The 143,481-nt window shown below is 40.8% G+C and overlaps 9 protein-coding genes across 25 annotated transcripts; 6 read left to right on the top strand and 3 right to left on the bottom strand.

Annotated features, from left to right (window-relative positions):
• Positions 1 to 1,676: 1,676 nt before the first annotated feature.
• On the bottom strand, positions 1,677 to 4,898 carry fgg (fibrinogen gamma chain). Its single transcript, XM_084931770.1, has 9 exons — positions 4,732 to 4,898; positions 4,600 to 4,647; positions 4,292 to 4,478; positions 4,086 to 4,170; positions 3,521 to 3,651; positions 3,101 to 3,234; positions 2,484 to 2,668; positions 2,041 to 2,318; positions 1,677 to 1,941 (listed from the first exon to the last, which is right to left on the bottom strand). The coding sequence occupies exons 1-9, from the start codon at positions 4,792 to 4,794 to the stop codon at positions 1,757 to 1,759; spliced, it is 1,296 nt and encodes a 431-aa protein (XP_084787896.1). The 5' UTR covers positions 4,795 to 4,898; the 3' UTR covers positions 1,677 to 1,756.
• A 6,437-nt stretch (positions 4,899 to 11,335) lies between these two features.
• lrata (lecithin retinol acyltransferase a) lies at positions 11,336 to 12,640 on the top strand. Its single transcript, XM_084930018.1, has 2 exons — positions 11,336 to 12,067; positions 12,172 to 12,640. The coding sequence occupies exons 1-2, from the start codon at positions 11,336 to 11,338 to the stop codon at positions 12,322 to 12,324; spliced, it is 885 nt and encodes a 294-aa protein (XP_084786144.1). The 3' UTR covers positions 12,325 to 12,640.
• Positions 12,641 to 13,433: 793 nt separating this feature from the next.
• On the top strand, positions 13,434 to 16,028 carry LOC146385801 (lecithin retinol acyltransferase). Its single transcript, XM_084930016.1, has 2 exons — positions 13,434 to 13,920; positions 14,732 to 16,028. Exons 1-2 carry the CDS (start codon positions 13,435 to 13,437, stop codon positions 14,885 to 14,887), a joined length of 642 nt encoding a protein of 213 aa, XP_084786142.1. The 5' UTR covers position 13,434; the 3' UTR covers positions 14,888 to 16,028.
• Positions 16,029 to 26,106: 10,078 nt separating this feature from the next.
• Positions 26,107 to 27,910, top strand: npy2r (neuropeptide Y receptor Y2). The gene has a single exon (XM_084930015.1). It carries the CDS (start codon positions 26,107 to 26,109, stop codon positions 27,214 to 27,216), a length of 1,110 nt encoding a protein of 369 aa, XP_084786141.1. The 3' UTR covers positions 27,217 to 27,910.
• Positions 27,911 to 34,301: 6,391 nt separating this feature from the next.
• On the bottom strand, positions 34,302 to 46,225 carry LOC146385799 (PDZ and LIM domain protein 3-like). Its single transcript, XM_084931769.1, has 7 exons — positions 45,815 to 46,225; positions 39,617 to 39,768; positions 39,114 to 39,198; positions 38,830 to 39,017; positions 37,025 to 37,152; positions 36,213 to 36,324; positions 34,302 to 34,738 (listed from the first exon to the last, which is right to left on the bottom strand). Exons 1-7 carry the CDS (start codon positions 45,905 to 45,907, stop codon positions 34,549 to 34,551), a joined length of 948 nt encoding a protein of 315 aa, XP_084787895.1. The 5' UTR covers positions 45,908 to 46,225; the 3' UTR covers positions 34,302 to 34,548.
• Positions 46,226 to 48,708: 2,483 nt separating this feature from the next.
• sorbs2a (sorbin and SH3 domain containing 2a) lies at positions 48,709 to 109,563 on the bottom strand. 14 transcript variants are annotated; one of them, XM_084931761.1, is made up of 29 exons: positions 97,591 to 98,492; positions 91,785 to 91,936; positions 81,711 to 81,766; positions 80,910 to 80,999; positions 78,116 to 78,142; positions 77,863 to 77,987; positions 75,815 to 76,231; positions 72,608 to 72,734; positions 72,066 to 72,241; positions 69,780 to 69,846; positions 69,009 to 69,059; positions 68,663 to 68,879; positions 68,409 to 68,523; positions 66,745 to 66,816; positions 64,082 to 64,138; positions 63,213 to 63,262; positions 62,182 to 62,357; positions 59,912 to 61,744; positions 58,369 to 58,445; positions 58,038 to 58,135; positions 57,529 to 57,643; positions 57,290 to 57,418; positions 56,423 to 56,617; positions 54,732 to 55,772; positions 53,500 to 53,961; positions 52,949 to 53,032; positions 52,594 to 52,631; positions 52,276 to 52,382; positions 48,709 to 50,856 (listed from the first exon to the last, which is right to left on the bottom strand). In XM_084931761.1, the coding sequence occupies exons 3-29, from the start codon at positions 81,718 to 81,720 to the stop codon at positions 50,795 to 50,797; spliced, it is 6,018 nt and encodes a 2,005-aa protein (XP_084787887.1). In that variant the 5' UTR covers positions 81,721 to 81,766; positions 91,785 to 91,936; positions 97,591 to 98,492; the 3' UTR covers positions 48,709 to 50,794. The 14 variants fall into 14 exon arrangements, with proteins under 14 accessions (XP_084787887.1, XP_084787876.1, XP_084787877.1 ...); XM_084931750.1 differs by lacking the exons at positions 52,949 to 53,032; positions 53,500 to 53,961; positions 54,732 to 55,772; positions 97,591 to 98,492 and adding an exon at positions 109,471 to 109,563; XM_084931751.1 differs by lacking the exons at positions 52,949 to 53,032; positions 53,500 to 53,961; positions 54,732 to 55,772; positions 97,591 to 98,492 and adding an exon at positions 109,165 to 109,249.
• Positions 109,564 to 109,702: 139 nt separating this feature from the next.
• LOC146385797 (uncharacterized) lies at positions 109,703 to 119,455 on the top strand. The gene is made up of 2 exons (XM_084931768.1): positions 109,703 to 109,890; positions 110,835 to 119,455. The coding sequence occupies exon 2, from the start codon at positions 112,946 to 112,948 to the stop codon at positions 114,791 to 114,793; it is 1,848 nt and encodes a 615-aa protein (XP_084787894.1). The 5' UTR covers positions 109,703 to 109,890; positions 110,835 to 112,945; the 3' UTR covers positions 114,794 to 119,455.
• Positions 119,456 to 119,560: 105 nt separating this feature from the next.
• On the top strand, positions 119,561 to 130,293 carry tlr3 (toll-like receptor 3). Of its 4 annotated transcripts, none has more exons than XM_084931767.1 (5): positions 119,561 to 123,812; positions 124,743 to 125,210; positions 126,753 to 126,947; positions 127,106 to 128,958; positions 129,330 to 130,293. In XM_084931767.1, the coding sequence occupies exons 2-5, from the start codon at positions 124,752 to 124,754 to the stop codon at positions 129,559 to 129,561; spliced, it is 2,739 nt and encodes a 912-aa protein (XP_084787893.1). In that variant the 5' UTR covers positions 119,561 to 123,812; positions 124,743 to 124,751; the 3' UTR covers positions 129,562 to 130,293. The 4 variants fall into 4 exon arrangements, with proteins under 4 accessions (XP_084787893.1, XP_084787892.1, XP_084787890.1 ...); XM_084931766.1 differs by having other exon boundaries at positions 119,561 to 123,835; XM_084931764.1 differs by having other exon boundaries at positions 119,561 to 124,062.
• A 4,068-nt stretch (positions 130,294 to 134,361) lies between these two features.
• On the top strand, positions 134,362 to 139,877 carry cyp4v2a (cytochrome P450, family 4, subfamily V, member 2a). The gene is made up of 11 exons (XM_084931747.1): positions 134,362 to 134,649; positions 134,752 to 134,864; positions 135,451 to 135,536; positions 135,719 to 135,909; positions 136,444 to 136,513; positions 136,596 to 136,722; positions 136,825 to 136,998; positions 137,201 to 137,303; positions 138,640 to 138,774; positions 138,988 to 139,167; positions 139,269 to 139,877. The coding sequence occupies exons 1-11, from the start codon at positions 134,457 to 134,459 to the stop codon at positions 139,445 to 139,447; spliced, it is 1,551 nt and encodes a 516-aa protein (XP_084787873.1). The 5' UTR covers positions 134,362 to 134,456; the 3' UTR covers positions 139,448 to 139,877.
• Positions 139,878 to 143,481: the final 3,604 nt, after the last annotated feature.

Below are 143,481 nucleotides of genomic sequence, written 5' to 3'. Positions count from 1 at the left end.
CTAATAAAAACAATTAAAAAAAAAAACCCTAAAACAGAACAAAAATATCACCGACTGTCTTTGGTCAGTGTTCATAGCAGTTCATGTGTCATTTGGCATAATTATGTACAAAGGATCTGGTGGAATTTGAACTCCATGAGATATTGATGTGAGTCTGATGATGCGTCTGGACAAGAACAACCAGTACAATACAAAATAAATAAATGGTTTTGGTGTGGTTCAAAAGAAACAAGGCGGTGATTTTCCAATAACTCTGCAACAAAACGACAAATGGCTTTAGGTCAGACAAGAACACAACACGGTTTGTTCAGTTAGCAACATGCTGAGATCACACAGTACGTAACAAATTCATTAGACGACCTGCCATAAAAACAGGAAAACACAAATACTTTGTAAATCTCTCAAAAAATAGTTTTAAACCAAAATGATATTGTTAATGATGATAACAAAACTTATGTTGCTATTTTTTAAAATTCTATTTCTAATAGACAAATTTGATCTGGCACACTGAACTTCTCACAAATTAATGGAATAATTCTTTTTGTAAATGTATTTATTATTTAAGTAAATAAATAACTATTTTTTTAAAGCTGCATTTTTTTCTGCTTTTTAAAAAACAGTAAATGTGAAAATTCATGAATAACAAAAATAACTATATTGTGGCATTAAAAATATTATGTTTAAAGAGCTTGCACATAAAAAAAAATAATAAAGAATTGCTAGTCAGTATTTTTAGTACTTTTACTTGCTTTTACACAGGTATGGCATAAACCTTCCTTGCATTGGGTGGGGATCTAATTAATTTGTGAAAAACTGTATACATATATGTATGTATATATACATATATTTGTGCTGTCAGCATTAATCTCGTTAAAATGGCGTTAACTTGTTGATTGTGTCCAGGGGGGCAAATCTGGAGATGGAGATCTGGAGGGGTGGGCAAATATGGAGATTTGACATGTTAATGCGGTTATGGCGTTAATGTTATTCTAACGACATTAACGCTGACAGCAAATTGAATGAATTCTTCGAAAATAAAAAGATTGAAGGAATGAGGGACATGCTTATCAAGCTCCTACCTTACATTTCATTACTGTAATGAAGATATTCTTTGAAGAACCCTTTATGTACTCGTACTGAACTGTTTCCAGCTTTTTGGTGTTGTGCTTTGATGGTCGCTGGCAATGCTGATATTTTACAACTGCTCATTTTATGAAAGAGAAAAAAATCATGGCCTAGTTTCCGTGTTTTGTTGCTTTTAGAGTAAACTCAGTTGGCAATAAGTTCTGTAAGAGGGCTTTGATGTGGCATTCAGTTTGACCAGTCTGTGGGGTTTATTACAGCAAATAAAGTGGACACAACATAAGTATTTAAGGTGGCATTTATGTCAGGGCATGTCTTCACACACAGGTGTATATAACTGACTGTTCATTATACTTTAAGACAGATTTTTGTTTCATTGTAACATATTTTTTGTTGGTTTTATAATTCAGCAGTTAGCCAAACTGACTTTACATTAATGTATATCTGAGCTGACAACAACTTGAGCCATATAAATACTGACCACCCATTTCTAGAGAAGCAAAGAGCTTTATTTAAAGATGTGAAAAACAGTGAAGAGGAAAAAGGAACTCAGATATTCTGGAGACATTACAGAAAAACAAAAAGTCAGTAAGTTTCCATGGAGGCATTTTATTTAATCTAAGGAGTTTTCAGGGCTGTTAGTGACAGCATAACAAAAACCTGGTCCCTTTTTTTAAGCATCTCCAAGTCCACCAAACTGTTTGACTCCAGCCTGCTGTCCTCCTGCTGTGATGCGGCTGAGGGGAATGAGTTTCATGGTGGTCTCTTTCAGGGAGTACCAGCGGTTGTGCCACGTGACCCAAATGATGCCATTGTCGAAGCCATATTCACCAGCATCCTTTTCAGTGTACCTGCCACCTGCATAAAGATAATGCAAACAGTTTAGACCTCACATTAATTAGTACATTTGTCTCTGTTTATGCTAACTATGGCTGCTCTTAGCCAGGAGGGTTTTACCCTGGTAGTATTTTCCATTCAAATGTGCAGCATGACATCTGTTCATCCACCAGCCAGAGCCATCCTGCTGAGCACAGTTGCCGTCGTACTTGTCGTTGTCCTTGTCAAAGGTGCTGAACTGCATGCCATTGTGTGCTGTGTAGAACTTGTCGCTGGGGTCCTCTCCAAAGTCAAAACCATCAAATGCATCTCCTGCATCTCCACCAAAGTAGAAACCATAGGTCATCCGGTACATGTCGATCTCCGGTCCCACTCTGAACATGTTATAGTCGGCATACCTGGAGAAATATGGCCACAGAGAATCGTGGATCTAAAGTTAGTTTTTGGTAACAATTGTTGAATCATCTCTTTTCTTCTTCTAAGCTAACCTCGCTACTAGAGCGGTCATGTTTGCCTTGTCCACAAGTCCCTTTCTTACATAATCTGTTATCGTGTGTGTGTACCTTTTGTTGCCGTCCCAGTCGACAAGCTCTATCCTGAGCACAGTGGGGAAATTGGTGCTGGTAGTGAGCGCATGAATCTTCTCGTTACCTAACCAGAACTCTGTGGTGTCATCTGGTGAGAGATAACCAAAGCCCTCCTTGTACTGGACCCAGTTCTTGTGGAAGTCCAGACTGCCATCACGTCTCTGTAGGCAGGAAGGTGTGATCAGATTCATCAGTTTATTGGGTGGTTTCTCCGCTTAGTTAACAAAACATTAATAATTTAATGCCTTCATGGCTTAATGAAAATTGTAGTGAATATTTAATTTTACATAAATTTAGAGATTAATTAAAATAGATCATAAATGTTTAGATACAGTTATGTTACCTTACATTTTATGATTTCTGTTATTAAATCACTGTCGTGATTTCTCAAGTCAAAGGGACGGTCCAAAGAAATGCTAATGACACTGAAGAGGACTTTTTTTTAAAGCCAAAGCCTTGATTTTTGGTTACTCTTAGGTTTCACGTGTACGTGACTTTTGTCTGACTCTTATTATTCATTTCCATCCCAAAATAAATACACAGGAATCACTTAGTGTAAGATCAAGATAATTATGGCCTCAGATGATACGTACCCTTTGAATTACTGTGAAGCCACGTCCAAAGCTGTCAATCTCACAATAGACCAGGAACTGCTCCGTTGATTTTATTGGCTTCACATAGTAAAGACCGCTGGTGGTGGCGCCCTTGTTTGCAACGTCCTGGCAGTCTGATTAGAAAAACATATTTTAAAAAATGAGCAGCCTATTATGAAACACAAAAACCTGAATATCTTCTAAGTCGGGTAAATAATTATGTAATCACATCCACTAGAAAAGGTCACAGGACATTACATCTAGGATAAATGTTTGCTCTGCTCTGAAGCAGCATATTGATTTAGCCTGTGACTAAACGCTGAAAGAGAACAAATGTTGTTTGGATGAGACAAGATTGAGAAACTTGTTGTGAAACGGACCTGGAGGTCTGTTTCTTCTTCTTCTTCTTCTTTTTTTTACCTGTTCCTGTGGTGGGTTGGATCTCAACTGTGTCTCTGCAGGGCTCATTGCATTTCTGCTGCAGCTGATTCGAGAGCTGTTTCAAGTCTGCCATTCTTCTGTCATTGGAGGAGATTACGTTCTGAAGTTCACTGGAAGGGAGGATTACAGTCTATGACATGTACCTCGGTTTTATACATAGATAAAAAGCTGAGATGAATCCTGAGTATGAACCCGAACTTATACAAAGATCTCATATAACGTATAAGATCAAAGATTTTTAGGGACATAGTGTGGGTAACAAATGTCTCCTGAGTGCATTGAACTGTGGGAATAGGTGGACACTGATGCTGCTATGTATAGAGATTCAGTTTCAAGCTTCCTTTAGAGTTTTGTGTTTTGCACATTGAGAACCTGACAGAAGTTCGTGTTTATTCAGCAACAACACATTATATTAAAAAAAAAGAATCATTTATATGTTGTTGATTTAAAAAAAATCAATCAACAAATGAGCATTGTAACCAAATGCAGTGGAGTAACTAACTGTTATAAGAGTATAAATTGAACTTTTGGTAAGGTAACTTACAATATTTGCTGTTCTTGAGCAGTTATGGTCTTCTGAAACCGAACAACATCATCCAGGATACTTGTTGACTTTTTGAAATGCACGTCTGAAATGGAAAAAATGAGCCGGTTTGACCGTATTCTCGATTTTGCATCAATATGCTGCTCAACCTGATCGCATCAATGTAAGTGTTAAGATGATTAAATGTCACAAAATAACTGCGTTACCTGGGTCAGAGCTCTTTTGATGTGCCACAGCTGTATCTTTCATGTAGGTAATTGTTTCTTCAGCCCCTCGAGTCAAATTGGCAATTGTTTCCAGTTCCCTTAGCAAGTTGTCCAAATCCCGGTCCACCGTTTCTGTATATGTTTGCATGTAATCAGCAACTCCACATGTGGTTGGACAGTATTTTCCCTAAACACAGATGGAGCATGTCAACAAAACAAACAAAACTCTTTACGATAGTGTGCTTTTATAGAAATATAATCCATCCCGAAAGAACATTTAAAGCTTTGACTTAAAGCTGCGCACTTACAAAGCCATCATTGGGCCTGCATTCTTGTATGTTGTCTCCTCGGATTTGCTGCACAAAAAAGGAACAATCAATACAATTTTTATGCTCAATAAAACTACATCAGCAAAAGTGCAACAGTGCTCAGTGACTTACTGCTGACGAGAAAGAGAAAAGTAATAAAAGTCCCCCTGCTGTTGTAAGAAGTGATGGAGCCATGTTTCTTTGGCCGCCAGTTGTGGTTTCGTCTCGTTGGAGAATGAAGAGCAGCTCGACTCTGTTGGTTATTTATCTGAACAAGGTCCTCAGTCCAGACTTTGATAAGGGGTTCATGGGTAAACAATCCCACTCACTTTGTTGTGAAAATCCTGTGACTCAAATGTCCAACAGCCATCATTGCCAGGAGCTGACGCGGTCTGAAACTCATAGCTGTGGTAAAGGACACTTGTATGAGATCGCCATGTACTGTACTTCTAAACTCTGGTGATGGTAAGGCTGTCAGCAAGTTTGAAGAAATCGTGACTCATCTTGCACTTTAAGACCTGACAGTATTATTGAATTTGGAAACCAGCGTAATTGAGCTCGTTCTAGCCAAGAGTTCAGATTGTAACATAGTTTATTTACCTTTCTTAATCTTTGCTTGATAAAACAAACAACAAGCATTCCTTGTAAAAATGCCATAATATGTTCCTGTGTACAAAAACTGGATTTTATATTTTAGATTAACAATTACAATTATTAACAACACAAAAGATTGTGTTAAGTCTCCATACTGACAATAACCAAGATTACACATTAATAAATTATTCTGGCTTGCTTAATTTACACTTGCATGAATGAGACTTTTCTCCCTACAACAGTAATTTTATTTAATGATCACTTTGATTCTCAGTCAGCCAGTTAAAATTATTACTATTCTTTACTATCCTAACAAGGGTCCCCCAACCCTAGCAAAGTAGTTATCTGTGGTTTCTGACATGTGATGATATGGTCATGGTATAAATCAGGAAAGGCCTTCATCATAACTACTACTTGTAAAGCCTTTAAAACCTTTCTGTAGTGAATCCACCAAGCCTTATAATGTCACTAAAATATGTTTACTAGATAAACTGTTTTACAATAACAGGGCAGGCTGTGATACTTTGAAACTTTTATTTTGAAAGTTGACTGCACGGGCATGTAAAACCAACCACTAGTGGGTGTGGAATCACAATAGACCACACAAGACACATACTGTATACACAGGACACCAAACACACCACCAAACTGATGCAGTGAACTGACTTTTAAACGGTTATTTTTTGTTGTTGTTGAGCGAGAACAGACAACTCTAACACCATTTTCAGAACTATCTAAATCTTTGAAAATAAGCTACATTAGACAGCACTGAAGTGCACCAAAGTAAGCTTTGCCTTACTGAAGTTTCATGAAAACAAGTTTCTGTTACAAAGTGTCTGTGAACAAAATGCTATTGGAAATAATCATAGTGGAATAATCCCTGTGGACTTTGCAGTCTGTATGTATGCAGGGGAACACTAACGATCCTCTCCCTTAATTCTGCAGGAAAAATCTACTTTTCTAGGAAAACAAAGTAGCTAAGTTACAGGCTTAATTTATAAGGAGCACATGTGCTGCTGCGTTATTGTTGACTGAGCTGGAGCCAAACTGAAGCAAATACAGACCAACGTGAAAGAGCAAAGAAAAACCCCAAACTGTGGCGTGTGGTCAAAGAAAGCTCAGATATGATTAATGAGTAACTGCAGCACTCTTTGTCAGTGGCTAATTTCAATTTCATGGACACATCAGTGTAACTAACAACAGCTTTGTTGTGGATGAATCCATTTTAAAACATTTTATAAAGTTGCTTTATTTTAGAGGGACATATAGTCCCATTCAGCCCATCTGAAGTAATCTCATCATCAATGCGCATTTAATCTGCATGCAGGGTGAGTGTTAGCAGATTACATTTTTTAGACAATACTGTGTTTCTGAGGGAACTTACATTTTTATTGCATTTATCAATAGTACTTAGTTGTTTAATACCCATAAGACAATACATGAACACATATTCAGATTTACTCCACAGTGTCCGCAGACACTACAATAACAGTAGTATAACAGCTGAGTTAATGAACCCAGTGCATTTGAGCCCTGAGCCTTCTTGCTACATAAAAATACACATACTGATACATGCATACATCATGAGGAATTTTATACTAGCCTTTATACTACTCTATCACATGAATTTCACCCTTGGGGTTCCCTGTTGACAAATCAGTCAACAAATCAGCTAATATATGCCATCACACAATGCTCGGGGAACGTGACTGTAATCCCTGCTCATACACATCAAATGATCAGGTGGGTATTAAATCACTTACATCAATTGCTGTGGGGAAGAGAAGCACCTAAAAACCTAAAACAAGCAGTTTCAAGGACCAGAGTTTAGAAACCAAACATTTTTGTAATGCAACTGCATAATGTTGTAGGAAATGACCTACAACAATGCTGTTTTGGTAAATAAATTAAATCAAAGTGTGTCTTACTTCTTTAAATACTTTAATATTTTTTTAAAAAAATATTTCTGTACATTCATATTTTTAATATGTTTTTTTTTTTTCAATTTAAAGAGATAAAGGAGACACTAGTCTTAAAAGCAGCTGACATTACGTCCAATCCGGATTTGGCTCCTTGAAGGATTGCTTCATCCCCGGGTCAAAGTTCAAACTCTCTTCCGTGCCTCATTTTACTGAATAGTCTTGTGCCATTAAACTTTTTTTTTTAAATTAAATTTCAAGGATCAGTTGGATGGATCATGGATCATGCCGTGGAGGGTTAAGCTAACCCCCACCAACAGACTGAGACAATACAGTTAGCATTAAACTAAACTACAGGTAAAAATGCAGGCACTAATGCAATTTTGTGTGTGTAGCCCAGTAAAAGCACCAATTCAGCTCATCACAAGGCTCCAGTTTCATGCTGCTCTGCTTGTTTGAGTCACAGTTACAGGAAACATGCTCTCGTGAGGCAGATGAGTTTGAAAGTACCTCTGCTGTCTTTTAATTCTACTGCAAATTGTTTGCAGACTTCACTGCTATAATTTTACAGTATGGTGGAAAAATCAAATAAACCGGCACAACTAAGTAAACAGATCCTTCCAAAGATGCTGTGTAGTTTTAAAAAGGTGTAGCTGCTGAAAATAGTTTTTTCTGTGGCCATCTCTTCAAGGTGCTGTGAGCAAACACACCTCTTGTTATTACAACAGAACAAACAGTAACGATACATGTGACTTAATATAGCTTAATAATGGTTGATCTGTGGGTCCCATGTTGACATTAAATGATAAATCTTGACTACCTTTGTGTGACCAGGTTTTATTATGTGGAAAAAAAAACAGGCCCAGGATGGATATAAAGCCTCGCTGACCTGAGAATGAACTGCCAGGCCCATAAACCTAAACAGTGTTGAACTTTTGCTGAAATTTCTAGAGACACCAGATGGAAAGTGCCTCTTTCTTTCTCTAAGTGCCATGAAGACACAGGCAAGCTCTCTAAACACCGGGTTCAGGATGTTTAGATGTGTTTTGGGCCATTGTTGATGTGTTCACATGCTCATGCCCGACTGACATTCTTACACTGTTCGCGCGTTATCAGGATGCAAAGCAACCAAAAAAGCAAGTTTTTAGTTTTCTTTATAAAGACTGTGCATACTCTGGAAATAGGTCACAAGAATATTATGCAGAATAAATGCAGTTTTCTTTAAAATGAAAACATCCACATTCCACATCTTAGGAAAATACGTCCTTATGTCAGTAATCAACTTAAGCACCAAAGCTGAAAAACAAAGTCAGCATAGTTCACAGGTCGTCTGACCAGGAATTAAATTTAAAGAGCCTTGTTTGGATGCTTCAGCGGTCACAACTATAATTCTGGAGCTGTTTGACCGTGGCGTAAATCTCCCCGGGATGGAGGGCAAAGGTTTGCGGTTTGGCCACATTCGGGTTCAACCTGCGGCCACGTTAAGTCGCCTCAGCTGAAGGTGGTGTGATCTGCAGTAACACATGCGGGGACATTGACACTTTGTTGTCCACATATCACAAACTAATGAGTAAAAAGTACATTAGCATCATCAGTAATTCTTCTAATATCAGGAAATGTAGCAGATTTGTAGTCAGCGTAAGTCACACAGACTTTATTTGGTTCTGCTGGCGTGTTTTTGTGGAAATAAACTTTTTATGTTAATAATGCAACTACCTGTGTTTGTCTGCTGTATATGCACATTCATGTGTTAATAAGAAATACATCAGATCGAACCTTTGTGGAATGCATAACAATAACAATGTTCTGTGCACTGTTTGTGGCCCTCGCACTCATCAGACACAAAGTCCTGAATAGCCTAACATTACTCATGATGTCCTTAAAACTGGTCCAGGAAGCAGTTTTTATGAAACATTACTTCATCTAGAGTATTGTTGTGGGTTACGCATTTACTTGGCAAGCAAAAGGTCGCTGGTTCCAGCTGGACACACAAATCCCTTTTGGGATTGTGTCAGAAAGAGCCTCTGGTGCAAATCTCTACAAAATCAAAAATTTGGAGTTACCAACTGTGGGGAGCAGCTGAAAGTGGCTTCTTCTTCATTATCATCCACAGGTGAATTCACAGCTGTGCGTGCTACGTGTTGCCCGTTGATGTTTTTTCGACATTAGATGTCAGCTACACAGAGAAATAACCCCCAGCTAAGAGCCAAATCTCTGCTTTTATTCATGAGATTGCTGGATGATGCATAGAAAGATAGAGGATATTAACAACCGCATTCTTTAACGTTGTTTGCTACTGCTAACAACCACTGCTGCCGTGAGAGACTGATATCAGTTTTTCAACTGATTGCAACCCATTGCTTTTTACTTGGGTCCTTCATTCATCACAATTAGAGTTTTTAATGAACTCTCATTGTAAATATTGTTTTAGACACTGAATTATAAATCAGAGAATCACTTTACCTTTAGGTCTAGATGCAATACCTACACATTGTAGGTTTTCCCATAAGCAGATATTGGCATTTTTAGACTTCATCCATCCAATAATACTAATAATAAAAGACAAACATGTCTTAGTAATACTAATTTACACTGAAATTAAAGTGAATAATCTTAATTAATCATAATCATAGCTTTAATTAGGACACCTCCAGCACAAACATTGATATGAGACTTTGATCCTCATCTTTGCTTATAATTTATGAGTGTAACTGAAGTTTTATAGTGAGCTGTATAGCTTATTGCTTTTTATAGTCATTAATCAAACACACACCTCATTAAACCGGCTTTCTCACAGACACAGTCAAACAGTGTTCCATAATAAAGTGTTCCAACAGTGTTCCAGGGAACACTGTTGGAACACTTTATTTTATTTATTTTTAGGTCTTGTCTATCCTGTTACCTATTTAATATTACCTTATTGTTAGGGCCGTTTTTGTTGTGCATCTGCACTTTATTGTTGTCACTGTCTACGCATGGGACAGTGTGAAACGTAATTTCAATTCCTTTGTATGGCAAGTACATTTGAAGAAATTGACAAATAAAGTTTTCTATTCTATTCTATTCTCTAAATACCAGCAACGTTTTATCCTTTTCTGAAAGGATTTTGCAGAATCGAGGTCAGCAGATGAATGTGCAACAAATGATCCAAAGACAAGCACAAAACGAAACAAGCTGTTGTGTTTCTCAAAGTATTTTCTGGGTTAAAGATGAGCGTGTAAGTGAAGCCTGAAGGATTAAGGTAATCTCATCATATGGTTCCTCTGGGAAAGTGTAGGCCATCCAATTTATTTTGGTAGACTGATCCTGGATTGATGATGGAAAAGGACGGATTGTGAGTCAACAAAATCCACGGCCCAGAAATGACTGTTTGGGTGATAATCAGCTTAATTGTCCAATTTGAAATCACAAATAAAAAAACAGTTCGCATGACAATAATTAGCATGACAGAAAAAAGCTCCAATGACAACAAAGTTTTCATTTAACTTTATTCTTTTAAATACTCTTTTATATTATTCTAGTTGTTTTATGTACAGGTATCTAACACCATCGAACTCAGTTGGAGCAAAGTGAGCTGGTTAGAACCGTCTCCTGACAGCAAGACGCCCCTGGCTTTGAAACACCGGCTGGTTGAACCCGCATGGGTTCTTTCCACGTAACACAGCTTCCTCCCACAGTTCAAATACATGGATATTAGGTTAACTGTTGATTTTAAATTGGCCACATGTATGTGACTGAATGATTTTGTTCATGCAAATGTTCTTTTTCTTAAGCTTGTGCTTTTAAAAACGTATTGATACTGAATATCCAGAAATCTGTCATTTACTAAGTAAATAAATAAAAAAAAGGCTTTGCTGACATGATGCAAAATATAGAAAAACATAACTTAAAAACGAGATTTTCCTTTGTAGTTATAACTTTGCTTTTGTTTGCTTTTAAACATAATAAAGGCCAATTTGGAGCACAAGTGGCTATCAGAGCAGTACAGTTGTTATGAATAGAGTTTATACAGCCTCTGTGAAAGCGGACTTCCCTTAACTTACAGTGTATTCAAAAACTTTTGATGCATATTATGATGAGTTCGTCTTCAGATGTTTAACATTTCAAATCTGCAGTCTGAACGCAGACGTACTCTGCCGTTCCTCGTTGAACTTATATTTCACACGAGTTCTTTTTGCGCTCGGTGAGACAGATTAAAGCGGTTTAGCGGAAAACAATTGCGCATGTGTGCACCGCAGAAAACAACTAAAGGCAAGATGCTAAAGAGACGAACTACGAGGAATGCGCAGGTGCGCAAAGTTACTCCTGGCCAATCGTGCCCTTGGGATTTTCTGGACGGTCTTTCTCCTCCTCGTGCGAGGAAGGATAAAAAGGTCATTCCACACACGCACTCTGGTGTACTTCCTCCGCATATGTTCACGATGCTGCAGCTGCTGACATTCTCGGTGGAGAAGGTCTCCCTTCTTTTCAAGTTCAAACTCTTTGAGTCCAGCTGGTTAGAAAGCCGGCAGCGGGAGCGCGCTGAGCGACGCACTCCATCGCAACCCCTCCGCAGAGGAGACGTGCTAGAGGTTCCCAGATCCCTCTTCACTCACTTCGGCATCTATTTAGGCGACAACAGAGTAGCTCACCTGATTCCAGACATCCTCCCCGTACTCACGAGCAACGACAAGCTCATCAGCTCTGTCATCACAAACGAGAGGCTCATCCTCGGCTGCATATACAGGTGTGCCACGGTGCGCGTAGACACGCTGGAGGACTTCGCGTATGGCGCCAACATCCTCGTGAACCATGCTGATAAGATGATGAAGACGCCACCTCTGCCCGACGACACCGTCGCCAAGAGAGCTGAAAAACTCATAGGAGCCTTTCCGTACAGTTTACTGTGGAGTAACTGTGAACACTTCGTAACGTACTGCAGGTACGGAGCAGCAAGGAGCCGGCAAACAGAGCAGGTAAACATCCCGAATTGCCTGGGGCCATGTCTAAAGTATGCCGAGACTTGTAGAAATGTTACAATGATAAATAACTTTTTTTTTCTGTTTTCTTCCCTCTGCAGTTCTGTGAGGTCCTAAAATCAATCATCAGGGACCAGCGCACTGTTATCGTTTCCGGGCTGCTTGGAATTATCTCTGTTGTTTACTTTGGTATGGCACCTTTAACTACATTACCCACAATTCTGATTCCCTTCACTCTCTGGATGGCTGGTTAAAAGAGCTCAAGGCAAGAAGCCAATAAAGAAGATGAACTTTTACTTGGCAAAACCTCCCTGGAACACTGAACTCCAGCTTCATGCTTTGTCACAGTTCTTTGATTTTACTGGCCAACAGTGTTTGATGTATTATGTTGTTACTGCATCATTAGTTTCTTATTTTACTCTCAAAAAATGTGGGGACTAAACTGATTTATTTATTAGCAGAATACAGTGAGTTATTTTTGTTAACATTGAGTCACCACAAAAGTGATAATAGAGTGGACTAAATCAATAATAATGTTGATGTATGTAAATAAAGGTTATGAATATGACAGTTGTTTAATAAACAATGCATTTTTACATGTTTGCCTCGTGTGAATCTGACTCTTCTTACATCACCACATGAATGCCAGTGGAAGAAGAGCCCTGCATCATCCACTCTAATGGCAGATAACTGGTCATAGGGTCAGCTGTGGAACAGGCTGCGTGGGAAAGCCTCCAAAACAATAGTTGACAAACAGATAGAGAGCAAGTGATGGATTATTGCAAACCTTTATACTTTTATATCAAGAAAGAGTCAAACCCATCACAGGACTACATTTGGCTTTAAGGGTATTTGACATGAAATTATAAGAACCAGTCAGGGTACATCCTACACAGGCTGCCAATCTGCTGCTGGACAACCAGCAACCACTCACACCCAGACCTACGATAAATACAGATCACAGATATCTATCTAATATATTTCTCTTAATATTCAACAAATCACTGAATAATAATGAGACTGGTTTGAACACTTGGAGGCCGATCTAGTCTGCAACAAAGAAACTAACAAAAGGTGCTTCTTTGGGTGTAATGGCTCAATAACTGTGACCTTTAAATTGGAATTGAACTTGTTGCCCAATTAGCCTTCCTGATGGGGACGCTTGACCTTAATACCCCACAAATAGGCCTGAATTTCAAAATCCAACCACACAGAAAAGGGATTAAAGAAAGCTCCTTTGTTTTCCTGTGAAATTCACACTAAAACATTGAGCAACATTTAATCCTCCTCGGAAGACTCGGCCCTCCCATTTCTGTTATAAATAAAACGGTCAGGTGTCAGCCTGTGTGCTGCACACTGCCATCATGTTTCTCTACCAACTGCTCAGCTTTTTCTTTGTAGTTTCTAAAAAGGAAGAGAAGCCCAAATATGATTTATCTCTGTACAAGCGCGGTGACTTGCTTGAGGTACCCAGGACATTATTCACACATTTCGGGATTTACCTGGGGGACGATCGTGTGGCTCATCTCATTCCGGACATCCTGCCTGCGATCACCAAAAACAAATCTGCGATTGCAAAGATGGTAACAAATAACCGCCTCATCCTGGGGGCCATCACCAAAGAAGCAAGCGTCAGAGTGGACTCTGTGGCAGATTTTGCTTATGGCTCCGAGATCCTGATCAACCACGTGGATAAAGTGTGCGCACAGCCTCCCTTAGATGGAGACGAGGTGGCTCGGAGGGCAGAGAAACTCCTGGGCTCAGTCACCTACAGCCTGCTGTGGTACAACTGTGAACACTACGTCATGTACTGCAGATATGGAATGGCCATCAGCTACCAGACATACCAGGTAAACTCCACACAGAAAGGCCTCCCAGCAGCAAGGATAAAGGATGAAGTTCACTTTTTTCCAAGTCTGACTTAAAACAAGACTAAATAGGTTGTTTGTCACTGCGTTTAAACCTCATGTCCATTCTGGTTGTAGAAACATAATTTTTGAATACCTTGCCACACACAGAAGAAATGCATTTAAGGAAGTTAGGCTGCTACAAAATATTTGAATTTTGCAAAGTATTTTTTAATAAAAAAAAACCTATAGAAGACAGTAGATTTTTCTATTCACTTTATTTTGAAAACCATATTAGAAAGAAATCTCCTGGTATCTATTGCAGACGGGAAATATAATTAAAGCAGCCAGGACCATATATATAGTACCAGACATTTTATATATAAATTTTTTACATAGGTGTTATTTTAGAAAGGAAAAACATTAATTTAGACTTTTCCTCAAATAGGGTGGATTTTACAGGCTGTCTAAACTTGTCTAACTTTTTATAATTACCTCACTAAACAGTGTGTAAAAATGGTTTATTATTACTTTTTAGGGATTTATATTGAAACAAAGACTTGCTTTTTAAAGGTTATGTTTATTTATTTATTTATTTATTTATTTATTTTGGGGGGGGGGTTAAGTTTTCCTGCATTTGTTATTTTGAACTTAACTATTTCCTGAGGCGAGCAGCTCCATCTAGTGCTACTTTGTGTCCACATTGTTGTCATTAAGATTTTTCCTTTTCAGAACAAACATCTTCTACTTTTCTAAATTTATCTCACACACTTTGTCATTTATCACAGCCTAATGTTGACATTTTCCCACCCAGTTCTGCACTACAATACGGAAGATCGTGTTCAGCAGGCTGAGCGCCCTTTTGACTGCACTGTGTGGCATGTGCACTGTGCTGTATGTAGGCTGCGTGACGCCGCTGACGTTTGTACTCGTCCTGCTCGTCTCGTTCACCATCTGGATGGCTGCCTAATGACCTCTGGAGAGACCGAGCTGAGAGAAAGGACTCTGGCCCAGTTTTTGCTGTGTTACTGAAAACACTGGGAAACAAGGTTTCTAGGTTGTTGTTTCAACTTCTTATATATGGCTGTTTTAATTTCTTTCTTTTTTCTTGTAGTTTTCTGAACTGTTAAGTAAGCTGTGATATTACTGTAGTGTAGCAGGTTTATTTAGCACAAATGTATTATGACTCAGGCGCAAAACTTTAAAGACTTTGAATAAAGCTCAAAGACATTTAAATAAAATAATGACCGAGATATATGCCAGAGTACAGGGATGAGCTGTGCATTAAGTGTGATAGATGGGTTCAAGGTGGGGGTGGAATTACATCAGGGATCAGCTCTGAGCCCGTTCTTGGTTGCAGTGGTGATGGACAGGTTAGCAGATGAGGTCAGGCATGTCTTCAGATGACATTGTGATCTTCAGTGAGGGAGTGCCTGAAAGGATGGAGTTGTGCTCTGAAGAGGAATGAAATTCAGTAGAAGACAGAATACATGTATCCTAGTGAGAGAGAGACAGGTGGATAACTGAAGGTGTAATGAGTAGAGACGTTGAAGGTAGACGAGTTTAAATACCAGGAGTCAACCATTAAAAGGGACGGACAGTGCACAGGAGAGGTAAAGACAGCAGCAAGAGGGAAAGAGACGGTTTATAAGATGGTTGTGAGATGTGCTGTGATGTATAATTTGGAGATGGTGGCACTGACAAGAAGACAGGAAGCTGAGGAGGTGGCAAAGTTCAAGATGTTGAGATTTTAATTGGGAGTGAAGATTATATATCAGAGGGACAGCTCAGGTTTCACAGTGAGAGAGGAAAAGTTGAGACATGTGATTATGATGGACATTCCCCCCCAAGCAGCAGGAAAAGAGAAAGGAAAAAGAGGAGGTTCGTGCATGTATTGAAGCAGGACACGCAGCGGGTTGGTGTGACAGAAAAGGCCGCTAAGGATCGGGTGAGATGGAGGCAGGTGATCTACTGTGGTGACACCTAAAGGGAGAAAGATGATGAAGAAGAAGACGAATACAATATATGTCAGTGTGATGGTGTATGCAAATTGTATTGTGATAAGACTCACAGAAATGACACAACTTGTTACTTTTGTATCTTGTAGAATAAATTACTGTTTGTACCATGTGGACAAAAGTGCAATAAGTTCCTTCTATTGTAATTAGTTTTTGTCATTCTGTTAAACAATTTGAATTTCCCTTCATGTTGCATTACTTTTATGGCTCATAGGTCATATCATTACATTATTATCTGCTGCTATTTCAATCGTTTTTGACAACGCCTTGTCTGGGAAAAATAGGCGGAGACAACAATGCCCAGAATTAAATGTTTTTGCTGCGTACTGCAGAGACTGTTGCTAATCTTCTCCCATTTCAACAGTAACAAGGAAAGTGATATATGCAGTACAATGTTCTGAAATCATCTTAATAAATTCTCTGCAAATATTCAGTATATGGCTATGCAAACACATACTGGGGATATTCACTGGTGATCCATAAGGATTATTTCAAGAACCACAGTTGTAAATGAATAACTCTTCTGGACAAGTGAGCACACAGACACATAGCAGTTCAACAACAGCAATGATTAAAAAAAAAACCCTCAGTACCCACAAATCTTTATTGTGATTTTTTGACACATCTGTCTTTGCCTGCAAAGCTTTTAGATGTGTGCATCTAAACAGAAATAACAGATTTCAAACTGACCTAAACTGACTAATACATTCAGGGGTTCCTTTGCAGAAGTATCAAAACTGAGAAAAAGGTTTTGCAAAAATAAGTTAAGAGAAACATCCTTTTTTTTTAGAGGAGAATATTATCTGATTGACTCAGAGAAGAGGGCGTTTAATTCCAGGATTTATAGACAGAACTAGTGAGATGAAAGCAGACTTTACGCCAGGCAAGCAGTCAGAATAAATCCAGGAAAACAGATGCTAGAAAGAACAACAGGAAATGTGAAACACTGAGCAGGTATATATGTGTAATGTAGCGCTTATGTGGGGAAAAATATAAAATATAAATTTATATTTGTCATGACGTAAACACAAGATGAGACACTTATCAGAATTTCACAGCATCAGATGCAAAGACTCTAAATGTTCAGCCTGGCCAGAGCGCTCTAATAACTATAACTGAGCCCGCCTCTGTGACAACCTATCCAGTCGTTAAGTCTGACGTCACTAGCCGTGTCTGGGCCTAAACTCCGCTGCAGGTCCATATATCAAACGATCACTATGGCATTACTGAGAGTTGAAAAAAGTCTTTCATCTTTAATAAAATGATCAGCGTTCTGCTCTACCAGGTGTAACAATTGAGTTTAACATCAAGGCATCCATAAAAACGGAATTTATGACATTTAACGGAGTTAGAAGTTAGCAGGAAGTTAGCTCGCTAGCTTCTATCTAAATACAATATAGCATGTCCTGACTGCGGGGTTTTGGAAACAAATTAAAACGTACAGCTCTGTTATCACTTCCAACATAAATGAAGACAGAAAACTAAACAGCAGTGACGTTTGTAGGGTTACTGAAGTTTGGCTAGCTGGTATATAATGATGTGCTACGTGACCGCTAGCAACACAGCTATGTTAGCATAATATAAACAAGCTAACTTTTTTTCCACTCGATAAAAGTTAACGTGAGTGTTCTCGGTGGTCAGGAACAAATGTAATCGCATGGCAAGATGCTGTTAAAAGACCAAACTTCAGCCAGGAGAACAACTGAGATAATCCATCCACAATACGAGGTTAGTCATTCATATACTGCTGCATGGGCTGGGCTGTAGTTACATCCTAAGGTTTTAAAAACTGAGCTTAAATAAATGATTAGCGGTAATAAAAGCCGAGGGAGGTCAACAGTAATCACTGACTGTTTTAGGAGCTTTTTGAGATTAAATAGAAGAAAATACAAAACATTAAACATGTTAACAACACAAAAGCCATATTAAACGCAGACTACTTTAGGCCCGGAAGTAGGATTCGTCACGTCATCACTTAACGACCGGATTAAGTAGATCATGAATTAAGATTAACATCGTGGGCAGTCCCCACTGGTGGGGTGAGGAACCAACACGTGAGCGTGAATGGGTACATCTCTCCTGCCTTTATCAAATTAAAATTCATTGTGGTCGCTGTTTTTTTATTGTTAAAAATAAGAATAAATGATAAAAACATTGATATGTGAAGTCAAGTGAACTTTATTCATATTTTTTTTAACATACAAACACATTAAACAACACTAGTGGAGCAGAGAAAAGCAATACAAGCACACTAACACTTAAAATGACATAAAAATGTATGTGGGGCATGAAAAAAACTGCATAACCACATATAAAGTCTTCTCGCATAAGTCAAACTAAGTCCAACATCCAACTCTTGATGTTTCCATCTGGACATCCACAATGTGAACATTTAACGAGTCATTAAATGAGTTTATAGGAGTCATTCTATAGGTGCAAGTGTATGTCTGTCTTTTGTCTGAGTAACACAGGCAGACCAAGACCAGAGTTAAAGAAGGATAATTGCCTTACCATTACACTTAAGCACTAATCCCGCAGAGAAGCACTACATATTGATTTAAGATAGGTTGATGTAATGGGCTGAACCCCACAGGTTCTAATAAAAGGAGTGCAGGTGCACAGACCCTGCTGAGATGGAAGTGTAACTGGGTTTTGTCGCCTCTAAAATTGACGATTTCCAGGGCTAAGTTGGATTCACTAAGAGAAATCTAATTTTCATTTCTATAATCTCACACGGTGTCAGATGTCTCCCTTATTCAGCTTCTATTAAATACCTCGAGACATATTTCACATGGCAGCTTTAAGAAAAAAAGGTCTGTGTCTATGAGAAGAAAGTGGGCTAAATCTATTTTAAGAGCCCAAAAGCTAAAGCAGGAGTACACTGTGCATAAACACTCTTATATAATCAGAGGCTTTCATTATAATCATTTTTTAATATTTATAATACACACAAACTGATAATATTTGAATGACTTTTTTACAGTTGAGACATTGAGCTGTAGGTGCCTTGAGCTTTATTATTGCTGTCACCAGTTTTCCCTACCCTAACTGTCAAACGTGGTCCAAACATTAACATTAGTGGCTATAGTTACTCAACTAAATGTCTGGAATTGTCCTTTTAAAATATTTCCAGGGCACTCAAACATTTCCTAGTTCTGTCACAAAATATATTTTGTATTTTTATGTATGCTCTGGACAACTTTTTTCCCATAAAAATCAGAGTCTGCTTCCACTGGAGGTCTCTTCCTGTTAAAGGGGAGTTCATTGCTGCCACTGTGGCTAAATGTTGCTGATTGGGGATTGTTCACATCCTTTACAATACAAAGTGCCACGAGGCAACAGTTGTTGTGAACTGGTGCTATATAAATAAAAATAAAAATAGTGGTAGCTGCCAGTGCCACGCCTCAGCGTCTTAGTGGATGCACACGTGGTATAAATTTTATCATAGGTGACTTCCATGTTCAGTTATTGCATTCACAAGATATTCAGAAAATGTGACCTTTGACTTCGACCTCGGGATCAAGGTTCACTGATATTTGAATTTGTCCAAGGTTTTCAGTAGATGCACATGTGGTATCAATTTCAAAACCCCGCATCACCTCCTTCTCCAGTTATTCATTCACAATCTTGGGTGTCCATGCTGTCCACCTGCCCTCCTGGCGGGGTGATGACAATAACCCACCAGCCTTTTGCAACTGAGGGGTAAAAAGTGAATTTCGCTTTCTTCTTAAGAACTGCGAACATTTTAAATTATGTAAATCAGAAATCTAAAGATATTAAATGCGTGGTGGTGCTGTGGTCAGTGCTGTTCCCTCACAGCAAGAAGGTCCTGAGTTTGACTCCAACCTTGTTTCTGTGTGGAGTTTGCATGGGTTCTCTCCAGGTACTCCAGCTTCCTCCAACAGTCCACAGACATGCAGTTAATGACGTTGTGTTAATTGGTGACTCTAAACTGAGTTGTGAGTGTTGCTGGTTGTCTGTCTCTCTGTGTTAGTCCTGCATCAGACTGGTGACCTGTCCAGGGTGTACCCTGCCTCTCACCTATGATAACTCCAGCAAACCTGATAAGGATAAGCGGAAGAGAAAGGATGAATGGGTGCAATTTTACAAACAGTGTTTATAAATGTATTTAAACTCTATCAAAATCATTTTGTAATGACACCAAAGTTTAATGTGGTTCTCTTCAGGACACTGACTGTACCACCACAACATGATTTGGAAAATAACTAATCTATGAACATAATTTCTTTTGGACGGATAAAAAATGTGTAGAATAAAAGCACTATACAAATGTGCGTGAAATGGTAAAAGTGGTTTGTGGTGCAAAAGTGCTTCAGGTGTTTGATAAGACTGGAAAAAGGCTTCAAAGGCTTCAAAATACAGTAGCCAATAAAGTGATAAGTGGGGTGAAGATGGCAAGAAATATGCTTTTCTGGAGAGTGGATGTGCACTGAAGGACGGAATTGAACAGCAGTGCATCCTGATGCGCTGATGTGCTTGAAATTACAGTGACGCACATCGTGACTCCACCAGTGTGAGGCTATAAAACATTTGCTGCACAAACTGCTTGAAACTCTGTTTCTTACAGATTTAAACAGACCAAACGCAGCTACTGTAAATGAGCCAAAACTGAAATTTCTGTCTTTGTTTATATAAAAATCTCATCTTTCAAGTGTTTTTCAAAGTTAATTTATACAATATAATAAGCATATTATCAAGGTAGGTTTGCTGTTAGCCAAATTTATATCTTTCTAGCGATTAGTTTTTAATAACAATAGCCAAATTTTTGGTAATGGTAACTGAATGGTCAGACATGTCATTGGTCAGCTGCAATGCTGATCCTGGATCAACTTTATTATGATGATATAGGAACAACAACATGAGCATGGGGATATCAGTGCGTACTCACATATGCAAATGACGCCCACGTTTACATGCAAATAAAGTCCAAGAACTACTCCGATGTCAAATCTGGAAGCTTTTGTAAGTAAACCAAACTACCAAAATGACTGTATCAGCCTGCAATGATGTGAAAATATATAGTGTCACTGTATACAACACTGTTATTTGCTCTGAACAGCATGTTCCTCAGATCCATTTCATCGCTTTTACTGAGCTTTTTAGCTCATGTCCTGCAGGGACAACACCATGTTTTCAGCATGTTAAACAAGCGTTTTGAACACACTGTCCATAAATGCTATCTTTTGATTGAGTTCTATGAATTTATTATTGTTGGCCACAATATCTTCCTGTTCTCCCTTATTTATTTATTTGTTTATTTTTGTTGCTTGCATATTCTATTTGATTGACTAATGATAGTTACATGCTGAACTGGTCTGATCTGAAGGTCAGAACAGAGGCCCAAGAGTTGTTTCTACAGCTTTATTAGTTACTAGGAGTAAATATGATACAGCAGCAACTGCAGTAATTATGATAAATACTGAGGCAGAAAATTAGTCAACCAGAAGGCAGCGCGGCTATTAGCCCTGGCTGTGCGAGAGCAGTGTGGCAATGCTAATTTTAATTGACTACACTGGAAGCCCTGCATGTGTCTTGTTGTGCACAATGAAAATGTGCAGCAGCCATGAGTGAAGAGACTCATGATCACCTTTTGAGATACAGTGACGTAAACACACCAAGCAAGCTGGCTTTAAGTAAGAACTCAGTTTCACCGATAACAAAAACACTTGCAAACTTTAGTGTAGCATTTTCCATGCCATTCTTCCTGTTTTTGTGTCATCTCTCTTCAAAATAAAGTAAAAATAATATTTAAAGTACAAATAATAATCATGTCAGAGGTTTACATTTCATTTGGACATCCACAAAGACTGACCATGTGAGACAAAACTGATGTGGATTTGGCTACATGTTTCAGTTTTAACTCCATTAGTACTGACTCAAGGTAACACGTTTAACAGCATACAGCATAATAATAATGTCCCCTGCATAATCACTTTAACTACAAACTGACATCTGGTCTTTGGATCTTAATAGGATATCGGGTTCTGCAGCACTGACCAAGCAACATTTGGTTTATCACTGTCTTTAATCGGTTAACGTCAGCTTCCACTGAAAAAGAGACGTTGCTCTATCTGTCAGCTTTTACAGTCAGAATTGTGATCTGAATGCACTGTGGTGCTAAACTCAGTTTGCTTTTCCAAGAACAGCTACATAGAGTCTCTACAGGCTCCTCTTGTTCATGTGAATCTTTTATCTGTTGATTTATTTATTTCTATTTCTGAGTATTTCAGTTATTACATTATATGTGGTACAGTATGAGCGCCTAGCACTCATAGGAAGCGGAGGGTGGGGAAATATGGGGCAAATATAATAAAAGAATAGAGTACAAATGGAAATGCACAATGTATCGCCAACTGCTGCTCCTTTAAGAAAAACACAACCATGCAGCACACACAAAAATGAAAAATACACAGATACATAAATCAACAATTTTCTTGTCGTGTTAATGAGTGTGTCAGAGAGGGAGTGTGTTACAATGCCTGTGTCTTTGTCACAAATGTAATTGCTAATGAGGGTGGGAAGCCACAATAATGCCTCCCATGAGCCAGAAGCAGACAGAGATGGAACCAGAGATGGACAACTGCGCTATCCGCAGCCCCCAAGAGTACCTTAAACCTGTGGCCACACATCTCGGCGACAACCGCACACCCATCCCAGCAGTAGAAGGATTGAGGCCTCAGATGGGGTGCCCACGACCAAAGGGTGAGAGTCTCAGAGGCAATGGGCAGTCAATCCTGCCAGAGGCTGGCCACCCTGGTGCGAGCTGAGAAGAGAAGAGTTGAGGGTCCCAGGCACCCTAGAACTATCCCGCACCTGCCAGAGCCTGCTGACAAAGAGGAGGTCCAAGCCACGCCCAGCCTCCAAGGGAGCGGGGAAAAATCCACACCAGAACATCCAGCCATGCACCCCAGAACCAACAAGCAACCTCATCCCAAGGAGGGGCAGAAGGGTCCAGCAGGGCGCAGGACCATGTTCCACAGGGGAAAAGGCATACAGTCCCCTGCATAATCACTTTAAGTACAAACTGACATCTGGTCTTTGGATCTTAATATGGCATCAGGTTCTGCAGCACTGACCAAGCAGCATTTGGTTTATCACTGTCTTTATTTGGTTAACATTTGGTTTCTTTGCAACAGAGACGTTTCTCTGTGTATTTTATCATATCAAACACTTTGTTGTTCAGAATGATATATGTCGTGTCCTCCTCTACAGACACACAGCAAGCAAAATTCTGCAGATATTTAGGTTTGCTTCAGTTGTTTTTGATGTCTCCAGTGCACAATTCAATGCTGTCTATGTAAATGCTGTCATGTTCAATTACCTGCTCGCTGCCTGTTGAGTGCATCAAATAAGTCTAATTTCTAAGATGTGAGCTGAGACAATGTATAACAAAACTGTACTGTAAAAAAAAGAAAAAGGTTATCCATGCACCCATGCATCCATTCTATTAATCACTTCTCCAATTCAGGGTCACAGGAGGCTGCAGCCTGTGAGGGTAAGAGGCTAAATAGGATGAATAAAACATGAAATAAAAGGCAAATAAATTCTGATTCATTTACATATTTATCCCTGCACTAGCTATTTAGTGAAACAGATACAATTTAAGAATTGTATAATAGAAAAAACATTTTATTCTTATTCCAGGGACATAGAGTACACACACACACACACACACACACACACACACACACACACACACACACACATAATCTATGTGGACCTCTTACTAATGCAGAAATGTTCTTTTTTCCTTGACCAGGAGCTGAAGCCTTAAATCGCAGTGTGAGGCATCTGCAATGACAAATGAAGAATCATTTCCTGCTACCATATTAAAGAAGATCATTTACACTCTGCTCAGCCTGCTGCAATCTTCCTGAAAGCCTTGCCCATTTATTCGGGGTTTCCTGTTTTTCTTTCCTCATTATTTCACCATCTGTGTTGGAGCTTTATGGGCAAAGTTTGGTGGGCGTTTGCCAAGGAGACAGTTCGACAGTAACTCAGTTCCTAATGGCCACATGGTGTCTTGGGTTATAACAGCGGTAATCAAATGATTGCAATTATAAGCCGCAGGCTTAACAATTTGAAATGGACCTGCTTCACTGAACTAGACCTTAAGCTGGAACCTGCGCTGTTATTCACCAGAATATAAAAAGTGAGGTTTCTAATGATGAGTTTGTGGGGAAAAAAATAATAATAAGTTTCAGAGGATGCTGATTGATGGCATCAGTGAAAAAAAGCGGCAGAGACTCACGGACGCTGATATAACTGAAACTGATATTGTTTCGTGTAGCAGCGTAATTTAACAATGCAAATATACTAATAAACAATCAAAAAGAAAACAACATCAATTACATACAACTTTAATTACATACACTATAGGTGGACTCGTGATTTGAAAGCTTGCCTTGTTTGCTCTGTATGACTGAACCTGACTGACAGACTGTACTGGAATAGCTGGCTCCAGCCCTCGTGTCCCTCAGCTCCTAAGTGTCCAGAGATAATTAACGCGTGGGTGGTAAATTTATATCACATTTGACTCACTGCTTACAAAGTTGAGAAGACGCTAAATATGCTCTAGCTTGTGACTTGATTTTAAGTCACGGTAAATTTTGTTGAGCATTTCGAGGACATGTTGGAGCCACGTCCTAGCTGCACCTTGACGCATTTGGAGGAATCTGTTTAGAGTTTTTAATACCATAAAATAGTGTTTATGTTCTAGGCGCAGTTATTAAACTGCAAATACTAATTATGAAAAACCCCAAAAGATAAAAGAAAAAGCTGCTACCGGTGCTGCGTAACAGTCTGCAGAGGCACACCCAGACTTCATCAGCGGACTCCTTGTAATACGCAGATGCTGCAAGCACGTTGTCGCCAAGCTTTTTTTTTTTTTAATTTTCTACATAAAACATTTTTATAATTGACTTTATAGTCTCATCTTCTCACAGTCTTTACACTTTTCTATTGCTCAAATGCTCCATATAAAGCACGCTACGCATCTGCACTTTTAGGTTTTCCTATTGTTGGCGCAGATTTATTACATTTTGTACTCTCACAGGATGAAGACCCCCAAAAGACCGCGTTCTCGTTTCTTCTCTGTTACTTAACCCGCCTCGTTTTTCTGTATCTCTCAGTCTCACAGAGCAGTTAATGAACCCTCGACGCCAAACGGACCGCAGTGCGCACTGGCAAACTGTTGCGCGCTTTGCTGCTGCTGTTTCTCAGAATAAGGACACTTTTTCTTGCCCCCCGCTGGTGTTGTAATGGACTGGTTTGCTCATCTGGACATGACAGGAACGAGAAGAAAAGCACCAAAACTTTACTAGCGGCACAAACAATGAGCGAAATCTAACAATCTCTCTCTGCAGATTGAGGTGAGTGGATCTTGATCAGAGTAACTGTCTCATTTATACTCAAACTGTCACGTGTTTTTTCTTGATAAATAGCCATCACAAATTGCCACATGACTTAATAACTGTTGCATTTGCAAGTTTTTACAAGCCCCCCACAAAAGCGCGGTGCATCCAAGAAATAAGGCTGCACTCCTATAGGGCATGTAAATGTTAATTTAAGATTTTCACAATCCAGCAGCTGAGAAGGGGGTTAGTATTCTCAGCTAGAGTGACAGATTTGTGTTTGCTGCACTGAAAGATAATTGCGGCATTGCTCGTTACAGTATGTGGCTCTGGTTCCTGCGTTCATTGTATTCCAAGACCTCTTAAAAGGAAATCCACCCCATCAGAAGCGCATTGTGCTCTTGGATAGAAGCCAAGCCTTTAGAGTCAATATCTGCAATGACCAAAGCAAACCTATGTGCCACCAACAAGTGTTCTGTCAAAACTCCGGTGAGGTTTTTGGTAACTGGCTGATATTTAACATAAATGGTGGACTTTTCGAAGTTAAACCACATAAAAAAAAACTTTCAATGTATGAATTAATTAAAATGAGGGCTGTCCCTCAGTGACTTCTCACATGTAGATTTGCATTTTACAGAGCTTACTTGTGATTTTGACTAATGCAGACTTAATACTAATACTACTAATATAGCACGCAATATAAACTACTGGCTAATAGTTAATAGACTATTACATGAGCCACAACTAATGTCCATATTTACTTTTTGTTCCACAGATTGACTCTGGTTCTTTTAGTCATGAACACAGCAGAACAATTAAACATGACTCAAGTAGAAGATTATCAGCTTCAACCTTCTAACTGCTGCTCAACCGCGTACACAGTGTATGGTGAGAACTTTCTCATGGAGGATGACAGCACAAGGCTGGTTGCAGTTCAAGTTATCCTCATCCTTGCTTACAGCACAATCATCTTGTTTGGAGTCACTGGGAACTCCTTAGTGATATATGTCGTCTACAAGTTCAAAAATCTGCGGACCGTGACCAATTTCTTTATCGTAAACTTGGCTGTTGCTGACTTGCTCGTAAACACGCTGTGCTTACCTTTCACCCTTGTCAACACCCTCTATGGCAAATGGATGTTTGGTCAGGTGTTGTGCTTCATGCTACCCTGTGCTCAAGGCATGGCTGTGCACGTGTCCACCATCACTCTGAATATCATTGCTCTGGACCGCCACAGGAACATTGTCTACCACATGGAGACTAAGATGTCCAAAGACATGTGTGCTGTTGTTATCGTCATCACGTGGGCCGTCAGTGCCCTGTTGGCTAGTCCCCTTGCCATTTTCAGGGAGTACGAGATGCTTGATCTGTCGCCGGCCGATACTCTTCACGTGTGTGCGGAGAAGTGGCCGGGAAGCAGCATGAATGGAGCCATCTACAGTACATCGATGCTTCTGGTTCAGTACTGTTTGCCTTTAATAATCAACTCTGTCGCTTACATTCGCATCTGGAATAAACTGAAGAATCACATGGCTCATCGAAACGATCGAAATGACCGTAATCAGCGAAGGAAGAAGACCACCAAGATGCTCCTGACCATGGTGGTGGTCTTTGCCGTCAGCTGGTTGCCTTTCCACGCCTTCCAGTTGGCCGTTGACATCGACAGCAGCGTGCCGTACATGAAGGACTTCAAGCTGCTTTTCACTGTGTTCCATATCATAGCGATGTGCTCAACATTCGTCAACCCCATCCTGTACGGCTGGATGAACAACAACTACAGGATGGCTTTTATGTCTGTGTTTAAGTGTTACCCGCTTTCCAGCGTGACCGCAAGATGCTCCAAAGCAAGAGAGACACAGAAAGACGAAGATGGGGTTTGTACTGATTGTAAATCAACAAATGTCTAAAGTTGCACAATTTAAGGGAATGGACTGATAATTAGTTGTTCAAATGTGAAGTGTGTATTTTATGTTTATTTTGGGCATTTTGACCACACATAATAATGGATGATTAAAATGACTTTTTAAATGTTTTAAAGGGCTTAAACTTTAAAGTAGCTAACTTCTAACATCAAATAGAGCAACAAAGGGGGGTATCATTAACACACCTGTGAAACTGTACTCATGGCTTCGTAACATACATGTATACGTCTTTAATCTTAATCATTTAAAATACGGCAGGATCCAATCTGCCATCCGCAATATACTAGTGTTATCTACATTTTTGCAGTCTGAAAAATAACTGACAAATACCCGCTGCAATAATGAACTTCTTCTCAATTTTGATTTCTGTTCTGCAACGCCACCAGCACAGCTCTCTTACAATATCTGCATAACATGAATTGATTTTAAGCTTTTCTGATTTTTTTCTTCAAATTCTTGGTTCGGCTCCCACCCTCAAGTTACCACAAAATCTTCTCAAATATCAGAATAAGCTTCCTCGACACTAGAATGAAACAACAATATATTATTGTGACAAAAAAGCTAAAAAACCAAAAAACCTTCCCCACTCTCATAATCTCATGTTTTTCTGATTGTTCATCCTAATCATTTATTTTCCTGCTCACGCTGATGCCAGGCTGCACAGACTTTAATGGCGTATTTATCGACACATTTTACTGAAATGTAGCAAAGTCTTGACATGTTTAATTAATTAATTAGCTAATTAGATTATTTTCTCACAATATGAATAAATAATTAAAACAGTAAGCATTTTATCATAAGCAATTAAAAAAAAAAAAACAGATGTTTGTAATCATTTATTTATTTTTATTTTACATTTTTTTTATTTGTGGTCCCTGCCACACTTTTTTAAGGAATTTGGCTTGTTGTGTTAAAAATGTACACACTGATAAGACACAAGACTTGAAGACAAACACCAAACTTCTATTTCAAAATGAAACTTTGCAGTCTAACCTAGCAATTGCTTTTCAAACAATTAAACCTTTAGAGGGGCAATAACTGTATCTGCTGCTCACATTTGTGAACACAGAAACAGAAAAGTTTAACAGCTGTATTGGTTGTTCTTATAGGGTTATATAGAAACTCGCTGAAACAAAATAAATACGGAAAAATGAAAAATGTAAGGTTAACAAAAAAAGTACTGTTTGATCCTGTCCTTTGTTATGCCCCACACATCACATCGTCCACATCACGAGCAGTGCCATCCGTGGCTTGGCAACGGGGAAGATATCACCTTGCTCTTCTGTCGAGTGGACTGAAATCACATTGATGTACTTGCATGCCTTTCATTGCTTGAAAAAGAGGACCGGACCAAGGTTTGTTCTTGGTTCTGATCTTCTCCCTCATATTCCCCTTATCTTCCTCTTCCTCCCACTCTCTTTATCTCAAAGTTTGCAGAGTTCTTACAAAGGAGTTGAGCTAAGGTTCGGACTGCCTGTTGTATAACTGATTTCAAGCATGTGTGGGTGTTTCCAGGTATGTTTGGCAAAGACTGGAGAGAAGTGTTATCTCAATGATTGCAAGAGATTTCATTCTTCACCAACGTGTTGGAAGAAACACGTGTGGTGTTTAACAAGCAGTGTTCTGCACAACTGCATCAGATTACAAAGTATTAAAGAATATCTGCTCTTGCAGATATTCTTTAATACTCATTTTGTTCCATGAATCTTTGTTCGACAGCAGTCTTTTACACAGGAGCATGTAGAATAAATAAAATAAGAAGAATAAAAAGAACCTAGGCCGTACTAAATTGGCTGTTGCTAAGTGTTTGACTTGGATTGTGCAATTAAGAATAAATACTTAATAATAAATAACAGACAAATTATGATATAATTGAAAGAATTGAATATCCAGTTAATTTAATGTTTAAGTTGCCAGTTCAGCTCAGGCTTCCAGGGTTGTAAAGATATAGTTGGAAAAGTTAACGTATCCATGCTTCTGTCTAAGCATTCACTTTCAACGTGCAAGAAAGCAGCAAAGCTGTAATGGTTTACAAGGTTAACAAACTGTGGCAAAATGAAAATGTGCTATTATGAGCTCTATAATGACAGTGTTTGCAGTGATGGTACAAATATACTATAAATTATAAATACCATCTATGCAATTACAGTTATGTTGATCATGTGCTTTCTTGTGCTTCTCATAGCATCAATACATTTAGAGACGATTCAGCAGAAAAGCCCAGCTGAGACAAGCAAGTGAAACCAAGAACAGGCTTTTTACCCGAATTATCGTATTCCCGTTAAATCCTTGCATCTATTTAATTTTTCCTTACACTTTTACGTGTGGTTAATGCTAAACTCCTAAACTTTATTTCTGACATAGAGTGGCTCTTTTCTAATTAATCTGCATCGTAAACAACACTTAATCTGATTGGGTTTTAAATATTTCTTTGATGCTCTTGTTAATGGTCGTGATTTGAATGCATGGTTTGAAGTACAGGAGTCGTGAATACGTTGAGATTTTGACTGTGATCATCTGTGATCACAGTTATAAAACTGTGTACAATGATGACGTTATTGCCTTCCTGTGTGAATTAACCTTCATACACACTTATTTTATTGATAGATAATGAATATTAAATATATTTTAATTCGTGACATGTAAATGTAACAAATTTAAGAAATGGCACGTGAAGCAAATTCCACTAATTATTCTGTCCTTGCTTTAAATTTGAGAATCATTTGATATTCAGTGGTGTCTTAGCTGTAGTTGCAGATGTTTGCATGTTTTTGTTTTTGTTTTTTAATTTAATTCTGAGTTCAACAGGAAAGTAAAATAGTTCCCACCCCTCCCCGAATTGTCTTTGTTTGCAGTGAGCATTGTAATCACCACTATTCACTCTTACACTGATTATCTCGGCACTCAGGTTTTAAAGTGTTCTTCCTGTTGACCGCGTCCTTAGTGATTTACTTTACATGTACGTGAGGAGCCAAGGGACTGGGGATATTGGCTGTGGGTCTCCATTTTTAGTAAGCTAGTAAGCTATTCATGGTGTATTCACCATTAAATCAATAATTGTTTCTTTGGCTGTCTGGCAGAGCAGGTGCTGCTGTCACAAAGCATCTGTCCAGGATGAGGGTACATACTAATCAAATAAATTGAACAATAGCTTCGATTTTATTATTTTTTGCTGATCGCCATGTCCTTTGGCTTTCATACAAGAAAGCACTTAAGTCACCTGCCATGTCAATCTCACGACTTTCTGTCAATATGTATTAATATTTAATTAATGACATTTTGTTAGATATTGTTAGCATTGATTTTGCCAATTAATTTTATTCCCATTGTGAAATAATTAGATGGTGTGGCAGGATATTAATCAGTTGGTTCACATGTAGAGAAGAAAGTTTTATTGGTTATTGGTGATTCCCTGGGTTTCTTCAGCCACTTGAGTGGCTTTCTGTTATTATATATACAACACTGTGCAAAAGTCTTGAGTCCTCCCTGATTTCTTGATGTTTTCCCAGGAAAATTTGAAATAAGTGCAGTGATTTACTGAAATGTGCACACATGGAAATACAGCATATAAGGCCAAAACAAGGTTTATAATTTTAATGAGCTTGAAAGTAAATATTCGGTATGACCACCTTTATTCTTCAAGACAGCCTGGAAGCTTTCTTGTCTTGTTTCTTTAAGTGGTCTTCAGGAATAGTTCTCCGGGCTTCTTAAAGGACATTCAAAGCTCTTCTTTGGATGTTTCTGCCTTTTGTTCTGCTCTCTGTCAAAATGATCCCCCCAAACTGCTTGCTGAGTCCGGGCTCTGGTGAAGCCAATCCATGACTCCCCGTGTCCCACAGTGTGTTTCGCTTTTGCTGCATTAGCAGTGTGTTTGGGATAATTGTCATGCGAAAAAATTAAGTCATGCTTTCCAGGTCATACTGCATGGTGAATCAAAATCTGATTTTTTTTTACAAGATGTCCAACACTACTGGCTGAAACACAGCCCCAAACCATGACAGAGCCTCCACCATGTTTTACAAATGGCTGTACCTTTCTGCTGACCTCCTCCATACATACTGACGACAGATTGAGCTAAAATGTTCAATTTAGATGAATTACTACAAGGCCACTGATTTTCAGTCCAGTTCCTGTGTAATTTGGCACACCTCAGCCGTTTCCCTTCACTTCCTTTCCTGAAGAATTGTTTCTTGATATGCACCCTTCCACTGAGAGCATTTCTGATGAAGCTTCAGTGAGTAGATGGATCAAAGTTTCAGATGTATCTTTTAGGTCCAGTGTCTGGTCTTTGCTGGATGTTTCCCCCCCATTTCTCAAGGACATGACTTTCAGACACTGGTTATCTGCCAAAGATCAGTTTTAAGCTTTCCACTTACTCTTTTGTCTTACACTTGTCCAGTTTCCTCAAAGGACACACTGCACATCATATTGGGATATGCCAAGGTTTTGGCTAATAGTTCTTTGGGAATCAGTGTGTTGGTACAACATGGTTATTTCATGTCTGTCAAACTGTATTATCTTTGACATTTTTGATGTATTCAACAAAGGAAATGGAAACAAATGTTGTGTTTCTGCAACAGCGTCATAGTAAAACTTAAATATTGGTTCTCTGTTAAGCTGTCAGTTACTTGTAGAAACAACACTTTTTCATCCTTTGGTCGTTTTTTTTTATGCTTGAATCATTCGTAGGTCAATGTTAAGTGTTGTAACAAACAACAACATTTATCTGAAAATGATCAGGTACAAGTACTGGACTGAAAATGAGTGGAAAAGCAGTATTTTCTTTCTACTATACGTTAATTGCACAACTGAAATAAATTATATCTGGTTGACTGAAATTTGCATCAGAGGGTAAAGTGGTGCAGGTGAAGTCTAAAATGTATGTTAATGTGTTGATCTAAAGTGAAAGTTTGTGTGCAAACCATTTCCAATAAACTTTTAAGTAATGTGACCAACATCAGATTTATTTTGTATAAGCAACCAACACGTTAGCAGCAGCTACAGAAACAGAAATTGTCCATTCATATATCATATAAAAAGTAGCTCATACCTACCGTGACATCTCCAACTGGTGTGTGAGATACCAAGTCTGGCATTTTGGTCCCTTATTTATTTTATTTTTTAAAAACTTGGTCCTCGGAGTGGATAAAGCTAGGCGCATCACTGATTATGTTGTAATAGTAAATGTTATAAAACCTCCCGAGCATTTCCTCGTTGGAATCGCTCAGCTCTAGGTGTCACAGTTTGTTTGTATCCTTAGAAGTTTTTCTTTCCTCAGAAAAAGAGTATAAACCTAAACAGTAAATGGCTTTTAACTGTGATTTTGTCCAGCTTATGCAAGAGTTTTCTGAATCTCCAGCGTGCTAGATTTGTAGATTAGTAACGTGTTGTTGACAGCAATTATGTTTTAATTGACTTAACCTCCTGCTCGGGTTAATGTGTGAAACTTCTGGCTAATTTCCAGCACCTGATTAAGATGTAGGTCAAATATACTGACAGGTTAAAAAGCTTAGAAAGTGCTGGAGGGTTTGACTAGCAGCCGTTAATCAAGATGTTTTATGAGTGCAGATTAAAGAAATTAATTTAGGTACAATCTCTTGATTAATAATTCACAATTATCTTAAATGTTAAATTCGGACCTAGAGAAAATTCACCACAATTGCTACTTAGGTAATTAATTTAACCTCAAAACACTTCAAAAACATCATGTAGAATGGTCATAACAGAACAAACAATAATGCTATGGCTCCCCCTGCTGTCTCAACAGGTTCATGTCATATAAACTAAAGTTACTCTCCAATATTTTAAGACAGTTAATCATAGTATTGGTAATATTGAGTATTATTGTTTATTTAACATTGGACTAGATCCAGCACTGCAATAGTTGAGATCATGGAGAATTTCAAGGATTTTATAACACTTAACCACATGCTGTATTTTTATTTTATGACTCCACTTGTGTGCTACCACAGTTTCAATCTGACATCCTGGAAATTAGAATCGGATGTTGACTGAGGATAAAAATAAAGTTATGTGGTTTTGTGCGTCTGCAGTGACAGATTCATCTGCCTGTTTTGCTCTTTTGCAGACTCAGTTGTGTAACTCTCCATTGTTCTTTGAAATGGTGCATAACAAGGTTAGCTACTCATTCACTCAAGAGGAATTGTGCGATATGGTGCACAACAAACAATACAAAGAGGCCAACGAACTAAGGAGTGGCTGTCGTATTGCATATAGGTGATCTCACAGGGTGGTTGCTGCCAGTGTTGATGAGGTTTTCCTCAAAAATTGTAGATTAGAGAGATGAGGCTGCTGTTTTTAATCAAGGCAACCACACACATTCCCAAAAGAACCACAGTAAGTGAAATCACTTTGATGACTTTACAATCTTCGTGGCTATATACATGGTACATACTACATAGTATTTGGTGATCCACTTGATTTGCTCATCTTGCCTAATTTTAGCTTTGCTTTTACTTCAAAATACATCCTTGACAAACATAAAAATTTGTTAGCTAGTCTGAAAGGGATCTTGAAATTTCTCACATATAGACTGAGCCACTGAATTCCCCTTTTGTGGTAGCATCCGTGCCAATCCACTGCTTTACAAAACACTCCATAGACCAGGGGTCCCCAATCCCAGTCCACGAGGGCCGGTGTCCCTGCAGGTTTTAGATGTGTCCTTGATCCATCACAGCTGATTTAAATGGATAAATTACCTTCACAACATGTCTTGAAGTTCTCCAGAGGCCTGGTAATGAACTAATCATTTGATTCAGGTGTGTTGACCCAGGGTGATATCTAAAACCTGCAGGACACTGGTCCTCGAGGCCTGGAGTCCGACACCCCTTGCTTAAACTATACATAAACAGAGCTGGATCTGTTAGAGCAGGGGTGGGGAACTCCAGGCCTCGAGGGCCGGTGTCCTGCAGGTTTTAGATATCACCCTGGGCCAACACACCTGAATCAAATGTTTATTTCATTACCAGGCCTCTGGAGAACTTCAAGACATGTTGAGGACGTAATGTAGCCATGTTGTTGTTGTTAATAAGGCTACACATACAGAGACCTTTAACATTATGAGCAGAGGCCTTTATTGGAAAGACAGATTGTGGTTTCGCTGGACTCTCTAAGCAACCAGGTGTTTACATTATTGCCTAGAAAATACATCATATCAGTAAGAGTGAAGAGTGTATTCTTACTGAAATATTATTACACACAGCACCAAAGTGCAGACGAACACATGAACACGTATGTAAGGAATAGAAGGGCTTCCTAGATTTTATGTGTCTGTGCTCATATAAGGGAGGCAGGGTTCTATACAGAGGGAAATGTTGTGACGAGGTCGTGTCCCTCCGCTGGTCTCATTCTGGCACGAGCGTGGATCTCACAGTACAGCTGTCCCTCCACAAAGAAATAGCCCTTCTGTTTCAGGTTGACATCACAGTCAGAGCACACAAAGCAACCAGGGTGGCGATATTTGTCCCGAGCTTTCACCACTGTCCCACTGAAGCATCAAAAACAAACTGATGTCAGGAGCAAAGAATATACGGCACTTAAAAAGTGGTACAGCTTCACGATAAAGCATAGAACCCAGTTACTGCTGTGCTAACTTTTTATAGGTTAAAAACACTGGTAGATGTACTCTAAACAGGCTCCAAGTGTAAAGACAATAGATGGACACAAACCCAAATAACTGGAACACTTGTTTTCCTGCAGTGCAACCTCAATGCGACTTGTGTTTTTGCAACCAGAAAAGTCGCCCTCTGCTACCCATTTAAAAACACACAGGTTTAACAGACTTCTCTTTCCCCCAGTCCCAGAAGCTATATCTATCTTTTGATAATGTATTGAGTTTCAAAATGTAAGACATTTGTGTTTCTAGCTGACATTCAGTGGCCACTTTATTAGGTACACCTTGCTCGTACAGGATTGGATCCCTTTTCCCTTCAGAACTGTCTGAATTCTCTTTGGTACAGATTCAACAACTTTTTGGAAGCATTTCTCAGAGGTTTTGGTTCATCAGACAGGTGCTGCACATATATATTAACAATCTCTGATGATGGTGGAGGCCATATGAGTGCAGTGAACTTACTGACACATTCAAGAATCCAGTTTTTGATGGTTTGGCTGTGCGATTTAAATGACGCTGAGCCAGTACTGGTGGGCTGAACGTGTGCCAAGAACACATCCCCCATACCAGGAGCCTGAACTGTTTGTACAAGGAAGGATGGATCCATTAATTGCATGTTTATAACAAATTCTGATCCTGCCATCCAAATGTTGAAGCAGAAATTGAGACTCGGGCCAGGCATCATTTCTCCAATCTCCTGTGGTCCAGTTTTGCTGAGCTGTTCTTAGCTAATAGAAGTGGTACCCGGTGTGGTCCTCTGCTGCTCCAATCCATCTGCTTCAAGGTTCGACGTGTTGCGCGGTCACGTATGCTATTCTGCATAACTTGGTTGCACTGAGTTACTGTTGCCTTCGTATTAGCTTAAAGCAGTCTGGCCATTCTTCTCTGACCTTTGACGTCAACGAGGAATTTTCACAGAGAGAACTGCCGCTCGCTCTATATTTTCTCTTTTTTAGACCATTCTCCGTAATCCCTAGAGGTGGTTGTGAGGGGAAAATCCCAGTATGTCAGCAGTTTCTCAACTACTGAGACCAGCCTGTTTGGCACCAACAACCATGCCTCATTCAGAGTCACTTAACTTTCCTTTTGTCCCCATTCTGATGCTCAGTTTTCACTTCAGCACTGTGTTACTGCCACTCAGTGCATTATTAGGCTGATTAGATTTTTGCATTAACAATGAGGTGAACAGGTGTACCTAATGAGGTAGCAGGTGAGCGCATATAATTTATGCAGTTTCTGCGATCTTCAAACGATGCTCGAGCCTCTGGGTGTACTGCGCTGGACTGTGCTGTTTCTGCATAGATGGTCTTAATGTAAATCGCAGATGAGTCGTTCTATTTTTACTCACACAATCCCATTCCCACACTTGTCACAGACAGGCAGTTTCTGCAGGTTTCCTGTGGGCGTAGTTGGTTTGGTTGTGGGCGCTTTTACTGTCCTGGTCACAATGGGGCGAGTGCCTGATCACATTAGAAAGAAACCACTCAACACAAAAACCCTGCGTGATCATAACACGTACATGAAAAGAAAAACCACCGAGACGGGGACAAAGCGGCATGAATGATCATTCATTTTGGGTTTTTGTTTTTTGTTTTTCAGCATATTATACGTATTCTGCTAACAAAGGAAACACGTGGAAAAGTGCTTTTGTATTAATAATACTCAAAAAAGAATGACATGTCTCGGGAACACACTGTGGAGCTTTAATAGGGTGTGATATGAGACATTGTCACAGTATTGCATAAATGATCTACTTACTTTCAGTCCTTTTTGTCCAAGTAAATCACAGTGTAGTTTATTGAAAATTTATTAATGCCACAGGTAAGTCATCAACATGTAATTTCAGCTATGACTTTAAGCCAAAGGGTTTTTAGATCAATCCCTGAGCCCTTCTTCCAACCAGGGTTGAAAAAGATATGAAACCTTCAAATTTGTTCTTTATTTTTCTTACAGGGGGAAAGCTGGAAAAAAAAAAGGTTTAAAAACGGCAACTTTATGTGAAAAAACAGCATCTTGTGAACTGAAAAGTGTTTGATGACAAATCTACTGCCTGTCAGTGTCACTACAACCAGGTGAAGACTGAAAAAGTGGGAAGAATTATGAATGATTTATGAATTGATTTTTTTGAGGAAGAGATGCATAATTTAGGAGAGAGCTCACCATCGCTGTCAATAAATTCCTGGAGGGCTTTGAAGGAGCCAGACTGCCGAGGCTCCTGGGGATCCTCCTGGTCTTTCTGTAACATCCGGTAAACGTCAGAATCCTCAATGCTGGTTAGAGCTCTGGGACTGAGCAGTGCATCGAGACACACACAGAAAAACCCCATCAAATTCTTCTAACTGCAATACAGGAGTTGTCTAATGAAAGTTTCACCCATCACGCTTTAAAGTTGGTGTCTAGTGTGTGCAACAAATGTGCGTAACCAGGTGACGATCACGCAGCATGATGGGTCAGCCTTACAAGGAGAAAATGGATGCGAGACAAAAATAATCACACGGATTTGATTAACGTACAATTTGAGCTGTAATTTAACCATAATTATGGTTTAATAAACAATGATCCCTTCCAGTGTACTGATAATGTGCTGCAGTGCTCGTGTAAATCAGTGTAGAAGTAATGCATGAGTGAGTGGCTTTGGTCGGATGTGATCAGTGTCCTATTCAGAAGTTGTGGTTGAGCCACAAAGAGATTCTTTCCTATATTCCCTAAGACACCGTACATCAAACAAGCTAATGAAATCCATATGACCGCATGGGAAGGCTGAAGGCTAACATGCTGTAGCACATCTGTGTGACTCACTGGACGGGTGATTCTGGAGGTGAGTTATGTAAAACGGGCAAAAACAATTGGTGCAATAGTAGCTCTGTAGGATCTACAGTGATTATTATTCATTCCTGTTGTTGTATTGCTGGATCCTTATCACTCAAATAAAGAGTTGCCATAAGAGAGGCTCCAGAGGAAAGTAATTAGTTAAGTTATTTGGTTAAATATTCTTAGGTCAGCTCAGTTATTTTCAACCATAAACGCCGTGCACACTCTTAAAAGCTTCCCACATACTTAATAGAAGAGTAAACAGCTATTTGCTGTGTCTAATTACAGCGATGCAATGATGTCCTTCGCAGAGGCAGAAGGCCTTAGTAAAGTGAGACTAAAAGCCACAAGGCAAAAACTACTCCAGAGAATCAGCATGTGTACTCATTTCATTTAAGCTCATGTAAGAATTTCCACTTATGTTTGCTGTGGCAAAGTAGACACACAGGGCAAGTGAAGCAGAACAGCTTTACATTAGTTGGTTAAGTGGAGTGCACAATGTGTACAAAAGTATTGTGAAACACCTGTTAGGCTTTGGATTCAGGTGCTTTCAACCACAGGTGTATAAAATAAAGCATCTAGCCATGCTGCCTGCCTTTACAAACATTTGTGAAAGAATCAGTTGTACTAAAGAGCTTGTTGAATTCAAGCATAGTAGTGTAATAAGATGCCAGCTATGCACTTGCGACAAATTAGTACATGGAATTTCTTCCAAAATTAACTGTAAGTGATATTATTGCAAAGTGGGAGCATTTAGTAATCCTAACTGAAAAGTGGTAGACCCCAAAGTTACAGAGCAGGGTTGCCAAGTGCTGAGGTAGTGCATAAAAGTCACCAATGCTCTGCTCACTCAATAGCTGCAGACCTCCAAACCTCCTTGTACATTAACATCAAGCACTGGAACTGTGCACTGGGAGCTTCATTGCATAAGTTTCCTGTTGGTGTAATGTGTTGGTGGCACAGTGTGGCATGCTGTCGTGCTAACATTTTTCTGTGCGTGTGAGCCATTAGGCTTTACACTTACACACCTTTATATTTCTAAACATACCAACACAATGACTGATAGAAAAGTATTTCTAAGCAACAGGTTTTTAGCACTTAGTTTGTGTAATGTGGTGCTTTTAGAGAAACGAATGATTATTTGCACTGATCACCTCTCAGGCTTGTGCTGGACCAAGCCTCGGATCTGGCCCTCCATAGCATCCTGGATGTTGCCACTGGAGTAGAGGCCTATAGGCGTGTTGTAGGATGTACTGACTACCTGGCGCTTGTCATCAATGTTCGCTGCTGCCACAAATGGCTGAGCTCTTCTATTGTGAGCTGTGCCAATTGGTTTATATTCCTGGTAGGAGAAGAAGGAAGCAAGGACACTACGGAAGCAGTAACAAGATACAAAGATTTAAGGCATCATAGCTACTAAACATACAGTCTCACAGACCTGCTGCTCTGCTTCCAGGTTTATTTTAAATGGGTGAGCTCTCCCGTCCTCCATGACACGTGGAGTCCACAGTCTTGATTCGTTTCTGGAATTTAAAGGCAGATCCTGGTCAGAAGTTCACCACTGACTGTTAAATGCCTGTTTTTGTAGCTTGTGCGCACATGTGAGTCTAATCCTGGCACATAAAACATCTAAACTGACCTTAGATTTATGTCTTTCCTTAAGTACCACAGGCTACATATTTCTTCCACATTTTTTCCCACAGCTTTTTTGTAGTAGCAGTGGATATTATTATTATAATTAAGGGGTCAACACACAAAATAATTGCAGTAACAATCTGTATTACAGAATGTGGATACATTAGTCATGGATTTATACCTTTATAGTAAAGCAAACACCTGTGAAATAGCTAACACCAAAAAAATCCAACTTCAAATTTAACTTGAATCAAAAGCTGAATGATCCAAAAAAAGGTTTGTGAGCATGTGTATACTCCCGCTAACCTTTCAATGGTGAGACAGAGCTGATGAGTGGATTCCTTTATCTTGTTCTGAGCTTCACAATGCAGCATGTTTGTTGCTGGGACTCCCTCAATAGCCAGGATGACATCACCAGGGCACAGGTTGGCAGCAGATGCCTTACTGCCAGGAGTGATCTGGATGGGAGTCAACAAACAAGGCGAGCATCATAGACAAGTGGATAACAAAAAAAAAGGAAAAACAAATATCCATCCATTCTCTTCAGCTTGTCCTTATCAGGGTCGTGGGGTTGCTGGAGCCTATTCCAGCTGGCATAGGGTGAGAGGCAGGGTACTCCATGGACAGGTCGCCAATTTGCCACAGGGTTCATAGTGACAGATCACCAATTAACCTAACCCCACTGACTGCATGTCTCTGGACTGTGGCGAGAAGTCAGAGTACACGGAGAGAACCCATTCAGTTCACTGAAGGTTAGCCCAAATCCTCACCCTTCCACCACCGTGCTTGACTGTTGGTACAAAGTGTTTGTGCTGCTATGCTGTGTTTGGTTTTTACTGAAAGTAGCACTTAGCCTTTGTAGAGATAAGAGGCTTTCTCCTAGTAACTCTTCCAAATAAGCCATACAGGACTTTTCTATATGAACTGCCATGAACTTCAATATTTGCTGTCCCAACTAAGGCCTGTAGAGTCTAGGATGTAGTTGTTGGTAATTTTAGTGTTTCTCTGAAGATGCATGGCCCAACCTTGGGGTAAGATTACTCCTGTGAGGATTAGCAGCTGCCTTAAATGTTTTTGACTTGTAAATAACGTTTCCCTGTAGAATGATGGACTTTAGAAATTGCCTTATAACCCTCTCCGGATTGATTGGCACCTGAATGCTCCAGGCAAGCAAACTCCCAAAATTTGCTGATGATCAGTAAATCTGGTGAATTTGATCAGTAGCTCATGGCTGCTACTTATCCTCTTAAGCAATACAGGTGTACTTCACAGACACAGTTCATCTGAGGGTGTATTTATCCAATTGTAAGTCCAGATAAATTTTCTCAATTTCCCGATATATAAAACCACAGAATTTACACTGGGTGTGCTTTCATTTTACTGTGGCAGTCAGTAATAATGCAAATAGCTCCATGTAGGACAAAGGATACTTTAACAAGCATATTCTATGGCCTGTTTCAGTTCCTAGACAGTGTTCCCTGGGAACACTAAATGGGGGAAAATCTTTAAGAAACACAACAACAAGTTTTTCACCAAGCAACTCTTTCTGAAAATTATGGGAGTTACACACTTTACTAAGACACAGCATTCATTAGCTAATTCCTAAATAGTCTGTCCAACGTCCAACTTTTAATTTCAGCAGCAGCTGTCTTCATTTGCTTTTCGTCCTACGATTTAACTAAATTTTCATATCAGTTTATTCCTCTCAGTTTCAGTGACAAACAAAAACATGCCCTCGACAAATTCAGGGATGTACGGCTGTAGCTGGTGGGGTCATGGGAAAAGTTTGGGACCAGAAGACCAAGTTATGCAGCGGAAAAGGTTGAAACAGCCTGAATTAGTATCATTATCAATAGAGGGAGTGGAAAATGAGCACGATATTTACGTCTGTATTAAAACTATTTCCTGTTTGTTGTATCACAGTTTGCTAACAATCATAACAAAGTTTTCTTTTCTCAAAAACATAGAAAACTTGGCATGTTTGAGCATTTAAATCCAGCTTCAATAGAGTCCAAATGTAGTTCTTTTCAACAACACCTTACATGAACGAGCAAATACATATAATATGCTTAAACTTATACATGCTTACACACAAAGACTTGAGTAAAAAAACAAAACAAAACCCCAACATATTCTGGTGATTTCCACGGTATGGTCAAGATTCATACATGGATTGAAGCTTTAGCTTTATTAAACAGAAACTCTGCCCTTGACTTGGATTCCCTCTGTACATTGCGTTTATACAGTCCAGTACGTCCAGATGTTGCAGTGATGTGAAAAGTCTGTTCTCCATCACTGGCACGTCATCTTTTAATACAGTACTCAGGGGCTGGGCCCCTTGTTTCTGTTCCCCTGCTTGGATCAAAGCTTTATAACCTCCCCCCCCCACACACACACACAAATTCAAAACACAATTCAGACCATTGATGAGCTAAATCTATAAATTCAGCAGCTCGTGCACTCTCCACAGTAGCTGCTAACAGAGAGACGTTGCTCTGGTTGGCATGCATGTGTGTAAACTCTCCTGTCATGGAGCCAAAGTAAACACCGAGTGACAGCGTCCAGATGGTAATAAGTATTCTGATGGTCAGGAAGTGACTGAAAAAAAGAGCAAGAACTGCCAGAAAGCCACCAGGGTCACAGAGAGCCTCTCCCGAGGCAACATCAAACAGTACCCAAAATGTCCACTTGCGCCACACAGGGCACGACCTGTGCTCAGTCATATTGCATTACTGGACATTGCAGACTGAGCTACACTGAGATGTTACAGTGAAACTTAAATTAGGTCATCTGCCTATAAATAACAGCGGATAAAAATGGTGAGGGGATGTCTCATGCTTCCAAAAGAGGGAGCGGTAATTTACAGTGGAGCATTTGTTTGAGAGCGCTGTCAGACTTTGTCTCGCTGCTCTCATGTCTGGATCGAATAGGTACACAGCCACGCTTTTATTTTTTTTCTTTAATTACATTCTTTTGCTTCCTCGGAGTTCAGCTGTCATGTCAAACGTTTGTCTTTGTTTAAATTACAACCACCTGCCAGCCTTTTCTTTCTGCTTTTCTCCCATCCTCCCTCTCTCTTCTCTTTTTACCTCCCTTGCTTGCTCTAAAACTATTTTCTTAAGAGTCCAGGATAAAATAGGGGATGCAAGTATCAAGACTGGGAATGTGGCAGGTTGAAGCTCGTTGTGAAGGAGTTCCTCAGCCTCCTTGTCAGCTGCAATCTTCTTTTTTTTTTTTCAGCCTGTTTGGACCGCTGGACTCTGATAAGCATATACAGTTGTAGTCTTAAAAATTAAGCCAAAGCAATGACATCATGGGAGTAGTTCTCTCACAGAGATCCTGCAGAGACACGTAATGCATGTTAGGCAATTGTTTCCATGTGCTTTACACCCCTCATGGAGACATCGCACAGAGATGCAGATCTTCATGGGTAAATCTAGAGCGGCGCCCACTTTACGGCCCCTGTGCGCTGAAGAAAAAGATGATTATCACTTGTGTTTACTTTCACCAGCTGGGAACACCAACGGCTCATGAAGGGGAGGATGTTCCTAACCAAAAATGGCATTGGACGGAGCGAGTCGAATCACTTGTGCTCTCAAATAAATCTTGTGGGTTCACTGAAGTAGCAGCTTTTTAATCTGCCCTGTAGCCATTTTTTTAATCATATTTTTTTTGTTTTGTTTTTGGGTTTGTTTTTTTTAACAGTTGTCTCTGTTACAAATGCATTTGAGGATACAGCTTCTCATATTGCTGATCTCATATCGTTTCCGCTTCCCCTCTCTCTTCAATCTCAGCCTTCTTTCATCACTGTGCCCATACAGGCCTCTGAGTGTCCACTAACACAACAGGTGTGAGTTTACTGGAAAGAGCTGGTGGTTTGTGAGCTAAAATTGCTTTTGGTCAGTATTTCCTGAGGTCCCTCTCTAAATATAGATTCACATAACCCCATTATACATAACAGGATTACTGATCTCCATCTCTGGCTGACTCTGGGGATTCAGCCCACAGGCAAGTTGTAACACAGATGGAGAAAGCAGTGCTCATCGTCAAAATCCTAACTTTTGTATTTTGCAGTGATCAAAACAGTTATTTGGAGCAGTAGTCAATATAAATGCCTGTTAACTGTGTGCATCCTTTGAAATTCTTATGTGTTTTGTTTATTAGGCTTGTGGAGTCTGAATTATTAAAAAGCTAAAAAAAAAGTTTTGATTTTGACCAATATGGAACAAAAATGCTAAAACCTCCAACTACAAGGGACCATGTAATCCCATTTAGAAATAATCCTCATCAAAGTAACAGAGACTGGTTTTCTTACTCACAGGCTATATGCTCAAAAAATATTGGATCACCTACACATTACACCCACATGAACGTCTGCAGTTGTGCAGTTAGCAGAGCATCTCCTAAGCACCATGTTCAGCCCCGCTCAGCAACTTACGTGGCTGGCATTGCTGTGTTTCCTAAATGCTTCCACTTTGGAATAATGCTTAAAGTTGAAGACATTAAAGTAGTCACCGTATTATGATCAAATTCACTGAGCTGAGCATGGCTGGGCACTTTATTTTATACGCCTGTGAGAATGGAACTGAAAACATCTGAAGTTACACTAAAAGCTGACAGGAAGTCACCATTTTAAAGAGACTACAGCAAAAATGATAGATTTTTCACCCATAAGGAATAAGTTCACATCCCGTTTAGGACATCTGTTTTGAGACTTTGCTTTTGACTGTATGATTAGGTTAGGTTTTGGCAGCAAAAGTTAGCTAGCTCTAAAAAAAAAAAAAAAAAAAAAGTTAATATAATCCTTTTTAAAATATAAATTACATACTGGAAAGCAACTTCTACCATCTATATCTAATGACTTCTGTTTTAGATGTTGGAGGGTTTTATTGAAGTTTATTGAACTACTCGGTACTGTTAAAAATTTTGCTAGTGTGTGAAAGAGTGGCAGCGAGGTTTCCTGCCCAAGCATTAGTAAGCTAGGTGCTACACCACTTTTCTGAAGTTGTAGATATGATTCCATAAATGAATGAAAAAACATTTTATGATAGCTTTGACTGGCGCTTCAGAATAACAGTCTAAGCTTGCTGGTGGCAAAAACAAGCTTTTACATTCACACAGATCATTGCTAAGTGGGATTAGCGTGCTTGACGGTTGTTGGTTTCTTGCTCTATATTAGAAAGTACAAACATTTTGGTCAAAAATTATTTAGGTCAAAAAACATTTAGGTCCCCCAAATTAGATGATATAAATAGGTTTGAAAAATACCTGAATTTTCCTTTAGAAATGAGACAATAGGAGCCACTGGTTAGCATAGCCTAGCTTAGCGTTCTGAAGAGTTGGACTAGTTGGACTCTCTAAGTTTACCTGCACTTCCAAAACTTACTTATTAGAATGCTATTTGCACTCTCACACACGCAAACCACAAAAACAATAATATAAAATTTATACAAATAGACTAGAGCCTGGTGACTTAAGGACAGCAACATAAAGAGTCAGTGAGGTTTGAGATATGAAAGACTATCTGATATCATATTCGTACTAAACTTACAACAACACCCAGTCACTTATTTACAGAATTTATCTTCTTATCCAGCTTTGGCCTACAAAATTCATGAACATATTTAACATATTTTCAGAAACAGAGAATGTGAACTGTCCCATTTAATTTGTGCTAAATTTACAACATCATTATTGGTATCTGCGAGGATTCCCTTGTTAGTACTTCGTGTCAACAGGAAATACCTAATTTCTTCCAGGAAATTATCGTTTTCATCACCGATGACCCCATACAGATAAGAGTTTTTCCATTTTCTTATCTTCCAAGTCCACCTACAGTCAGTCATTCACATGTCCAAATGACTTAATCTAGTTGGAATTTTTTTTTCGTATTTGCGAGTTATTTTTGTTTCTTCTCTCATCTTTTATCTCTCTCTGTGCTGTTGAGGATGACGAGCTGCCTGATGCTGTAAGCTGATCCAAAGTTGGTGTACTTTCTTCTCAACAGCTGCACTGTTTTAATAGACATTTCATAATGCTGCGCTCATCACTCCAGCGTCGGCACTGTCTGTTCGTCCTGTAACGTGAGGAGGTTCACACAGGTTTGTCCAAACATTTGTTTAGATCATCGGCTTTAAATTGGTGATTATTCACACAGGCAGCGGGATTAGAGTATGATTTTGGAAATATTTTCCATGCTTCAAAATTTACTCAATGAGACATCCGTGTTTGTGTGTGTGTGTGCACATATGTTGGATAACAATGCAAGCTGCTATTTGTATCTAAGCCTCTTGCATTTACTGCGGCACAGGTGCAAGCTTCATACCACACCAGAATGTTTCTAGAATGAATCGTCTGGAAGCACAATGTTTACCCTCAAGCTACTTGAAAAATGCACTGGGAAAAGAAAAAAAATGATTTAAAGAACTACTTAAAAAACTGGCAAACTGATTTCACTTTGCTTCTGTTCTTATAATGCAGACATTATGCCACTCACTCACTCACCCTGGAGATGGTCAGGGGCTGGTTGAAGTCCTTTCCTCCTGTCAGACGAAAGCCCCAGGGGGCCGGCCCATCCAGCACCACGTTAAGTGGCATGACCCTTTAAAGTCTCCCTGCTGTTTTGACAGCAGCACAGACAGTAAACTGCACACTGTGGGGATCACAGTTAAAGAGCAGTGGAATATCAAAGTGATGGAGATTTTGAACCAAGTGAGGGGGTCAGGGGGAGGAGGATGGACAGCTCCCGCCCCGTGAGTGAGGTAATTGGTCAGATATGGGGAACTGACTCTCAAGTCTGTCTGTACTAATTCTGTTTGAGCGTGTCTCGTTGCTTCTTTTACAGTACTATTCCTCCTCTCCGAATAGAAGCCAGTGTTTGTCATGATGATGAGGTAAAACCAAAGCATTGCTTGTTTTACTCATAACCACTTCTGGCTCAGTCACTGCTTACCTAAATGAACTCGTGTCCACACACAGACTGAAGATGTAAACCAGCTTCTGTCAGAAGCCAGCCCCCACTAATGCTTCTCATCCCCGGGCAGCTCGAGGTCTGGCTGGCCTCCTCTTGCTCTGGTTGATGGGTCTTGCTGCTCCTGTCCTTATTTGGTCTGAAGGCAAAGCTTCTCTCTGAGGCCTTGGAGGTCTCACAGGCACATTCCAGTCACTATTGATTTGGAAGGGACCCAGGACTCTCACTCCTAGCCGAGCTTGATAACAATCCAGCTCTGACTTGAAGTTTTTTTTTATTGTGTTTACAGCAGAAACCGGGCTTTGTCTACTCTATTAAACCGAGCCATTTTTCATGTCTTTAAAGACTTCTTCTAGGCCAAAATCTGAATTCGCTCTTTGTGATCTCAGGAATTTATTTTTCAGCCAATACAGAATTTTCTTTGCTCCCCTTTCATATCTGTGTAGTACTATTAATAAGTTAAAATAAAAAAAATAAAAACATCAAATGGTCCATGCCTGTGAGTAAGGCATGCTAATCTGTGTCAACAGTGATAGCCATTTAGCCTGAGCAGGGAGCAGCTTCATCATGTAAATGTGCCATTATGAATCCACCCCACAAACTCCGCCATCGGCCTTGAAAACCCTTTCCCACTTGCAGTATTTCAGCGTGGATCAGATTCATGGTTTGTTTCTGTGGTTGCCATGACATGGAAGCACTTGTGTTTCCACATTTCTTTCTCTCTGGACAGAATTAACAGGCCGTAACAGTAAGAGTACAGATCTAGGCATCCATTCTCTGTAACACCAAAACCATATTTAGCTGACGTGTAGCGTTCAAGTACATAAGCATATAGGCATTATATGAACTTTATGTTTACCTTGCTTTACCTGAGGAATGGAACAGTTATATATGTCATGCAAGTTTAATGCAACATAGATCAGGACTGCTCTACTGGTTCAATGTGTGCTGAAGCTTCAAAATCCACCAATAGCGCTGTTGAACGTGACTGAAACCAGGACTCTGCTTGTTTGCAGACCCGAGCTCTCCTTATTTATCCTTTATTTATTCTTGTTTTCAAGTCTGCCTAGAGGATCCGTGCATATGGTGGATTGTAGCCAGAGTGTCGTGACAAACTGCAGGGCACACGTTCCCCTCCTGATGGTGAAATTTACATCGCTTGGACTGAAGCGGACCTTCCACACTTGCAGACACCAACTGCTGTTTCTTTGCTTCTTCGCAAAGAATTTGTGACCTTTTGCAAAAGTTTTGTTTGTAAGAAGAAAGAAATGTCCTTGTAGCTGAGAGCCAAAATACTGAGATGGTTTACTTGAACATGCAGCTGCCTTCTTATTGGCACACGACCGCCTTTTAATGCAGATTGGTTTCCTCTACTGGCTCCAAAAGAGAGTCAATCTCTGTCGACTCCTGTATTAAAAGATTGCCTCTGGGGTTGGGGATTCAGTTCAGTGATTTTACGTCACCTGAAGTCAACTGGACTGAAATGGATGTTTGAATTCTTTTTGTGGCACTGACACCACAAACACTTGCCTGGTTGCAGGGAATGGAATTACGTGCCCTGCTTTGAGTTCCAGTCTACAAAATTTGTGTTTTTAGTCAGCTAGCACTAATTAGTAGGTACTCGTGTCCATCTAAATTATATGTCCTACCTTTAAAGCTAGGGCAGGCAACAATAAAATAATTCAAGTCTGAGAGGGAGCGACCCACCTCCAGCTACTCTGGGCTCTGTTTTCTGGTTTAAAAAACAAAAGAAAAAGCGTCCGACACAAGATTTCTCCAACCGCAGGGCTTTTCACCAGTTATACATTGGTAGTTTCCAGTAGTCGTGTATACGTTGTAGCAGTTTACTGTCACCAGGGGGCAGTGTCCATAACAATCGGTCTGTTGGTCCTTTAGCTTAGTGTCTACTGAGAATAGGGCTGAAGTAATAATAGACAAAGACCTTCTTAGTAGTGAAGTGAAACCAAGTGTTAAAAACGGTTTAAACGGTTGTTCTCTGCAGGTGCTTCCTTTGCTTTTCGTGCTGCTCTTTTGATGTTTTACGTTTTAATGAAGGGGGAAAACCCTTCATGCTGAATTCTGACGTCACTCGCTTTCGTATTCCAGCCCACATTTCTATCAATCAGCTTTCAACCTATGCTTAATGTGAGCACCTAAGAACATCAGTGTAGGTTGTATACCCAGAACTTTTCACTCTGTTCAGTCAAATACCAATGGAAACCGCTTTGCAGTTTTTAAATTCTGCTTGACGTCAAAAGTGAACATTAATTCATTGTTTTAGACTCGCGTGTGTCCTGTGACCTTCTGGTAGGAGAGGATTTATGCCGGGGATTTCTAGATTCCTGCCTATGGCACCTGAGATTTTCATTTCAGGTGGATGACATAATCTTTTTCTGTTGAGCTGAAAGAAAAAAAAAATGTTGGAATATTTGATCTACCAGCTGGATTTTATTAGCAATACAGCCCCTTAAAATCATCCAACAAGTCCTACAAGAAATACTCAGGTCCAAGAGTGTGCATTGAGTTCAATAATAACATGAATAACATAAGATTTACACTTTCATACACGTATAAACATATCAGCAATCAAATTCATCTCCCTGCTTCGAATTTGTTCTTACGCTCGTATCAAAGGCAGACAGAGGGCCTAACGTTTAAACACTGAACACTTTGTATGTTCTCTGCACACTTTCATACACTTTCTAAACTACATATGCATAAATTATTCTTTTTGTTTTTGCATCACAGGTTTACATTTACATGGCTATTAAATTAGTGAGAGCTGGATTTAAGGCAGCGATCACCAACTCTACTCGGTCTACCTACAGTAAATTCACTTTAAATACCCCACCAACGTAAAAACGACGAACTGGAGCAAAGAAAATCCTACGAGCCCGGCTACACGAGACGTTCTCAGAAGAATGCGGGTTAGCACCACTGATGATGCGAAATGGAAAGAAAGAGGAAACCAAACGTGATGGTGGATGAGAAAAAGCCGACTTTATAAAGCAAGTGGATGTTGGCCATTTTACAGCTCACATACAAAAACAAAAAAGGCTTACAAAAACACGACACACTCACACTCGCACACAGTGAACTCACGCCGGCTGAAATGGTGAATGACAGAGAGTGACGTGAAGGACAGTGAATGATAAAATATTTTAAGGTGCTTTTACATCGTTTTGTTGTCAGTGTCCATTCTTTGTGAAGAAAACAAAACAGAGATCAGTTACTGAGAACGACACGCTAAGATGGAAATTGCCAATCATTTCACAACAGTACACACATGAGTAATGACACACTACCCACTCACTCTGACAACAGCTATAAAAGATCCAACAGCAGTTCTGTGATTTCCAAAGGTTTTCAAAATTCCCATCCTGTATCTGACTTAAATAAATTCATCATAAAACAACAGTAAGTTCTTTTTAGCCCATTAACCATTGTGTTTTTGTTTTTCTGTAATCACTCAGAACCTGGACTTTGAATAATGATGACCATAAAATAACAATCATTCAAATGTAAGTTAGGTACTGTTAAAATATGCTTAAAAAAATCCCAAAAAAACAATGTGGTGCTCCGTTCTTTCTAAAAATCATCGTATAACACAGTGAGACCAGCCTTCGTCTTCTAATAAATATAATACCTAAAAAAGGTCAGTAACCTTTCTGCATACACTTTCAACACACTCCTCTCCCCCGAAGCCAGGCGCAGTCAAAATGACCTCTGCTGTGTAAAATCTGAAGTGAGGTTAAAAAAATAAACCAAAGAGATTGTTTGTGATCAAGTTCAGTAAAAGTGCTTAAATTCTAACGTGAAAATAACTGAACAGCAACAACGTGTTTACTAATCTCGAGCTAAGTCTGTGATAGTGTTTTTCTTCACGTCTGCAGTATTTAAACTTATTGTTCATTTTATTAAATAATATCCCCCAAAGTAAAACAAAAAAACATTTGCTGAACCATCCTTTTACCTGGCATGATGATGCAACACGTTGGCTCCTAATTTGCCAAAACACATCTGGCCTCCTGACACAATACTGCTTTCCTTTAACACTCTCTGCACTAAATCTTTGTGGAGACATCTGTAAATAAACACTGAAGTTAACTGTAAGTGATTTAAATTTTGAGTTACTGGAGAAAAAAAGGTATTCTTGGTGATCTTAATGTCCTTAAACAACTGAAACAGAAAGGAAAGCATCACTGCAGATATACTTCCGTTATTGTCAAAAGTCAAAGGTCACTGGGTGCAGCACAAATCTTCGGTTCTCCATAATAGAAAAATAAGGGTAAAAAGATAAGTTTAAAAAATGCGTTATTACTTTATAGAAGTCTTCCATTAAAGATGGCTAGTTAGAGCTAAGTATTTTGTCTGTGTGAAGCTGACAAGCCACACACATACACGCAAACACAAACGTGTGCTGCAGGTCTTTGTTGATGTCCTGCGGGTGCTGTGCTGAGGAGGGCGATGAACGGGTCATAGAAAGGGGCGGGGTCAGCGGGAGTTTGGAATCATTATAGCTGCTTCACGTAGTTTCCTGGGAAGGTTCCAAACAACTTGCTCCTTCGAGAGGTCCCTTCACAAACACAGAACAATGAAAGGAAACTGTCAGGGCTGAAACACGACTATGGCACAAATGTCAGCTGTATTCTAGAAATCTGCCAACTGTGGAGATTCAGAACTACACCAACATTTAAGCAGGTTTCATTTTTGAAAATCTGACAAAAACAAAGAAATGACACTTAATCTGTGTTCAGCTGTGAGGGATATGGTTGTTTTGTCTTCTCCCACAGTCAGCGCTGAAGCCACACTGACATCTAGTGGTGTGTCTAGTTTTTCGACATTTTTATGCTTTAGTTTTCCTCTATTTTTTAGAAGGTTTTAGGTCAAGTTTGTCTTTACACCTTAACTTTAGACATTAAATTAAGGAGGGGGTAAAAGTTGGTGTTCTCGAATCACATTAATTTCATGGTGTGACACAACAGCACAGAGTGAGACTAAATGAGATTTTCTCTAAAATTTTTGTAATATTGTAACTGACTAAACCTTTAACTCATACATTAGTAATGGTTAAAAAGCTAGAAACCAGCACAAACACAACAGGAAAAAATAACAAACAAAAGCACAAAATGCACTGTATAAAGTGTAAAAGTTCCTTGAGGTAAATTCTGTGATTTTTGTGAGTATCTATAAGATTATATTGAATGATTTGATATATACAGTGGTGGACAGAGTTATCAAATTCCTAATTTAACTGAAAGTAGTTCAGCACTTTATTGGAGTCATTATCAAGTTAAACATTGACTGTATTTATTTTCTGCATTCTTCCTGCTTATTCAGCCAGTGCGCTCATTTCTGCTTCATTTATTATGACAATTATCTACGTCTTGCTGGTACTTCCTTAATTCTTTGTGGCACAGATTGAACAAAGTGCTGTGGAAACATTCCTCAGAGATTTCAATCCACATTGGCACAATGACATCAACAATCTGCATGCTGCAGCAGAAATCATTTTTTCAATCTTCTGATGTCCAATTTTTCTGAGCCCATGTAAATGGTAGCATCGGTTTCCTGTTTTTAGTTCACAGGAGTGGGTCCCTGTATGGTCTTCTGCTGCTCTTTGTATTCAGAGATGCTCTTCTGCCTAACTTGATTATAATGAGTGGTTATTTTAGTTACTGCTGCCCTCCTATTAGTTGGAAACAGTCTGGCCATTTTCTATTTTTCAGGCTGTTCTGCAGAGATGGTTATTTGGGAAAATCCTGTAAATTTTCATCAGGTCCTCCTGATCATTACTACATGCCTAAATTCATTGAGATGCTGCCATGTGACTGGATGATTAGATTTTATACATTTATAGAAGAGGCAGGCAAGTGTAACAATATAATTCTACCACTTTATACACTTATATAGTGATAAACTCACTTTTAGTTCATCAATGCGTTTTGTACTTCTATCTCTATTACTTTTGTTGGCTGATGTCTGTTCATCTTACCAACAAACCAGCCATCATCGCATTTCTCCATCACATCAACGACGTCTCCCTCCCGCAGCTCCAGCTCATCCTCATTGCGAGGCATGTAGTTGTACAGCGCCTGGTACCTGGGTTGGAAAAGATTTGATTTTTATTCTTTGGCAAGTATTTCTTCACTGTTAAGTACAGCTAATTTAAACTGGATGGGTGCAGTTGTTTTGATTACAGTTAATGCCACACACACACACACACACACACGCATGCACGCACGCACACACACACCTTTTAAAGCACAGAGAAAGATGTTAATAGCAATTAAAAAAAAATCATACTACTTACGGGTCTCCTCCACCGTGGAGTGCATCCTGTACTGACCGCTGAGTTTTAGAGACAAAGGGAGAAACACAAATGATTAACACAAATTTGTGTTCTGCCATTTGTGGAGCTTTTGTTTAGTGTTTGAGGAGAAAAGATTTTAGCAAGTTTTTTGCTCAAAGATACTTTTGATTTTTATCTTCTCACAAAGTGAAATTATAAATCATCATATGACAAAAGAACAAAAAGAAATGAACCAAAAAAAGCATACTGTAGCACGTTATCAGTCATGAATGATATGGTTATTCCCAACATCTCCCTCCTGCACAGAGACAGGAGTGCACTATGAGCATGGTTGAATGAAGACATGCCCCCCTACCCTTCGACCTCTAACGGGTGACAGATAGGACCTCCGGGACAAGATGGGGCTACGAGGGGGTTTACCACCAACAACTGGATCCTGCTTAACAGGCAGAAAGACCAGAAGCAACACACCTATAATCTTTAACAGTAACCAACAGCAACCTCGACTCTGAGCTCCGCACACAGACAGAGAGTCTAAAGACATGCTGTAAAACATCATCAACATGCTGATGCCAATAAAAAGCCTCCTAATCACAACACTGTACAGTTACAGCTCACAACTCTATTAACAGTTATTCAAGCATGTATTCTGCTGCCCCTAAAATCATCAGCTGGGTACTTACATGTTAACATATAATGAGAATTAGTGCCCGAAACTAACAGTACTGCTTGCATTGCATCTATAAATCTGATTATAAATTGTAATTAATCTTTGATATATATAACCAATCAGTTACTTCTCAATTCAGTTCACGTCTTAGTAGTTAGAGAAATACACTATTATGAGAGTTCTTATCATCCTCATCACCACAAATCAACGGCATACTCGTTACATGCCAGCTTTACCTTCACCTTAGGCGACCTACGTCCTTGATGTGGTACAGTTGGGGCAGTGGGGGGACAGCGCTGAGTGGAGGGTGGAGGGGCAATGTTAGCGGGAGGAAGGGGAAAATTTGGCTCTGAGATGGGACATGTCGTGACCGGACTAGAAAGAAAAGGAGAGCTTGAGGGGTGAGAGACAGACCGCTGAGAGGGATCGTCTGGAGGGAAGTGGAGGGGAGGTGGTGAGACAGATGGAGAAATTGGAGGCAGCAGTGACGTTGTGAGCTGAGGAAGGGACGGAGGACGAGGGGAGGCATGGTCACAGGGAGGGACGATACTACGCTTGTGCTGCTGTTGTGTGTGGGAGAAAGAGGAAGAAGGGCAAGCAGAGGAAAAAGAAGTGGGAAGCAGGGAGGTCACAGGGGGTGGTATGGAGGGGGAGGAGGGACCAGTGTGGGGAAACTGAGTAGATGGAGACACTTCAGCCTACGGGGTAAAGACACACATGTGAATACTCAAGTGTAATCACGGGATGAGCTGCTCTGTTTGTGATTTACTAAACCCCAGACGGGACATGGAGGAAAGTAAAATATATTTTAAAAAAAACAAAACAATCTTGTGATAAGCATCCTAATTAACAAAAATATATCCACTAGTTTCCACTGAGTATGAGATGTTTCCAAAAAATCTTGTGATCAGTGTTGAATGGAAATAAGAACAGAAGTCTATAATGCGCCCTAGACTAGACTAGATAATAATAATAAAAATAATGTATTATTTTTTAAATCAGATGCCAAAAATAATACAATTAAAAAAAAACTGGAAAGAGAACTCAAGTGCCTCTTGAACACTAAATACCCCCCCCAAAAAAAAACAAACAAACAAACAAACCAAAAAAAAAAACCCTGGGTGTACTGCACCTACAGGAGCTGCTCGGCCATGGAAACCAATGCCAAGAAGCTCCTGGGGAACAGTTTCTATGCTGATGTTAATGCCAGAAGAGGTTTGGAGCTCTGCAGTTAATGAGTCAGCATAGTGCTAGCGACTTATACGCACTATGCGCCTCAGCATTTTGCAGTCGCGCAGCAGGAGATGGGCGAAAACAAAACAAAACATAAAAAAAGGACGATGGGACACACTTGCTAATTTTGGCGGGGAATGACATCATACAGTATATTAACTTAATTCCTCAATGTCCCTTCTAAGGCCCTATGGCATTTCCAAACTCAACAGATGTAGTGCACACCATGCTGTACCTGTGGGCTGTGCATCTGATTTAAAACTCTAACATCCTGCTCTTTCTCACTTCTAGCTTCATCGTCTTCTTCAATGAACAACTCAGTGTATTCCTTTGCTTGTACTGACGGTGGCCTATGTGAGTCAAAACGTTGCCCATTCACATTTTTTGACTGCTGTCCCCACGAAACACAAAGGGGCTCCACTGTTACAGGCTTGTGAAGCTGCACCGCTAACTGAAAGCTGCCTGTTGAGTTGCTTGCAGGAGCGACCGCTGGGGGCTTTACGTCCGACTGATGGGATTCTTCCGCTTTTAATGGGAAGAGCCTGCTTTGGGACTTTTTGGTCAGCTTAGCTGCTGAAGAATCTACTGGAGATGATCTCAAAACATCACCATCATCTGTGCTGCTGGAACCATCCAAAAACATGCAGAACAGCTCATCATAAGGGTCTTTGACTTGCAGTTTAGTGTCCGGGGTTTCCCTGCTTTTGTTTACTCGTACTGTGGATTTGTGCTCTTGTGCAGGAGGTGTGGCTGATTTTATCGGCTCTGACAAAACCTCAGGCGTAGTAATTCCTAAGTTTGAGTCTTCCTCAGTGATATGTAGTCCTCTGCCACAGTCATATTGAAATGAAGAGTCAGGCAGTGGAGAGGTTAATGAGAAATGGGGGTCTGGAGGAGGAGGAGTAGGGGGGGAGATGGGTGAGACAGCTGTGGTGTGACCTAAACTGAGGTTTGCCTCTTTAAAAGTGGGCGTTCTGGAAAATTCTTTGCAGGTTGTGGTTGCTAGGGATGACAAGGTGAAACTTTTTTGTGGCTGTGCAGATGAGAGTGCTTTGGGCTCTTGAGCCTTTAGGAGAGATGCAAGGTCAGAGGGGAGAGGAGGCGGTGTGGGCGGCAGAGGGGTGTTCGTGAGGGAGCGAGCTTGAGTGGATGCTGACGGCTCCACTGTGAGGGACAGCCACTCGGTGGTGATGGCTTGCAGATCAAGGCTTCTCAAAGAGGGGTGAGGGGAGGGGGGTTTGTGGGTGGTGGGTGGTGGAGGTGGATGATAGAAAGGCTCCATGAAAATAAAGCAAAAAAAGAAGGAACAGTGGGTGATTTATGAAACTAGAACAGAGACGTGCTGTGTGTTTTTATGTACGTTTTGACTCTTCAAGGTAGAACAGAAGACTTATTATAGTTAAAGTATTCACTAATTACTAGACTACCGTTACACCAGAGGGAAGTTTTGGATCTTTATTTTCTTTTTATTTGGGGTGCAAGTTGATAACCAACAGCTTTTTTTAAGATGAAGAAATACCCTCCAAAATCACATCTTAATGAATTTATGAAGCCCCTGAAAGAGATGCATTATTTGCATTATTGCACTGTCGTACAGTCAAGTAAAGTTTATTTATAGAGCGCATTTGAAAATAAACAGTGTCCTCTGTAATAAACTTTGACTGTACATACATCCCATACAACTGTGAGGAAAACTGCATAAAACAGGAAATAAAGAGACCAGCTTCACACAAACACGTGATATTAAACAGTAACAATGTAATTTAACAATAATTAGGCTCTGATTACTTATAATTTTGATCAAATAAATAATAAAAGCCAAGTTCAAGTATAACTTAATCAATATCTTCAAGGCACAAATCTGATCTGAAGTTGCTCTATTGTTTTTTGTGGCTTGACGAGTAAGCAGGCTCTAGACTCTCTTACCTTGACGGGTGTGGAGCTTGGTGTCCTGTTGCTGGGGTAACCATGTGGATCTATGTGATGGGCGGAGCTTTTGGATGGAGATCGCTTGACAAGGTCAACGTAGGACACAGGAAAGATCCCCTGTTTGGTTGTGTCTGGGATCTTCCCCTCATACCAATTCTGATCCACCTGCCTTATCACAATCACTCTCTCACCCTGCACACATCAGACACACCAACAACACACAAACAAGGCACTTAGCTGCAAATCGGGAACGGTGGAATGAACAGGACCCCACAGCAGGTCCTCTCACACTTACTTAAACCACAATGTGGCTTTTTTCCCCATGTAATTTTACATCATTTTGTCCCACTCTTCTTAACGGCGTTGCTTCAGTTCTTTGTCATCAATTTATGCGCATATCATTATGCACTTTCTTGCTTTTGACTCGTTCATTGTAACACATCGATTCTTTTCTTTTTCAGCCTTTATGTTATAAATTTGCTGCTGTGCTTGAGATCATTGTCCTGTTGCATGGCTCAGTTTTGGCCTAGCTTTAGGCCTCAAATCTGATATGAATAGAGGAATTTATACAATATGTCTGCTTTATGTACCACACAGCCAAAACGTCTGATTCAATAGAGGTGTTCACACTTGCTGATGATCAATTAATCAACTGCATTTGATTAGAAGTTCCTGGCTGCTACTTACAGTCATAATTCCTATGGAACAGAGAATACCGGGAATTTAGTTCCTCAGAGGACTGCTTTTTTTTTTTTTACTACAATTTAGTAACATCTTTACCTTTAGATATAACTGCAAAAGCCAGCACTTCAAATATTTAAATCAATGACAAAAACATTATAAACATGCTTTAAGTTGAAATACCTTTCTCAGTGACAGCTCCACGTTAGTATCAGCGTTAAAGTTGTAGCGGGCCACTGCCTCTCCAATCTCTCTGACATGTGCTGGAGGAGGAGGACGGATTGGCTGCTGCTTCTCTGAAGACGGCATCTTCTGTAAATGTGTGAAAAATGGTGTAAACCTGTATGCGTGTCATGTTGGAGGAGATGCATATTCAAATACAACCGAGCCATATTCAGACCAGAAATCAGCAGCCGACTTACCTCTACATATGCTATAGGGAATATTCCCACTCGCCCACGGTGCTCTCCTTCATACCAGTTGTTATCTATCTGCCTGATGATGTTCACTGCATCACCCTTTTTAAATGTCAGCTCCCTGTAACACAGTTTTATGAGTGAAGGGCCTCTGCATGCATCTTTCATCTACTGCATGGACATAACATAGGAGCTGAACAAGACACGGCGACTTCTGCAGCACGAGCATCGGTGACAGAATGTCAGCCAGGAAAGCAAAATAATTTAAATAATAAGAGCAAAATAATAAGAGACAGCAATGCAGAAAGCAGCTTTATTCATGCATACATCTAAAAAAAAAAAAAAAAAAAAAACCCCATCAGATTATGGTGGTAAGGTGTTATACTGGTATACATGAAAGCAATATTACAACTACAAAATGTAAATAAAGGACATTGAGTTTGCGGACGTGCAGTTAGATGTCTGCGTTCTTAGACTCGGCTCTCTCACGCGTGCACTAAGCTTGTTGTACTCACTTGCTCGTTTGTGCCTTAAAATCATAAATGGCTCTTGCAGGTTGTTTCTGATGGAGGAGAGAGAACAGAATAAGTTGTGTCATCTGTTTATGGGAGACCTAAAAGAGTGGAGTGAGAGAAAGAAAGCCCACAAGCATTACCAGGTATATAGAACACGTATGTAACATAATTATTTTGAATTTTTAAGAATAAATATAAATATCGATGTGCTACAGAACTGGGAAATTAAAGACAAAGACGTTACCCTTTTGAGCACATTGATTACATGTTATTTGAGAGAAATGCACCGTGTATAAATGTGTTAAGTGCACCACCAGTTCCAATGTTGTACCTCTCTGTCAGGAGTGGGTCTTCTGTTCTGGGGTGTGTGGCGTCCATCCAGGGTGGAACTCCTGGAGATGTCCTGGTCTGTGATTAGCAGAGACACATGAAAAGGTTCACAGGAGTTACTAAGGGAACATGCCACATCACCTACAATACAAAGTGTGATCTGGGAAACAGTGATGATGCCACTCAAACAGGTAAATGAGGGAATGAAAGCTTGGGTCATAAACAGGTGTGTTTTATTTGTTTTTCATAGGAGAAAACAAGGTGATTGGACAACAGCACAAATAGACACATGCGATGCTACAAAATACCCGGAAAACAAAATGAAACACGGGGCATACAGAGCAAAAAAATATGACAAACAACAAAAACGTAGGATCAAAAGGATTACGGGAAAGAAAATGACCTGGTAATAATGCGATAACTATAAATAAATATTCAAAACAGAGAAATGATACAAGAAAAACAAAATGCATTTAAAAAAAAAAAAAAGGAACATTCACAACAATTTACCCCAAACATCAACCTTGTCTCTTAGAAGTTATATTTCTTTACAAATAAACTGAAATAACAAATAAAGTTTGTAGGAAACTGTAACCAGATTATTATTTCTTACTCTGAACATGAAAGTAGATTTTTTGAACACATTCACTGACAACACATTTAAAACAAAAGTGTTTGATCAATATCCACCTGAAGTAACTACACATCCAGGTTCTGTTTTGTGATTTGAGACACAAAACAAGCTTTATCACTGCCTAAACCCAACTACAAATTCAAGTCTACACGTAAACCTCGGCTTCTGGTGAGAGAATTCAATTATTTGTATAGCCAAACTCCAAAATCCAGTTAATGACTCGTTCATTAGGAGCCTAAAAGTAAGGTGTAAAGAAATATTACATCTTTGAGACAGGATTACAGAGCAATATACTGTAAATTCTCAAATATCTGTCTTCCAAAATTGCAGAAAACAAAGCCAGCATTTGAAACAATCCCACTCCTGTTTCAAGCCCTTTTCATCAGTGCTAAAACAGACTTATTATACTTGGACCATGTTATTTGTATCCCTCACTGTACTTTTGTACTATTTCACTGTAATAGTTCAGCTTCTCCACCGTTTTCTTCATCTGTTCATTGAGGATCTGCCAATAAAACTCCACATTCTGTGCAGTGTTTCAAATTAAAGCAGAAGCACTGTCCTCTTATTTTACTAAAAAAAACAGCAGGAAGCTTCACTCACATTAACTTAACAAAATAAACAAATAGCCAGATTTGTCTTGAGAATTTACAGTAAATGGGTCTTAATCAATGCCATACAATTAAACAGAAAAGCATGGTAATGGAAGTGTCGGCAGATCAATGAGGAGAACTGGGCAACGAGTGCAGACAAAACTGAAAGAGACACTGAGATAAATGTGAGTGGATGTATATGTGCCTTCGTGTATTTATGCTTGTATGCATGCATGTATTTGTTGTGAAACACACTCATGTTAAGTGACTGCTAAGTGTAGTGTGTATCTGAGGTGTTACATGTGTGTTATTTCCACCTGAGTAACAGAGACCATTTCCATTGCCCTGCTCCTCTCCATAATCATTGTTGTTTGAGGTCTCCAACTGTCGTCCATAACAGGCACTGATTGGTGACTGTATCCGTGGTGACTGTAACCGTGGTGTTGAGGGCTCTCCTCTATATGAGGCATACCCAGTGGGGCTACTGTCTGGGTACAACGATGCAGAGGAGTGACCGCCGTGCCAACACCCCCTCCTTCCCCGCAACGAGGAGCTGCGTTCTGGCACATTTGGCAGCAGTTCTGCCAAGATTCTTCTCAGAATGCTATCATCAGGTGCCCGAGGGTTTCTGTGGCCTCTCTCTGCTTGAATGTGCTCATATATGTCTCTCAAGGCTGCATCTAGCGCTTCGTAAATTGCCTGTTTAGACTTGGGTCTGCTACCTCGACCTCCGCCCCCACTGCATCTTCTAGAGGTAGGTGGTGAGCCCTTTTTCCTGCGGAAAGGCACTGGACTGACCAGGAAGGCCAGCTTGGACATTGATTGCTGGGATTGTGAGCTCTGGTTTTGGGAATGGCTGCTGCGGGTCTGCTGTGAAGGTCTCTGGTGCTCCTGTCGCGCGCGTTCCCGCTCATGACGTATCATGGTTGTGAAACGGGTATATGAAGCCGGGCAGCGGCCTTTGCAGGTGCTGATGAGATGGCGGTGTTGGTAGCCTTGGCTCTGGCCAAGACTCTGGTGACCAGGATGATGGTGGTGATGGTGGTGGTGGTGACGGAGGTGGTGGTGATGGTGGTGGAGGGTGGAAGAGCCGTATAGGCTCTCAGAGGAGGTTAGTGAGCAATGGTCAAAGTCACTCTCACTGCAAAATGACGAGCCTTCAACCTGAATGAAGTCACTGAGGTCAGACGCAACAGCGTCTTGTTCACTGTCAGAATAGTCTGGGTTGGCTTGGGGGCCTTGAAGAACAGGAGGAGCGGGGAAGGACCGTCCACGCCCGGGGTCTGGTCCAACACGAGGCTGTCCCTCAGGGGGGCTACGAGGTCGGTGTAAGTGATCCATGGTTTGAGGTACTGTTCCACTGTTTCCATTGTTGTCTTCTTCCAGTAAAGACTCTATTGAAAAACGGCGTTTTGGATAACTGGGTGTGACACCACCACCACTGCTAGCTCGAGATGATGAGCCACCTGGTGTGGTGGTGCCTGAAGGCACCTCGCCATCACCCAAGTTAGGCATGGATTTGGATTTCTGAATAAGACGCTCATATTCAGAAATGCGGTTTGGCACCATATCACGTGGCACTTCCACACCCCAGGAGGGTGTCCAAGGAGAGAGGCGATGCCGAAGCAGATGAGGCTGACGCTCTAGATCCAGGATGCGAGCACGGACCGACCGGATGACTTCAGATGGAATTAGCTGAGCTCTGTCGATCTGGTGCATCTTTCGATAGAGCTGGAGAAAGCCCGGCGAGTCGTGTGCTCGTCGTCGATGGAGACGAGGTAATGAACGAGTAGATGATGATACTGTGGAGAGATTTCCATCGCATACCAGTGAGCCAGCACTCTCTGAGCGGGTAGCATTTCGTCCACCCGAGCTAGAACGCCCATCGTTGAGTAGGTCATCACAACTGCGTGACTTTAGCTTGGCAGGAGAAGCTGGCGCTTCCTCTGCACTGCTCCACGTCTCAGCATTCTGGCGTTTTGTCTGCCAGCTGTTCTTACAACAGACAGACTGTTTGGAGGAAGAGCTGCCATCTTGGCTGCCATCCTCATTTGAATTGAGAGGGTCAGATGAGACTGGGGGAACAAAGGGCTGCTGATAAGGACCTGGAGAGGTCAAACTGTTTGAATACATGCTGCATGCGTCCCCACCTTTTAGATGTCCAATAGAGAGCAGCGTGGTGAGAGAGAAGAAGGAGGAAAGCAAGTTAAGAAATAATACCCAGCAAAATAGTAGAAGAGCTGGGGGGAGGGAGAATAAACAGGAGAGAAGAATGGATGGAAAAAACAGATGACTTGATGTTCTTTTTTTTTTCCTTCAGACTTCCACCAATCAGTGAACTTTAAGGTTTATACCAGAAAGGCATCATATTGCAAAAAACCCAACAAAATCATATAAGCACAGTTCACATGCATGTGTTGGGAAAAGAAGGGAAAACAAACACAACCTGACCTAGGGTGAGCCTTTGGTGGCTAAACAGTAATGGTAACTTTCTTCTGGCTTTGCCAAACAGCAAAATACAAAAAAATATCTCTTTTCATGAAAAACCCAGAAGTGAAAGAAGCTGCATCTGTGAAAGCGTGGCTACCTTTGGCTCTGGAGGGTGAGGATGGTGAGGAACGAATGACGGGTTTCTTTAGGCTGCTGCTGGGTCTGTAGGCATCCACTGGTTTAGGGGAAGTTGCAGCTCGGCTCTGAGATGGAGCATTCACTTGGGAGCTTGATGGCTCAGACTTCCTTCTCTTCCTGTAGTCACTGGCAGCACTACAATAAAGAACGGGCCAAACAGTCAGTGAATCCAGTTTGCAGAAGGCGAATACAGACACTACAAATCTCCTGTGGGAGCACTGTTTATTTACCAAAGTCATGAGTAGTTGAATTGACAACAGGCAAAAAATAAATAAATTAAAAGAAACCCAGTAGTTTTAAGAAATAACCTCTTTTGTAAGAAATGATGCTACTGACAAAAGGAGATGTTGAATTTACATAGAATACTTTATAGGTTTTATATATTGAGAGAATGTTAAAATCACTATGATCAATATGAAAACCTTGAATACATTTCCAGTATATCTAAGATCATCATACAAAGTACCAGATTATACTTAAATCCAAAAACAAAACAAAGGGTAAGTAACTTGAGTTTTAAATGTTAAAAATCCAAGGGGGCTTTCTGTTCAGGACAGTTAAATAAATGACCCGGCCTATTCATCACATCCCCGCTCTGCCCTCTCTCTTCACAGAGTATAATGCATCCGAATAAACAGGCCATTGATGAAAGGGAGTGGGATGAGGGGAGGAACGGGGGTTGAGGGAAGGACAGGAGGTGAAGAGCAGCATCAATAGGTTTGCTGGGTTCATTTATTCTGGCTCAGCTCGTGAAAAAAAAAAAAAAACGAGGCAAAGCGCCCTACCATCAGTGACAAAAGCAAAATTAAGACTTCACAAGTCATCATTTACTGCACACGCACGGGATGTTTGTGCGAGCGACAATGTGAGAAAGACTTTAGTTTTTCTACTGAGCTGAATCACAACAAGGACAGCTGCTGGTGAAAGGATGGGGGAGGGGGAAGAGGGGATGAGGGTGATGCAGAGGAAAATAAAAGAAGCAGCAGTTACCTTGCAGGTCTCTCTGGAGCCTTGTCAGCAGGAGTGATGTGGAGGGATGTCTGGAATAGGGCAGACAACAAAAGAGAAAAGTGAGCCCCGCAGGAACAAAGACTTGAGGCAGAGCAGCTTACAATACACAGCCTGCATGCGGTTGTTGCTGTGCCACACTCAAAACACTCCCCCAGCGTAAGGCGCAATGGATGCTGGTTCCACATAGCACACCTGACCAAGAAGAGGCCCTGCTGGTGCACACATACCGAAGACAAATTTCTGGTCTCTGTCGTGCTGCTCTGAAGGATGATGGAAAAGGTGATGCACTGAAGGGTGTTATGGAGGTTCAGCTCAGGGGGGCAAATGTTACCCTGCAAAAACTGGCATGGATCAGCTGGAATGGGTCTTAGTGGTATAGAGTGTTCAACGCTGATGACAAAAGTAGGGAAATCAACAGCATCGATTGCAATCACATTTATACTGGGATAAATGTGTGATTACCCTATGATGACTTGGGTAGGTGCTAGTCCTCGACCCCCATGATCATGAACTAGACTGAATTGGATTGAGAAAAATGATGGATGGACACTTATGTCTGAAGCATCTATTGGTTTTCTAAAGTTTTGAGCTCATACTGTAATGTTACCAAAGGCTGATAAAAAAGAATGACATGAACCAGCACTTCAAAGCTTCAAATGTTCAACAGCCTTCACAAAACAACCCACTCAAATTTTAGTAAATGGCTAGCATTTTAATTTAAACTCACAGTACATTCATTTTTAGCAGTCGTATCTTAAATATGTCTTAGCAATCGAGATCCTGATTGCTGTGACGGGTTAGAAATGGTACAATTAACACTACTGGAACACTTGTGAATGTGAGATTACCTCAATGTGCTGGCGAGCGGAGATGTCTGGATTATAATCCAGCCGTTTTTTAGGAGGCTTGAGCCCCAAGCAGCAGCAGTGAGCAGGAAGGGGAGGAGAAGAGGAGGAGGAATAAGAAGGTGAAGATGGAGGAGGTGAAGGAGGAGAAGCGGTGGTGACATCATGGGGGGGAAACAAAAAAAAAAACATGTGGAGAGAGTGACACCTGTTAGAGAACCTGAGTAACCACAGACAACCACAGCACATGTGATTTGCTTGTATCAAACACGTGTGCACTTACTCCAACACACTGACACACACCTACATATATCTATTCATCACACACGTTCTTTGATATACACTTTCTAATGTATTCTATTTATTAGTTTTTTCCCTTAAACTGCAGATTGTCGAGGCTAAAACAACGCAGGCCTACTACACCAGCCTATAAACCACACCAACACACGCAACTGTGCCTATTTACCACACACACATGCAGAGTGTAAGAACAAGCTGTAAGCAAAAAGCAAAGTGAAGCACAAGCTGCAACATTGTGTTTATTTGAGAGTACAAGGACTTGCACAATCAAATGCTGTGACTTATCGCCTCAATCGAAAACTGAACACAGTGTGTGGTTCTGACCGTGGCCGTATCAGTCAGATAAAATGTCTACACTCTAAGGGCTTATTGAGTGATGTGAAACAGTGAAAACACTGCAGGTAGAAATCTCACAAAACAGCTAAACATGACTGTGAGAAGACAGAAAGTCATGCCATGTCTGAATGTAAAATTTTCACCTGAACATTTCGAATAAGCCCAGCAAGTCAACACCTGATGTCATGCGCTGGCATGGACAGAGGCATGTCCATGTGACACTTTGTAAATCAGACAGGTTGTGGGTAATTTGATCCCACGTTTATGACTAGAGGCGATCTCTGCCTCAAGTCACTATGACATTATTACCACTTACATCCATCAGAGGGCACTAAAGCATTTAGCTTCAAAGTATGCAGAGAATTCCCTCATAGTACTGCAAGGATCAAATGAATAAACAGGGTATGTAAAGGCAGATTGACAAATAAATACTGGCATGTACAGTACTACGCAAAAGTCTTGAGCCATTCTTATTCTTTATGTGTTCTTCACCACAGTCTGAAATCTCTCAGGCAGCTTTCTTGTCATTTCTTTAAGTAGACTTCAGCAATAGTTCTCCAGGCTCCAGCTCTTTTTTCAGTGTTTCTGCCTTTTGTTTTGTTCTCTGTCAAGATGATACCACAAGGCTTCATTAATATTAATGTCCCGGCTCTGGGAAGGCCAATACATAACTGATAGTGTTTTACTTCCTAGGTATGCTTTTACAGCATTGGCATTGTTTTTGAGGTCATTATCATGCTGAAAAATGAAGCAACCAGACGCTTTCTCCCAATACCACTGGCTGAAATGCCCCAAACCATGACAGTGCCTCCACTGTGTTTTATAGATGGCTGCAGACACTGTTGTACCTCTCTCTAGACCTCCTCTGTACATACTGATTACAATTTGTGAACAAAAAGTTTCAAATTCAGATTCATGATTATAAAGCCTGCTGCCAATCGGCTGAAGGATTAGCTGCATCTCTCAGGTCTTGTCAGGTCTTTACTGATTTTTTCCTACTTCTCGAGGACATGACTTCTAGCTGTAACCATTTTTTTATGCCTTCTTAGGTCATTTCTTGTTTTGTCCCCAACTTGTCCAGTTTCCTAGAAATTTTTAAAACTCACACCGCACACCAAGTTTTACAACAATAGTATGTTATGTTATGCCTGTCAACTATTTTCATGGATTTAGCTAAAGAAATGGGAACAAATGATGTGTTTTTCGTGACAGGCTGCCAGTAACAAAGTGCCTAAATGTAATATTTAAAACTGGTTCTTTGCCAAGTTGTCATATGTGTAGAGACAACACTGATTCATTCCTTGACTTAGGAGCCTGTTTCATGCTTGAATGATTCATAGGTCAGCATTGTGAGGCTTAGCTAACAAAAACACATTCTTCTGAAAATGGTGAGGCAGAATGACTGGAATGAAAAAGCAGCCAATGTCCAAAGAAAAACTTCAGAAAGCCCAGAGAACTAAAGAAATTACAAGAAAGTCTGGCTTCTTAGATGCTAAATATGAAGAATTGAGAAGTGGCTAAAGACTTTCGCAAAGTACTGTATGACAGATACTGAACAAAATTACACAAATTATTTAAGAAAGAGTTTAGAGCAAAAAGTAAATATCAGTAGAATCTCTGCTACTGCATCTTTTTTATTAATGTTTTGACTGTTCATGACCTCAAGTTATCTCAAACGTTTGGAGGCCACTGCCTTTAAACCATTTCCTGCTTATTTTTGAACAAGATGCAGAAATGAACCAACTGAAATAAAAGTGTCCAGGTTCACGTGTGAGCATTTTAGTGCCTGCTAGTCAAAGAACCAAAAACCCCAGCAGCATAGAGATATACCGCAGTTTGTCACAAAGGTGTTTTGGGGGTAAGGAAGGGGGCACCAAACAAGCACCAAACAAGTATCACATGCCCAAACAACTAGCCCCACCCAGTCTAATAGCACAGACATAAAAAAAAAAGTCCCGGGTGGAGTGGAGATAGTGGGTGTATGCCTATGACAGAGTTGTGTTTAAAGGAGTAGCTAGGCCCTGACTTACCGGCCGCCCAAACTCCAGCTCGGAAAAGAACTTATACCAAGGCTCGTTCTCTAAATCTATGTCATCATAGGTCTGGGAAAGCATGACAGTGACAGAGAGAGGAAGTAGAAGAAAGACAGGAGAAAGGAAGTGTGGAAAGAAGTCACACACAAAGAGAGACATGGTCCTCGTGGTTAGGAATGGGCACAGGTGGCAAAGGGAGATGGGCACAGGATGAACCAGGATGAAGGCTTGCCCATGGAAACAAAAGTGTTGCAGCAGAGCCCATTTACAGCTCACGTTTCACTTCTACAGTACAGTGGTCAGTCAGTCTAGAGCAACAAACTGCCACAATCCAAAAAGGGCTCAGGCTAAACATGTAAATAATAACTGTAACTGACTACGCTTTTGTGCTGCTGTATGCATTTATACAGTCTATAAACATCAAGCACAAACAGCACCATGAACCACTCAGAAGTGAATGTTTTTGAATGAAAAAAGACAACATTTAGATGTTTTTCATGTTTTAAAATGATGTCCATATTAATGTTTTAGTTGCCTTAGTTTTCTTGTATGTCTTGATGCCTTTTAAGACACGTTTAAATAAAAGGTCAGCTTATTTGATTTGTTTCCATTTACTGTTACTTGAACTGTAGAGATGGCATTGTGTGTTTTACCACGCTGTCTGCTCTTTCTAACCCCAATCCCACATAAAATGGAGCTTTCATGCCAAATGAAAAACTGCCAGGAGATGTTTTGTAGGTGTTGTAGTGCTACATCTCTGGCTTAAAAGAAAATTCAGCTTTCAGATGGATGAGTCACCCTGGAAAAAAAAACAAAGCAGAGACTGCCAAACACACAAATGCATTAGGGACACTTGCACACACACATCTAAAGAACAAGAGTAACAGAAAAACATTTTTTGCCTCTTAAAGGCCATAATTACCCAAACGGGTGGGTCATCAACATACAGGCTGTTTTAGGGGTGACACTTTTTTACTTTGGATAATGGAGAAAAAAAATTATACCGAGCAGCACATTAGACAGCGTGGGTCCTTCTACAGCTTTCTCCTTTATTACCTCTGCCTATCAGGAAGTGACTCATGCATTATTGCCCTGGGAGCACTCTCAGCAGTCATCACATTAAACATCTGCGAAACAGCCATTTTTTTTTTTTTTTTGCAAACACAACTCATTTATAACACATTATTCATTATACCGTCCTAATCTCAAATACTATGTTTTTTCAGTCCCGCCTGTCAACACAGTCAGTTTTTGCATTTTTTTTCCTGCTATCTGCTTTGTCCTTCACCCCACACAAACATTAACACTGAGTACTGTCGCTAGCAGATGTAAGCACTGGAAGCTTTTAACGCCCACATTGTCTCTGGCAGAAGAAGAGCCATGTGAAAGCCAACAATATAATGACATACTAATGTCTGTCTACCAGACTAGCAAGTTTCAAAAAAAAAGGCGCTCTTGCTTGTGACTATTTTTTCACTCTAAAAACAGCCTGAGCAGTGACTGAATTATTTAATCTTCTACCAAACGATACCAAGAAATACTGTGAGGAAATCACTCGCCGTTCTCACACGATGCCAGGGTGAAGATAAACAGGGAGGCATTTCTCTGCATATTTTAAGAGGGGTGGGAATTTCAGTATTTAAAAAAAAAAAATTACTCACTGGTCTTTCATGCTCCAAGATAGAGGACTTCCCAGGCTCGTACTCAAAAATACTCTTGGGTTCTGCGCGGTACTTTCGCGTGTCCACTTTTCGGTCTGGAGGACCCCATTCATTGCTGGTGTGAGAGAAACAAACACATGCTTTTTCAGAAAAAGCGCTTGAGATAACTGACATTAAAATAAAGATTATTAAAAATATTATAGCATATCAATATATCATCAATATTAGTTAATATTGAGAAAGTTCGCACTTACGCGTCTGTCAAGTCCCTCTCGCGATCACTGTCTCTCGCCCTCAGTTGGAGAAGGGATGGCATGGGTGGAGGTGGTGGGGGTACAGGGGATGGCGAAAGCTCCCGAGGTCCAAGATGCCCTTCATTGTTATCCGAGGGGCTCTTGGACAGAGGCCTGTACGTATGTGTCCGAGGGGCAGGGTGGGCCATGGTGGTGCTGGATGACAGGCTGTAGTTATCTGGCAAGGACAGGATGGAGGAGAGAGTGGAGGCAGAAGCAATGAGGCCAGTAAGCCAGAAAGGAAGGTTGGGAAGAAGTTATTGATTTTCAGGAAATACAACTTGTGTTACACAGGAGCAGGTCTCACCATTGTTTACGAGAGCATATGAAGCATTGTATGTGTCGGAATAGTCGTCATCTGTAGAGGAAATGTACAAAACAGTTGATTGGGAACACGTGTAAGCACACTTTGTTGTACACAGGGTACAAGTTTGTCCTCAAAGATAGCACTTTTAACCAGCCTGGAAATGAACAGTTACACAAGTAATTTTCTTTTCAGCTACAAGTATATTAAAAGCACCAAAGCAACATGATCCACTTTCCCAGAACTCTTTCTGAACTTTAAAGATGAAAGATGACTGAAATTCTGACTAAAATGAATCAAGGTTGCAGGATGGGGAAAGCATACTACTGCCTGTGCTTCCAGTAAAATCACAAAAAAAAAATGCATCAAGACCATAATGAGCCTCTGGATGAGTTCTCAGCGCACACACCCATGAAATAGTCTGTGTATCTGAGAGTGCATGAGTTTTTTGTGTGTGCTCTTGTAGCAGAAGGCTGAGCAGTTTAGAACAAACAAGCCTTGTACTGATTCTGTGATTCTGTCAAGCCCACAAAATTAGAGCAGATTTCCCAGGATGGCTCTGTGTCTATTAGAGGTTTCTCTCCATTCCTCCTCGCAATCTAACGAGCTCTGGGATCATCTGGGTCTTTTGGTTTAATGAGAACTGGCATGCATACACACACACGAAATATGCACACGCATACAAACAGCATGCATACATGACCAATTCTGCATGAAATGTCTAATAATCTAGTCGTTGCACATCATTTCAGCACGCTACAGCAGAGGCCTTACCTGCTTTGTGAACTTTGTGAATCTGTTTGAACATAGTTTTGTACCAGTCTTTGGGCCTATCCACCGTCTGCAGACAAAGAAATAACCATAAAGAGTTATGTGCCGTTAAATGTAACACAAATGTGAAGGCTGAATTTAGAAACTATAAACGGACTCACAACATGTTATTGGACATTCTAGAGCTGAAAAAACACAGTAAGCCTTTTGAAGCATTTATACTTCACACAGGGATAATATAACTAATATAAATAATTTAACTAATATAAACAGACTAATACTAATATAAATATAACTAATATAAAGAATAAAACCAAGACTGCGTCTTATCCAAAAGAAATATTTATGTTTGCCAATAAGGTTATTCTGTCATGGCCGCTTGTGTGTTGTTGTTTTCTGTTGATTAAACAAACAAACCCGTTAAATTAAGTAAGCACTAATTATGAAACCCTGGCCAACGTTTAGTTGGTGCATCCCTACATCAAATATCAGGCTAGTGCCTGACCACTGGCTAAAGTTGCTTTATTCACACAACTCCTGCTCTGTATGGCTGCTTTTCACATATAGTGTGTTTGTAACTTGTATAACTGTTTTTCACTTGACATTTGTTAACATTTTAAAAGGTTAAAGATAGTCTTTTGTTTAGACAGCTTTTAGACAGAAATTTTGATAATATTCAGTAACCATACAAGTCTCACCAAGAACTTACACTGAATATTCATATGAAAAGAAACACAAGAGCTGTGAAAAAACAGATTTTTAGAATATTTGGCAATGATAGTGTTTAAATATGTGGATAATATGTGGAACCTCTGTTTGTGTCTGCATATTCTTCAGAGACCTTTAGGACATTTTTTGGTTATATCAACTATTATATCGTCATTTTTGCAAGCAAACAAAATGGCTAAAATTACTAATTTTTAGCATTTTGTGCCTATAACACCTTATAAAATCATCTTATAGGTTTAATTTCGTGAGAATAACATTCAACAGATATACACAAAACTCAAATTATGCATGATACATTATTATTACATGACATCATTACTTAGCAATGGGTTAAAATGATCCGTTATTAGCATATGGCCTGTATCTACCGCTCCTTTTTTATGCTTTTCTCAGTGTGATTAAGTGTCAACAGGACAAACGATACTGTAGCATGGGCAACTACTTTTGAAATATTCTAAAATCAGACACTTGCTGCAGCCCTTAGTAGGGCTGTGGGGTCCTTCTTTATAACTATGACTTTGAGATCTTAAAGTGAGCAATTAAAAAAACATGATGTTTATGTAAGGTCAGAATATTTAAATGCATAGTTTAAATAGCCACAAATGACACACTATCACTTACCTGAATGACTACTATGTCAGTTTGTTTTGGTATGACTATCAGTGTGTATGTTCAAGTCAAGCTGCCTCAGCAGGTTCAGTTTTGAACCACAAAGGTGTCGAATCCTTGTTGGTACAAAGTGGGGGCTCTGCTTGCTGTGGCTGGAGAATCAAGGAGAGACCCTGGTATGTGTGCCTTTGTGTAAACAGTATAGATCTAACAGACACTTAAAAAAAGACCCATCAAATGGCAGAGAGACTTAATCCTCTCTTTATTCAGTAGCACTAAACAATGTGCCTGGATTCCGGTCAGAGAGGAGGCAGTTTGGCTCCACAGAGAAAGAGCGTGTGACTGTGCACGCAGCACTGGCACAGCCAAGAGACGCGCCAATTACCACTTCACTCTCCACGGTTACCAAACAGAGTGGCCACAAAAATGTTTGCCCGCTTAAAACAAGGAGCATCTGTTTTTCTTCTCTCCTGCTTTCGTCTCTTTTCAACTCTTTTCGTTTATTGCTCGTCTCTTATTCTCCCCATTTCTCTTTCTCTCATTTTGTAGCTCAGCGTGCATTCCTTTAAATGCTGCTCTTCAACCAACCGATAACTGAGTGAAGTGTTATACACGGAAAGCCTTAACAGAGATAACACACAGGGACACGCTCCTTGACAAGTAATCAGCAAGGACCTTGTAGTACCAAAGCAAAGACCTTGTTTGAGCTCATCTTCATGACTAGCACACAGAAGGAAGCGAAACGGAGATAGTGAGAGTGGGAGAGAGTCTTTGAACATGGGGTCAAAAGCTGCTGACAGCTTCAAGTAATTCCTTGCTTTAAAAAAACCTGTTCACACAAGAAGGCAGGAGAAAATGGCTTCAAAGAAACTCCTCTGCTTTACTACAGCATCTACGAGAGCAGGTCTACTGGAAAGCAATGTGTTGAGCTCCCTGTACGAGATCTCTCACCGTGCGGATGGCGATAGGAATGCCTGACTCATCAACTGGGCCGATGCCTTCGTAGTGGGGGGCTTTAATGACCGACACCTTCTTTTCTTCTTCTGAGAAACGAGCAATGGGCACAGTGCTGCTGATGCTGGTGTGCCCTGACACCACAGACTCTCTGGTGACTGTTTCACTGCCCTCTGGATTCGAGAAGGAAGAAGAGAAAGAGGAGACAGACGTGTTAGTAATACAGGTCCTCCACAAGCTCCAGTTAAATGTTTGTAATGGATAGACTGCTACAGATATAGATTATATATGAATCCTGAGACATAGATACATACACCTTACTTAGCATCTTAACGTTTACAGTTACACTGTAAAGATCCTTTTACATTTACAATGATGTAAGCAATGATGTAACGTTTGCTCTTCTGTGAGATGTTTCAGTTCAATTATCTGATTTTAGGTTCTATTTTCTCCATGCGCTTGTGTAGTCTTAAGTCTTAAGTCCAATGTCTTTCAATCTTTTTAGGCATGTCATATATCACCACAGATCAGTGACTCACCTGAACTCCTGCTCTGTCTCTGAAGCCCCGTGTGGAGTGAGACAGGAGGTGGAGGATATGATGGGGGAGACAGCGGCCTATGTGGATGGCTAGTACTTCCATTCATTGCGTGAGAAAGAACCTGGCCCTAGGAGCGACCCAAAACCCAGAAACAGGTAGTGTAAGAAAATCACCAACAGCAGACAAAACCTACACTACTTACGGTTGTAAAGCTCTATAACATTGGCTTAACATAATATATATATTTTTTAAAAATTGTGGAAACAAAAGGATTAGCCGCCAGATAACACTTCATGATAACCATTGCTAAGGATGGATACTAGTGGACAAAAAATCATAAGAGTTGGGAACCTGGACAGTGACGTCTGTGTCCTCTCTGTCGGTGTGTAGTTTTATTGTCACTTGCTGTTTACATTTGTTGTTTGGTTTGGTGCAGGCCCTCAAAATACTGCATATGTTTATGAAAAGATTGTGGTTTGGGTAAATATTCAAGGAACCAATAAGACCAAGGCTAAAGGACACCTTGTGCATACATGTGAGACACCTGCACAGTTGAATAAACAGCAGCATTTAATCCCCCGGGAGTGAAAACAGGCAGGTTAATCATTACCGAAATGCTAATGCGGTTTTGCAATAAACACATAACAGAAGTTTATAAAATGTTGCTTGTGTTGGTGACATCATAATGTAACAGCTACTAAATCTAAGTTATAACTTCATTAACACTAAAACAAATCATTGTTTGTTTGCCGTAAATTAACCACTTAGTAAAGATTAATTAACAATCAATTTGTGGTTTATTAGCAATGGCTATTACAAAGTCTTACCATCCAACATTAGTCATCACATTGTTCCAATCAGAGCGGGTAAAAGAACCAGTTCTGATTAAGAGTGGATGGACATGTGAACATACAGTGAACGTGATTCACAGTAAGTTGTGAATCTGAAGTGACTAAAACATAAAGACAGTTAGTGGGGGGAAGGGTCACTCACTGAAACACGTCACAGTGTACATAAAATACATGAAAAAAGAAAAAAAACAAAAGACTAAAACATAGACAGTAAGCCCATTCACATTCACACACATCTCATTAATTAGTTAACAAACATCTGACATAAACAAGATAGTGGACATGATATCTTTACAATGGGATGCTCTTCCCATTCAATATGCCACAGGAAGAAGTTACATTAACTGAAAAAGAATAAAAAGACTGTACAGTGCTGTGAAAACCATTTACCCCCTTCCTGATTTCACAGTTTTGTTTTTTCCCCAAATTTCTCCCTCTTAAATGATTCAGATCATAAAACAAATTTTGACATTAGAAAAAGATAACCCATGTAAAAGCAATGCAGTTTTTAAATGATGATTTAATTTACTAAGAGAAAAAAAAAAAATGGCATCCATGGGAGAGTTCCAACGAGCAAACCACTGCTGACCGAAAAGAACAGAGCGACTGTCTCACATTTACCAGAAAACATCTTGATGATCCCCAAGACTTGGATACAAAAGACAACCAACAAACCAAACCAAACCAAACCAAACCAAAAGGTAAAGTCTGGACTTTAATCTCATTGAGACTTTCTGGCATGACCTTATACAGGTTGTTCATGCTGGAAACCCCGCAAAGCTGCTAAACTGAAATAATTCTTCAAAGAGTGGGACAACATTCCTTCATAGCGATCTGACACAGATCATTGACAGTTATACTTGCTGCTGTGGGTGGCATAGTTATATTTTCTGAAACGTGTGAGAACTAAGCAAAGATCTATGAACTCATGAAGGGCGAATACTTTTTCACAGCACTGCGTTTCAGTTTTAAAGTTTGCCTGTTCACACCAAAGATTCATGGTGAAACAAGAGGGATGTACTACAGAGCCAGAGCACCATCATCTTCGACTCAGCTAACCCAAAGAAAGAGTGACTAAAAAACTAATTACTTTTTTAAGTGTGCTTGGCTTATAATGCTATTATGTTGTCATATGAGTAGTATAAAATTATGTCAAACACACACACACACACACACACACACACACACACACACACACACACACACACACACACATTATTATTTTTATACATAGGTTCAAGTGAGATTGCCTGCCTGTAGTGCCCTAAGCTACTGACACAGAGAATACTAATTAAAGCTACTTATTAGAATATGATTTTTTAATATCCTGAATAAAGAAAGGCCAATATGATATTTTAGTCATAGTGGTCATATAGCAGAAAGATAAAGTATTATTTATATAGCGCCAATGTGCCTCAATGTGTTTCATACTGTAAGGTAGGGACCCTACAATAATAGAGAAAACCCCAATATCAGACAACCCCCCTATGACCAAAAACTTTGTAACAGTGGGAAGGAAAAACTCCCTTTTAACAGGAAGAAACAACAAAAATGACTAATTAACTTCTCATGGCAACATTGTATATCTCATTGAAAAAAAGGTTTGAAGAATTCTGTATTTAGAATAGTTTTGCAAACACTTGTTATCCACATAGCGATTAGCAGTGTACATACATTTGCAAAGCACTGCATGCTCTCCCCAAAGGCAAAAATTAGATTAAAATACTAAGAAACAAGTTTACCAAAATGAAATCTACTGCTTTCAATATCATACTCGCATAACTGCAAACACAGCATACACATGTATGTTCTCCTAGCATAACATAGAGAAACAATAAAGTAGAATATGTCTATACGCAGTGTAATATAATGAGCTGAATGGCCACATAATTACAGTCCAAACACATGCTGCAGTGCTAAAAAAAGAAAAAGAAAAACAGCAGGAGTTCAGTCTTTTTAGACACTAATAACCCGTAGCTAATGGCTTCCAGCAGGGTACTTCACCTTCACCTTAGAAAAATCACTTCATTGCATCATGAATTTTTGATATGAACTGGCCTTAAGAAACAGTGTAATAGCACACGATGGCAAAAACGACAAAAGAAGGAGAAATATAGACACGCATAGACATGTTTGAATGAGTACAGACAGTAACATAATAAGGGAACGAAGAGGGCTGGATTTAATTTCAGTATCTGACAGGTAGGGTGTAGCTAACAGTTAGTGAAAGTTAAAAATTGGTAGTGATCACACACTTTGTAGAGTTCTGATTCAGCCATCAAAATGAGTGGAGGGAGCGTGGGAACCCACTGTTCTTGGTAATGATGTATGTTATAGAGGTGACTTGGATAATTACATTAGTGAAAGTGGCTGCTGCAGCAGAGGAGGCCACAGAGGTTGTTAGCACATCATCACGGCCAGCAGTGGGCGTGTAGGTAGAGACATGGCTCAGAGTGGGCGATGGCGTGGGTGAGGCGACAGGCGAGTCCAGGCTACAGATCTGCAGCTCGTCCAGCAGACCGACCGTGGATGTCGAGTAGTGGCTGAGAGCTGACACGGTAACGGGGGAAGCCAAGGGCGAGGCACAGCTCACACTGCTGACTGCACCGTGGCTTGGCCCGCTGGCCGCACCAGCTGTGCCACCAGCTCCACTTGGGACATACGGAGTGGGTGATAGTGCCTTGGGCATTAGACCTGACAGGTAGTCAAGTGACTCTGAGCTGTGGTAGCGATAGGGGGAGTGCCGTGCTGTGGGGTCAGGCGAGGGAGGCCCCTGAGGTTGGAATAAAAGGTAATTCATTGGAAAAGGAGGAAAGGAGGAAAGGAGGAGAGTGCTTAGTGATATAATTTATTAGACATGGTGTCAAAAGGGATGTGTAAAAATAACATGTGACAACAGGTGAATTACTGTTGTGAAACCACACTGTGTCGTAAAGCTGCAGCACCCTCTTCTGAACGTATTAATGCTGGAAACTGAAGATGTTTTGTTAGTTCACACTTTACAGAAAAAGCACCAGATTACATGGTAATTAACTGTGGTGTACAACATATTATACACTTGGTTAAAATGCAGTACAAGTTCACACAAATGTAGAATCCCTGTTTGGTTCAGTGGAAGGTATTATCAAGAACAAGAATGAACTAAAGGGCAACACACACAAGTAGAAGACATGCATTAAAACCCCTACGGTATATCTGCTTTAACAGAATGCCACAGTCAGACTCAACATATAAGAAAAGAAGCTAGTTTAGAATTTGGGCCATCACTGTAATAGTAGCTTGACTACTTCTGTTATTTCTGGGGACCTACTGCAACCAAGTGACATGATGCAGTTGGTATGTTACCCTTTAATTAGTCTTGATGTCACCAAGACATAAACCCAGTGTCTGGATTAAAGTGACCTTTAAATGAACACAACTGTGTATTTTGCTCTGCTGTACCGGTCTGTAGTCAGTTATGTACCAACAGTTTTGCAGGAGAGGGCCTTGGTGGAATTGCAGGAGGAGGCTTCGTCATCTCCACCTGGGATGGAGCTGGAGCTGCCATTTGATCTGAGACCTTGAGTTCCACTTTGGAGTTTGTCTTAGATGAAGCAGGATTTTTTTTATTCTCTTTGTCCAAGCGGACAGAAATCGAAGCTGTCTGTGTCACGGGTTGAGATAGGATGGGACTTCTTTGTGGAGGTGAGGAAGTGGGTGGAGGGGACCCTGTGGTTTGGGTCTTATGTTGGGGATCAACACAAGAATTGAGGTGTGCAGGAGGGTCAGGGATGGTGACAGGGGTTAGTGTAAGGGAAGACACCTTACGTTCTTTTGTATTAGCATTGCTTGTGTCATTCGAGACAACGGACTCATTCAGCTGCTGGACTGTGTTTGCACTGGTTTCTGAGTATGAGTAGGATGATGTGCTTCTTACAGTGTAGGACTCTTTCAAGACTGCTTGCTCATTTTTAGTGATTGTTAGCATTCCAGGACTCAAATCATTAGCCAGGCCAATAAGGGAACTGTAATTTTGAGGATTAGTGCCTGCAGGCAAGAAGTGAAAACTCTCTTTTCTGGGGGGTGGCAATGGCAATGGACTGACATCCTTGTTAGCCAATTAGAAAGTGGCAACCAATGTAAGTTCAAACAGCAAAAAAGAAAAACAAAACAGAAAAAAAAATCATCAGCACAAAGCATGAGATCAGAAAGTTTAAAATACTTGTTTCAGAATACAGCAACAATATATGTATATTATCCAAATTCCTAATGACGTTAAAAATAACTTTTTTCCCCACTCAGACACTCAAAAGCCAACAGAAGCACATCACATCATGAAATTACACTTGTAATTAAATTTTAAATAGCAACAACAGAGAAATAAAGGCGTGAGTGTCTGTCAGTGTACTGTGAATGATGTTTCACCTGTGAGGGGGACTTTTTGTCCTGCAGATTGGGTCTGACGCTGCGAAAGCCTTTGGCAGCAAGCGATGAGCTGCTAGCATCTCCGTTTTTAAGGCCGTCTGTTGCACTGTGTGACCGCCAAGAATCTGAAGATAAATTTAGTAATTTTACCATTACTAATGTTTTCTGACCAAGTTTGCTGGGATCATGTGGGATGTTTTACAGCAGTGTTAGGATTGTCCACCAGAAATCACCAAAAGCATCAGGCACTTACCCAAGTCCGATGAGTGAGAATCACTCCCTGGGGGAAAAAAGGACACAGCAATAATAAGCAACATGGCTGAGTGTTCCTTACATTCATCTCTGTAACAAACTCCAATATACACCTACTGTGCAAACATTTTTAAAAAGCTCTTAAACATCAAGATACAATTCACACCTAATTACCAAGAACTGCTTCTACTGCATTTTTAACAGCTAATGATTTTCCCCCCTGCATGCTACAACGTGTCTGTGGGTTTCCTCTTGATGTTGCTTTCCCGTCAGCTTAAAGGATAGAGACAGAAAACTCATTCTTGAAGCAATTTTCACGCTTCACGCTGTAACAGGAGCATCATCTAAAGCAAACGTTAAAATCCACTATGAGCCACTTCAAGAAAGGCAAGTTGGAGCTTTAGGAAAATATGTGAGATAACCTAAAAATGTCTTTGAGTGAACTTAAAATTATCTACAAGGAAATCAAAGAAATCGAGACTCTATAGAGACAGTTATCAAACTGTAATATCAAAGTCTATGCCAAAATGATTTTTTTCTGCATTTCAAACTCCTGGCATAAAAAAATATCAGCATTTGCTTCAGTGACTGAACTTGCTTCCTATGACTAAAAATACAATCAAATAACTGTAATCTAATTTAACACTGAACTCACAAACAATAGTACTCTGTGGTGAATCTAGTGTAACATTAATTTCATTAACGATACCATTTTCTGTACACACAGTATCTGAGGATAATTTAGGTCAAGGAAACCGTGTAATGCCTAACCAAAAAAAGAAACATATATTAAAAAAAACCCTTTAAAAACATTAAGGTAATATACACATACAGGGAGTGCAGAATTATTAGGCAAGTTGTATTTTTGAGGAATAATTTTATTATTGAACAACAACCATGTTCTCAATGAACCCACAAAACTCATTAATATCAAAGCTGAATGTTTTTGGAAGTAGTTTTTAGTTTGTTTTTAGTTTTAGCTATTTTAGGGGGATATCTGTGTGTGCAGGTGACTATTACTGTGCATAATTATTAGGCAACTTAACAAAAAACAAATATATACCCATTTCAATTATTTATTTTTACCTATGAAACAAATATAACATCTCCACATTCACAAATATACATTTCTGACATTCAAAGACAAAACAAAAACAAATCAGCGACCAATATAGCCACCTTTCTTTGCAAGGACACTCAAAAGCCTGCCATCCATGGATTCTGTCAGTGTTTTGATCTGTTCACCATCAACATTGCGTGCAGCAGCAACCACAGCCTCCCAGACACTGTTCAGAGAGGTGTACTGTTTTCCCTCCTTGTAAATCTCACATTTGATGATGGACCACAGGTTCTCAATGGGGTTCAGATCAGGTGAACAAGGAGGCCATGTCATTAGTTTTTCTTCTTTTATACCCTTTCTTGCCAGCCACGCTGTGGAGTACTTGGACGCCTGTGATGGAGCATTGTCCTGCATGAAAATCATGTTTTTCTTGAAGGATGCAGACTTCTTCCTGTACCACTGCTTGAAGAAGGTGTCTTCCAGAAACTGGCAGTAGGACTGGGAGTTGAGCTTGACTCCATCCTCAACCCGAAAAGGCCCCACAAGCTCATCTTTGATGATACCAGCCCAAACCAGTACTCCACCTCCACCTTGCTGGCGTCTGAGTCGGACTGGAGCTCTCTGCCCTTTACCAATCCAGCCACGGGCCCATCCATCTGGCCCATCAAGACTCATTCTCATTACATCAGTCCATAAAACCTTAGAAAAATCAGTCTTGAGATATTTCTTGGCCCAGTCTTGACGTTTCAGCTTGTGTGTCTTGTTCAGTGGTGGTCGTCTTTCAGCCTTTCTTACCTTGGCCATGTCTCTGAGTATTGCACACCTTGTGCTTTTGGGCACTCCAGTGATGTTGCAGCTCTGAAATATGGCCAAACTGGTGGCAAGTGGCATCTTGGCAGCTGCACGCTTGACTTTTCTCAGTTCATGGGCAGTTATTTTGCACCTTGGTTTTTCCACACGCTTCTTGCGACCCTGTTGACTATTTTGAATGAAACGCTTGATTGTTCGATGATCACGCTTCAGAAGCTTTGCAATTTTGAGACTGCTGCATCCCTCTGCAAGATATCTCACTATTTTTGACTTTTTTGAGCCTGTCAAGTCCTTCTTTTGACCCATTTTGCCAAAGGAAAGGACGTTGCCTAATAATTATGCACACCTGATATAGGGTGTTGATGTCATTAGACCACACCCCTTCTCATTACAGAGATGCACATCACCTAATATGCTTAATTGGTAGTAGGCTTTCGAGCCTATACAGCTTGGAGTAAGACAACATGCATGAAGAGGATGATGTGGACAAAATACTCATTTGCCTAATAATTCTGCACTCCCTGTAGACAGGGAGAAGACATTGTGGGATGTGAGAACATAATATCACTTTTACAAAGAAGAAGCAAAAGAATAACAGCATGTAGATACAAATATGATGAATGAGTGAAGGAAGCAAAAGAAGGAAATGAACAAAAGGAAATGAAAGAATTACACAATGAACCGATTAGGAAAAAATAGCATCCACAATCCAAACATTGCTTAAGCATACCGAGGCAGCCACAGCCTATTTCAAAGTATTTCAAATATGTTCAAGCCATAACAGGATTTTCAACAGCAACAAGCCACTTAGATGTACCTCTGTCCTTGACCGATAGTTTGGCTCAGCCAACACTTGCAGCGGCCTTTTATTTGGATTCTTTTGGGAAATAGTTATGTTCATTTGTATGTTTGTGAGTGTTAGTACCTGTGGCTAGATTTGGTGAGCTCTGGACCCTCTTCATGGGAGAGAGCATGAGTGACAAGGCCACACATTTGCGAGCATATCCTCCGCTATCTGAGAAATCACAGCCAGGCAGATGATCATAGAAGCAAAAGCTGAAGCATACATGCACATGCTTGTGCGCATACTGCCATAAACAAATGCATTCAGCCGGGAAGATAATAATTACAGTAACAATATTGCAAACAAAGGCAGATTTGGAGGCAAAGCACATGCATTTCAAGTAGCTGATTTTTACTGGCGCTCAATAGAAAATTAGGAAAAAGCTGTGCAAACACGAGAACTGCAAAAGTGAACAAATCAAAGTCAATATGATTTACTGCATTAGCCTCCACTAACCTAAATATTTACAAGAGATATAGTGAGACATTAGTTGTTTTTAAATCAACGTGATTCTGAATTGGGTTATTACCAAAAAATAAATTAAAAAAAATCCCAAACTAATGATTTTATGATCATGACATGACAACAGGCAGAAATGTAAAACATGCTCTTTCTTGTTATATTTCTCCCATTTTTCTCATAGATGAATCAATTTAACACTTATAACCTGAAGTCTTATATAAGACACTGTTTTGTAGTAAAAGTTTCATGTATGCTCATCTGACATTAGCGAGTACACCGTCATGGCTGATAAACCACATGACAAAATTATTTTAACTTTTCCAAACAAAAGCAAGACATGGATCGGACAGGTGGATGGGGGACTTCCCAACGATCCTGTAAACGCTGCACTCTGTACTTGTTTTTGGATATATACTGTACCTGTATTCATATTGAAGAGCACCTCTTACTGATCGACAGCAGGGGCACACACTTTCCTAAAAAACAAAACAAAATACAAAGTATTTTAGAAAGAGATTTAAACTGTTTGAATAGAGTTTCAAATCCAAGACCTCAAATGGATCTTCTTGAGGGTAAAACCTCAAAAGCAAATTTTGGAGATGCCGGTGTTAAAACACAAAACTGTAGCGAGGTACCTGCTTTACTGCAACCAAGCATATGACTGTGATTAGTTTTTAGCGTGCTCATTAATTTGGCTTTGTTTCATTCTGAGAAATGATGGCAGGCTGGGTGCATAATAGGATTTTGTAAACATGGAATCGATCATTTTTCACTGAGAAACAGCAATAAATGATTTCTAAAAAACTATATAAACTATATAAAAAATATATCATATTTACACAGCTACATAACCGTAGCCATTTAAAAAAAAAAAAATTAAACTATTGGACATATGAGTGACAGGAAAAGGACACAAATCAAAGGCAAAGAATCATTACAACTGACAAGCAAACAGCACACCTGTTTTACAAAGAAACAAGACTCACATCGCTAACACTGCCTAATTCTGTTTAACTTGTTTTTTTTATCCTTCTATTTTTAGAGCTGAGGAGAGAAATGCACAGATGTTTGGGCTATATGCCCCATAGCTGTATGTTGCCAGTTTGTTAAAAAGGATGAAACAGATTATATTCACCGACAAAACATATGTATCACCAGACATTTGTTTCAACACTGTGACAGCTTAGGGCCTCTTTGCACGCATGTGAAGTCCTGATAATTACAGCTGTCATTTACTGGTGCTTATTTGGGGGACGGTATGCAATTGTATTCTGACATAAATGTGTAAACTGCCTTAGCAGTTGTCCCTAGTAATGAGTGGCAGGAGATGGATGACCCAGCATTTTAGTACATACTGTATTAGACCATACTCACAACTCCAGTCTTAACAAGGAGATAAATACAAAATAGTTTTAATGACAGACTAAGTTTGAAGTAACTAAGAAACATTTATTGCTGCTAACTATACAAGTAACTACAGCACCAGCCTCTCAGAACCATTTCATTTACAACTAAGTAGGTTATGTACACATAACAAACAAAAGACCAAAAACATGCAGCTACAACCATTAACTTGTAATACAAAACATAGTGAAACACATCTACCATCACAGGGACTTTATTTTCCTGTCAGCAGATTCTATTTGATTGCTTGTAATGGTTTTAAGAAATGCACAAGGTGTGATGAAACTGTATTGGGCCCCAGTCACACAGAGCTTAAACTCATTCGGGGCTAAAGACCATCAGGAAACTACCCGCCATGAGGGAAAAATGTATAATCCCTGATCGGTTAGGAGACAGTTGCTAGCATCTGCTGTGAAATCAATTGACGCAGGCGTAGAGACTGGAGACCCCTGGTAACCACTAGTCACTAGGGAAAAGTGTGTCGTGGGAGCCTGTTGACAGTCGATTTGGTTGCAGGGGTATACAGTGCTGCACGACAAACCTTCTTGTGATTGCTTTGGTTCCCAATTGAAGACACAGAATCTTCTACAAATAGTAACAAACTACTTGCTAAGCAATAGTAAAACTAAGAAGTGTGATGCAAACGGGGGATGGAGACTACTTTCCTTCATAGTAAATGTTTTGAAACGTGTTGGTTGCAGCAGTTATGAACAACTTTTACTATGAAGGCAAACATTCTTTGTTTCCAGATTGTGTTGGACTTTGAAAAGTTTCTCAGCTTGGAGAGTAGACAGCAAGTGTTTGTAGATGAGTGGCATCTGTGCAACAACCTCTTTTCAACTGATTTTTATCAGGCATCAGCCAGATGCCTCTAGCCAACACTGGGGGAATAGACTACAGCAACCAGAGGTTGCCAGGGGGTTGCCAAATGGCCCAAGCCAGTGTGACTGAGGCCTTACCTGATTTGGCCAGTTACCCAATAAAGGTTGTCCTTTTAGATCACCCTTTTGGCCTGATAATGCTCCTCACTTGACTGTAAGGAGCATCATCGTTGATGAGAACAGCGATGCAGAAGCAGTTTTCAGCTGCATCATCTCTTCGACCCCAAGGCTGAGACCGTCAGCTGTACTATAACTGTGTTTTCTAGCCACACAAACACAACCTTCACTCACCACCTGGACTAGTTGCCAATCTTTGCTGCCTGCAACTTCAACCACTTTCCAAAATTCAAAATCCAGCTGAAGGGTAGTCACTTTGACAATGGGGGAGATTCAGCATGCACTGCAGAGGCACAAGTGCAAAGGGATAAAATGTAGCAGTTACACAGTGAGCTCAAAATGCTCGAGAGGTGTGTAACATGTTGAGGTGGGCCAAATATAAATCAGGTAAGGGTTTTTATTTTGCCCACAGATCTTTATTATCATAACTTATAGATATTTTGCCCTGGCTTTGAGATTTTGAGTGCTGAATCTTTTATCACTTACAGTTACACAATATTATTTTTACTACACTTTCCTCTGCTCAGCCCTGTGTCCATCTGCTTCAGAGCAGGGTAGACCCACAGTAAAGCAGTTATATAAGCAAACTCACCCTGAGATGGAACGAAACAAGAGTACATTAAATAGATAAATTAAATTACAAGAGGTATCCTGCTTATCACCCAATAAGAGATAAGATCAGCATGTTTTTCATCATGAAGTAACGTTTACTGACAAATTCTTTTTTAATCTGTACAACATGGGATACTTTCTGTCCCTCAAGACCTAATCCTCACCCTCATACCCTGTGTCCTCATAAATCTTGCTCTCAGAAACAAACACGCACACATACACACACACACGCGCAGGCACCCAGGGGTAAATCATGGGTCTGGCGTCGCAGGCTGTCGGCGTCCAAATGATGGTCAGATTATAAACAGCATCATGTTTCTTGGGGACAGATCAGCGGCGACACAGCAGCTGTGGCCGTGGTGTAATATTAAGGCTACACACTGGAAGTAAAACGCTCTGGGCTCAACACCTCAGTTCAACTCTGCCTGCTTGTCAATATAGAGCTTTTTAAAGCTTTTAAATACAATCTAGCAACCCCGTCTAAAGCCTGGGATAGACCATTAGTAGCTTTTTAGCATGTGCCTCACTCTATTTGAAAGAAAGTTTCCAAAATAATCCTGCAAATACTCCTCTAAAATGTTTACTGTGTTGCTTGAAAAGGAAGCCTGGAAATAAATGCAGACAGACCAAACATCTGATACTCTGTCAGCTCTCAAAACCTTAAATAAATACTCAATAATAAAGAAGAGGACTTTGTTTTCCAGCAAGATGTTTTGGATTCTTGTACTACTTTTTAAAGGCCGAAGCATGTTGGTATGTCAAGTTTCTTTCGAGACATTTTTTTTTACTTTGCCGTGGTTTTTCCACCGACTGTAATTTAGACATCGGTTGGCCACTCTGGAGACCAGTGTGTATATAATTACTGAGTGTAATAGCTGTGGGACAGCAAATATACAACTAGGAGCTAGAAGCTGCAGAAAGCTGTGATGTCCAGTATCGGGGCCATCAAGTCTCGTTAGTCTGCCATGTGGCCCTCTGAGACCTACCTGGTTTACATTATTGGACGAATAGGGCTTAAACTTTATATAGACAAGAGACTGTTACTGTAAGAGGAAGTTTGTGTTGTTTTGTGCCAGTACTAGAAAAACATTTTTGCTAATCTGAACTTCTCACCATGAGCCGTTTTCTTAATTTTCCTTCCCTTCATCACATGGTAAGCTTAAACAGGAAGACTTTTAATATTGTTGACTTGATCAATCACGTGTTGACACAAATGTCCTTCTGAAAACAACTGATAAGTTTGAGTACATGTATGGGAAATTCCATGTGTAATCTGAGTGCTGTTTTAATTATCTCATAAAATCTGAGCGGAGACAGCACAACAAAGCTGGACCACCAAAGACCGGAAGGAACAAGTGTCTTTGCCAGTATTAACAAAAACAAAACAAAACAACAACAGTCACTTAGCTAGGATGCTGTGAAAAATAAAGATATGCCCTCAAAAAGCGTTCGTCAGGATACCATTAGTCACTGACTGCTTTGACATAAACAAAACAAGAGTCTTAAGAATAAACATGCCACCATCTTTTAGGGGGAGTACTTAAAGAGCTGAGAGAAGCACTTTTCAATATCATGTGCCTGCTAAACGGACCTTATTACGACTGATGGTGTTTTCTTATAAGCTATAACTGCATTGAAAAAAAATAATTATAAACACAATACTTTGCTGTTCAAGATTATACAGAAGAGTGTGTATGGGGGAAAATCACCAGGTGAGAGTGAATGGTCATTAGAGATGAGGTGACATCAGCCTCAAAGGTCCTGGTACTGAAGTGGTCACTCACTAAGATGCACTCACAGATTAAAATTTGTAGCAAATCTGTTAAAAGTGTTGCATATGACCCTGAATGTCCCACTGGAGGAACATCTGAGACCAAAACAAACAGTTGCACTGACCACACCTTTGTGTTTCATATACAACCGGAAACTCTGTGTGCACACAGTCCTGCAAAACACAAAGCCAGCCTGCTTCAGTGGCAGCTTTAATTAAATTTACATCAACATAAAGGCCATAGTTAAACCAATGTAAACTCTGGCTGACTGAAACTGTACCTACTCTTTAAATGATCAATTGGTCTTCAGGAAAAAATATGTAAATCAGTGCACTAAGACCACTGTATATGATAGCTTTATTGGACTATGAGTAATCAATACATTTAATAGGTAGCATTTGCAGTATATTAAATCTCTGTATTTTACACAGAACTGAGAACAACAGACTCAGAGCTGCCCGGATTCATCATCCGTATGATGTCAGAAAAACAGAACAGCTATATATCAACTTTATGTCCAGCTTGGTTTGGCTGTTGCTGCTTACTTGAAGGTGAGGCTGGGCATGCCTCTCCATATAAAGTGACTTTGATATTTTGGGCCTCTGTTTTGACAAAATATAACCGCAGCAATGTCTTCTTTGACTTCTTGTCTGTTTACAGTTGAGATTTGTGCACATAAGTTGCGTAAATTAAACAAACCAATTTTATTGTTACTCTTTATTTTCTGGGGAGACCAGCTGATGTGCCCGACTGCACTATAAGGGTGGGGAAAAATGTTTGATACAACAGAGCATTGAAATATTTTGCATGGCAAATATCAAAAACTATAAATGATAACTCATTCCGAGATGAGCAAACTTATATTAAATCAGTTCACCTGAAAAAGAAAACAAAAAACAAACAAACAAAACAACCAAAAAAACAAACACTGGACACACTTAGCTTGACAAAGTTACCCTTTTAATTTAGAACAAGTTAACGGCGCAGTCACACAAGTAAAAATATGACAGCGGCCTCCGTACGTCACCAAAAGTCAGAGGCAGCCTGGTGATTGTATTGAATTTTCCCCACGTTCTGCCACATAACCCGTGGTGACTACCCAGAACTTGAGGGCGTTGTACACTCACAACCACTCTGATCTGATTTTAATGCAAAAAAATAATAGATGTGAGACAAGTTTGTCAATATCTTTCTTATCCAATAAGATACTGACAAAGTATAACTTTCTGGACATAATTTGCAGTTGAAAAAGGTGATGAATCACAGTTTATGTTATTGCAATACTCAGCATATTGCAAAATGTTAAAACAGCTTTATCAATGTTCAAAATGCTTGTTACAAGCTTCAGTGAGAAAAAGAAGAAGCAAAAAACAAACAAAATACTGCAGCAGAAATATTAATGGACACGAGTTGGAATGTGTGCTCTGCGTATTACCTGTAGGGATGCTACACAGTCAGCATCAGTAACAGCCAGGCCAGTGCATTTTACGCTGATACAACAACAGCAAACAGAGAAATCTGGAAAACCTATCTAGGAGGAATCAGAGAAAACAAACTCCTTTTTTAAACAGGGAAACAGAAGGTCCCGGGAGATTCAACATAAATCTCAGTCAAGACATGACGAGACTGAAACCAAACCGACGGGGACAACAACCCCTCCAAAAAAGGCAGGATTTAGCATTGCTTCATTCCTTAATTACTGAAACTGAGCCAAATTTTTTTCTTTTTTTTCTTCAGTGTTGCATTTTTGTGGTAAAAATGTGGGGAGTGTGGGATTGTGGTAAAAGAAACGAAAGAATCAAAACAGTAAAAAGAATTGCCCACTGTGCTTTAAATGGACACTGTAGCCACGTTAGCCCAACAAATGTTAATAAAAGTAAACATTGAAATAGTTTATAAGCCTTTTAATAAAGCTGCAGAGGGAGCGTTAAGAGCTTGTAACCTTTTCCTTTTTCAAATAATGAAGAACATAAAAAAAACAAGTTTTTGTCTATGCTTAATTTAAAACTCCAAGTATCTTGGCATCATTTAGCCACACAAATGTCCTAATAAAGTAATGAAAAATATAACCTCCCATAATGTTGGCAACAAAGTCAGATTTAATTATTACATTCAGAAAGCGATGAGTAATCCATGTCACGGTGATTTTAAGCACTTTAACACAGAGGCATGTGTCAAAATCTCTGCTGAGCAGCGGTGTTAAAAATCCTTTAATGGCCACATCACAATGATTCCTGGTAATATGCCGGTCATTTCCCATTCATATGATTGAGGTGCTATTGTTTCAGCATGCTGCCTTTCCTACATACCTTAAGAAACTTCTGACCTGCATTTCACTTTAGAAAAGCGGATTACTCGAACCATGAAACAGTTTAGGCCCCACACTCCAGCCTGTTAGAAGTATGTTAAATACCCGTCCATACCACTAAATCTGAATAAATGGTCTTTAATGATTCCTTTAAAAAAACGAAACCTTTCTAAAGTACAAAACGAGCAGCTTCAATCCTCAAGCAGAACACAGTTTAAGCCTCTCACAAAAGCACTAAAGTATTTGTTGTTAGATGCAGGAATGTTTTGTCGGTGCCATGTTACTGTTCTACCAGCACATTACTGCCAGTAGTTGAACAACAACCACTTGCAACAAAGTCTCTGTTATCAGCCTTGTTTGCTCAACCTTGCCACTCATTAGCGGACCCCCCTCCCCTCTGGCTGTAAGAATGGACAGGGGAGGTCAACACACTGACCCTGCGTGCCCACTCACTGCCCATACGGCAAACAACAGAGAGTGTGTTCTCCAGATTGCATCACAACGACGCTAACGAGCACAGCCATTGGCCCGAGAGCACTAATGCAATTATGTAACACAATCCCTGGTACTTTGAGTCGGGGATATGGGAGAAAAAGAATGAATTGGATGTGACACTTGGTGGGTTTGTTATCTCAGTCTTCCTATACAGAACTTATGATGTGCTCTGTGTGTGAGGAGAGAGCAATTTAAAAAAAAAAAAAAAAAAAAAAAAAGGTACATAGAAATCTAATAAAACCAAGAGATGAAGAGAAAATCTTCCTATTGTGTTGTGTTTAGTGAAGCAAGTGCAAAATAAATGGCATCCTACTGAAAATGGAAAATTATATTAGTTGCATTATGTAAGCTCTGTGCCAAAAGCCGCCCGAGAACACATCTGAGCAGCCCCGCTCAACAATACATTTAGAGCTGCCACAGTTTCATGCCGACTCCTTAAGAATAAGCACAACACACACAAAGATATCTAACAAAAGCTTGAAAACTATTATTCAGACTGCAGCCGACACAACAAGCTAATATAGGCAGAGCTACGAGAAGATAATAGAGTGAGCAAATGAGAGGACAGTGTGACATTAGGCTAAATGTCAAAGCAATTTCAAAGATGAAGCTTGAGCGTTTCCTGACTTGTCATTTTGACGTAATGTAATAGTCAAGCTCCAGCTTTCTGAGTGAAGGAAGAACAACTGTTGTTCAGCTTGGAATCTGAAACATTTTGAGTTTAAAATATGATGTTTGAACTACAAATACCATCAGCCGATGAAAACTATTCATTACAACTTGGTGTGGACTTCATAAAAGCAATATTTTCCTTTGTGTTTGCAGAGGATGCAGAAGTTAGTTTTTCCACATGCTACGAGTAAACACGCCCATCTCGAGGGCGACAAAGTGTGACGAGGTAAAGAAATGTATCCTGAAAATATGCAAACACGTCAGAGAGATGACAACAAAAAGAAATTCCAAATTACAATATGTAAAACAAAGTGTTTACGTCTAAGACTTTGTTAAGACAAACAGTTCAAAAATATATTTTTTGATTTGAGACAGGAGGTACGCTGAAGCGGCAGGGCTATCTGTTGTGCCCAAGATTAAATTCCCCATGCATAGTCTGGATTCCCCAGGTACCAGTGTTAAGTGTTGAGCATGAAGATAAGAGGAACTTGATTAGAAGAGGCGCTATATTTAATGCCATTAGCTGTGACCTTTTAACCTCGAAGCTGGTCAAGAACATTAGAAAAAACTTTAAAATTATTATCAATGCAACATTCAGCATTCCTACTTAAAACTGACAGTTTATCCATGAAAATATTCACAAACTCAAAGTTCCTGATTATTTCAGGGCTTCAACAATGTGTAAATAAACATTTTCCTTTTTCATGAAGGACACTGCTTACTTTGAGGCTTACTGGTGCCAACTGTAAGAAGGGACAGCACACAGCAAGTATTCATTTATATGTTTATGTATTAAGTATTTCTACACAGACATCAGAGTGTTAAATGTCAAACAGAATGAAAAAGATGTTTTTCCTATTTCCAGGATTCTAGATATTTGCATGAGAGCCTCAAATAAGAGCCTTGCATTCGCTTTGATTCAGTAAAATAAAAAAATTTCAGCTTTAGAACAAACAACCAGTAATCAGGAATGCGGAAAAGAAGGGCTGAAACAACAGCCCGGGTAAGCTCATAATCATAACCACCACAAAATATTCTATCCTTAATTTTAAACACAGATACTGCAGAAAGAAAAAAAATCCCTGATTTCATGCCAGATTCATTTAATTTTTCTAATAACACCAGCTTCATAGAACTGCCACTCCACATGACACACATCTAACCAAGCAAATGCCATCAGCTGAAGAAGAAAACTATTCATTACAATGTAGCGTGGACTTTATAAAAGCACCAAAAAGATTTATCTAACCAAAAAACCTTTACAAAAGTATCGCTGACCTCTGCAATCAGTTTTAATGAGGCTGGAATGACGCATATGAATGAAGAAAAAAAAAAAAGAAAAAAAAAAAAAGAGGTTGCCCTGTGACGTTTGCAGGGAACGCACAAAGTGACTGTGTATGTGAGATCCGGAAGAAAACAAATCCAGCCGCCCGTGATACAAACCGAGGCTGGGAACCACCCCTTACTGTGTACCCAAGGGGTCAAGGTGACATTCCACAACACCTCTGAGATTGGCCTAATGGAGGAATTGGTGCATGGCTTTTGTTGAATAGGAAATAAGAAACCATGAAAAAAGGCTGTAACAAGAGACTGAAGTATGTAAAAGGGCCCGAAGAGGGAAAGGATTCTGGGGCAAAAGTTAAGAGGATACGGAGTTCTTATAAATATATTTACAAACAAACAAATACACAAAAATCTGATAAAGTCATGCTCAGGAAGTTAACGCTCACAACTGTAATCTAAGCTTTTTCTGTGATCCTATTTCTTAGGTGACCGCGGTCAAAACCGCTGTTTTTATTTGACACCATTTCCTCTGTCCACTGTCACAAAAGACAAAAATTCTACTCGTGGGCTATAATTTTTGGTTTTGGCAGCACAGATAAATACTATTCCCTTTGGGTGTTTGGGCTGTAAAAGCTATTCGGATCTCTTTTAATTTAAATCTTTTTAAAGCATCTGTGTTCATAACAAGTAAATATAGACACATGACAACCGAGTAGACAGCGCTGCGATATCTGCGTGCCTTGAAGAGGGTCTTTGAAGAAAACAGTATAAGATATACTGAATAGCACGGATTAGGACAGGTTAAATCCAAAATATCCACACTCAGATTTAAATTTGTTTTAATAAAAATGGTTTTCCTGTGAACGCCAGCGAAATGCAATCCTGCCCCACTGCAGACAACAGAGTGCAGGTGCAACGGTCCATCAAGCAAAGTAAATGTAACTCTTACCGTCATAAACCCAAAAGACTGGAGAAGTGCTAAGAAGAGTCACGTATGGCGTTGTGACTTAAAGTCCCCCTGTGCCTTCCACTTTCTCTCCTCTGCTCAGGACAAGTATCTCCTCCCGCTCAAGCTTTAGTCCCAAGATCCCCGTTCAATGCCTGGGAAGCACAGAGACAACAGACCGAGGAGAAAGTTAAGAGACGGAGTCGAAGAGTGGGAGTGACAGGGAAAGAGAGTTGCCTGTTTGGGTGAAGCAGTGATCAGATACGGTTATTTTCAGACTCTGGCATGCTTGTCTTTGAGACTGGAAAGTAACCCCCCAGTGTGGATGGGTGGGGGATAAGTGACAGGCCTGAGTATCTCTATTTTGCCACACACGTTTTCATGCATGCCACGCAGTATAAGCGCACGCATGCCCATGAAGACAAACTACTTCTAAGCACACGTTCACACAATTCATACATTCAAAAGGAGTCGCAGAGTGATTCTACTGTATGCTACATCAGGTAGATACACCTTTCAGATGTTAGGCTCGCCTGAGGTGTGAGAAGGGTGTAAGAGAACCTCAATGTACTCATCTCCTCCTAACAGGTTTTATGTCACAGTGGCCAGAGTTGTCAGTTTGTGGCTATGTAAAGTGGCGGCATCCACACAGAAACTGACAGGAGTCTTAAATCCTTCTCACATGAGATTTTCTTTCTTTCCTTTTTTGTTGTGGTCAGCTTGACTTTGTGTCAAGAATGCTCCCTCGGAGATGTGAAAATCCAGCCACATAGACATGACATGCAATTGCACTTTTTCTTTTCCCTTTTTAAATCCATGTAAATACATCTTGTACTGTCAACGTCATACCAGGCTCTAAATATACAAATTATATGACCACTCACCTGTACCATTAATAATCTTTCCCGCGCTGTAATCCATATGGGACTGTATATTTGGAAAATGACCACACACATGCACACAGAGGCCGAATATACACAGGAGAGAGGTCAGCCAGAAGCACCTCTAGACCCCAGACTCCCTGCTATTCCTAGAATGATGATGTAACTACTGCTATTAGCATGTCATATTTAGAGCCTGGATACCTAAAACCAGCCAGGCAGCTACTGTGTAACATGCTATTTGGACAACATCCAACGCATCCACTTAAAACAAGTTTTCAACAATAAACAGAAGAGGCGCAAGAATCCGCAACTTACAAATTAAAGTGCGGTAAAGGCTCGGGCAGAGCCGAGGTGCCACTACAAAAGAAATTAATTAGCTTCCATAAACCAAATCCTGAGATATGACAAAAACAGATGAGATTCATACTACAAACCTTCCAACAAAGAGTGGGGAGATCTCTTTAGTTTGCTGTCATTTTAAATGTATTTATCTTACTCTACAGTAGCTGAGCAGCAACTATTTTAGCATAAGGCCATAAATTAGAAAAAAAAAGCTTCATAGGCTCTGCCAAACCTGTTGCCAACTTTTAAATCAAACATGGACAGAGCTAAGTCTTGATCAACACTCTCTGTGCCTGCTGTCATCATGCAGATGATGAAGTGGTAATGTAAAAATCCTGTCTACATGGGCACGAATGGATCCAGTGACGAGTAGCGCTCCTCCAACTATGTCTCCCAAACACCTAGGCTTCAGACTTTGGGGTTCCCGAAAGCCCCACAGCAGCAATCAGTGTGTCAACAAACATAATCAAACAGCAGTTGCCCCCCAGAAACATCTCATCATGTGGGAAGGATCACTGAGGTATGGTGAAAAGCTGACAACTGACAGGTGCTAATGATGCAACCTTGAGGCCAAAATCAGGGCAGTACCAGGGGACCAATAAAGTTCTATCATAAGTGCTATCAACTATAGACTTAACCTGGCATGACAAACACAAGCAGCAGGATCTGCATCACACATCAAAGCAAACAGATTTTTGGCCACATTCCTTACTTGAGATCATATTTTGGCTCTTCTAGGTGTGTCCTACTGAGTGCTGCATGTGGAAGAATGATTTATAAAGACAATTTAAAGCAAACGGACAGAGCAGCAGCTTAGTAATGATCTTATTAAAGTACCAAAGCAAACTATTTTTATAGTAACTGACACAAACTCACACTCAAACGCACCGACACTTTGACCTATGAGCCACTCTGGACTACAGTAGCCGTGTCGACATGCTCTCACCCGTACAGTTTCAACACCTAATTCATTATCAGCTTCTCCAAGGCCCTGCCATTCCCAGTTAAGTAAGTGGTAGGATATAAAAAGCAGAAGAGCTGCACATGTAGTAAGTGTCACTTACTGGAAAACACTTAAATCTGAAGATCAAAAAAGGAAAAGCATATTCACAAAGCAGCGTGCTCTTTAATAGAGATATAATAGTTTAATAATATTTGTTTTTCTACAAACTTTTTTTTACATGTATTACATAACTGGTGTCGTGAGCTCCTTCAGTATAACGCATACATTCAGATCTGCCCATTTTTGAGTGGCCAAGTACTGTACTGGTTGGCCCTCTCAAAGACGATTCTAGATTTGAACCAGTTGGTCTGATGGGGGCATTTGCGTGATGAGTTTGCACATTCTCCCTGTCCCCATTTGGGGTTTTGTTCAGGTTGCTCCAGCTTCCTCTCACAATTCAAAGACACAAATACTAGGTTGGTAGATAATTCTAAAATTGTCATATGTATGAGCGTGCATGTTTGCCTCATGTGGTAGCCCTGTCTGTGACGGTATAGTGACTTGCTGAGGGTGTGCCCTGCTTTTAGCCCTTTGTCAGTGGGGATAGGCCTCAGCTCCTAATGATATGGGGATACAAGGGGCTTAATCTGATGTATGACAAGCTGGATGTGACCGCAGCAAATAACTGTGCAGTTGCACGGGCTTTTGGTCCACTTTTCTAGATTTACCATAATTTGAAAGCACCTGGCAGGACTTGAATAACATGAAGTGTAACAGAGGTATAGCAGGCCCACTCAGTGTACTCAGAGGCTTAGTGTTTCTGCTGTTTAACAAAGCTGGCTGTGTATTACTTTCTGTGTTTAGCCTTTATATTTAGAAACCTGTGGTTGTTCTTGCAACCACTGAAATAGATTAAAAGGCCTCATGACTGAAATAGGATTGACGTGTAAGGATTAAATTAGGGAAGGATCTTGGCTGGAAATACAGGTGAAGATATACTTGTCAACTTGCAGTGTAAGTTTTTAGACTTTTAATTTTCCAGATACAGTATAATTTGAACATCCCTAGCGGTGTATAGATGCAGAGGTTTTTCACAAAGCCAGAAAAATGTGTTCAAGTCCATTTTATAAGATCAGATATTGCCATTTTTACACATTTGATTATTACACATCACATACATATGCACAAGTTTGCCACTAAGCAAACCATATTGGGTGGGATTAAGGTCCCTGTATGGTCATCCGCAGGTGCAACAGAGGCTGGCTGACCAGCGTCTGTGTGCGCTGTCGCTGTGTACTGTCTCCAGGGGGCAGTGTAAAAAAATATGTGGAACAACCGGTAATGTGGGCTCTTGTTTGCACTCTTGTTAGTCATTTTGGTTTGGCCACTGTCAAGTCATGATCTACAAGAACGTATCTACAATGGAGTAGGACTAATAAAGAATCAGAACTGTCCATCACAGCCATTGTTTGTGTTTCCTATCCATGCTTCTTTGATCTCTGTTGTTTTTTGCTTTTCTTTGTCTTTGTGGTAACTCAACTACATTGCACACCACAATCAGCATTTGGCCTCGACAGCAGCTTTTTGGGCCCGTCTCTGTTGCACAGCCAGATAACTAAGCAAAATGATTCCAATGCAGGACCGTATCAAGTCGTTTTTTTGTGCTACAATGTGTTGCTTATTTGTCAGAATAAAGTATCTCTGGTTCAGTAACAAAGAATTACTGATTACTGTGCAAAAAAGAGGATTTCTTTAGATAAAAGTGGCTCAGCAGATGAGATTTTAAAAAAAAAAAGTCATCAGCATGACACTTTATGATGCACGCTACAGGACATTGTTAATGGGCTCTGGGAGCAGGCGCACACCACTTCTCAAACACCACTTGAGCCATGACATCAGACTCTGGAGAAGGGCACAGTGAGGGGGAGATAAAGGAGGAAGCAGAGCAGAGGATACAATGAGAAAAGAGAGGGCACCAAAACAAAGAATAGACATGGGAAAATTAAAAATGAGTGTGAGAGAATGATAGAGTGAAATAAAGGCGACTGTGATAGTAACCCCTTCTGCTACATTCTGTACTTTCAGAAGAAAATGTATCACATTCGCCTATTCCCTGACGACCTGCCTTGATCCTCTTTCTTTCTCTCTCCCTCTCGGACACACATGCACCACACAGCTTCTCTCCCAGTAACTCTAAACTAGCAGGTGCAACTGAGTTAGCAACAGAGACACTTAGTTTTGGGCTCTCTGGCCATTAATCAAATCAAAAATGCTATGATTGCTCATTATGAGCGTATATTTAAGTCCCTGTTATTGGTCCTCTGCGAAACAGTCAGTAGCCAACTGTTGCTCGTCACACTGCATCCTGCCCACTGCTTCCTCATCAGAGACAGAAGAGTGTAGTCACAGAAATACAAGAAAGACAACATCAGAAACACCGGCCAGTATGGCCTAAGGCACACACACACACACACACACACACACACACACACACACACACACACACACACAGCAAAAGACACTCACAAGGCAGGTAGAAAGGTAGGCCTCACTGGGAGTGGTATGCGATTCCCGAAGTGATAGTGTTACAGTCTGTGCATCCTGGACACATCCCCATTTTCCCTGCTCATCCAGCATTCATATGCATCTTACGGATACTATCCGTTGCCCCTCATTACATCATCCGTTTAACCAAGTTAGAAGACTGGACAGAAAAAGCTGTGTTGTCCGTTTTATTTTTGTTTGCTTGTTTTGAACTGGGACAGCAATGGCTTTGAGGAAGTCAGACAGCAAGGCAGCAGATGAGTTTTCCCATCTGCATAGAGACTGACTGATAAAGCTTTAATGGCAGGTGAATGTGAACTCAGGAAGCAGGAATAAGGAAAAACTGCAACTCAGTGATGACTGTAGGGTGGCCCTGCGCAGAAGCATTGCTCTACATATTACACACAAGATGAAATGAAAGAATTGCAGGGTAACAGTGTTATTATTATCATCATAAAACCAAACTCAATAAGTTATATGTTCTTCGTCCAATTAGAAAATAAATATCTGCTATACGCTTATATCCTTTTTTCTTACACATACGGGAAACTGTATTGACCAATGCACAAGTGCAAGCTAACAATAGAGATTATCCTAAGCGTTTAAGATCTAGGTTAAACGTGGATATTTCAGTTCATGTTTACAACTATCAGGAGGCTGCATCTTCTTCCCACACTGCTCTCATAATGTCGGTCCTTACGGTTTTAGAAATATTCTTTGTAAAGCTTAAAAGCTTGTGGTTTCGCCATTTATCATCCTCCCAGTCCCAACCGCATCTTCCTCTAATGCACTGGAGACACCAGTCCACCGGAATGCACTTTAAATGGAAACCGAGTCGACCCGACCGCATCCCGGATAAGCTAATTCATTTTCTCGAGTTTCGTCAATTACAACTGTAGGGTCATTACTGCTTGTAAGGCAGTTAAAACAACCCAAATAGCCTTGTTTACCAGCTCTAACACCACGAAATTAAGCCGAGGGTCAGATCTAGTGCTGCTGCTGCTGGTGCAGCTGCTAAAAGCGACGCGGAGGGAGAGATAAATATATAGCCCCCCCCCTGTGTTTTTTAAACAACAAACTGGTAGTGTGTACTTACCTTAACACAGCTGCCACCTCACCGGACAAATTCCCGAAACATGTCTAATAACATGTCTTTTCCATATAAAACGAGTGAAGTCCTCGGACAGGCGCAGAAGTGACACACACCGTGAAGCTACGGCGGCTTCGGGAGCTACTGTGTGATGAAACCGTACACCTGTTTTCAACGCGCATGGATGTTGTGCCAACCTTGACTGAAGGCTACTCCCTCTCTCCCGGGGGGTCACTGGTCCTCGGACAGCAATGCGGTGAAAATAACCTGTCCCCTCTCCTTAAGACACTCCAAGGAGAAGGCGGCACAATTAAGTTACCGCCTGCCTTTCTTTCTCGACTACATGCGCGAGCCGCGCCGCAGTCCCGACCCTAGCGACTCTGGAGAAGAGAAGCGGCGTCAGTCCAGAAATGGACCGGCTCTGCCTCCGTTTCCGTTTTTCGTTATTAGTGAATGATGTCTTGGCTTCGTTCGCAAAATGGCCTCTGTTATTTTCATTCAGCAACAGTCTACCGCGAGCTTCTCATTGGGTCTGCGTGTAGCCATAGCAACGCCCGCGGTTCAATCAGTGTTTGCAGAGGACACACACAGCACACAGCACACGGGAGGCCTGTGTACGGCTCACCAACAGGAAAGTGTCACTTTGCCTTCTATCTGCAGCAGAAACACACAATAGACTGACCTCAGATATGAGGCGGGGTGCTGACGGTTTGTTTTAATGGTTAGACCATGACAATAACACAGGCTAAGGCTCGAAGCCTAAATAGGAAATGATTCATAGATGTTTGCTAGGAATAACTTTGAAGCTGTATTAAGATTTATATCTATGCTGTCCTGGTAGCATTTTGTCCATCACCATGCTTGTAGGTTTAAATGAGTTCTTTTAGCTACCATGTCCCTACCGTGAGCTGTAGGTATTTGCTTCTAGACACATTTGTTTCTACTTTTTATTATTATTATTTGGCAGCGAAATCTTTTAATTATCAGGAAATACTCTGCTGTGATAGTGTGGGTTTATTTGAGTGCTGACCATAAACTGTATATAAAAGATGCACATGTCCACTATGACATCATCTGGTCATAAGTTTGACATTTTGGCATGCACCATCTAGGTTTTTTGATGATCATATTTGGATATTAGTTTTGAGCTCTGTGTCATCAGCTAATGCTAGCTACCTGTTTTGCGGTTTGGAAAAGGCCTTGGAGGGGACTGGCGTCGGCTCTTGGGATGGGCAGATACACATGCACTTATGAGAAGTGAATAAATTGAAAAAGAGAGGGAGGGTGAGGAACAAAAATGAGGACAAACTCGTAGCTTGTAGTGCAGGGGTGTCATATATAGACAGAGAAGCAGAAGGGGAGTGTACGAGGTGTGGTCCTGCATTTGAAATTTAGATAAATTATCTAAGGTGAGATCTAGCAGAAAGCCAGCAGCTACAGATGCTCAAAATGGCTACACTCTTCATGCATGACTTTAGGCCATAAAACAATTAAAACAGGTCAGTTTTAATTGTTTTATACGCTCACTGGTTAATGACTTGTCAGTCACATAATATAATCCTCCTCTCTGACACCAGACTTTACAAAATGGACTTAAGTTTTTTTTCATTATGCCCCAAAACACAAACACAAGTCAGTTTTTACAGAGGTAAAGGGAGAGTGCTGTTATCTCATAGATTTCTGTAGGATCTGAAGCCTTTTATGCAACTACAGGTGTCACCCCCTGGTGGCTGTTAGAAAAGAATGCATATTTAGGGCACTGCTGCATTGGCTTCACTTTGGAAGCTATGTGCATTTCCCCCAGCCCCATCCGTGCCCCTGCTCTGAGTTTAACTGTCTGTAACACACCCAGCTATTAAATAATATATAAACTTGATCTACTATAGGCCTTTATAGCCAACAGAAGATATTCTTTATGCACATTTAATAATTTGTCTTTAATGTGTCCAATAATAAATATCTATCTATCTATCTATCTATCTATCTATCTATCTATCTATCTATCTATCTGGTTTAATACCTCTTTGTTGTGGCTGGTATATTTATCTATTTAGGTCTCAGCGTAACAGAGACATAGACTGCAGATGTGGTGTAACTCTAAAGTGAAAGTAAGCAGCTTTTGCTCATAAATTCTTAAAAACCTTTTGAGGGCCATTAGAGATGGTCTAGCGAGTTGATACAGAATCACACACAAAGCCAAAAATTTGAGTTGTTGTAATTTTCTAGTAATATGGAAATTATTGAAAGAATTATATGCAGGGTTTTCATCTTTAGATGATGCCAAATTTATGTTTAAACTATGTCTGGATTTGATTTTCAAGTGAGTTTCTTTACTATACTGCACATTTCTGATACATTTTCACTGTTTAATGCTTCAGCAAGAGTGATTATTATTTGTGTCATCTTATAACTTCAGTCACATTAACAGCATTTCATCAGCAGCGTTAAAGCTGAGGTGTTATGTTGCTGTTAACACATCCATAAAGAGCCCTTTCTTCTGTCAGCTTGAAAGCTGTACGAATTTAGAGCATTATTGATGGCTGACCTTTGTGAGGTGTCAGCAAGACCACATCTGTTAGTGTGTATGTGTGCATATGTGTTTCTGTGAGCGCGCGTGTATGCAGGCATCTGCTTGGTCTTTTATCACCAGCACTCATGTGCTGTAAAAGCAGCCCTTACTGTCTGTTACTGTGGTCAAGAGGGTTCCTTTTTATAGGTGATATGTTATCCGCTGGCATACTATCAGGCATGCATTCTTACAGGGCCAGGGAAGACGATGATGATACATTGTGTCTGGTATGCAGAGATCCACAGGAGGTACAGGTATAGACATACCGAGGGAAGAGGCTATGGACTTTGAAGATTCAAGTAATAGAAATGAAATAACTAGGCTAGAATGCCCACCTGGTGGTAGGTTTCAGCGAGTTTCAGCGAGTCTGTGTAAATTGTAGCCTCAGTTTCCTGTTCTTAGCTGACATGTGTTGGTGCTTTTAGGTTCAATGAGATGCTGTTCTGCATACCTTGGTAGTAACAAGTTGTTATTTTGACACAGTGTAGCCATTCTCATCTGAACCTCTGGGATCAACAAAAGCATTTTTTTCCAGCTCGGTGGATTTCTTTTTGCTCTTTCTCAGACCACTATCTATAAACCATAGAGATGGTTGTGTGAGAAAATCCCAGCAGATCAGCAGTTTCCGACGTAAGCCAGTGGCTTAACCAACCTCGCCACATTTAAAGTCACTTAAATCACCTTTCTTTAAAGCTTTGAGCTTCAACAGAACATGTTGACATGCTTAAATGGACTGAATTACTGCTATATGATTGGCTTTTTTGATATTTGGAGATGAACAGATGTACTCAAACAAAGTGGTCAATGAATATAATTGCAAGAATCCTTACCAGTCTCCACTGACGTTCAAGAATCATCCTCAGTGCAGGTGGCTCTCATAGTGCATCGTTCATTTAGTAAAGTCTTAAATGCATTCCAAATACTGACATTAAATACAAGACACACTGAAGCTGGCCACAGCCAGGAGACAACACACTGCACGTCACACAGAGTATCCCTGTACCTAACCTTTAAACAACTGCAACTGTTTCATTTTCTCATGATTACAGCTACATCATACCGTAGAACTCATTCTAAATAAAATACATAAAAGTTCCCACATGACACCCTCATAATCTACTGATGTTTTTATACAATAACTTTATCACATTTTTATGAAGCTCTGCAAAATGACACTTTCATCATGGACACTCACTCTTTTTTCCTGGAATGTGCTGTTTGAGGGTTTTTTTGTAGCCCTAACATACAGTGTATACTAAAAGCACCCTCGCAGTCTCTCTCAGAATAGCCCACGGGACAAAGGACAGCAGGGTGGCACACTGATCTTGTGAGAAAATGACTCTTTTATCTGAACAGTGGCACTCTGTCACATCTTTCAGCCATTGCTATCCAAAGAGATCCACATTTGGAACAGCTGATACTGAGGTCCACTTGTCTGGCCAGTGTTAAAGAAGTGGTACAGAATGAGTGCATGGCGTATGAGTACAGGAGGACATTGTCTGGGAATGACATCATGCTACTTTCACTTCTATTCCTGACTTACTTTGATGTCTAAGAGCTGAGCAGGTGAAATGCCAAAGCAGATCTGTAAGAGGGCGATGATGTTGAAGTCTACGTCCTCTCTCTGTTTAGCAGAGTCATTAAAGACAGCTCAAGTATTAAAGTAAATCTTTGACCCCCTAACTTCCATTTGCTCTTATTTATTTTACCCAGCGTGACTGCAGTTAGTCAGATATCTTAATCAAGCTAGCTGTGTTTTAGCTGTGTTTTACTTGGTCAAGAGTCAGTTTCCACCTTACACAGATAGAATAAAAAGGGGAAAAAAATCTTTCCGCCTCCCATCAATCATCCAGTGGATGGTGTAATTTACCGTGAACCCAGCACTTTGGCTTCTGCCCTGCTCCTGTGCTGTAATCAGTCAGAAAGAGTGAACATTGCCCAGTGTGAAAGCCAGTGTCACTCATGACTCTTCAGTTTGAATAAAGTATTGTTCTTCCAGTGCTTTGACAGATGTTAAGGAAACGCTGATGCAGCAAGAAAAAAAATGGTGCATGAGAGAAGTTCAGGAATACCAGAGAATTGAAATATAATAGCAATATAAAGGACTGTGAAGAGCTCAGAGGACGAGAGGGGAACCAGAGGTTGATGCCATAATAACAAAATTATACTTGATAGCATGTTGCTGCATGCAGAAATGTAATTGAATTCAGTTATTCTGCAGACATGTGAAATGCTGAGCATAACCCACGCACAGTCATGTTTATTATATTTTGAATTAATTAAACAGATTACGCATTTCAGCCTTTTTCCTCGGCCATAAATTCTCACCTAGGCTCACTCGGAGGCAGATTTGCAGACTCTTATTGCCATTTGGATGATAAAATCAATCATGGCTCACTTTTTGTAGCATACTGCTACAAAACCGCTGCCGACTCGGTTTTTGATATTTTGCAATTACCAGTAATCCAATAGTGCTGAAGATGTTTGGCACAGTCAGACTGGAGGCAGAGGGAAAAGAGGCAGGACTAAATTAATTTTCTGCAAGATTTCCCATGCACGTGTTTTCAGTATTGTAATAGAACTCACAAATGAATTTGCTGACTCAGTGGCTTTAATAATCTATGTGTAGCTGTTTGGAAATGCTCCCGGCAGTGTCTTTGGTCTGCTTGCGGTGCTTGTGAAGTCTTCAAAAAGTCCACTAATCAATATGTCCTATAACAACAAAGGATAAAATGACTATGTGTATTGTGTAAATTGCCAAAGCTACAGATTACTAGACCTGACTCTGCAGTACTATTGAGCTTTTTAGGCTAATTTCACTAATTGTTTTGATGGTACTGTCCCCAGGTTCCACTCTCATAAACTCATCTTACAGGGAACTGTTTTCATTAAAATAAATGAATAGAATAAAACAATACTGGACTTAACTCAAAACACAGAAGCCAAAGCAATCTCTATTTCTGAAGAAGCTGAGGTCTTTTAATATTTGTTGGATGATGCTCAGCATGCTTTGAGTCTGTGGTGTCCACGGGCAGCAGACTGAGCGTAGGGGGCATCAACAAACTGCTGCTGGCCCAGTAGGATCGTGGCTGTAGAGCTTGACTCTCTGATGTCAGTGTCAGAAAGGAGGATGCTGTCCAAGTTAAGCACAGTTTTGGATGCTTTACACCCTTTCCGTGACATGTTGAACAGTCACAGCAGCATTTGCAGGAAAAGACTCCTTCCACCACAATGCAAAACAGAATGCCACAGGAAGTCGTTCATTATGGCCATCAAACTCTACAACACCTGACATACTGGACTATTTTTTCACTTGCCATTTTTTGGATACGCTACCTTCCCGGCACTACAATTCACAGAGACAAAGTTAGGTACTAGCTGTGTTTCCTTAAACTATGATTTAGCAGCTATTGAGCAATCAGAGGCCAACAGAGGGTGTAGCTATATAATGAACACTGTAATTACCGCAGCAGGGCACAAGGATGCGTTTAAGATAACTACTAACTTCTGTCTATATCATTCCCTCTTCTAATTTGTGTGATGCTACATAGGGGCATCAAACTTACAGCTGACATACAGAGATAACCTTTTAAAATGGGGAATAGCATGCTTTCTAGAAGGAAATAGCCAAATATTGGACATGTTAGGCAATGTCATCAAGATATTAAAGATCTTATGTCTCTTTCACTCTGAATGCTGGTAAGTTTCTCATATTGTAATAAACGTTTAAGGCAAATTAAAGTTCAGCTTTCACCCAATTTGAATAACCAAATTATCCTCACCCTTTAACCCATCATTATGGAAATCATTAAGTCCTCATAGGCCTATCTCTTTTTTTAGCCATGATAATACATGAATAGGCTCTTTAGCACAGTTCTATTGAGTGAATCAGTGTTAGTCTGTTATTTAGCAGGTCCGCTGTGGTCCAGACTGAAATATCTGACTAAATATTGAACAGATGAGCCATTAGGTTTGGAAGACCTTTCCATGGTGTCCAGAGGATGAACTGAAATGACACTGGTGACACTCCTGAAAGGGTAGCAATAAAGTGAATCATTATGTGTGTTTTGTCCAGTGCCTTCATTTATGATAGGCCTGCAAAAATGAATGGCATTCCATCAGTGTCAGATTAATACACACACTTAATACTTAGTAATCACATGCATGTGTAATTGTTGTCTTGTCAGTGTTATGGAGACTGCAACGCCATTAAATCTGATCTAACCCTCATACTGAAACACACAATCTTACATTTGAAACCTTTGGAACCACATCCACCTCTCTCCTTTTCCTTATCAGGGCATGAAAGGACGGCAGACTATCTTGTGCTCCTTACGCAACATAGCTACCTCTTCATGTTTCCCACGTGCGTCTTCTAAGCGTAATTGCTGACAGACTCTCTGGAACACATTTCTAATACACCTCTCTACTCTTCACTGTGGGTAAGCCAGGCCTCTCCTGTGTGACTGCTGAGTGGATTGATAAGTGGTGCTGCGAAATGTGGCCGGTTGCTGATGCAAGCTTTGTGTATATGCCAGTTGGCAGAGCCGATGCAGAAATGAGAACCAACAAATACAAAAGCAAACTTGATAGATGTGTAGCTGGGTGGGGGACCCTGACAAAAAAGAAGATAATGGACTATTAGCAAGTGCAGTGAGAGAGTATGGAGAAGTAGAAAGTATGAAAAGTGACTGATAGTTAGAGGTGCTAGGCAAGTGGGGATGCCAGCTGGCTCATAGTTAGCCATTCCTCGCACATCTAAGTGTTTAGTGAGGATAGACACCCCTTCTCAGCTCAGAGCCTGAGTGTTTGGAGAGTCTTTGGTTGATTTTGTAAATGATTAGCTTACATTGTAATCAAAAGGCCAAGGATTGGGTCTTATTACAGTTCAATTTAAGAAATATTCAATATTTGATAAGTTAACACAACATCTCTACTACTAACTACTGACGGCGTAAACATTTCAAGTGTTTGCAAACTCTTTTAGCAACCTCTTTTATTTTACCATGTAAAATAGCAGAGTTTGGTCCATATTGACACGATAGCATCACGCTGTTGCTGCACATTTGTCTGCCGCACATCCACAATTGTACTGAGATCTGGTGACTTGCATGATCAACAAACCAGTTTGAGATGATATGACAGTGACACGCAGCCAGCAGGGAATGGGTACACTGTGGTCACAAAGCGATAGACATGGTCAGCAACAATACTTAAGTAGGCTGCGGGATTTAAACAACTCGCATTTATTTTATTATTTTATTTTAAAACTCAAGCCATTCTCCTCTGACCTCTGAGGAGCTTGCTAACCGGATCATTTATCTTTAAAATGCGTTGTATAATATTCTGTAGAAGTATAATCTCAAAACATCAACTGTTGATCATGCAAGTGAGCTCGCTGTACTCAAATGTACAGTCACCAGATCTCAGTACAATCGTGGATGTGTGGCAGACAAATGTGCGGCAATAGCGTGATGCTATTGGGCCAACATGGACCAAACTCTCTGCTATTTTACATGGTAAAATAAAAGAGGTTGCTAACAGAGTATAGAAATACTTAGACATGATCTCAACTCTAAAGCAGTGTTTACATCATCAATCGTTAGTAGTAGAGATGTTGTGTTAACTTAGCAAATACTGAATATTTCTTTTCAAAGCTTTTTTGCAGTTGTAATGAGACCCCATCCTTGGTCTCTGAGTTCAATGTAAGATAATTATTTACAAATTCAGCAAGCAATGAGAGTGTAGCAGTGAACCATTATGCCAAAAGTCTACAGTCTAAGCCTACAGTATGATGGAACAATTGCACTGCTTTTTTTTTTTTGCAATTTAGAGCTACTAATCCTGATTAAACATTTTAATCATAAATTTATTAAACCATTTTCACATTCTAACAGTGAGTAATTACTGTAATGCTCCTGACCAGCATTGGAAATGCTACCTGGGGATAGCAGAATCAGCAGCAACACCAGCTCTTTCCTTCATTTCCTTGCTAATGATCCTGTTAGTGGAAAGCAGTTATGAAAAAAATCTGTCCTTGATTTATGGGAAGAGCTGTAAATCCTCCTCATAGATTTTCAGCTTCTTCTCAAGCCTGTAATTAAGTAATGGCTCGATTAGTCCTATCAAACCGGGGGGGGGGGAGCAGGGATATTTATTAGAAGCCAACAGGAGGAGATTAATACAGGTCAAACACATGATGGTGCTGGTAGACAAGTGTGCAGTCACAATCACGACAACGCACAGTTTGCAGTGGGATTTGAAAACTAGGCGACCAAACAAAATGTCTAAGTTCATTCAGAGACCAACAAGGGGATGCAAACAGTAGCAAAAGGGCAAAGTGTTTTGTGTATGAAAAAACAGTGCTTACTTTTAGTTTGCCTAAAAAGGGAGAACTGCAGACAGAATTGTCAGCAATATTGACTATCTCGTTCATCAAAATACTTTTGCTCTCAATTTTCAGTGTCCTTCGTTCTGGTTCTGTTGCATTAGGAGTAAAGCAGTCTGTCCATTTTTTTTTTTCCGGTGTGAGGAATGTGACCCCTGAAACTCCCTCTTCCTTCTTTGGTAACATTGCTGCTCTGCTACATCAAAAGAGACCTAAATCGCTAAATCAGTTTTGACCACATGACCCAGAAAAATATTTGTGTGTTTAGCCCAAAGGGGATGAACTTCACACAGCAGTGAATGAAAGTATTTTATTTAATTTATCAGCTGAAAATAAGACATGTAGTAATTACTGCGTTGAGCCTAAATCGCTTTTTCCCGTTGTTTTTCTGTTTTAGGACAATCTTCCCTGTTGGACATTAGTTATATTGTAATTACACATTAATTACATGAAAAATACTAAAGGAGGATCTGCAGGTGGCTGGACTTTACTGTGCTCTTACATTAGAATTAAAAAGACTGAAAAAAAATGTATTCTAAATATAATGCCCTATTTTTAACATAAAAGCAAACCACTGACTCTCAGCACTCACTCAGTCTGCTTGGCTCTTTAAATCAAGGCATTTAGTCCCATCTGCTAACCATAACAGGCAGGCTGGGTTGTTAAGACTGCCAAAGCTTAAGGTGTTGGAACAAAGCTGTGGCTGCCTCCTTTACTTTAAGGCTGGCGCTAGAAATGTGTAATCTCTCTTTGAAAAGGCCACATGTCCGACAGCATTTATCACACAGAGAAAGCTCAGGTCTCAGCTCTTCACAGAAAGGCTCGCAACCTTGGAAAACTTGGGTCGTGGGTCAGCTCGGGCACTGTTTGTGCTGTAGGCAAAAATAAAAATGTTTGCTGTAGATCGCGTCACATGCTTTCTCAGATCAGCCTGAAAAAGCTGCACACTATCTGTAAGTCTGCTTAGAAGGAAAGCCACAGCCAATTTTTAATTCCTTAAAGCTGCTCTAATTTTTTATTTTATTGTAACACAGAGTGATAAAGATGTGAAATTATCACATGACTGCCAGTTTACCTTCTCAACTACAGCCCTAAGACAAGTTCTACAAAATGTGTTTAACTACTGTTTTGACCTACAGCTGTTCAGTACGTGGACAAACAAACCTCTGATGCTGACTCACTGCCCAGACAGCAGTAACTGCTGTTTGGTCTAAATGTGGCCCACATCTGCAGTTTTCTATGGGCCACTAAGAGAGATGACTCACTTTGACTCAGACAGAAGTTCCACCTTAAATGAGCCAGATGGAAGGTGTATTGCAAATTTTAGGCCACGCATAAAATAACAGAACATTTTCTAACACTGTAACTGAGGATAAGAACGAAAATCAGTAGAGATTAATTCAAATGTGAAAGAAAGAAAATTAGAAAAAGGAAAAGATTTCTAAAAACAAGAAGCTGATTTCAGGTCCTTCAGATCCATGCATGCATATGTCTGGCATTTTATTCAAACTGTGCCTCTTACACACTGAATATCACTGAGCTGCACTGCACACTGCAAAGAGTTAAGAGTATGGTAGTAGATCCATGCTGCTGATTCCAATTCAGTATTGATGTCCTGTCACCCCCGGGGACTACTTCTAGTGAGAACAGACCCGAGTCAGCACTTAGTGAGCACTAGCCACTGATGAGAAACACTCACATGCAGTAATTATTTTGTTTATTCCTCAACAGCACTCTTTTTACTCAAAATAAGGACAAAACTGTTAAAAATCTGAGTTTCCATGTGCGTGCAAAAATTATCTGGCCACATCGCTGTCGTCTGACATCGGCTGCTCGTTTTCCTGCACTGAAGACAAAACAGCCGTTTCTGTGCAGGGTAACACATCATGCAGTCATCCGTGCTGAGCAGCTTTATTTTTTGGGTAACAGTATGCTGAATGCATATATTTGCACATTTTTGCTCACTAGCTTCTCAGCAGATGGCATAAATATGTGCATATATTTTGCTTGTGATTATTTGCCCCCCCTCCCCTGCGCTTCCTTTAAGGTGTGTTCCTGAACAAGCTGTATGTCATGGGGCTGACAGCAGAGCTGGGAGTCTGACCTCCAAACATCATTGGTCAGCAAACTGGGGAGGGGGAGATATGCTGCAGTGTCTTTTTTTTTCTGCAGAGGGAACATGCTACAACATTGCTTCTACTGCCTGCACATCTCCTTGTATGTGCATTAGCCGTTCCCTTCTTCCCCATTCCTCTCTGCAAAAAATCTCTTCATTCCAGTTTTCCACTTCACCTATTGTGAGAATTTATCCCATCGCTGCTAAAAATGTCAGGCTAACAAAGACTTAAAGTAACACTGCTTGTCTTTTTTAAGTCCACACATGTCCACCAAACAATGGCAGTATGCTGCTATAAGACTACAACTCCCTATAACTATGCACACAATCATATTCTGGGAGCAAATAAATGGATGCATGTCCAAAGCACAGGTGTCACTCAGTCAGTGTGTAGTGAGGGTTTGGACATGCTGATGATGAAGATTTATTTGCGAGTAAAGCTGTTGACATAATTACATAGCACAGGTTAACAACCACTACAGCGAAGAGCCAAGAGGGCAAACTCACCTTTTGTGTTAGGGCATTCCAACACTCCAGAGACTCAATCTATAAATGAGGGAGAGGAGATTAACCCAAGCCGCACACATACTCCCACTGATGGAGCTGTTGCCTCCCACCAATTATCCCTTTTGCATGAGTGCATTCAATCACACGCGTACGCACAACACGCACTGGCCGCAATCTGGCAACAGTAAGTGAAATAAGTACAGTAATGCCTGTCACTGTCCACATGTAAGTAGGGGTGCTTCTCCTTATTCTTAATCCCTCATTCAAGCGCCAAGTTGTTCCTCTTGGTCAGAATCAGATGGTTACCTGATGGTTACTTTTCTTCTCTTCGCGAGCTGTTCAAGGTGCATCTCATGAGTTAGTTGGTGTTATGGCAGAGGCTCCTGTTGTCATCACAGCCCTTTCCACTCCATGCGCCTTTGATCTCACTTCATTTGATTGCCCCTATTCCTGCCCCCCCCCCCTTGCTGAATCCTTTCAATCTATTCTTCCTGCTTTTATTTATTGCATTACCAGCTTGACCTCCACCAGCACCACCACAGTGCTGACCATGCCAGCTGTCTTCAGTTTTTACAGGTCTTCAGCAATCCAGGAGTTGGCACAAAGCCCTGTAAGCTGCCTCAGCTTAAGCGGTGGGGTAAACCAATCAGTGGCCTCAGGTCTTTTCCAGGAAGTACCTGCTCTGCAGCCCAATAATCTGAGGGGGAGATGAAGGAGAAAAGGGAGGTGAGAGAATGGTGTGTTTACATATCTTTGGGTCTGACTACAGAGAGAAGAAGGCTTTTCTTTTTCCAAACTGAAGCAATGTAATGTTTCCTCCTTTTCATGCAACACAGCTTGTTCATCCATAGCACTAATCCAGTTACTAGACAGAGTAAACATGCTGTGTTAAAATGTTGCTGCAGGGTCAGTGACCTTCCTTCATCCATCTCTGCATAATTAATCGATTAGCAGTGTGCAGGAGAGATGGAAAATGAAAAAGACAGGAAAAACGCTGACGCGGTCTGTGGAGTTTAAGAGATTTAAGATGTTAATCGCACGTTGCTATCGCCACATTTAAAAGATGGTACTTATGTATGCAGTTCTATGATACTATAAATCCAGAAAGTGCACAGCTGCAGCTCTCTGAGGCTAAATGATAACACGCTCACAGTGAAAATTCTTAAGATTGGTCAATTTTTTTCCTCTTTTTTTTCCGACCACAGTTAAAAAACTAAATGATGGCTGAAAATACAGGAAAAAAATATTTTTAAAGTTCAGTGAAAACGATTTCAGTAGCACTTCATTGCAGGTTTGAACTACGGCAGTGTTATATGGCAAAAGATGGGACATGTGTAACAGTGTTTATGTGGTATTATTCCACTTGCCACAAATGTCAGTGTAATGGGGAAACAGCGCCCCCCCCTCTCGGTGTGGCTGGTTAGGTGAGCTGGCTGCAGTAATCGCTGCCAGTCTGCCGTAGCCATACGAGAGGTGAGTTGTATTGTTCCGCACACGATATAGCTAAGTAGTACAGACACATAAAACATGTTTGATTAGCTGATGGGCACCAAGTGTAATAAGTGCTTAGTGGACACATGTCCAACACCAGTTTTATGTACTTTTCATTTGTTTATTATTGTGTAAAACTGTATGCTAAAGCGGAATGCTAATGGGATGTTCTGCCGTAGTGTGCTGTGCGGAGTGGTGTGTGGCGAGCCATTTGCACTGATACAACACCGTTGTTTCCATTCAGGTACATCATTTGTTGTTGCTGTTATTTTATTGTATATTAGAAATTGTAATATTGCTGCAGTAATCGCTGCCAGTCTTCCGTAGCCATACGAGAGTGTGCTGTGCGGAGTGGTGTGTGGCGAGCCATTTGCACTGATACAACACCGTTGTTTCCATTCAGGAAATAAAGTGGCAACGATCGATCAGAGACTCCTTGTCTTTTTAAAAACACTACACAACGCAGAGTCGAGGAGTCTGTTTGGGCCGAACTGTTGCAGCGGGATGAAGCAGAAACCGGTTACACTGGTGCCGTGACCCCAGCTCCTGCAACCCTGCGACCGCAACGGGGCCGTCTACTTCCTGGAAGGTGGAAAAGTCGCGGGAGACTGGCTTTTCTTAGTCCCGCCATTTTCTGCGTATTTTTGAGACATCGGGGCGGGGCTCTGTGCTTTCTTTTTTTTTTTTTTGGAGAGAAAAAAAAAAGAAAAACGAAAAAAGGGAGAGACACATTGCTGAGCCATGGCAGATTTTCCCAGTTTTGGCAGGGGAAGGGGGGCAGTTGGTTTTACCCCTCTGCATTCATTTGGCAGAGGCAGATCTAGGTTGCTGACAGCCCCAGTTTCATCCACACCTAAGCCTGTCCTTGCTGAGTTAAATGAAAACCCTATTGATGGGAACTGTGATGATCTACAAAATACTAGATCAGAAACCAGTCCCACAAAAGAGAACCTTTATGCAGAGATTGCAACGCAAATTGGGTTTTCTATTGGGGAAAGTATTGCCTCTTGTCTTGAATCTCGGTTGGGCTCTGGAGTGGGAAACAGTGTTGTTGGGTCTGCCAATAATGTGTTATCAGAACCCTCACTATTGAATGTGATTGTAAAGTCTGATGTTAAAGAACCTGTGTGTTTTAGAGGGGATGGCTGTGATACATGCAGTGTTCAGGAATGGGAGGAAATGATGATGACTTTTTTTAAGAGAAGAGGGGTACCAGTTGCTGAACAAGCTGATGATGTGCTAAGTAAACTGCTGGGGAGGGCACGAGAAATAGTCAAGGTGGGCATACGTAGTGTCTTGAGAGGGGCCCAGAGCCCATTTTTGAGATCTTAAAGCAGCACTTCAGTGACACTGCCTGTTCAAGCATGCCTTTAGCTGACTTTTATGCAACACTACCCAACTCAGGTGAAACACCGTTTGATTACTGGCTCAGGTTGAACAGCGCCATGGAGGTGACTGAAGACTGTCTGAAGAGACAAAATAAGTCCTTTGCATATCTGACAAAAGAGCTGACTGCTATGTTTATCCACCACTGTCCAGACTCAGAACTGTCTCTTATTTTCAAGTGCAAGCCCCTGCAGCTGTGGACGGTTGCTGATGTGCACGAGAAATTGCTGGAGCATGGCAAGGACCGGAAGTGCACCCCTCAGTTTAGTGCAGTCAGTGCCTTGAGTTTTCAGCAACAGGAGGTGAGTCCTAATGTGCAGCAGGCAACAGGCAACAGTAAGAGTATTACACCATCACCAACCTCTACCTCAGCATCACTTACCGACCTTCATGCAAAACCACCTACTGATCGTCTTGATCATGTGATAGCCCTGTTAGAGAAAGTCCTGGAGGGACAGCCTCGACATGCAAAGCTGCCTGCTAAGGATGATGTAAGGGTCCCCCGGAACCAAACACATAAAATTGTGCCTTGCGTGATTTGTGGTGACACTGAACACTCTACGTATCACCACTGTAGAGCCCATCAGCTATGTTTCATCTGCCATGCTGGCGACCACACACGGGCTCAATGCCCCAGGGCCGTGTCTGTCAGAGTGAGGGGGCCTGAATCAGCCACCCAGCAGCTGGGAAACTAGATGGCCTACATGTGGAGGGGGCAAGTGTTAGGCCTGAAATCGCCCCCAAGGAGGATGATTTTGATGATTTAGAATCTGTGTTACACACTGTTTGTGAGGAGCGCCAGCTAGGCCGGAGACCCATTCTTCAGAACACACACAGACTAAAACAGCATGATGAGCTGTTCTATGAAAATGTGACCCTGGGTGGCAAAGTGTCTGTTAAAGCCATGCTTGACAGTGGCTCTATGGCCTGCACCCTCAGCACCAATATGATGCCCCAACTATTACATCATGCAGTGCTGCAGACCCCCACCTTGCAACCCACGGATGTCGTCCTGATTGGCTGTGGTGGTTCGAGGACCGTTCCATCAGGTGTGTGTGACATTACGGTGGAGATCTATGGCTGTAAAGTTGTTGTGCCAATGTTGGTGATTGCAGGGCCGAGTGAGGACCTCATTTTGGGCAGCAACCTAATGAGGTATCTGGGTAATCGCCTGAGGGAAGAGGGACATTTAGGACAGGAATGCAGCAAGACCCTGAGTGCTGAAGAACAGCCTAATAAAAATCTGCTGAGTTCAATGTCAGGAGTGGTGGCCCCAGGGCATGTTGGTGATAAGATCGGAACTGTCAAGCTAAAGAGAGCTGTAACATTAGAGCCCTTGACAGAACACCTTGTTTGGGGCAGGCTGCAGTTAATGAGTAATGGGGAAGTGGGCAGTGCTGTAGTTGTAGAGCCCACCGGGTCAAGGTCTGGACCGAGGTCAGTTATGGTTGGGAGAACTGTAGCGCATCTAAACAGTGATGGGTGGCTCCCTGTGAAAGTGCTGAACCCCTTTGACAAGCCGATAACACTGAAACGGAACATGAAGTTGGCTGACGTGTCCCCCTGTGCAGCAGTGGAGAACTTCAGCCCCACTGGCTCCTACTTGCAACAGAACATGCAACGGTCAACTGGCTCAGCTTGGTGCCATGATGAGCAGAGTCTAGTCACTGATGTTTCCACTCTGCCAGATGATCCACCCTCACAGGAGGTGACAAGTGATTGTAGCCCCTTACATGCAGTGCTGCAAAATCTGGGGCTGTCTGATATCGACATTGATTCATGTGCAGTTTCGCCGACTGGCAAAGAAAAACTGGTTGGCCTTATAGCCCAGTTTGAGTCTATCTTCTCGAGAGACAAGCTGGATTGTGGCAAGGCTAACGGCTGCCTACATCGAATTCGAGTTGTGGACGACAAGCCATTCCGGTTGCCATGCCGACGTGTGCCGCCGACTCATTATGAAAAACTAAGACAGGCTTTGAATGACATGGAGGAATGGGAAATAATTCGGAAGTCTTGCAGTGAGTTTGCATCACCCCTGGTCTTAGTTTGGAAGAAGTCCGGTGAGTTGAGAATCTGTAACGACTTTCGCTGGCTTAATGCTAGAACTGTCAAAGATGCTCACCCACTCCCACATCCGGCTGACGCACTGGCTGCTTTGGGAGGGAACGGATTGTTCTCCACAATGGACTTGACTTCGGGTTATTATAACGTGGAGGTGCATGAGGAGGACCGTAAGTACACGGCATTTACGTCTCCATTTGGGTTGTACGAATATAATCGTATGCCACAAGGACTGTGCAATAGTCCGGCCACCTTCATGAGCATGATGCTAGGCATTTTTGGGGATCAGAACTTCCTCAGTGTGCTGTGTTATCTTGACGATGTTCTGGTTTTTGCCCCGACAGAAGAATTGGCACTGGAGCGCTTGCATATGGTGTTCCAGAGACTCCAGGTTCACAACCTTAAGTTGGCTCCAAAGAAGTGCCATTTTCTGAAACAGTCTGTGAAATTCCTGGGGCACATTGTAAATGCTGATGGGATACAGTCAGACCCTGACAAAATAGCATCCATTACATCCCTTGCAGAGGCAGACCTTATGGAAGAGGGTTCGAGTGTCCCATCCCAACAGAAGGTCCGCTCATTTTTGGGGATGGTAATGTTCTACCAACAATTTATTGAGAACTGCTCATCCATCGCAAAACCTCTGTTTCGGCTGACATCTGGGGATAAAGGCCCTCGTGGTTCACGTTGAAAGCACCGGCTGGTGCGTACAAAGCTGTGTGAGGAGGACTCGACGGATGAATGCAGGGCAGCTTTCAATGAGCTGAAGCAGGCCTTGTTGGATCGAGTGCTCCTGGCCCATCCTAATTTTGAGGAGCCCTTTTTGCTCTCTGTTGATGCCTCCAGCAGTGGCCTTGGTGCCGTGTTGTCGCAAGTTCCTGCTGGGGCTTCTACATCAAGACCAATCGCCTTTGCCAGTAAGACACTCAATCATGCACAGTCCAAGTACCCAGCGCATAGGCTGGAGTTCTTTGCATTGAAGTGGGCGGTGTGCGACAAGTTCCATCACTGGTTGAGGGGTCATCAGTTTACCGTATGGACGGATAATAACCCTCTCACTTACATACTTTCTAAGCCAAGACTGGATGCATGTGAGCAGAGGTGGAGCGCCTTTCCAGTTTGACATAAAGTACATTCCTGGTCCTAAAAATGTGGTTGCTGACGCGCTGAGCAGAGAGCCCTTCGTGCACCCCAGGGCCTCCCAACGGTTGATAAGGGTTCCATATAAGGAACTTCTGGCAGAAGCAGAGGCAGTCGCCACTGGTGGGGTTCAGGAGGCCTTCAGATGGACTGTTCACTCAGCTGATAAGGCCTCAAGCAATGACCAGCCTGTTGTTTCGCAGTGCACGGCTGTCGCACAGACAGGAATGCTGACATCTTCTGAGGTGGGAGCTGTCTTCCAGGCCCATAGTGAACATGAGTCCAGGGTGTGGCCACATGCTCTCCTTCTGCCCCAATGCTCTCAGACTGTGTTTACGCCAAACCAGTCTGACTCTGAACCCTTCTCGCGTGATGACCTAGTGGGACACCAAAGGCGTGATAATGTGCTGTGCAGAGTGATCTCCTATGTGGAAAGGGGACGGAGACCCTCGAGGAGGGAGCGGGCAAGTGAACCGGTTGATACGAAGAGACTTCTAAGGGCTTGGGACAAGTTAACTGTAGGGCTGCCACAAACGATTATTTTGATAGTCGACTAGTCACCGATTATTTTTGCGATTAGTCGACTAATCAGATCATCATCCATTGGACGTACAGCTTATTGCACCAGCAGCATCTGCTCTTATATAACTATCATTAGCTTACAGCTTTAAGTGTTTAAGGTATGTGCTAACTAAAAATAAAGACAAGATGATAGTTTATTAAATTTTAATGAAATTTGCAGATTGTTTCGGTGAAGTTTAATAAACTCCTTGCTATCTAAAATATAACAGGACACCGGAGTAAATTCTCGAGTGTCTCACATTTCTGATGATCAGCTGTCTGCTTGACGTTTATTCAGCTGTGTAAAAACTATAACTTTAATCTCAGCCAAACCGATTTACTCAGGAACAAATAAAATACTACAAAAAGCCAAACAATAACATTTTTAAGTTATCTAAGTGACTTATATATATTTAACCTGAGTAGCGAAAGACGGCGGTGGGTTTGAAAACAATTTGCCGGGAGTCCGGTGTTCTCACGGCTCTAGTGAGCCTTGCCCCCGGCTAGCTATCGAGCTAGTGGGTAACAGACGTCTCCGAAAACGTCTGAGCGCTTTTGAAAATATGTGGTGTCTTGATAAACTGAGCAGATATTTGAGGTTTACACAGCTACATTCTCGCCTGAAAATATGTTAAACGTTTATTTTGTGACCCAGAAAGAATAATAAGAGTAATATTAAAACCAACTACCTGCCGCCATTGTTGGAAACTGAGCTGGGCTGCACTATGAATTCTGGGACAGAGCTACTTCTTCTTCTTCGGGGTTTAACGGCAGCTGGCATCCTTGTACATGCAGTGCTGCCATCTTCTGTTTCAGTCCGTTATTACACTCTTAAATCCTACTACTTAGTCCTGCGTCTTTTGTGATGCTTCAAACGACGCGTCGACTATTAAATCAGTCGTCGACGATTCTGATAGTCGACGTAATCGTGACTAGTCGACTAATCGTGGCAGCCCTAGTTAACTGTGAGAGATGGTGTGCTGTATCGAGTCTCCAAGAATCCCATCACAAAGACAAAGACTTATCTGTATGTTGTTCCGCCAACCTTGCGTCTCGCTGTACTGAAAGGCGTCCATGATGAAGCCGGTCACCAAGGACAACAAAGAACACTTTATCTGGCCAGGCATAGATTCTACTGGCCTGGTATGGCCAAACATGTGTCAGAGTATGTACGGTACTGCAGAAGGTGTGTTGTTAGCAAGTCGCCTGAGCCAGAGGCGAGAGCACCTTTGGAGAACATCAGAACATCAGAGCCCCTGGAACTGGTCTGCGGAGGATTCGGCGAACAAATCAGTGGATGTGCTTGTGGTCACAGACCACTTTACTAAGATGGCTCAGGCCTTTCTATGCCCCAATCAGTCTGCTAAGGCGGTAGCACACCAACTCTGGCATAACTACTTCTGCATCTACGGCTTTCCAAAACGCCTTCACTCGGATCAGGGAGCGAATTTTGAGAGTGTGCTCATTGCCAAGCTATTGAATGTGGCAGGTGTCCAGAAGTCTCACACGACCCCATACCATCCGATGGGAAACGGCTCCTGCGAGAGGATGAACCGTACCTTGGGCAACATGATTCGTGCATTACCCCCAAGAGCCAAGCAAAGGTGGCCTGATGCACTGAGAGCTCTCACATTTGCCTATAACTGCACAGTCCATGAGACAACTGGCTATGCGCCATTTCTGCTGATGTTTGGCAGAGTGCCAAGACTGCCAATTGATGTGATCTTTGGCTCTGTTATTGAGCACCAAGACATCATGAACTATGATCGATATGTCCAGACATTGAGGAGGGACCTCAAAGAGGCCATGGATTTGGCGCAGGAGGTGGCACGCAAAAATTTGAAGCGTCACACGGACCTCTACAACCGGAAGGTGCGGGGAGCCCCAGTAGCGATTAGTGATCGTGTCCTTTTGGCCAACAGAAAGGGACATGGCAAAAGAAAACTTGCTGATCGCTGGGAGAGTGTTGTCTATACAGTTTTTGACAAAAATGATGAGAGTCACACCTTTAAGCTGATGGATGATTCCACAGGGCGAGTGAAAGTTGTGCATCGCAACCTGATAATGCCAGTGAACTTCCTCCCTCTCAGTGGTGCTTCAGTTCAGGATGATGGAGATGAGCTTTCTGAGTCTGGCTCGCTGATGGTTGGATGCGACGGAGAAGCTGTCTGCAACTCATCGGTGGGCACAGCTGAATACAGAACGAGAGCTTGGGTGTCTGACTTACCGTCTGCAGTGTCCAGCGACTCTCTGATGACAGAGGTTACTCAACCAGAAGGCAGCATTATAGATCAAGAGCTTGCCTGTACCAGTGTTCCCCCTGTTGACACTGAGGAGCAGGTAGATACCACCTCTGGTGGTCAACATTCTGACCTGCTTATGTCTGTGGCCCCAGTTGCAGCCTCCTCTGTTTTGGAGTTGGCAGCCATTACTGACAGTGACCAGGACAATGAAGCTGCTATTGAGGGTCATGTCTCAACCACAGTTGTTCCGCCCAACGCAGACCCGATTGATGTTAGCAGGGTGGTGGGGACCCGTGCTAGATCGAGAGTGGGACGGTTACTTAAGCCTGTTTCCAGGTTGATTGAAATGATGCATCAAAGATCTCTTAAAGTTTAAATATTGTTGATAACTGTGAGTTGATTCTATTGTTGTTGACATGGGACTCTGATCTTTAGAATTGAAACTGATTATTTGTCGTTGATTTTTCTGTGTCAGAGTGGCGTACAGTTATGATGTGATGAAATATGTAACTGGCATATTTTGTTCTTTTTTTGGAAGGGGTCTGGCCAACTTCTTCTTCTACTTCCTTTGGGGATAGTCCTCTGACTGAATTTTCTTTGTAACTGTACGACCTGGTATTACTGAACAGATTTATCACATGTTGATAGCTGTGGATTAGCTATTGGATTTTTTTTTTATCTTGTTCTTTTTTTTGAGGATTATTGGGTTTTTGTCCTCTGTTTGTGTTATGGTGACTGTGGTGTACCTGTTTTTTTTAAGGGTGTTTTTTTGTTTTGTTTGTGGTGTTTGTTTATTTGAGTGTGCAAGTGGAATTCAGCAGGGGGGAATGTAACAGTGTTTATGTGGTATTATTCCACTTGCCACAAATGTCAGTGTAATGGGGAAACAGCGCCCCCCCCTCTCGGTGTGGCTGGTTAGGTGAGCTGGCTGCAGTAATCGCTGCCAGTCTGCCGTAGCCATACGAGAGGCGAGTTGTATTGTTCCGCACACGATATAGCTAAGTAGTACAGACACATAAAACATGTTTGATTAGCTGATGGGCACCGAGTGTAATAAGTGCTTAGTGGACACATGTCCAACACCAGTTTTATGTACTTTTCATTTGTTTATTATTGTGTAAAACTGTATGCTAAAGCGGAATGCTAATGGGATGTTCTGCCGTAGTGTGCTGTGCGGAGTGGTGTGTGGCGAGCCATTTGCACTGATACAACACCGTTGTTTCCATTCAGGTACATCATTTGTTGTTGCTGTTATTTTATTGTATATTAGAAATTGTAATATTGCTGCAGTAATCGCTGCCAGTCTGCCGTAGCCATACGAGAGTGTGCTGTGCGGAGTGGTGTGTGGCGAGCCATTTGCACTGATACAACACCGTTGTTTCCATTCAGGAAATAAAGTGGCAACGATCGATCAGAGACTCCTTGTCTTTTTAAAAACACTACACAAAGCAGAGTCGAGGAGTCTGTTTGGGCCGAACTGTTGCAGCGGGATGAAGCAGAAACCGGTTACACATGCAACCCCTGCAGTATGATAATTGATGTTAAGATAATGAAAATGCTTTGGCTCAACTGGCACTTGTATCTTTATGCTTCCATAAAAAAAAATTTAAGGTTTTTATCTCAAGTGAAATTCAGTTTAAAGAATAATTGTCAGTCTAACATTATTTTAATTTTATTTTTTTAATGTAACTTACACCAGCTGTAAGTAATTTCTGATTTTCTATCACTGCTGACCTTTTACAGGGAGTGCAAAATTATTAGGCAAGTTGTATTTTTGAGGAATAATTTTATTATTGAACAACAACCATGTTCTCAATGAACCCAAAAAACTCATTAATAGCAAAGCTGAATGTTTTTGGAAGTAGTTTTTAGTTTTTTTTTAGTTTTAGCTATTTTAGGGGGATATCTGTGTGTGCAGGTGACTATTACTGTGCATAATTATTAGGCAACTTAACAAAAAACAAATATATACCCATTTCAATTATTTATTTTTACCAGTGAAACCAATATAACATCTCCACATTCACAAATATACATTTCTGACATTCAAAGACAAAACAAAAACAAATCAGTGACCAATATAGCCACCTTTCTTTGCAAGGACACTCAAAAGCCTGCCATCCATGGATTCTGTCAGTGTTTTGATCTGTTCACCATCAACATTGCGTGCAGCAGCAACCACAGCCTCCCAGACACTGTTCAGAGAGGTGTACTGTTTTCCCTCCTTGTAAATCTCACATTTGATGATGGACCACAGGTTCTCAATGGGGTCCAGATCAGGTGAACAAGGTGGCCATGTCATTAGTTTTTCTTCTTTTATACCCTTTCTTGCCAGCCACGCTGTGGAGTACTTGGACGCGTGTGATGGAGCATTGTCTTGCATGAAAATCATGTTTTTCTTGAAGGATGCAGACTTCTTCCTGTACCACTGCTTGAAGAAGGTGTCTTCCAGAAACTGGCAGTAGGACTGGGAGTTGAGCTTGACTCCATCCTCAACCCGAAAAGGCCCCACAAGCTCATCTTTGATGATACCAGCCCAAACCAGTACTCCACCTCCATCTTGCTGGCGTCTGAGTCGGACTGGAGCTCTCTGCCCTTTACCAGTCCAGCCACGGGCCCATCAAGACTCACTCTCATTTCATCAGTCCATAAAACCTTAGAAAAACCAGTCTTGAGATATTTCTTGGCCCAGTCTTGACGTTTCAGCTTGTGTGTCTTGTTCAGTGGTGGTCGTCTTTCAGCCTTTCTTACCTTGGCCATGTCTCTGAGTATTGCACACCTTGTGCTTTTGGGCACTCCAGTGATGTTGCAGCTCTGAAATATGGCCAAACTGGTGACAAGTGGCATGTTGGCAGCTGCACGCTTGACTTTTCTCAGTTCATGGGCAGTTATTTTGCGCCTTGGTTTTTCCACACGCTTCTTGCGACCCTGTTGACTATTTTGAATGAAACGCTTGATTGTTCGATGATCACGCTTCAGAAGCTTTGCAATTTTGAGACTGCTGCATCCCTCTGCAAGATATCTCACTATTTTTGACTTTTTTGAGCCTGTCAAGTCCTTCTTTTGACCCATTTTGCCAAAGGAAAGGAAGTTGCCTAATAATTATGCACACCTGATATAGGGTGTTGATGTCATTAGACCACACCCCTTCTCATTACAGAGATGCACATCACCTAATATGCTTAATTGGTAGTAGGCTTTCGAGCCTATACAGCTTGGAGTAAGACAACATGCATGAAGAGGATGATGTGGACAAAATACTCATTTGCCTAATAATTCTGCACTCCCTGTAAAGGCCTGCCAGGGTGATTACCTTCAGATTTATAGGTATTTGGACTGCCTCGGTAATGCACTTAGCTGCAGCCTACAGCTGCAATGATAGTGACTTATACTTTAAAATGAAATTACCTGCACTGTACATCTCTGGTGGAAGTCATACATCTTTAACTCCCTGCATTAAATAATTATGGCGAACTGTCTGAGATTACTGAATTTGAACTAAAATAAATATAATCAGTGTCATCGGTTGCAAGAGTCAGGAGTGAAATAACGTTGATGTTTCATTTATGTCCATAGTATAGATATGATTGCGTTCTGAACTGTGGTGTTCTGGGTCCCTACCAAAAGGCCTTCTTATTATTCTATTTTCTAATAGAATAATAAGAAGAAAAGTTTATGTGGGGTCAGATAAAATATTCAATTATAGCACCCTGCAAAACATAAACAAATCCATAGATTTAGCATATTATCCAGTATGTGTAACGCAATCTCCAACACAAAGATGCATACAAACTGTATAATACGGGCTCATTGACATTTGTTGTGTCATTCTGTTGAAAGACCTGTCACTATAAATATGTGCTGTACCCTGAAAGAGGACTCATAGCGCCCACCAACAAACAGCACAGCATTACTTAAGCTCATGGTTTAATAGCAGTGTTTTACTGCCCTCCAGTGGTTACTAACACCAAGTTCAGATTTACAATAACAAGATTTTACTTCTCTGTTGTTCTGAATAAGGACATATCAGGTCATGTAATGAGATGTCAGTTTGTACGCTGCAGTGTTCCTGCAGGCCTCGGAACAATCAGGGAGAACTTTATACTCTGTGAATAAATGTAATAAAATTAAAGCAGAGAGAGAGAAACTGTAAAGTGTGCTTTCTGTACATTTGTTCAGGGTGTACTCTTAAATATAACTTAACAAAAACACAGTTTTAAATGACTGTGTTTATGCCTCTAAACAACACAGGTTGACCAAAGTGCTGTACATAGTAAAAAAGTAAAAAGCAGAACAAACACACACAAAGAATCACACAAAAGCCCAGTCACAATTAAGTAAAAATGCATTTTCAGATGGGTTTTAAAAATGTCAAGTGTTGGAGAGATCCTAATATGAAGAGGCAGACTGTTCCAAAGTTTGGGCACAGCAATCGCAAAGGCCCTAGCTTGTTTCTAGGGACAACTACAAGCAACTTATTAGCTGACCTGAGAGTAGGTCTGAGAGGTATGACGGAGCTAACCCGTCATAGCTAATTAAGAGACTTAAAAACAAGCAATAAAATCTTAAAATCGATTCTACAACGTACTGGAAGCCAGTATAAACGAGCCAAGACTGGACAGATATATTCATGTTTACGAGTGCCTGTCAAGAGTCGGGCAGCTGCATTCTGAACTAGCTGAAGATGAGAGAGCAGAGCCTGGCTGATACCAAAATAAAGAATATTACATGTATGAATGACCACGAGGGAGGCCATGTAGGAAAAGCTTTAAAACACAGTTAAAAGTTCAAAATTAAGTCCTACAGATTTTCCAAAGTTATGCAGTGGGTTGGATTGGACTCTTAGAGCTTATTCTGGTACCCAGGCCTTGTGTTTGTGACCCCAAATCGAAACCTCATCAGGGTAAGGGAAACCATATCCCACAGGTGTGTGGTTCACTTGCTATAACAAGTGCTTAGCTATAAGATGCTACTCCTCTTAAAAGAGAAACAGCTGTTTTTTGGATAGTAAAAACCTCGTATTTATTCTGGTCCTGTCACTATAATAAGTGTGCGTTTTAGAGTACCACATATGAACTTTGAGCTACCTAAATGTCATCTGACTAGTTTCATATCCTAAAAAAAAACTAACTAAATAAATATAATGTAAAGTAACAAATTTTTTGTTTTAATAACTTATAACATAATAAATATAATTAACTATTAATTTAAAGGATGCCTAAAAGAAAAAAAGAAATAACTACAGCTGTCTGTTGTTACCTGCACATATTTACGACACTTTACCTACACAGCAGTGTATTTGCTCAGGCGCATCTCAGTTGCTGTTTAACTCACCGCGGATGTTAAACATGTTTAAAGAAACGGTTCCCGGTTTAATATATGAAACCACCGACAAATGTTTCAGAAGGCACGAACATAATAGACGACCGGCTGGGTGTAAACTGACTCAACCTGTTTACACCACGCCTTCCTGAATCCTGTCTACGGTCTACACGCAAGTCCAAAAAATTATGTTCGGAAACTAGAGACGTCAAATCACCCGACGTGTCTCTGGAGTGTAGGATATGATGCATATAAATTTTATGCAAACTTAATATCTCAATATCTGTGGCTCTCCGCCTGCGTGAAATGGTTAGCTCTCCAGTGGATACCCACCACCGAAGAAGAAGCGAAACCACAGTTTCGTTTCCTCATAAGCGCCGCTGTGGCTGTGTGCATTCAGCGATAGAAGCCGTGCAGCTGCAAGGGGGAATCTGACTGTCGAAGGTATTGTGCAATGTCCACATCTGGTAAGAAATCTGTATGGACTGCATTCAAAATATTAGTGTGCTTGTAAGGTCAGCGTGGGAGCGCTGTAGTCACCCTGTAATTACGAGGGCGGATATTTTTGAAAGCTTTCAAAGTTACAGAACTGCGCAAAGGGCTGGATCCACCGCTCATCTCTTTATATTTTGATAGGAAATACGAAAAGGTTGCCGCGACTTATTGAAACATGAAAGGAAATACAGTGGAAAAGGTAAAAACAACGAGCTCGACAGTGAATATTTGGTATGATCACCTTTGCTTTAAACATAGCCTGAGCTCTCTTAGGCAGCTTTCTTCTAATATCTTTAGGTAGTCTTCAGGAAAAGTTCTCCAGGCTTCTTGGAGGACATTCAGAGCTCTTCTTTGGATGTTGGCTGCCTTTTGTTCTGTTCTCTGTCGAGATGATCCCACCCTGTTTCAGTAATATTGAGGTCTGGGCTCAGTGGAGGTCAATCCATGACTCGTGATCTTTTATTGTTTATTTTTCCATTTAGGTTTATCCAGCCTGTACTGCAGGCAAAGTCTAGCAAACTACTGCCCAAGAATGTTTGGCTCCTTGGAAGCAAACTACTTGTATAAAGAAGTGAGGGATGGTCCAAGACTTTTGCACAACAGTGTTTACTAGTTCTACAGTGTAGTGTCACAATTGAAATCGTTGGTACATTGTTTTTGTAATTTTCCCAGTATACCAAATATTATATTTTTATATAAACAAATTGTGTAGAGTTATAATTGTTATTAATATAGAGGAAAGTAAAAAAAAAAAAAAAAAGTAAGAAAAACATGTCTCAGTTCCACCCAGCTCCACAGAGGGCTTCTCAGCCTTTTCTTTAGTCTTACCATCCCAGCAACAAATTTGAATGCAAATCCACCCTTCTCTCTTCTTTAAAGGTCTTTGAAATGATGTGCGCCCATCGTGCCCGTCTCCTGTCATGGATCCTCGTCACGTGTTGTGTTTTGACGGGACCGTACCGTTGCGATGCCTCTGAGAAGAAGACCTCCTGCTATGTGGAAGACGGCCGAGCTGACTGCAGTCGCCTCCGTCTCAGTGCGATCCCTTCAGACCTTCCCAGGAACATCACCAGCCTGGATGTGTCCCACAACATACTGAGAGGGATTACCCCGCTGTCACTAAGCCTGTACCCGGGCCTCCTGCACCTCGACGCCGGTTACAACAGCATCACCAAGGTGGACGCGGGTTTGTGCCAAACACTGCCTCTGCTGCAGACGTTGAACCTGGAACACAATCAGGTGCATTTGCTGAAGACTGGAGATATGAGCCACTGCACCAGACTGACATCGTTGAACTTGGCTAGTAATAGACTAAAGCTGCAGGGAGAACCCTTCTTGTCACTGCAGGTACTGATGTGTCGGATCACTTAGATGGCTAATTATTGTTTGACTCAATTATATTTCAAGGCCAAAAACTGTACGTTTGCTCCTCATTATTAATATGACAGCTCTGTTTCAGTTAGTTTTCTTTTTATCATACAAATCATCAGTGATCAGTGTTTTGGGGATTTAGGTTAGGTTAGGCCATGGATTTAGGTTATACAGCCTGCTGCCCAAAGCTTGCTGCCATTTGTTTTATATCTACAAATGTGTTGGTATCCAAACGAATTAAATTTGGGGTAAAGAGTATGTGTGTGTGAGGAAATGTGGAGCTTCCTACTTCCTCTGAGAGAGATATTGAAATTTTGCCACATATAGCTTCAAAAATCAAGTCCCACAAATGTAAACGGAACAGGTTTGTGTATTAATTTCAGTTCGATTTTCCGAACTTCTTATGATTAGCAGGAAGTGAAAGTTCCTGCGTTTTTTTTCCAGTCTTATTTGATGGCCTCCTTAAATACACGTATATACATCAACTTTTTCTAAACTAACTGTTACAGCAGTTGTTAGCTGTTGTTTCATCACGGATTCTGTCTTCTAAGTCATCTTTTCATCTGGGATGCATCTGTTGCTCAGCGCATTTCTTCCAAGCCACATATTTCATATGCGTGACTCACCCCCACCCCAACAAAGTCTGACAGTCTTTTTCCGCTTGCTTCAGCCAGTCTTCATTGTAGCCGTATTTCCTTTTTTTAATGGTTGTTTCCATTAAATTACAAAATCTGCACCACTTATATCTTTGTGGTGACTTGTAGTTCTCTCAGTTTTGCATGCATCTGCAACAAATGACGTGGACATGGTAACCTGCACTTGATGTTTCCTGGTTTCTTCACAGCCACTAGATAAAAAAGCCAGACTTTTTGACAAAAAAAGCATCCGCCCTGCAGTGTTAACTTTGGAAAACTAGAGCCAGTGAAAAATGTGGGACGCTTTCTTTATGATTGGAACGATGGTGGTGTTGGGGGGGGGGGGGTTATCCCCCCAACAGTGCAGTCAGTCCCTAGAGAGTGGGAAACCTGATCAGCCTATGAGAGTGCTGCAGATATTCTCATGCATTAATGCTAACCCACACTTCTGTGCAAAAATTTGCACGATGTCAGAAGAACCCTTTGGAGTTCCTCTGCCATTCGTTAATTTGTACTTAATGGAAATAAAGGCAAGTAAGAACAGTTAAAACCTAATAACTATGGACTGTCCTGCAAAAGTAATACACATGAGTAACGTAAATTCCACCTACCACCAAAAATAAAATAAAATAAAATAAAATAAAATAAAACAATAATAACAATTATAAAAAAAACAACAAAGAGCTGAGGAATTTAATATGAAATGGATGGATGGTGCATATGTGAGCTGTCTTTGTAGAGAATGAGCAAACTATCCTGTGACCTGAGAGAAGTGCTGCTTATGAAATTTTGTCTGACATATGCTGTGGATCAATTGTTTGCCTCTTGTGCACAGCATTAAATAACCCTTCTTCTTGTCTCCCTCTTCTTTAATAATCCACAGAACCTAACCTTTCTAGATGTTTCCAAAAACAAACTGCAGTCACCCAAGCTCGGCTCCCAGCCTCAGCTGCCCAGCCTGGTGAACTTCAGCCTGGCATTCAATGACTTCACCACTCTGAAGAAAGATGACTTTTCATTTCTTGACCATTCATCCTCTCTGCAAGTCCTCAACCTGTCATCTGTGTTTTTAAAAACAGTAAGAAACTTGTTTAATCCAGAAATGGGAAATGAAATTCCATCAAAATCGGAACTGGCAGTAGAAAGTAGAGTTACTGTAGCACATTCCTTTCGGTTGTCTGTTTTGTTTCCTTTTTCTGTCTCACTAAAAAAATCTCTGTGATTGTTTGTTTGCAGTTGGAGCCCGGCTGCTTTCAGCACATTTCAGGCCTGCGCACTTTAATCATGGATGGGGGCAACTTGGGAACTCTGATGGTTTCCAAACTGTGCTCAGAGTTGTCTGGGACAGCCATCGATGCTCTCTCTCTTCGGAAAATGAGTCTGGTCTTGGTCACAAACAAAGTCTTTACAGGACTGCAGAAGACAAATCTAACCTTCTTGGATCTGTCCAGTAATGGCATGGGTAAAATTGAAGACGGCTCATTTCAGTGGCTATCTAAACTTCAAACTCTAAATTTGTCGCACAATAACATCAAGCACCTAACCAACGGGACATTTCAGGGGCTCAACAGATTGAAAAAACTGGCACTTACAGAAGCACTGGTGAAAGGTCGTACCGCTTCCCCAGTTATCGATGATTTTGCTTTCCAGCCATTAGGCATGCTAGAGAGTTTGATGTTACAGAGGACTGCAATCCGGGAAATCGGAGAGCACACCTTTGCAGGCTTAAAAAGTCTTAAAAAACTTGACATAAGCTGGATTAGCTGTCCGTCACTCCGAAACATCACCAACAAGACCTTAGCATCTCTTGCAGATTCACCAGTCAGATGGCTAAATCTCATAAATACAAATATAGCGCAGATCAATCCCGGAAGCTTCTCTGTTTTGCGAAACCTCACCGTTCTTCTTCTAGATTACAACCATATCAAGCAAACTTTGACAGGCAGAGAATTCGAAGGCCTAGATCAGGTTCAGGAGATTCACATGACCAATAACTTCCAGTCAATTGACCTAAGCTCCAGTTCCTTTGTTAATGTGCCCAACCTTAGAGTCCTGACTTTGGGGAGAAGTCTTAAAGCTTTAGCCCTAAACCTAGATCACTCTCCATTCAAACCCCTGACCAACCTCTCTGTCTTGGATCTCAGCAACAACAATGTTGCTAACATCAAAGACAATCTGCTAGAGGGGCTTGTAAACCTAAAGGTGTTGAAACTCCAGCACAACAACTTGGCCCGACTGTGGAAGAGTGCCAACCTTGGTGGGCCGGTGTTGTTTCTCAAAGATGCGCAGAGGTTGGAATCCTTACAGATGGATTATAATGGACTGGATGAGATCCCACTGAAGGCTTTGAAAGGTTTGACTCACCTCAAGGAGCTAAGCCTTAGCAACAATCTCATAAATAATCTCAAGGACTCTGTTTTCGATGACCTGAAGTCACTGCAGGTATTACGTTTTGAGAAGAACTTGATCACAAGCGTGAGACCTGAAGTGTTTCGTACTCCCATGAGCAACCTCACCCAGCTTATCATGAGCAGAAATCCATTCGACTGCACATGCGAGAGCATCCTGTGGTTCGTGACGTGGTTGAATACCACAAATACGACGAGTGTGCCAAATGTCAGGGACGAGTATGTGTGCAACACTCCACGAGCTTACTTTAACCACTCCATCATGGATTTCGACCCCCTTTCTTGCAAAGACATGACCCCATTTCAGACTCTTTACATAGTGAGCAGCACAGCTGTCATCTTGCTAATTGTAACCGCACTCACGGTGCGGTTTCATGACTGGAGGATCCACTTTTACTGGAACATAATGATCAATCGCACATTAGGATTCAGTGATGCCAAAGTTGACGAAGGCAGAGAATATGAGTACGACGCTTATGTCATACGTACGGAGGAAGACTCCAGTTGGGTGGAGAGGAGGTTGGTCCCTTTAGAGAATGAAAAGTGCCAGTTTTGTTTAGAGGATCGAGATTCAGTCGCTGGCATGTCACAGGTGGAATCCATTGTGACAAATATGAAAAAGTCCAGAAAAATCATGTTTGTCGTCACCGAAAGTCTCCTCAAAGATCCCTGGTGTAGACGGTAAATAAAACATACACTAGATTATGCTTTATTGTGACTTTATGTATCAGGTGAAAGCTAAGTACAAGAAAAAAATGGTGATGTGCAAGGCAGTTTTATCAAATTGTCCTTCCTTTGATTTAAAATCAGTACACTTACTCTTTTCATATAGTGTTTTTAAAGCAATAGTAGTTCATTTCAAGCAATATGTAGAACTTGTCCCTATTCACCTGTAGATTTAAGCTCTCCGAATTGCTTGTTTTTTACATGTTCACACACTAACTCTATAATTTTGAGATCAAACAGTCATTTATTTATTGCAAAAGTTGCAAAATTATCTTAGTTGGATAATATTGTTTAATAGAACAATGTCTTCTCTTTCTTGTCACCAGATTTAAAGTTTATCATGCACTTCAACAAGTCATCGAAGAAAGCAGGGACTCAGTCATCCTGGTCTTTCTTCAGGATGTGCACGACCACAAGTTGTTTCACTCACTCTTCCTCCGCAGAGGAATGTTACGTTCACGTTGCATTCTGGACTGGCCTGTCCATAAGGAAAGGATACCAGCATTTCACCAGAAGCTTCTCATTGCGCTCGGCTTGACTAATCGGCTGAAGGACTGACTGTTTATCCTTGATAATCATGACAGATTTCATTCTTGATTCCTTCCACAATAAAGACAGGATTTGAAGACCTCAAGTCTATTCTTAATGATGAGTTTCACAACTCAGTGTATATCAGTAATGATGTATACAGCCAGAGACCGCATTCACTTAATTTTAATGTACACTCAGTGATTTTATTCTACAAGCCGCTTAAAATATGACAGATATCATTCCGTTTGGAAAAGAGCCTCAGGGGTTATTCGTTGTAAGCTTTAATGGGTAAAAGAATTAACATTAACTAGTGTTTGTATGTTACTTCCAATTTCTGATTGTGTTGCCTTTTGTATAAACATTGCACTCAGTGGCGGTCCTAGCCTGTTTGGCGCGAACACTCCCTCTGCTCTGCCCCCCCACACACACACACACATAAAACATATTAAGGATTATACATTAACATAAAACTGTTGTCAGAACCATACTGAATTTCGCCAGAGAAACACACACACACATATATGAAGAGAGAGGAAGTATGCATTGTATGCAAACGGCTACCAAACAGCCATCATAATTCGTTATACAATGAGAACAGGACAAATCAACATTTGACAATGACTAATTAATATTAAAATCTGTAACATAATGTATTGTTTGGAGTTTAGTCTGTTACTGTTACTATTTTTACCATTTCTTTTTGGAGCAACTGTAATCCACATTATTTCCTTAGGGATTAATAAAGTATTCTGATTCTGACTCTGATTGTTTCACGATGACCTGCCATTATCCAGTGACACATTTGCTTACCTGTATCTTTTGCTCGTCTCTCCTCCTTTTCTATTTTTTCTAAACTGAGGACCTGATGGCTTTGAACTTTTCTTGTCCATCTTACATTGTTTTTTTTTCTTTTTCTTTTTTTCTTTTATTAGTTATTTTTATTCTAAGTTATTGTAATCAGGCCAGACTGGACTCGGGGACGGGAAAGAAAAACAAGAAGAAAAGTTCAGAAGAAAGTTAACAGAAGGAGAGGGAAAGAAAAGGGAGAAAAGAGATAGAGAGAAAAGACAATGAAAATTTGCTTCATCACCTTTTTTTTTTCCCCCCTCTTTTCCTGGATCACCTGTTGAGAAAAAAAGCAAACAAGCAGAAGAAGACTAGCGCAATAGAATAAACAACATCATGATGATCTATGGGAATATAACAGTAAATACTAAATGTTAAACATTATTGTGCAGCACGTAAGATCGACAGCGCACAGTGTGCTTTAAGGTAGGAGCCAAAAAAGGTGTAGTTTGTGTGTGTGAGCACCCGTGTGTACACCTGTGAGCATGAACGCGCTTGTTTTTAAAAGGTTCCTACATGTAATGATCTGTTAGAGGGTGTCATGGCTACTGGACGGACTCACGCGCAGACAGTTCTTTCTTTGAGAACAAAAGGAGATTATTTATTTACAACAGGGATCACCTCAGTGCTATATATATGTACAGTGAGTTGGGAGGGGGGGGGGAATCCACACACGCTTCCTCTTCCACACAGTCACCGCCACAGCTCCTCCATACACACACACTCCTCTTCAGCCGCACTCGCTCTGAAACTCCACACACGCTACCACACCCGGGCAGGTCCCGTGATTTGGTCCAGAAGAGGGATATTCAGGAGGTTCAACATTCCAGCGGTGAGCTGCTCTGTGCTCACCGCTGGAGACAATCACACAGGTGCGTGGGCCAAGAGCGAGAGCCCGTAACGAGCTCCAACCAGGCAGAGAGGAGGAGGAGAGACAAAGAAAACAAAAACAAAAAAGAACAACAACAACAAAACCTGTAGCCAGCCAGAGAGACACGGGGACCGTGACAGTGGGTGTGGGGAGCCACAGCCCCGTCCACCAGGGCATGAAGCAGGTATGGAGGAGATCAAAACTCCAGACATCCGGAGGCCCTCAGAACACAAGAGACCAAGGAAGACCAACAGAGGGGCAGCTGCGCCACTATCCCAAAAAGAGCTGAGGAGAGTCCCAGATGAGGGGTCACTCAGCAGCTGCGGAGCATAAGCCAGGGGGGTTGCAGTGACATGCCCGGGAGCTCCGCCGGCAGCCATCTGCGCCAGAGTGACCGAGCCTCAGGCCGAGAGGCCGAGGGCACCCCACCTCCGAAGTGGCCCGAGTGAGCCCCAGGCTCCGGGCCCCGATAAGCAGCCACCAAGGAGTGAGCCGGTGTGTACCTGGACGCCCATCCCCGGACACAAAGACCCACCAACGCACCGATGTCTGAGGGCGTCTGCCACTGGCAGGGGAAGTGGTGGGGGGAGATAGGCCTCCATACCTTGGAGGGCCTGAGATGTCCCCAGAGAGGTGGCGTCTGATACCCAACCTGACATATGGACACAGACAAACAGGCACACACAGATACAAACATCCATTCCCACCCTCATGCTCTCATATTCAATTACTCAACACTCACCCAATGTGGAGACAGACATAAAGAGACACTGTACACACAATCACACTCCCCAAGCGTACTCTAAGCCCCGGATCTAGGTACCCTTGCCCCATCTTACACTGGTTTTTAATTTGCACTCCAGTATGAACACAAATCCCCTAACTCCAGGATCGCCACAACATAACCTAATAGACCTACACCTTAGTTTACAGATTCACTTTGTCTAGGGTTTATTTCTGGGATTTCACACAACCCAGGATTCAAATCATGAATACATAATGGGCTTGGATTTACAACATTATGAATGAAATGTGCTCTATTTAGAAGCAGCCGGCCCCCCTCCCCTTTCGAAGGGTTGTGTGTGAGACTTTAAATCATCAAACTGTAAATTATAAATTTTAAATTGTTATTGATCCCTTTACCCCAAGTCCTAAAGCGTATATTTATTTTCTTACTCTTCTTATATTTATTGTTTGTTTACTTGCACTGCTGTAACTGGAGCCTCGTCGTCTCGTCTTTCTATATACTGGACTGTATGTAGCGGAGATGACAATAAAGTTTACTTTGACTTCAGCAGCAAGCAGGCGCACCGAGGGCTCTCGCGCTCACTTTTCGCGTATAGAATTTCGAAAAAACATTGGTGCAAATTATAAGTCTGTATCATGATGTCTGGTGTTTTCGTGTTTGTTTGTTTGTTTGTTTGGGGGGGGGGGGGGGGGGGGGGGGGGGCGCCAGAGGGAGTGTTCGCCCGGGGCGCCAAACATGCTAGGACCGCCACTGAGCATGAGTACGAGCAATTTTTTAATTTTATTTTTTGTGCCGATGTCCGTGATGCCGCCCCCCACCACGATGCCGCAACCGCCCGTGTCGCCCGTATCAAAAACCGCTACTGATTGCACGAGACTGACTGCAAGAGTTGTATTTTTGCATAATAAATGCAATAAAACTGCATAAATATTTAAAATAAAAATATTAAACGTTTTATTAATAATATGAAAATCATGGGATTCACACATTTATTGCTTGTTCATTCGTCACATCCTCCTTTATTGTTGTTTCCAGTCTAGTCCTATTTTATATTGTATGTCAATGCAGAGGGTTATATGGAAAAAACAAACAAAAAAGAAGAAGTTGACATCTGACATCTAGTGGCTAAAGCACAGTATTACATTTTGTACTAAGGAGTCAAAAGCAAGCTACGACGTTGTTCTAATTTACAGTATATTTCCAGCGACTCAGACAATGTTTTTAAGGTGCACTGTCTTTACCTAGTTTTTTTTTTTTTTTTTTTTTTACCAGCGGAAATGTTTTACCGTAAAAACTACCAAAATTATTTTTACCTTATTATCTGTCAATATTTAAATGGCATGCTTATTTTCCAACAAATACTTTTTCAAAACATTCTTAAGGCTGAACAAATTGTATTAAGGATGTTCGTTTCTAAAAGTGATTTTAAAAAAGCACAGACAGACATTTTTACAGTCTTTGTAGACTACAATGTCTGGAAATTACTGAAAACAAATCACATTCCCACAGAGGTTCAGGCTTTCTTGGGAGGGTTTATCTACGAATTCATCACTTAGACACATGATATTATTAAAAGATTCAGAGAAGTCTCTGCACGAGTCAAAGCCACTACTAAATTAGCAAAATCTCCAGTTTAAATCGACTGAGGAAAAGTTAAAAACTCTCCTGTCGTAAAATCTGTGATTTTCAAATCCTTTTTGGAAACCTCGGGCACCACCTTGTCAAAACAGAGACCATCCTTCCTTGTTATCAGCTCACAGTTCAAAAGCCAGCATCAGGGAAGATATGAGTGCTTATTAATGTTGATGGGAAGAATACATTGTTCATCTATTAAGTTAGCATTAACATTAAGGAGACTGTCAGACCACATATTTTAAAGCAGGGCTCTCTATTAAAGGAGTGTGGGTGCTTAGACTAGCTGTGTGGCCTGGGCAGCAGAAATCCTGGCTCAAACAGGAATTAGATATTACAGGCTCACTCCTTCCATTGCTAAAGGTAATTAGCGTGCAAAGCTGAAGAGCTATGATGACATAAAAAGAAAAGAAAAAAAAACACCATAAGGCAATCACAGATAAGGCTGTCACTTATTAACCAGGCAGGTAGGACACGAACTGTTAAAGTGGATAAATACACGGAGATAATAAATCGGACAAAGTTCTTGATCACGCAGTAAATAATTAACACGGGTTATGTAATTCGTGCCAGCAGAGAGCACGTTTTTCATATTTTAAAATGTACATTTATCTGTTATCCCATGCTATAAATGTCAATTTAATAAACTTTCTATGAAGTCCCCCACACATCCTCCTCTCCTCCTGGGCAATAGATGGCAATATAAGACCAGGGGTCCCCTTTACCCACTACAGGACAGTAGAGGAGAGGAGGAGTAAAAGGCAGGGCAAAAACATGTCACAGAGCTTTTAAGGACAGCCTGGCACCGACATTTCAGCATGAAAAATGGCAGTTTTAATTGGCAGTTACAGCACAACTTTACTCGGAGTTAGCATCTTTGTTGCTTTTCTGACCTACTTAACCTACAAGCTGCTGAGCGATTACCTGCACAAATGGTTTGAGATGAAGCCGATCCCTGAGCTGGGAACCACTTACCCCTTCATTGGGAATGCTCTGCAGTTCAAAAACAATGCGGGCGGTAAGGAAGCAAGCAACGTGATCATTTAAAGTACTCAAAGTGATGAAGCACATTGAGTTTCTCGTGATTTTTGTACCCAACATCTTTATTTTTCTCTTTAAGACTTCTTTCGTCAAATTCAGGATTTTACCTGGGAGTTCCGAGATAAGCCGCTGTTTAAACTCTGGGTCGGGCCGGTCCCCTTTGTGGTTCTGTATCACGCTGAGACGGTTGAGGTAAGCGAACTGACACCTATCCAAAATACAGAGTGGATGCAGCACGTCTTATACTGTAAATATGCCTGTGATGAGTAAGCCTATGGACAATTTCCATCCCCGTTCAGCGAAGCAGATAAACAAGCCACACATGTCACTGAAGTGGAAGCTGCACTGTCGTTACAGATGGATTGGATGAGATCCCATTGAAGTCTTTGAGATCAGCTAAGCAGTCTGTGATGAATTCTTAGGATGTATTTGCACTTTTATACAATGCAGGATACAGAATTCCTGCCACCCACCACTCAAACATTAAGCTGAAGCCAGTTACTCCTCTTAGCACAAATTCCTCATGTTCCTTAAAGAAGTTACAATATGTCCCACCTACACTGTATGTCTAACTTGTTTTCATCATACATCTAGATAAGATAATGGACTAAGGTGGATGCTTGCAGGGTCAGTCTGAGTGAATCATTTCTTTCCCCCTGTGACGACAGGGACTGTTGGAACATAGCATGCTCGATTGTGCACTGAAGATTTCTTTAAGTAAACAACTTTTTGCCTCAAATATTACTCATGACATGTTTCTGTCTACTTTTTCTTTAAGCCGGTTCTGGCTAACAGCATTCACATGGAGAAAGCTTTTGCATACAAGTTTCTGCATCCTTGGCTGGGAACTGGTCTGCTTACTAGGTATAACTGTGGCATAGCAAACATCCCATCTGTCCATCAGGAAAGATCAAAAGATTTAGATCGTTCATATATCAAAACTTGAGCTAAGACTATGCACAAAACAAAAAGAAGCTCCTATCTACAGCATTATTATTGCAAATGAAATAATATAAAGTGCATAACGCCTTCTTATCTTTGATCAGCACTGGGACCAAGTGGCGTCAGCGGAGGAAGATGCTGACGCCCACCTTTCACTTCTCCATCCTGGAGGACTTCTTGGAAGTGATGAACGAGCAGGCCGAGATTCTGGTGGAGAAGTTGGAAAACCATGCAGGGAAGGGTCCATTCAACTGCTTCAGTCTCATCACCCTCTGTGCTCTCGACATTATCTGCGGTAAGCAGAATGTGCAAATCTGGGACAACTTAAAGGAAAACCCTGCGTTAAGGTGATACGCATCCAGAATGGAGCAGATTCAGCATGGCATGGTTTCTCCTTCCAAAACATATTCTCTCATTGGTAATGGTAGGGATTAGCAGTGAGACCATTCATCCACTCATGCAGTTTAATTGGGTTGAAATGATGAGTGGGTCTCGGTCGCATTTTTTGAGCCCTCATGCATTATGTCATTCTGGAAGAGACGAGTCCAGTCGTCAAATGATGACGGTGATCTCCCAGAACAACTCTAGATTCATTTTTCTCTATAAGGTGGAAGGCGAATCCAATCCAGTGAAATATCTGCAACGACATAACGGAGACACCAGATCCCTTTACTGTAGGGGTTGAACTGTAAAGGTTTTTCCTTTAATTTGTCAACCCTTTGAGTTGGATAAACTTTTGACCCTTTTTGTGCTTAACAAATGCAGGTATACAAAATAAATAATTAGAAAAAGGGTGTTTTATATTTATATACCCTTAATTTCTTGACAGAAACTGCAATGGGAAAGAAAATTTATGCACAGAGTAACTCAGATTCGGAGTATGTTAGGAGCGTGTACAGGTGAGTTACTGCTTTTATCATTCTAATGCAAATTATAGTAGAAGAAAAAGATCTAATCTGCTGTCTTTCTCTGTATTCTCAGAATGAGCGACATTGTCAGTCGCAGACAGCGGTCACCTTGGTTATGGCCTGACTTCATTTACACTTACTTTAGTGAAGGCCGCGACCACGACAAAACACTCAAGGTCCTCCACTCCTTTACATACAAAGTGAGTAACGGAGCGGGTCGCTTTTCCACGTTGCGCGATCATGCAGAAATCATGAAATTGTTCAGAAGAAGCATCTCTTCTTCTCTTCCCATTTATTCTCAGGTGATCCATGAAAGAGCTGAGAACATGTCCTGCAACGAGTCAGACAGCGAAAACGACCAAGGCAAGAGGAAACGACAGGCATTTCTGGACATGCTCCTGAGCACCACCTATGAAGACGGCAGCAAGATGAGCCACGAGGACATCCAGGAGGAAGTGGACACCTTTATGTTTCGGGTTGGTGGTTAAGCAATAAAAAGGAATACTTAAGGCTGCTCTTATTAATACATTTATATTACCCAAAAAACTGCACTTTGTGCCAATAAAGGATTTACTTTCTGAGATAATGATGTGAGCCTCTTCTGGGAGAATAATCCACATATCCTGTTTCAATAAAGGGTCTTTAAAAAAGTCTCTAATTAACTCTCTTTATTTGCAGGGCCATGATACTACAGCCGCCGCTATGAATTGGGCTCTCCACCTGCTGGGCTCGCACCCTGAGGTACACAAGAAAGTTCAACAAGAGCTACAGGAGGTGTTCGGTAATAATAACAGGCTCTACCACTTTAATGGTGTTGTTTTGTTCCTGCCTGAGGGCTTTTTGACTCATCTTTGTTCAAACTCATTTGTTCTTTGTAAGGCACGGGGAGCTTTTTCAGGGATAAGAGCTGTGAACATACCTGCCCGAATACACAGGCAAAAAGTGCAGCATAATAACTGTCTTTACCGATGGCCTTGTAACCATAGGCAACCAGGCTAATTTGTCCACAAGTAGAGAAGGATAATTTTGCCATATGGTCATCACTTATATTCCCAATGTAAATCCTATGCTACAGCCACACCTGGGGAAGCAGTGATTGGAGACCGTGGCATGACTTTTGTAGCCGTGTGCAGTGAACTTATAACCTTTTTGTCTTTGAAATGGTTGCTTTGAAGACGGGGACCAGGGTCAGTTGCTGTCTTCTGATTGACTGTGGTGCATTAAGATGGTGATAAAACAGCAATAACAAGGAGTCAGTCTGCTATCACTGTGATTGTGATTGAATGGGGGCAAGTTAGCGATAACTTTCAATCTGTTTATGATAGTACAGCAATTTACTGCAGTGAATCACCCAAATGTACATACACAGAAATTAATATTAAACAGAAACTGACATCAACCACTTATATTCAGATTACAGAAAGAACTGCATAGATCTAAAAAAGAATTTAAAAATTCCGATTTAACTACCGACATAGATGCAGCTTTTTATATAGGACTATAACAAGAACACAAACAACTGGTATCCAGTTGAGTGAAATCACAGATTGCAAAGAGTTGCATCGCAGATGAGTTGCACTGACTGATCCAGATTGATTGCAATGTCCTCGTGATCTGTCTGCATTTATAAATTTAGCCACAAATGTCTGCAAACCTTCACCAGCCCATATGGGCTGATTCGGATCACAGTTATTTGGAGACAGGTCGACTCCCACCATGTGACCTGTGCAATGACTTGGAATCAAAAGTGGTTGTTCTGAGATAGCTGGCCACTGCAAGTACGTGCAATTGGTTGTTAAAAGTGCAAAAAGTTACCAAAATCCTTGTAACCCCACCATATTTGCAAAGAGATTACTATCCTATTTTTATCCTGTTGTGTCTGAGCTATTAGATTACCTTACCACACCTGGTTATATAATTAATTTGTTATGTTAATGATTGTTGATTTATAGTCACAAGGTTGATAACAATTATTGCTCTATAGAGAGTTACAGATCTTGATTGCTGTCCTATTTACAGGTGAATTTTAGGATGTACTGTTGCACTTTTACCTACTGAGGCAGGGTAAGTATCACTGTATCTCTAAACTGTGCTGTGGTGCTGTTTAATGTTCAAAGGTACATCTTCCCAGCCCACCAGCACTGAAGACCTGAAGAAGCTCAAGTACCTGGAGTGTGTGATCAAGGAGGCTCTGAGGCTGTTTCCCTCTGTGCCTTTCTTTGCTCGTAGCCTCGGTGAAGACTGCTATATCAGTGAGTTAAAGATTAGATCGTTGGCACCTGAAACAAATGGCTCATTGATCCCAAACACCCGACGGTGCTGATACCTCTTCACAAAAAGGGAAGCCAGTCTTCCTCTGTTGTCGTGGCCATGTAGCAGATGCATCTGAGTAATCGGTTTTGCCTGTTTTTGGTGTCATGAGTACTTATCTCAGCTGAAGTTGAGTTTTTTCTTCGTACTTTTAGACGGTTTCAAGGTTCCTAAAGGTGCAAACGCGATCGTAATCACCTACTCTCTTCACCGTGATCCACGGTACTTCCCCGAGCCCGAAGAGTTCAGGCCTGAGCGTTTTCTGCCGGAGAATTCGGTGGGAAGGCCTGCCTATGCATACGTCCCCTTCTCAGCTGGACTCCGCAACTGTATAGGTAAGGACTTTTAAATTTATAGTCTCCATACGCGCTTTGCTGTGTGAGGTTTCCAAATAGGTGCGTCACGTCTTCGTTTGTTTTATTGTCATTTTCGTTAGGCCAGCGTTTCGCACTCATGGAAGAAAAGGTGGTGCTGGCGGCTATTTTGCGGAACTTCACAGTCGAAGCCTGTCAGAAACGCGAAGACCTCCGCCCGGTTGGAGAGCTCATCCTACGACCAGAGAAGGGCATCGTGATCAAATTAGAAAAGAAGACGCCTCAAACGTCATCAAACTAACACCTGATGCAGCATCCTGGGGAATTTTCTCTGCATGGTTTTTATCTAATGACACATAACAAAGTGACATTTTTAAAAAATATTTTAGTAATTTTAGGAAATTCCTATTTTCATAATGATAAATATTCATAAATACAGATGACAAAGGAATCCTGAAATGCTGTTTGCTGTGCTGTGTGTAGACACAGCACTGGTCCATCTTTGAGCTGAATGATTTAAGATATTAATTACACTTACAGTACAAACAAGATCTGTCTTTTGACTGTGCAGTGTTTCCAGGGCTATAGTAATTTTCAACCTTTAGCCATTGTGTTTTCTGTGGATTGACCCCCCTTTAAAAAAAAATAGTTGCTGTCTTTATGTGTAGCTTTCATTTTCTTTACTTACCAAAAACCTACTATTCTTTCTCCAATAAAAAGTGTTGCTTAAACTGTGTTTTTCTGGGATCATTTCAAAGAGTCATTTGGACATATGAGAGATGCACATATGAAACGGTCAATTTCCACATCATCCATCAGCTCACAAGCCACATTCGTGCAGCCAAGTCTGTAGCCTCGAGTCAAGCTGAGGCTGTAGACTGCATGGAAACGGCCGACACAGCCACCGTCATGGAAGCGTGGACTGTGGAACTGAGATACTCTGACTGATCATAGTTCTGCTCAATCACAAGGCTGGCCTGCTCCAAAGTATACCTTTATGTATTGTTCTTGTGGACACTGATGTGACCATAAATGTACAAAATGAAGATCATAGTGAATTCATAACGAGTCCATAAACCTAATCAGGAAAGTGTTTGCTGTGGTCAAAGAGAAAGTTAGCCTTGGGTCATTTTCTTATAGACTGCTATAAAACTAGACGATTCCCCCCCTCCTGTTGGTTACTGGTCAGGTTTAAGGTACTTCTGGGCTAAATCCATCTTTTGTTTAGCGTTGTTGGTTCTGAGCACACATTTCTAAAAACTTGAAACTTAAAACTTTTTCCTAAAACTTCTAAAACTCTCCTCGGTGTACTTTCAGGCTCACGACTATCAAGACCAAAACTCACTAAATCAGAATTGAGGTCAAAAAGGCTCCTTTGTAAGAATAGGTAATCACAGCATGATACAGTTACAAATGACCCCATTCATTATGTCATCGAATGATTTAGCAGGTGCGCCTGCAAGGGTCATTGCCTAACACCCAAATGACTTGACTGATGATGAATAGCATCTTCTTTCCCAATGCTATTTTTTGAATTATTGAGCACATCTCTAATCAATGAGCAGAGCTGAGGTGCCCGAGCTCTAAATGAAGCAGGAAGAGTTCATTTATCTGAGGATCTCTAATAAATGGCTGAGATAGAGGAGCTTTATGTGGGGCTCGAGTATAGATGGATTATAAGAGATGACTTTTCAGGACACCTTTATAACAATAACACATACATTTACTCAAACTGAGCTCATAATATGCAATAAATTAAAGTATCAAAACACTGTAATAAAACTATAAATAGAAAAGTATGTGATACATCATCATAAAGTGTGATGTTGTTGAAGCTTGAAACCACATTGGTTGTAAAGACTGTCAAGATCAATTTAATTTTACAGTAGCCTCGAGCAACTGTTCACTTTATTGGGCATTTCTGCATAAAACAAAGTAATTTTGGTATGATAGAAGACCTGGAAAGGGTGCAGAAGACTGACCCCATTAATCTGCTGAAGTAACCTCATCATGTACACCCTGGCTGCTTTTATTTTACAGCACACTGCAGTTACGTAATAATTTCAACAATATTTTAGATTCTCGCTGTAAAATCTTTGTGGTTTTTTCTCTGTGAACAACTTTTTTTTTCCTGCTCTGTAGCTGTAATACTAACTCTGAGTTAGCCAAAGTTCAAATGTTTCTAAAGTGTGCAAAGGCAGGTTTGCTGAAGAGGGACAACAGACAGTTCAAAGTACATGTGCAGTTGCCAAAATAGCACAGGTTCATAACTGGGCCGTGCATGGGGTTGCAAGATGAATTTGAGTGGTTGTGAGATGATTCACAAGACATAAAGAAACAAAATATGGCTAATTTGTAGGGTTGTCAGTCTTTTAAATATTGTTTCAGTTTGAGTTGCTGGTTAAACTGCAGACAGCTTACAGACAGAAAGGCCAGGAGTTTTTTTTGTTGTTGTTGTTGTAATACTGAGGTTAGAAGTCTGACAGCACCCTCCCACGTAACACTGAAAAGGCTTTTGGAGTGAATTGCAGTTACTTTGAATACTTTACAGGCAGAAACTGAAACAATCCAACCCTGTCATCAGACCTGTTAAACTGTGGACCACAGAGTCTGAGAGCATCCTGCAGGCTGGGGTGTGTTTCAAACTGCAGCCACTATGGAGAACTGCTCCGTCAACATACAGGACTACGCTGAATATGTGACTGGGTACATCAGCACCTGTGCTGACAATATTGTGCCCACCACACAAGTTAGAATGTTCCCCAACCAGAAGCCCTGGATCAACAGTCAGGTACGACACATGCTGCGTACTCGGTCGCTCGCATTTAGATCAGGCACTGAGATGGAGTACGAAGCTGCGAAGTATGGATTGAGGTGCAATGAAAAACTCTGTGAACTAACAATAAAAACAACATAAAAGACTCCTATCACATTTCAATGTCAGCAAGCTTTATCCGAGATGTGCGTGTGCCTCATGGGGCTCTCTGACGAAATGAAATGAAACCAGATGAGAAATGTGAAGACAGATTTTTTTTCTCCCCTTTTCCTTTAAAATTCAGGTTTTGCTGAACGTGTTATGAAATCCTGCTACTTGACAGAGAAACACATCTGTACTGTATACTCCGAGATCAGAGAGACCACACTGCTCACGAATACAGTGCAGTTCAAACTAACGCCCAGAGAGTGGCAGTAGTGTATGGTTTTTCTAGAGTGCAAAACAAAGACAAGGAGGAGTTGGTTCTGTGTGTGTGTGTGTGTGTGTGTGTGTGTGTGCGTGTGTGTGTGTGTGTGTGTCAGATAGAGAGAGAGACCAACATACACAGCAGACTGTATCTACATGTTTTTCTGTATCACTGCCCAGCAGCTTCATGTCGATGTGACTGACAGCTGTCTTCAGCACGTGTGCAGCCTGTGAGTTTCAGATTCTCTGCATCTTTATATTTGAATGACACGTTATAAATGTATGCAATGTTCCTTTAACAATCCTTAATTAGCACCATGTGTCCAATAGCAACAGCCAACAGTGAAAGCCAGATGCAGAAAGACAATGGAGGAAAAATTCCGAATCATATTTAAATTAAAAATTCAAATGACATTGATTTACATATGACAAGATCAATCTGAGTGTGGGACGAGCAGTGTCCCCCAAAGCTGCCAAATGGCTGTCGTGTTTGCAAATGGCACAAGGCATCGTAATCTCTCAGCAGTCTCTCGTCTCCTTGATGTGGCAGACCTGAACTGACCTGCTTAAAAATCCTCGGGATTTTCTCAAGTTTAGAGTAAAGCAATACAGAGTGACCTGCTGTCCAAATAAGGTTTCATTTTTCCACTTCCTATGACTCACAATATGCAGTCACAGTAATATCATGAACAAACAGGCACTCTAGCAGGCTTAGATCACATATGTTTGCCAGGTGGTGCATTGCTGGTTAGGCTTCTGCTACATTTGTGCCAGCTCCCTTATTTTGTCATGTTCTGTGATCCTTATAAGGTATCGTTTCGCACAGAAACAGCCAGAACATGAAATTTAAAGGTAAAATAGAGATTTAAAGGATCAAGCTTACAGCATTATACTTCCATCAAGAGACCAAAGGCGTATTAACTGCAACTGAAAAAAGTTCCAACATGTGCATGTTTCATTTTATTTTTTCTCTCTTGTGTTATTTGATTTCTTGATGGGAAATTCCTCATCCTTTAAAAAAATCATTAATTCTTTTCTACAACAAACCTAACTTGACCTCACAGGAAGAAATTGGATTGGATCTGAGTGCCACAGACAGACTGTAAATGAAAAAGTAATACCAGGGCAGTTTCAGAAAAATGATAAAACTTAGA

Source organism: Perissodus microlepis, chromosome 6 (assembly GCF_051167445.1).
Source record: "Perissodus microlepis isolate ML-2025 ecotype Zambia chromosome 6, ASM5116744v1, whole genome shotgun sequence".
In the NCBI taxonomy this organism is placed as follows: Eukaryota; Metazoa; Chordata; class Actinopteri; order Cichliformes; family Cichlidae; genus Perissodus; species Perissodus microlepis.
The sequence above is the reverse complement of the archived record's forward strand: the minus strand, read 5'-3'. Positions and strand labels throughout refer to the sequence as shown.

Bases quoted from the DNA above. Each gene is read 5' to 3' on its own strand.
- sorbs2a (XM_084931761.1), bottom strand. The intron at 77,988-78,115 runs GTAAGTGCCTGA...ATTTATCTTCAG, and splicing joins TTCTCACTCATCGGACTTGG to ATTCTTGGCGGTCACACAGT. The intron at 63,263-64,081 runs GTAATCTCACAT...GCCCTATTCCAG, and splicing joins CCGCTCGCCAGCACATTGAG to ACATCCCTCCACATCACTCC.
- fgg (XM_084931770.1), bottom strand. From the start codon at position 4,794: ATGGCTCCATCACTTCTTACAACAGCAGGGGGACTTTTATTACTTTTC. The intron at 3,652-4,085 runs GTAAGTTACCTT...CCTCCCTTCCAG, and splicing joins GCTCAAGAACAGCAAATATT to TGAACTTCAGAACGTAATCT. The intron at 2,319-2,483 runs GTACACACACAC...ATATTTCTCCAG, and splicing joins GACTGGGACGGCAACAAAAG to GTATGCCGACTATAACATGT.
- lrata (XM_084930018.1), top strand. From the start codon at position 11,336: ATGTGTGCACCGCAGAAAACAACTAAAGGCAAGATGCTAAAGAGACGA. The intron at 12,068-12,171 runs GTAAACATCCCG...TTCCCTCTGCAG, and splicing joins GGAGCCGGCAAACAGAGCAG to TTCTGTGAGGTCCTAAAATC.
- tlr3 (XM_084931763.1), top strand. From the start codon at position 124,396: ATGTTTGGCTCCTTGGAAGCAAACTACTTGTATAAAGAA. The intron at 124,435-124,742 runs GTGAGGGATGGT...TCTTCTTTAAAG, and splicing joins CAAACTACTTGTATAAAGAA to GTCTTTGAAATGATGTGCGC. The intron at 126,948-127,105 runs GTAAGAAACTTG...GTTTGTTTGCAG, and splicing joins CATCTGTGTTTTTAAAAACA to TTGGAGCCCGGCTGCTTTCA.
- LOC146385801 (XM_084930016.1), top strand. From the start codon at position 13,435: ATGTTTCTCTACCAACTGCTCAGCTTTTTCTTTGTAGTTTCTAAAAAG. The intron at 13,921-14,731 runs GTAAACTCCACA...TTTCCCACCCAG, and splicing joins TCAGCTACCAGACATACCAG to TTCTGCACTACAATACGGAA.
- npy2r (XM_084930015.1), top strand. From the start codon at position 26,107: ATGAACACAGCAGAACAATTAAACATGACTCAAGTAGAAGATTATCAG.
- LOC146385797 (XM_084931768.1), top strand. From the start codon at position 112,946: ATGCTTGACAGTGGCTCTATGGCCTGCACCCTCAGCACCAATATGATG.
- LOC146385799 (XM_084931769.1), bottom strand. From the start codon at position 45,907: ATGCCACTTAACGTGGTGCTGGATGGGCCGGCCCCCTGGGGCTTTCGT. The intron at 39,018-39,113 runs GTCTGTGAGACT...TTCTCCTACCAG, and splicing joins ACCTGGAAGCAGAGCAGCAG to GAATATAAACCAATTGGCAC. The intron at 37,153-38,829 runs GTGATCAGTGCA...TGCACTGCTCAG, and splicing joins GTCCAGCACAAGCCTGAGAG to TCCCAGAGCTCTAACCAGCA.
- cyp4v2a (XM_084931747.1), top strand. From the start codon at position 134,457: ATGGCAGTTTTAATTGGCAGTTACAGCACAACTTTACTCGGAGTTAGC. The intron at 135,537-135,718 runs GTATAACTGTGG...ATCTTTGATCAG, and splicing joins GGAACTGGTCTGCTTACTAG to CACTGGGACCAAGTGGCGTC. The intron at 135,910-136,443 runs GTAAGCAGAATG...ATTTCTTGACAG, and splicing joins TGCTCTCGACATTATCTGCG to AAACTGCAATGGGAAAGAAA.